Raw genomic sequence first — 133,107 nt, 5'->3', positions numbered from 1 at the left:
ACAGTAACACACAAATTCTTAGTGATGTTGACTCCCTCACACACTCCCGGGGTCAGACACAGAGTGAATCTCCCTCCACACCGTCCCATCACACACTCCCGGGGTCAGACACAGAGTGAAACTCCCTCCACACCGTCCCATCACACACTCCCGGGGTCAGACAGAGAGTGAATCTCCCTCCACACCGTCCCATCACACACTCCCTGGGTCAGACACAGAGTGAAGATCCCTCCATACCGTCCCATCACACAATCCCGGGGTCTGACACAGAGTGAAACTCCCTCCACACCGTCCCATCACACAGTCCGGGGTCAGACACAGAGTGAAGCTCCCTCCACACCGTCCCATCACACACTCCCGGGGTCAGACACAGAGTGAAGCTCCCTCCACACCGTCCCATCACACACTCCCGGGGTCAGACACAGAGTGAAGATCCCTCCATACCGTCCCATCACACAATCCCGGGGTCAGACACAGAGTGAAGCTCCCTCCACAAAGTCCTATGATACACTCCCATTATCTGACCATCCCAACACACACTCCCAGAGCATGGATTGTCCTGAACTAACTGAATAAATGATGGATTGGAGACACCAGTGACGCAGTGTGTGTGAAATGGTTTGCATCTCAGTGTGCATTTGGTGGAGCTGGGGTGGGAAATAGGACTTTCCAGCCACATTTTTGGTCGAAGGAGGAAGGGGAGAGGAACATATGCATAGTTTAATACTCCATGTGTGTTACTTGGTTGGTGTCTGTTCAGAGGAAGATGTCTGGGGAAAGATACTGAGTTTGGAAAATCGCTCATGGACCACCACATCTATAGGAAGATGAAGTTATCAGGAAGGGCCCAGGTCTTATGCAACTTCAACATAACTAACTCCTGTACTCAGTACTTTGACTTATGAAGGCCAATGTGCCAAAAGATTTCTTTATGATCCTGTGATGCCACTTTCAAGGAATTATGGGTTTGTTTTCCCTAGTCCATCTGTTCTACCGTGCAGTGTGTGAGACCTACCCTGGTTGTTCCTCCCAAAGGGCGACACCTTGCACTTGTCTGCTTTGAATTCCAGCTGCTATTTTTCAGCCCATTTTCCAGCTGGTCTAGATCTTGCTGCAAGCTTTGCTAGTCTTCCTTGCTGTCCACTATTGCCACAATCCACAAATTTACTGATCCAGTTTATCACATTATCATCCAGATTTTGATATACGGTAGATGACAAACAACGGACCCAATACCAATCCCTGTAGCACACTATGCACAAAGCTATATTGTCCATCCCTATTCAGTCCCTCTCTATCCAAATACAGACAATTCTGATTAATTGGGTTATCAGTTAATCGGGACAGCCTCTTATTTGGGACAACTCTTAAAGAACAAAAGCTAATTGAGAAGATAGCTGGGATTCCCTCTGTTTATTTGGGACAGGAGACGGTTGCCGAACAGTTTCTAAGCAGCCTCAGTCGTGTGAACTTGTGTGGGCGTAAGACACTACACTGGACTTAGAACATTAAATATTGTCCGTTGTGTGTGTGTATGTTCAAAAAGCAGTGACTTTTGTCAGTGATGTTTGGCCAGAAATAAGCAGGAAGACGATTCAGAACTGTTTTGTTCACTGTGGTTTCAGGCACTTGGAGATGCCAGAAAGAGCCAGGAGTGAAAATGAAATGATTTCACTACTTCACCAAGTCAGGTACTGTGAAGAATTTGAAGGTAATGGCAATTATCTTGAATATTACAATGAAAGTGAAGATTTGGAGGAAGCAATCATCGAAAGCATTGTATGAAGGCAATCCATTATCTGCAGTAGGTGTCTGAGCTGAATTTTGTTCACTTACAGTCAACCTTTAAGAACATGACAGTGTATACTGGATGAAATCCTCCATCTATAACTATTTATCTCTGTCTATTGGAACTAATACAGTTTTATGGTATAGATAATGCTATAATTTGTTCTTTATTTCATTTAAATATATAAAGTTTACTCAGTTAAACAGTAATTTACCTTTTTTATACCTTTTTAACTATTTCCATGAAACTATGGCTAACTGGGGCAGCCGCTTAACTGGGCCAAAATGTAGCGGTCCCAATGTGTCCTAATGAAATGGAATCTACGAGTCTTCACGGTGAGAGAGACTCTGCAATTACTCGCCTGGTTATACCCCCAACCCCACCGTTCTTCCCACCCAGGAGGCCGGGGCAATGGGCGCAGGGGAACCCTACCCTCCAGTCACAGATCACCTTTCCTTCAACACCATCCCACTGGTGAGAAATTGTCGAGAGAGGAGCGTTGAGGAGGGTTTGGACCTGTACTCGCTGGAATTTAGAAGAAACTGAAACCTACCAAGTGTTGAAAGGACTAGGTAGGGTAGATGTGGAGAGGATGTTTCCTCTGGTGGGGGTTTTCAGAACTAGAGGGCACAGCCTCCAATCCAAGTTTAACCTTTTAGAACAGAAGTAAGGAGGAATTGTTTTAGCCGAAGAGTGGTGAACCAGATGAAGGTGGAGGCCAAGTTTGGGATATATTCGAAGTGGAAGCTGGTCGGGATTGAATGGGATCTGGGATCAGCCAAAATGAAATGGTGGAGCAGACTTGATGAGTGACTGGCCTAATTCTGCTACTGTGTCTTAAGGAGGAGGGGTGTAGGGTCCGATGGGGGTAAGAGAGATGGGGAGCAATGTGTGAGGTACTGGAGTGGGTTACAGAGATGGGGAGGGGCCTGAAGGGTTTACAGAGAAGGGGATGGACTTGGGGGCACAGAGACTGGGGGGTGTGCAGGTGCTGGAGGAGATTATAAGAGACAGGGAGAGGTGAAGGGACCAGAGAGGGATCCAGCGACGGGAAAGGTTGTAGTGGAGGGAGGGAGTTCACAGAGACTGGGCGGCCACAGGAGGGGTAGGGATTGGAGGGTTACAGAGACAGGGAGGGCATAGGGATGGAGGGGTTACAGACTGGGGTGAGAATATAGGGGCTGGAGGGGGTGACAGAGACAGGGAGGGGTGCAAGGGTAGACAGGATTACAGAGGCAAGGGAGAGAATATAGGGGCTGGAGGGGGTGACAGAGACAGGGAGGGGTGCAAGGGTAGACAGGATTACAGAGGCAAGGGTGGGAGGGGGTGACAGAGACAGGGAGGGGTGAAGGGGCTGATGGGATTATAGAAACAGGGAGGGGTGTAAGGGTAGACAGGATTACAAAGCCAAGGGTGGGAGGGGGTGACAGAGACAGGGAGGGGTGAAGGTGCTGTACAGTTTTGGAGTGGCGAGGAGGTATTTAGGGGATGAGATTAAGGGAATCCGTTCAACTCTGGCTGTGTTAACCTTGGCCGTTTCCCCGAGGGTGTGTGGATTGCTTTATGGTGATAGCTGCGTAATAACTGAGAAACGGGCCCAGTTGCTGACTCCTGGTTAACCATGCAACACAAATGCAGTAAGTGAAAGTCACCTTCCCCCAACTCCGGATGTTCGTTCAAAGTTCACTCTCTGAGGTAATTAGTGCAAGAATTGTGACTGCACACCCAAATCACAGACATACATGTACACACACACACACACACACACACACACCCGGAAGTGGTTGATGGTTGTCACGTGTTCAGTGAAATGCTTACCTGACATAAAATCAAAGACAGTAAATGCAGAATGAAGAGCTACACGTACAAACCTAGAGCAGTACAGGCTGACAAATGATGACGAGGTAGTTTGTCAGGTCAATGGTCCGTCTAGGAGACCATTCAATAGTCTGATAACAGTGGGGTAGAAGCTTATCAGCGGGGAGGGATATGACAGGCACATGTCCTCAGTGCCATCTCTCACCCTATCCTCCAGTGGAAGATGGGGGTGTTAAAAGCTTCTCCCTTCACTGTGGCCCCTTCACAGCACAGGTTCCGCCTCCCCACCCCCCTTCCCCTGCCTTTGACGTGACTGCACAGACCCCCCCCCCGTTCTGGGGAGGGCCGGAGATTAGCGATTACCTTTATTTCTCACACGCACGGTGAAGAGTGCCAAGGTGTTCTCTCGGGGGAGGCAAGTGCAGAAGTTGCCGGGGCCCTAAACAGAGAAATTTAAGTCATTCTCAGTGACAGGTCAGGTACCGGAGGATTAGAGGATATAGCCAATGTTGTTCCACTGTTGAAAAAAGGCTCGAAAAACAAATTGGGAAATTACAGACCAGAGAGCCAGACGTCGGGAGTGGGGAGGTTTCAGAAAAGTGTTCTACGGGACTGGGTATATGAGTCTTTGGATAAACACAGACTGATTAGGGATAGTCAACACGGCTTTGTACGTGGTAGGTCGTGCTAAACCAAATTATAGAGTTTTGCGAGGAAGTTACCAGGAAAGTAGATGCAGACAAGGCAGTGGATGTTGCATGGGAGGTCGATCGCTAAGGTCCAGTCGCTCAGTATTCAGGTTGAGATAGGAAACTGGATTAGACACTGGCTTCGTGGGAGAAGACAGAGAGCGATAGTGGGTGCTTGACTCTCTGACTGGTGGAGTGCCACAGGGATCGGTGCTGGGTCTGTTGTTTGTCAATGATCTGGGCGACAATGTGGTTAACTGCATCAGCAAATTTGCAGATGACACCAAGATTGGGGGTGCAGTGGAGAGTGAGGAGGACTATCACGGCTTGCAGTGGGACCTGGGCCAGGATTAATCAGGATATGTTTTACACAGTGAACAGTCGGGCACCGAGGAGTGCGGTAGAACAAAGGAATCTGAGAATACAGATCCATAATTCATTAACTGTTGCAGCGCAGCTAGATAGGGTCGTAAAGAAAGCTTTTGGCACATTGGCCTTCATAAATTAAAGTGTTAAGTCCAGGAGATGGGATGTCATGTTGAAGTTGTACAAGACGTTGGTGAGGCCTAATTTGGAATATTGTGTGCAGTTTTGGTCACCTACCTACAGGGAAGATGTAAATCAGGTTGAAAGAGGGCAGAGAGAATTTGAAAGGATGTTGCCGGGATTGGAGGACAGATTGAAAGAAGAGATTGAATGGGTTAGGACTTTATTCCTTGAAACACAGAAGATTGAGCGGAGATTTTATAGAGTTATAGGGGTGTAGATAGGGTAAATGCAAGCAAGCTTTTTGAGATTGGGTGAGACTACAAGAGCTCATGGGTTAAGCGTGAAAGGTTTAAGGGGCACTTGGGTGGGGGGGGGAGCAATCTTTTTCACTCAGAGGGTTGTGAGAGCGTGGAGGGGGCTGCCAGTGCAGAAGGTGCAAGCCAGCTCGATTTCAGAGAAGTTTGGCTCGGTACATGGAGGGCGATGGTCCTGGCGACGGTCGACGGGAGTCAGCAGTTTAAATGGTTCGGGATGAACTAGGTGGGTCGAATGGCCTGTTTCCCAGCTATATTTTTCTATGACTCTAAATGGAACCTGTGCGGGATGCAGTGGACAGCCCGCGCTTTGGGACAGGCGACAGAGGAACGGCAGTGCTGTTGAGATGGAATGAACTGGCTGGGGGCCAGGGCTGAAATGAATCAGCCTCGTGGGCTGCAGGAATGATATCAGCTCAACAGCTGTGGCTGTCCACTGGCTGGCAAGTAATCAAATTTCCCCAAACCCGTCACGGGGACCTGGGCTGAGCTCTGCCAAGAACTCAGGGCGGCTGGCAGCTGCTAAACGCTGAGGAAAGCCCCCACCGAGGACATCCCTGGCGCCCTCCCCAACCCTTTCTCTCCAGGTGGGGAGGTCTGAAGGCTATAACCTCTCGGACTATGTTCTTCCCCTACCGGTCCTCATTCCCTCTGTCTGGGGCACGAGAACGCCTGCGGGAGTGCGCCCTGGTTGTGGAGCTGGGTTGATGCTGGCAGGCAAGCAAAGTCCTGGGGAGATGAGGGGGGAAGACGGGCCAAGTCATAAGAGCTGTGCTCAGCTGACTGTCGAGCAGATCAAAGGCCACGGAGGGATATGTGGGACATGTATTGTATTACCGTTGTGGTGAGGCCCTCCTTGTGCTCACTGTTACAGAGCGCCAAAGAATGCAGCCCTGTGTTTAAACAATGAGGAAATAACCAGCCAAAAGGACCCCACCCCTTCCCGTTCACTCACAAAGTACACGTTCACAATGGGATCCCACGCCCATGGAGACATGCCCCAGTGTAGCTGAGTCATGAGGCCATAAGATAGAGGGGCAAATTTAGGCCATCTGGTCCATCGGATCTGCTCTGCCACCCCATCACAGAAGTGATACGAAGGCTTTGTAAAAATATGCATAAGAAACTAACCGGGATGCTGCCTGGATGAGAGGGTATTAGCTATCAGGATGCAACGTTGAGGCTTCACTTGGAGTACTGTCAGCAGTTTTGGGCACTTTATCTAAGAAGGGATGTGCTGATATTGGAAAGGGTTCAAAGGAGTTACACAGAAATGATTCTGGGAATCGAAAGATTTGCGATTGATGGCTCTGGGTTTGTACTCATGGTAATTCAGAAGAATGAGGACCTCATTGAATACTGAAAGGCCTCGATAAGTGTGCATATGGAAAGGCCTCATGTTTCCTATCGTGAGGGAGTCCAAGACCAGAAGATACAACTTCAGGTGCCCTTTTACAATGGAGATGAGGAGGAATTTCCAGAGTGGGGAATCTGTGGAATTTGTTGCCACAGGTGGCTGTGGAGGCCAAGTCATCGGGTGTATTTAAGGATTAGTCAGGGCATTGAAGAATATGGAGAGAAGGCAGGAGATTGGGCCTGAGAGGGAAAATGGATCAGCAGTAGAAAAATACAGCATAGAAACAGGTCTTTCAGCCCAAATAGTCTGTGCCAAAACATTTAAACTCACTACTCCCATCAATCTGCACCCAGACCATAGCCCTACCAATCATGTACCTATCTATCCAAACTTCTCTTAAATCAATCCTGCATCCACCACTTGTGCCGGCAGCTCATTCCACACTCTCACCACCCTCCGATTGAAGAAGTTACCCCTCATATTCCCCTTAAACTTTTCACCTTTCACCCTTAACCCATGACCTCTAGTTGTAGTCCCACCCAAGCTTGGTGAAAACTGCTTGTATTGAAAACTGCCTGCCAATCTATACCATCCCAAATTTTTGTACAACCCCATCAAATCCCCTCTCAGTCTCCTACATTCCAGGGAACAAAGTCCTAACCTATTCAATCTTTCCTTGCAACTCAGGCCCCCCGGTCCTGGCAATATTCTTGTGAAATTTCTCTGTATTCTTTCAACCTTATTTACATCTTTCCTGTAGGTTGGTGTACAAAATGTGCACACGGACTTCCGGTAAGATGGCGATTGTTTAGCTGCTCCGAACTTTTGCTCCGTCATTCTCCCTATCTTTGCACTGTATGTCTCCATTCTTAAACCTTAGTTAGGTATTTTATTAGGTCTCTTTTACTTGCCTGCGAACACATCTATCTTATAATGTCTACCAAAAGTACTAAAACCGGGAAAAAGGAAGCCACGGCTTTGCCGACTGACATTCTCGCTGCTTTGGAACAGCACTGAGAAGATGTTTTAAAGGAATTTAGAACTTCTTCAACCAGCTGGATGTCAAATTGGATCGGATCAACGCTGGAGTGGACGAACATGCTGAACATTTATCTCGAATCGATTCGGCTTCTGAAGATTTAAAACGCCAATTTCATTACCTTGAAACTTTCTGCTCCAGTCCAGAGGAGAAGAATTGTAAACTTTTTTCCAAAATGGTGGATCTTGAAAATCGGAGCAGACGTTGCAATCTACAAATTCTTGGTTTGCCAGAGGCCACCGAACAGGGTTCTCTTGTGAAATTTTTTTCCGATTTTCTCTGTGAGATTTTTGGGAAAGAATTTTTTCAGACTCCACCTGAGCTTGAAAGGGCACACAGGATCTACGTACCCCGTGCAATTCTGGGTTCCGGCTCACAACCGGTAATTTTGTGCTTTCATCAATACCAGGTGAAAAACCATTTGATTATGGAGGCATGCCGCAGAGGTACTTTTGCTTTTCAAAATTCAGTCATTCGTTTTGTGGAGGATTTTGCCCCCCAGGTTCTGAAGATGCATGCTGAGTTTAAAGGTGTAATGAAAGTGCTTTTTGATCGTGGACTTAGAACCTCCCTTCGAAACCCAGCCGATCTCCGAATTACGCTTACTACTGGAGAATATAAGTGGTTTAAATCAGTGAAGGAGGCTGAGGCATTTGTTGGAAGTCTTCCAGCCATCCAGTCTTCTTCGGAACCCGGTCGGACCTTCTAAAATGGTGGATAAGTACCTCTCGTAGTAAAATTATTTTTTCCGGACTCAAGACTTCACTTGAATAACTCAGACATTATCTATTGAAACTCTAAGGGCTGTAGACAATCTCTCCCTGGTCTTGGTGCGTTTTTTCTAAATAGACAATCTGAGTTAAATATTTCCCTGCGGACGTTTAGATTGTACTTGTGTAATCTATTTTATTCTTGTATAACTTTATCTATAGAGTTCTACAATTGACTCTAACTTGTTTTGGAGGTTTGGAGTTTTTACTGAAGACCTCCCCGTTGGTTGATTCACAATTTAAGTTTTGCTTTTTTTTCTGTAAATGGTTGATAAGTACTCTCCTCGAATCTATAATTTCCCCCATTTCTCCCTCCCTTTTTTCTTTTTTTAATCTTCAAAATGTGCACACAGTACTCCAAACTAGGCCTCACTAAGATCTATTTGCCAACCTATCTACCCGTGACACCACTTTCAATGAATGATGGACCTGTTCTATTCCAGCTGTTGGTACTCTACCGTTTACTGTACACCCTACTGAACTGCAACACCTCACACCTGTAAATTCCATCCCCGTTTTCCGGCTGGTCCAGATCCTCTTGGAGACTTTGACAGTCGTCCTCGCTCCATCTTGGGGTCATCTGCAAATCTGAACAGGCAGAGCATGCACTAAGAAACGTAGAAAACCTACAGGCCCTTTGGCCCACAAAGCTGTGCAGAACATGTCCTTACCTTAGAAATCACCATAGCCCTCTATTTTTCTAAGCTCCACGTATCTATCCAGGAGTCTCTTAAAAGACCCTATCGTTCCCACCTCCACCACCGCCGCTGAAAGCCCATTCCACACACTCACCACTCTCCGCGTAAAAAACTGACATCTCCTCTGTACCTACCGCCAAGCACCTTAAAACTATGCCCTCTTGTGCTAGCCATTTCAGCCCTGGGAAAAAAGCTTCTGACTATCCACACGAACAATGCCTCTCATCATCTTGTACACCTCTATACCTCTCATCCTCCGTCGCTCCAAGGAGAAAAGGCCGAATTAACTCAACTTATTCTCATAAAGCATGCTCCCCAATCCAGGCAACATCCTTGTATATCTCCTCTGCAGCCTTTCTATGGTTTCCACATCCTTCCTGTAGTGAGGTGACTAGAACTGAGCACAGTACTCCAAGTGGGGTCTGACCAGGGTCCTATATAGCTGCAACATTACCTCTCAGCTCCTAAACTCAATCCCACGATTGATGAAGGCTGATGCACTGTACGCCTTCTTAACCACAGAGTCAACCTGCACAGCAGCTTTGAGTGTCCTATGGACTCGGACCCCAAAATCCCTCTGATCCTCCACACTGCTAAGAGTCTTACCATTAATGCTATATTCTGCCATCATATTTGACCTACCAAAATGAACCAGCTCATACTGATCTGGGTTGAACTCCATCTGCCACTTCTCAGCCCAGTTTTGCATCCTTCCAATGCCCCGCGGTAACCTCTGACAGCCCTCCACACTATCCACAACACCCCCAACCTTTGTGTCATCAGCAAACTTACTAACCCATCCCTCCACTTCCTCATCCAGGTCATTTATAAAAATCACAAAGAGTAAGGGTCCCAGAACAGATCCCTGAGGAACCCCACTGGTGACCAACCTCCATGCAGAATATGACCCATGTACAAGCACTCTCTGCCTTCTGTGGGCAAGCCAGTTCTGGATCCACAAAGCAATGTCCCCTTGGATCCCATGCCTCCTTACTTTCTCAATAAGCCTTGCATGGGTTACCTTATCAAATGCCTTGCTAAGATCCATATATGCTACTCTTACTGGGAGAACGTTTCGCTGAACACCTACGCTCTGTCCGCCAGAGAAAGCAGGATCTCCCAGTGGCCACACATTTTAATTCCACATCCCATTTCCATTCTGATATGTCTATCCATGGCCTCCTCTACTGTCAAGACTAGTGGAACACCACCTTATATTCCGTCTGGGTAGTCTCCAACCTGATGGCATGAACATTGATTTTTCTAATTTCCGTCAATGTCCCTCCTCCCCTTCTTACCCCATCCCTTATTTATCTATTTATTATTCCCCACCTTTTTTTTCTCTCCCTGTGCCTCTCACAATCACTCCTTGCCTGCCCTCCATCTCCCTCTGGTGCTCCCCTCCCCCTTTCTCCCTAGGCCTCCCGTCCCATGATCCTTTCCCTTCTCCAGCTCTACATCCCTTTTCCCAATCAATTTTCCAGCTCTCAGCTTCATCCTTCCCCCTCCTATCTTCCCCTATCATTTTGGATCTCTCCCTCCCCCTCCCAAATCTCTTACTATCTCTTCTTTCAGTTAGTCCTGACGAAGGATCTCGGCCCGAAACGTCAACTGTACTTCTTCCTATAGATGCTGCCTGGCCTGCTGCATTGTACCGGCATTTTGTGTGAGTTACACTACATTTACTGCTCTACCTACATCAACGTGTTTAGTCACATCCTCAAAAAATTCAATCACACTCGTAAGGCACAACCTGCCTTTGATAAAGCCATGCTGACTAGTCCTAATCATATTATGCCTCTCCAAATGTTCAGAAATCCTGCCTCTCAGGTTCCTCTCCATCAACTTACCAACCACTGAAGTAAGACTCACTGGTCTATAATTTCCTGGACTATCATTACTCCCCTTCTTGAATAAGAGAACAACAACCCTCCAATCCTCGGGAACCTCTCCCGTCCCCATTGATGGTGCAAAGATCATTGCCAGAGGCTCAGAAATCTCCCCTTATGCCTCTCCAGTAGCCTGGGGTACAGTTCGTCTGGTCCCGGTGACTTATCCAACTTGATGCTTTCCAAAAGCTCCAGCACATCCTCTTCCTTAATATCTACATGCTCAAGCTTTTCAGTCTGTTGCAAATCATCACTACAATCACCAAGATCCTTTTCCATAGTGAATACTGAAGCAAACTACTCATTAAGTACCTCTGCTATCTCCTCCGGTTCCATACACACTTTTCCACTGTCAGACTTGATTGGTCCTATTCTCTATGTCTTATCCTCTTGCTCTTCACATACTTGTAGAATGCCTCGGGGTTTTCTTTAATCCTGTCCGCCAAGGCCTTCTCATGGCCCCTTCTGGCTCTCCTAATTTCATTCTTAAGCTCCTTCCTGCTAGCCTTATAATGTTGTACATCTCTATCATTATCTAGTTTTTTGAACCTTTTGTAAGCTCTTTTCTTCTTGACTAAATTTACAACAGCCTTTGTACACCACGGTCCCTGTACCCTACCATCCTTTCCCTGTCTCTTTGGGACGTACCTTTGCAGAACCCCACTCAAATATCGACTGAACATTTGCCACATTTCTTTCGTATGTTTCCCTGAGAACATGTGTTTCCAATTTATGCTTCCAAGTTCCTGCCTGATAGCCTCATATTTCCCCTTACTCCAATTAAACGTTTCCCTAACTTGTCTGTTCCTATCCCTCGCTATGGTAGAGATAGATTGTGATCACTATCTCCAAAAAGCTCTCCCACTGAGAGATCTGACATCTGACGGTTCCTTTCCCAATACCAGATCGAATACAGTCTCTCTTCGTGTACATACTTCCCAAATCTTGCAAGGTCGAGAAGGCTACAGGGTGGGAAGCTGTCAACAGGCGAGGATGAGGGTGGCTGCAGGCATGGAGGAGTGGATCTGAGTGGTGTAAGTGGGTAATAGAAAGGGGTTTAGGGGTCTCCCAACGATGAAGGATTTAACGGGTCTCCTTCCCCCCCCCCCCCCGTGAAGGGTTTTAGCAGAGTCTCTCTCTCTCCAGTTAGGGTGTTAGTGGGGCCTCTTACCCCCACCTTGAAGGGGTTTGGGGTCTCTACCCGAATGAGGTATTTAATGGGGTTTAGGGGTTCTCTCCCCCAGTGATCTGGGTTTAAAGAGGTCTCTCCCCACAGAGAGGGGATTTAGGGAGGCCTCTTCCCCCCCCCGTGGTGAACGAGGTGTTTTGGGGGGGGTTCCCCTCCCACTGAGGGAATTTAAAGGGGTCTCTCCCCCAATGAAGGGATTTATAGTGTCTCCCTCCAGTGAGGGAGTTTAGGGCCGGGCTCTCCACCCACCCCCGCGGGGGTATTTAGGGGATCTGTCCCCCCCCCCCCCCCCTAGGAAATTATCCCTTGTTTCAGGCGAAGGGTAAAAACAGTTCTTGAACCTGGTGGTGTGAGTCCCAAGTCTCCTTCCTCTTCCTGGTGCCAACAGCGAGAAGAGAGCAGGGCCTGGGTGGTGGGGACCCTGATAACGGATGCTGGTCCCCCGCGACGGCTCAACGGTGCGGAGGGCTTTGTACTGGGCCGCATCCGCCACTCTTTGTAGGGTTTTCCGTTCAAGGGCATCGGTGTTTCCCTGCCAGGCTGTGACACAAGCTCTAGATGTCTGGGATTAGAGGTCATTCTCTCCTTTCTTCGTAATGGCATTCACAGGAGCGGTCTTATGTTGATGGCTGTTTTTCCCCAGTAATCGTGGGCTGCCATTCCACGACTGTCCGCGTTTCGCGCCGCGGACGGCGGACGGCGGGACTGGCGCCGCCCTGGCGGCCCGGCAGAGTCATCGCAGCAGCCGCGGCCGAGCCTCGTCTTCCCGCGGCAGCGCCGCCTCCCCGGCCTCCCACATGGTCTAGCGGTGAGGATTCCTGGTTTTCACCCAGGCGGCCCGGGTTCGACTCCCGGTGTGGGAACTTTTGTTCCCTCGCCTTTTGCCGATATCAGCGGCTTGAACTCCTCGCTTCTCTGATAATTGGCACAGTTCACAAGGTTTACTAGTCGTGTTTACATTGCAATTTATTATTCACAGGAGATTCTGCCGGAAGTCCGCAGCATCACAGGCAAAATGCTGGAGGAGTTCAGCAAATGTCGAAGGGCCGAATGGTCTACTTCTGCGTCTATTGTCTATTGAAATGTCGGTTTAATTTTTCTCACATTGAGAGTCTCCTGAAGCGGAGTGGATAACTTCACTCATCCCAACGGTAAACCGATTTCACAACTACCTCCTTACTTTCAGGGCCCTTTAACAACTCATGTTCCTGATCTTTATTATTTTGCAATTTAGTTTCTATTTGCTCAATTACAAAGACAACCAATTGCCTTTTGCACATTGGATATTTGTCTGACTTACTTTGTGCCAGTTTTTCATTGATTCTATTATATCTACTATGAATGCCCGCAAGAAAAAAAATGTATAAAGTATGCATGCTGGTAATAATTTACTTAATTATCTGCTGGGCCCAGCACGCAAGTGCAGTACAAAGAAAGCACAGCAGTGCCTCTGCTAAGGACTCTGGAGATTTGGCATGAGTTAGACAATCTTCTATAGATGTGTAGTGGAGAGTGTGTTGACTGGCTGTATCGCAGCCTGGTGTGGAAACAAAAGGAAAATCCTTCAGAAAGTAGTGGATATGTAGTGGAAAGCAGTCCATCACGGGTAAAACCCTCCCCACCACTGAACACATCGACATGGAGTGCTGACAGCAGGAAAGCAGCATCCATCGTTGGGGACCCCCCACTACCCAGGTCATGCTCTCTTCTCACTGCTGCCATCAGGAAGGAGGTACAGGAGCCTCAGGACTCACACCACCAGGTTCAGGAACAGTTATTACCCTTCAACCATCAGGAAGAAGGTACAGAAGCCTCAAGACTCACACCACCAGGTTCAGGAACAGTTATTACCCCTCAACCATCAGGAAGGAGGTACAGAAGCCTCAAGACTCACACCACCAGGTTCAGGAACAGTTATTACCCCTCAACCATCAGGAAGAAGGTACAGAAGCCTCAAGACTCACACCACCAGGTTCAGGAACAGTTATCACCATTAGGCTCTTCAACCAAAGGGGGTAACTTCACTTGCTCCATCACTGAACTGCTCCCACAACCAATGGATGAATTTTCAAGGACTTCTCATCTCATGTTCTCCATATTTATTGCTTATTTATTCATTATTATTTCTTTTTTCTTGTATTTGCACATTTTGTTGTATTTTGCACGATGGTCGAACACCCAAGTTGATGCGGCCTTTCACTGATTCTGTCATGGTTATTGTATGCCACCAAGAAGACGAACCTTAGGGTTGTTTAAGGTGACTTATGAATTTACTTTGAAATAAATATAACCCATGAACAGACTCAAATAATTATCATCAGAGCAGGAAACTCCATTTAACGGATGTTGTGCAGGGGACATCTAGGGTCTTACTCCAGGGTGAGATTTGTCAAGAAGCTGGATAGCTACAAGAAAGTAGCTTCAGAGAAGACGTGTAGTCCTGGTAGTGGTGGACTGATGGCAATTTGTTGAATGAGGAGGGTGGAGTCAAGTCAAGTCGCTTCTTATTGTCATTTTGACTATAACTGCTGGTACAGTACACAGTAAAAGCGAGACAACGTTTTTCAGGACCATGTTCTGTCTCCACCTCTCTTCGCTGAGTGGAGCACTGGCTGCAAGCTGGAGTTGGGGAGGGTTCGGAGTTGCCGCCCGACGTGCTGAGTTGTGCGTGTGGCTCCGTCCTCTACCAGCGGGAGGCAGGAACTCATTTTCAAGGACTCTTCATCTCATGTTCTCGATATTTATTGCTTACATGTTTATTATTAGAATTTCTTTTTGTACTTGCCCAGTTGGCTGTGGTCAAACACACAAGCTGGTGCAGTCTCTCATTGATTCTATCGTGGTAATTATTCTAGTATAGATTTATTGAGTATGCCCACAAGAAAGTGGATCTCAGGGTTGTGTAAGTTGTTAATAAATTGACATTGGACATAAAATTAAGTATAAATTGTACACAATTTGTTATGAGAAATAACAGAATTAGAGCAAAAAATTAAATCGATTTGGTTATCTCTGAGGATCAATTTCCTTCTTAATTTAAAGAGTTTCTTATTTATTCCGGTTTCTCCATTTTTAGCAAACAACGTGTTCCCATAATTGATTGTTCATTCCGTAAGTGCCGGGAATGTGGGCATCAGCCGCCTTCTCAACGCGCTGCAGTCCGTGTGGGGAAGGGGGCTCCGGCATCTGGACACAGTGGTGGAGACAGTATGACCGTATATTTCACAGTTGGGACGGTGCATGGATTATTGTGCACAGAAACAGGACGTTCGGCCCACCACATCTGTACTGATCGTCAGGTGTCCGTCCACACTGATCCCACACACCTGCACTTGGTTCACCACCCCCCCCCACCCCCGATACCTAGGATCGTTTAGTCTCGTTTCCTGTTCAACTGTTATGTGCTGTACCATATGATATCATCATTAAGTGCCGTATCTGATGACATCATCAATATGTGCTGTGTCGTATGACGAGGGCAATCATGACCATGGCTGTTCTTGGCAAATTTTTCTACCAAAGTGGTTTGCCATTGGCTTCTTCTGGACATTGCCTTAACAAGACAGGTCAGCCCAACCATTATCAATACTCTTCAGACACTGTCTGCCTGGTGTCAGCAGTCGCATAACCAGGGAAGGAGCACCTTACACCTCCTTTGGTAGAGACGTATCTCCACTCGGCCACACATCATTTCCAGTGCACAAGTGTAACGTGTTACAAAGGATGAACAACTCCGATGGGCAGAAGGGTGCAGAGTGGCCCATGCCCCCCCCCCCTCCTTCCTGGAGAATCGCAAATTGCTACTATTTCAATGCTGCTAATAAGGAAGTAAGAGAGACAAAAGGAAATCTACCAGGGCAGTTGTTATTGATAACAGCTCATGAAAGTTAATGAGAGAGAGACACAGCTAAAAGGTTCCCCATGGTAGAATGGCTCCTACTAACAAAAGAGGAGCAGAACCATTGATTACTGCTATTGTCTTTTGGAGAAGGATTGTTTACTTGGTACTGTTCTATTCATTGAAACCCCTCAGGGGGCAACCAGAGTGGGCTGGTTTGATGGGTTACATCATCCCAACCAGATTGACACCTGAGACCCCGCAAGTGGGGATAAAAGTGAGGTCTGGGGTAACACCCCTCAGACGCACCAGGAGAAACACTACTGAGCATCAGAACCCCCATGAGACAGGGTGGGAGAAAGGAGACTGAACAAAGGGTTGGTAACTTTTAACTCACAGTGTTTGTAGCGAGGTCGGTGGGGGCTTGTGTGTGTGTCCACCCTTGCCTGGGTGACGAGTCCACCGTGGAAGAACAGTCTCTAGCTAAAGGACGGAGGGGTCATATGTGAATGGCCACAACAACAACGCATTGACGGATCAAAATCGTAAAGGAAGGTTGGCAAGATAATAGCTGTTACTGCTTACACGTTTTCTCTCTCTCTCCCTCTCTCTCCAACAATTGCAACACATCGACAAACAACTACCGCAGCCTGCATGAACTGAACTGAACTTTATATTTCCATCGGACAATTCATTATCCCCTAGACAACGATAGAGCTTATTTCTTATTGATTATTATTATACCCGCACTTTTCGGTTTAGTATTGATGACGTATATTATCTGTATATTTGCATTGATATTATTTTTGTATATTTTTACTAATAAACACTGTAAAAAATAGTATCACCAGACTCCAACGGACACTTCTATCTTTGCTGGTCAGACACCCAGTTACAGGTGTAACAAAAGGAAAATAATTAATTGTTTCTGCGGATCTGATGCAGCACCAAAAAAAACACAATAAGATAGAGAACACAGTAAACATAAAAACATAGGATAGCCTGTACATCCATTAAGAGACGCTAAGCACAGGAGGAGACTGACAGGAAAGGATAAAGTAGTGCGTTGGGGGGTTTGGAGTGGTGGGTGAAGGTGTTGATCATCCTTACTGTTTCGGGAATGTACCATCCATGCCAGGACCACCAGACTCAGATTTCCTGATGGGAATGGGATGAACAGTCCACGAGCAGGGTGGGTTGGATCCTTCAAAATGTTACTGCTGTACATACAGTATGTCCTTGCTGGCAGGTAGATTGGTGTTGGTGAAGTGTTGGGCAATTTTGACTACCCATTACAGGGGCTTCCTGTCCGCTGCAGTGCGGTTTCTCTACCATGCATGTTAGCATGTTAGCACACTCTCTACTGTGCAGCTGCAGAATGAAGAGAGCATAGATGTGTAAAATCCAGCTCTCTTCAGCCTCCTCAGAAAGTAGAAGCTTTTTTTACTGTACAGGATATGTTCTGGGACCCTGAGGTTGAGTGTGATGTGTACTCCGAGGAGTTTGAAATTGCTTGCAGTTTCCCCTGCTGTGCCATCAATGTAAAGGAGAGTGTGAATGTTGAAGTTCTCTTAAAGTCAATAACCACCTCCTTTGACCTGCTGATATTAAGGAAGAGGTTACCTGCCTGGCACCAGGCCTCAAGCTCTTCCACCCCCTCTCTGTCGGCCACCTCACCCTTGTCGGTGATGAATCCACCACTGTTGTGCCATCAGCAAACTTGACAATGTGATTACTTGGGTGCTTGGCCATGTGTGAGCAGCGTTACAGCAATGAGCTCAGGCACTCAGCCCTGGGGGGAGGGGGCACTGTGTGGAGGATGATGGGGAGGGAGGAGTCGTTGTGAATCCTGACATTCTGAGGTCTGTTCGTTACTCACTTCATTCTACAGAAGCGTGCATCCTAACAGGCTGCGTCACTGCATGGAATGGAAGCTGCACTATAGCGGACAGAAAGATTTGCAATGAGATTTAGGCCAGTTAGAGAGTGGACTGAACGATGGCAGATGGAATTTAATGCTGATAAGTGTGAGGTGCTACATTTTGGTAGGACTAATCCAAATAGGACATACATGATAAATGGTAGGGCATTGAAGATTGCAGTAGAACAGAGTGATCTAGGAATAATGGTGCATAGTTCCCTGAAGGTGGAATCTCATGTGGATAGGGTGGTGAAGAAAGCTTTTGGTTTGCTGGCCTTTATAAATCAGAGCATTGAGTATAGGAGTTGGGATGTAATGTTAAAATTGTACAAGGCATTGGTGAGGCCAAATGTGGAATATTGTGTACAGTTCTGGTCACTGAATTATGGGAAAAATGTCAACAAAATAGAGAGACTACAGAGGAGATTTACTAGAATGTTACCTGGGTTTCAGCACCTAAGTTACAGGGAAAGGTTGACTAAGATAGGTCTTTATTCTTTGGAGCATAGAAGGTTGAGGGGGGACTTGATAGAGGTATTTAAAATTATGAGGGGGATAGACAGAGTTGACGTGGATAGGCTTTTTCCATTGAGAGTAGGGGAGATTCAAACAAGAGGACATGAGTTGAGAGTTGAGGGGCAAAAGTTTAGGGGTAACATGTGGGGGATCTTCTTTTCTCTGAGAGTGGTATCTGTGTGAAACGAGCTTCCAGTAGACGTGGTAGAGGCAGGTTCGATTTTGTCATTAAAAAAAAATTGGATAGGTATATGGACAGGAAAGGAATGGAGGGTTATGGGCTGAGTGCAGGTCGGTGGGACTAGGTGAGAGTAAGCATTTAGCATGGACTAGAAGGGATGAGTTGGCCTGTTTCATGCTGTAATTGTTATAAAGGCTCTGCAACAGGTAGTCAAAACTGTCCAATGCATCATCAGCACCATCAAGAACATATGCACAGAAAGGTGCCGGGTAAGGGACAGTAACGTCATGAAGGATCCCACCCACCCTACTCATGTCTGTCCCACTCCCATCAGGGAGGAGGCTACGTTGCTTCTGAGCATGGATTGTACTTTCCCGAAACGGTAAGGATGATCAACACTTCCACCCGCTAACCTGATCCACCGCTCTTTGTTAGTGTTTAGACCGAGGAGGAGGAGTGTGTTCACCAGGGTCTGTGAACTGAAATCTAGAAGCAACATAAACATCCTTGTTTACTTGGTGGTTAGGGCCAGCTGCACGGCTGATGCTGCCGCGTCTGTCTTAGAGTGGTTCTGTCGGTGAGCATATTGGAGGCTGTCCAATGTAGCCAGAATGCAGTTTTTGAAAATGTGCCGTAATCAGCCACTGAAAGCGCTTCAGAGTGACACCACTGGGTGGTGATCATTCAGCTTTGAATGTACAGAGTTCTTTTGTTCTGAATGATAGTGGCATAGTTGAAGCACGTGGGGACAGCAGCCCGGATGAGCTGAAGATGTTGGTAAAGACGTCAGGGAGCTGTTGCACAAATTCCATGGGTATCCGGCCTGTGATTTTGTCTGGCCTGGCTGCCTTATGGAGGGGTCGACTCTCTGCAGAGCCCTTTTCACATCTGATGCTGTTACAGATAATGGCCGCTCACCAGGGGGCGAGTTAACTTTCATAGCCGGTGTTGTCTTGCATATTTAGACTCTGAACAAATTTTTTTTGGAAAAAAAAATTCTCCTATCTGCTCTAAATTCTACCTAGTATAAGAAATTAATTCTCTCGGTAAGAGTTTTGTCTCCCAGAGCTTACCTTTCTGTGCTCCAAGAAAAACAAAGCCGACCCCTTCTCACAATTGAACACCCCACAGATCCTGGGGTGGTGACATCCCCCTGACCCCCAGTTCCCTCTGCTCCTTGGTGCAGAAGGTTGTGTTGGAATAGCCCTGGACACTAACTGGTGCATTAGGCATCATGGCTAGCACAGACATGGTGGGCTGAAGGGTCTGCTCCTGTTGTATGCCCGGCGGTACGAGACGGTGATGCAACCAGTCAGAATGGTATATCTGTAGAGGTTCTTGGGAGTTTTAGGTGACAAACCAAATCTCCTCAAACTCCAAATGAAATTTAGTGGCTGTCTTGCCTTCTTTACACTTGTTATGTTGGGATCAGGTTAGATCCTCAATGAGCAACACACACAAAATGCTGGAGAAACTCAGCAGGCCAGGCAGCATCTACGGAAAGGAGTACAGTCAACGTTTTGGGCCGAGACCTTTCAGAACAGTCTTGGTCTGAAACGCCTCCGTACTCTTTATCATAGATTCTGCCTGATCGACTGAGTTCCAACAGCATTTTGTGTGTGTTACTCGGATTTCCAGTATCTGCAGATTTTCTCTTGTTTTAGAACCTCGACGATATTGACACAAGGAACTTAAAACTGCTCACTCTCTCTACTTCTGATTCCTCTATGAGAATTGGTTCATGTTCCCTTATCTTACCCTTCCTGCTTACAATCAGCTCTTTCATCTTACTGACACTGAGTGGCACCACTCAACTAACTAGTATATCTCGTTCCTGTACGCCCTCTTGTCACTAGCCGAGATTCTACCAACGATGGTTGCTTCAGCAAATTTATAGACGGCATTTGAGCTATGCCTAGCCACGCAGTCATGGGTAGAGAGGGTAGAGCAGTGGGTTAAGCACACACCCCTGAGGTGCACCTGTGTTGATCACCGACAAGGAGGAGATGTTATCACCAATCTGCACAGACTGAAGATGCAGAAGCTCAGGTTCTGTAGTTTTTCTTTCAGAACTGTTGGAACGATGGTGTTGGACACTGAGCTATAGTCAATAAATGTCATCCTGACAAAGAATCTTGTATTGTCCAGGTGATCTAAGGCTACGTGAAGGGTCATTGATACCGTGTCCACCAGAGACTTTCTGTGGCGATAGACAAATTGCAGTGGGTCCGGGTCCTTGCTGAGGCAGGAGTTCATTTTACCCATGACCAACCTCTCAAAGCATTTCATCACCGTAGATATGAGTGCTACAACATCGTTAAGGCTGCTCACCCTGCACTTCTTGGGCATTGGTATAATTGTTGCCCTTTTGAAGCAGGTGGGAACTTCCGACCGTAGCAGCGAGGAATTAAAAGTGGCTTTCAATACCTCCGCCAGCTGGTTGGCATAAGTTTTCAGAGCCTCCCCAGGTGCTGCATCAGAGCTGCCGCCTTGGGTTCACCCTCCTGAAAGACAGCCTGTCGCCAGCCTCCGAGACAGAGATCACCGGGTGCAGCAGGGATGATAATCCCTGTGGTTTTAACCTCCCTTTCAAAGAGACATAGAAGGTGTTGAGCTCATCTGCGAGTGGGTTTCACTTTGTAGGAAGAAATGTCCTGCAAACCCTGCCAGAGTTGTCATACATCCGATTTCACCTCCAACCGCTCTTGAAATTATTTCTTTGCTCTTGAAATAGCCTTCTGCAAGTCATACCTGTTTTTCTTGCTCAGACCTGGGTCACCAGACTTAAATGCTGCAGATCTAGCCCTCTGCATGTGATGAAACTCCTGGTTCATCCACGGCTTTTGGTTTGGGAATGTACAGCAAGTCCTTGTTAGGCGTGTGCTCAGGTTTTAATGAAGTCAGTAGCAACTGTGGCATCCTCATCCAGATGCGAAAATGAATCCCTGAGTACAGTCCAGTCCACCGATTCAAAGCAATCCTGTAGGTGCTCCTGTGCTTCTCTTGTCCATACCTTCGTGGTCCTCACTACTGCTGAGTCTTCGGTCTCTGCCTATACTCAGGGGGTACAGCCAGGTGATCAGACGTCCTGAAGTGAGGCATGGAATAGCACAGTAGGCCTCCTTGATGGTGGCGTAGCAGTGAGTGAGTGACTTGTTCATGGTAATTATTTAGTTAAAATCGCTCCTGCTGATGGGGAAGGCACAAGGGTGTGCTGTTTCATACCGTCTTCTCAGAGTCTTCAGTTGGTCCAGGGCCGGTTTGACATTAGCTTATGATGGAATGTACAAACAATGGCTGAAATCTCCAGTTAAAATGGCCAGAGCTTGGTGGCAAGGTGTTCCAGACCTGGTGAACAGGATTGGGGTAGCACCGCTACATTAGTACACCATGAGGAATTGATCATGAAGGACTCCCCACAACTACACCTTTGGCTTCAAAAGGCTCCTATCTTGGTGGTGTATTGTGAACCCTTCCATTTGAACCGCTGCGTCCAAAACGGAAAGAGGGAAACAGGAGCCCGTGGAACAAAACACGCAACAGCTTTTAATGTCCCTCTGGTACAGCACCCTTGCTCCGAGATCTTCATGTATTAATTTGCCAGAGATTGAACATTTGCCCCCAAGATCGTCCCAGTTTCTGTTGCTTCTCTCGGCCGCGGGCGGCGCTGCAGTCCCGGTTTCTGTTGATCCTCCCGGCCGCGGGTGGCGCTGCAGTCCCGGTTTCTGTTGATCCTCCCGGCCGCGGGCGGCGCTGCAGTCCCGGTTTCTGTTGATCCTCCCGGCCGCGGGCGGCGCTGCAGTCCCGGTTTCTGTTGATCCTCCCGGCCGCGGGCGGCGCTGCAGTCCCGGTTTCTGTTGATCCTCCCGGCCGCGGGCGGCGCTGCAGTCCCGGTTTCTGTTGATCCTCCCGGCCGCGGGCGGCGCTGCAGTCCCGGTTTCTGTTGATCCTCCCGGCCGCGGGCGGCGCTGCAGTCCCGGTTGTTGTTCGCCTCCCGGCCGCGGGCGGCGCTGCAGTCCCGGTTGTTGTTCGCCTCCCGGCCGCGGGCGGTGCTGCGAGTGCAGTCGCGGGAACATGGCGCCGTTTCCGGACGAGGTGGACGTGTTCTCGGCGCCGCACTGGCGCATGAAGAAGCTGGTGAACCTGTATTCAGAGAAGGTGAGTGTGAACGGTGACGGGGAGACCCAGAGCCCAAGGAGGGGAAGCAAGTAACCGTATTCGAGGGGCGGCTTCCTCCGGTTACGGTACAGCTGCGGGGAGCGCGGCAACCGCCGACTCCAGGCTCACAGCACAAGGCCTAGGGGTTTCGTTTGCCGGCCGGAACCCCAAAGAGATACCGTCCGGCGGTTTTCGAGCTTCGAACGAGCCGCAGTTTGGAGGGTCGAGCGCGCATGCTCTGTGCTTAGCCCACTGGGAATTGTAGTCCCTTGGGGGGGTGGTACGCTAGCTCCCGGCATGCCGCGCGGGTAGTTCCCGGGGTAACTCGCAGGACCAAAATACGTGAATAAATCAGCCCGAGGCCCAGGATCGTGGTGGGCAAATGTGGGGGTTAGTCTGGGCAAGATGGATCTATAGGCCTGATTACGATTCTGTGACTCCACGGTGTTCTGGCATTCACATCCCTACTCCCTCCACCTTCCCTACCTGTCCCCTACTCCCCTCCCTCCCAGTTCCCCTAATCCCCTCCCTCCCAATTCCCCTAATCCCCTCCCTCCCAGTTCCCCTAATCCCCTCCCTCCCCGTCCCCTAATCCCCTCCCTCCCCGTCCCCTAATCCCCTCCCTCCCCGTCCCCTACTCCCCTCCCTCCCCGTCCCCTACTCCCCTCCCTCCCCGTCCCCTACTCCCCTCCCTCCCCGTCCCTTGATCCTCTCCCTCCCCGTCCCCTGATCCCCTCCCTCCCCCGTCCCCTGATCCCCTCCCTCCCCCGTCCCCTGATCCCCTCCCTCCCCCGTCCCCTGATCCCCTCCCTCCCCCGTCCCCTGATCCCCTCCCTCCCCCGTCCCCTGATCCCCTCCCTCCCCGTCCCCTGATCCCCTCCCTCCCCCGTCCCCTGATCCCCTCCCTCCCCCGTCCCCTGATCCCCTCCCTCCCCCGTCCCCTGATCCCCTCCCTCCCCCGTCCCCTGATCCCCTCCCTCCCCCGTCCCCTGATCCCCTCCCTCCCCCGTCCCCTGATCCCCTCCCTCCCCCGTCCCCTGATCCCCTCCCTCCCCGTCCCCTGATCCCCTCCCTCCCCCGTCCCCTGATCCCCTCCCTCCCCCGTCCCCTGATCCCCTCCCTCCCCCGTCCCCTGATCCCCTCCCTCCCCCGTCCCCTGATCCCCTCCCTCCCCCGTCCCCTGATCCCCTCCCTCCCCGTCCCCTGATCCCCTCCCTCCCAGTTCCCCTAATCCCCTCCCTCCCCGTCCCCTAATCCCCTCCCTCCCCGTCCCCTAATCTCCTCCCTCCCAGTTCCCCTAATCCCCTCCCTCCCCGTCCCCTAATCCCCTCCCTCCCCGTCCCTTAATCCCCTCCCTCCCCGTCCCCTAATCCCCTCCCTCCCCGTCCCTTAATCCTCTCCCTCCCAGTTCCCCTGATCCCCTCCCTCCCCGTCCCTTAATCCTCTCCCTCCCAGTTCCCCTGATCCCCTCCCTCCCCGTCCCCTGATCCCCTCCCTCCCCCGTCCCCTGATCCCCTCCCTCCCCCGTCCCCTGATCCCCTCCCTCCCCCGTCCCCTGATCCCCTCCCTCCCCGTCCCCTGATCCCCTCCCTCCCCGTCCCCTGATCCCCTCCCTCCCAGTTCCCCTGATCCCCTCCCTCCCCGTCCCCTAATCCCCTCCCTCCCCGTCCCCTAATCCCTCCCTCCCCGTCCCCTAATCCCCTCCCTCCCCGTCCCCTAATCCCTCCCTCCCCGTCCCCTAATCCCCTCCCTCCCCGTCCCCTACTCCCCTCCCTCCCAGTTCCCCTACTCCCCTCCCTCCCTGTCCCCTACTCCCCTCCCTTCCAGTTCCCCTACTCCCCTCCCTCCCTGTCCCCTACTCCCCTCCCTCCCCTGTCCCCTACTCCCCTCCCTCCCAGTTCCCTACTCCCCTCCCTCCCAGTTCCCCTACTCCCCTCCCAGTTCCCCTACTCCCCTCCCTCCCCGTCCCCTAATCCCCTCCCTCCCCGTCCCCTAATCCCCTCCCTCCCCGTCCCCTAATCCCCTCCCTCCCCGTCCCCTAATCCCCTCCCTCCCCGTCCCCTAATCCCCTCCCTCCCCGTCCCCTAATCCCCTCCCTCCCCGTCCCCTAATCCCCTCCCTCCCCGTCCCCTAATCCTCTCCCTCCCCGTCCCCTAATCCCCTCCCTCCCCGTCCCCTAATCCCTCCCTCCCCGTCCCCTAATCCCCTCCCTCCCCGTCCCCGAATCCCCTAATCCCCTTCCCCTAATCCCCTCCCTCCCCGTCCCCTAATCCCCTCCCTCCCCGTCCCCTAATCCACTCCCTCCCCGTCCCCTAATCCCCTCCCTCCCCGTCCCCTAATCCCCTCCCTCCCCCGTCCCCTACTCCCCTCCCTCCCAGTTCCCCTACTCCCCTCCCTCCCAGTTCCCCTACTCCCCTCCCTCCCAGTTCCCCTACTCCCCTCCCTCCCAGTTCCCCTAATCCCCTCCCTCCCCGTCCCCTAATCCCCTCCCTCCCCGTCCCCTAATCCCCTCCCCACGTCCCCTACTCCCTTGCCCCCTCCCCTTCCCCTCTTTGCTGTCCTCTACCCCCGTCCCCTTCCCTCCGCCCCTCCCTCTCCTCAAGTGTAATGCTTCATCTGCTATTCGGGACTGAGACAGGGCCAGTGATGGAAGTTTGTGTAGAGGAACACTGATTGAAGTGCCATTAGTTTCAAGGTAGTTATGGAAAAGGATAGTGTGCGGTTGAGATCCTGAACGGGCAATTTTGATCAGAAAGGGTCTGGCAGGTATGGATTGGGACAGAATTTTCTGGCAGGTGTGTGCTTGGTAAGTGGGAGGCCTGGTGATGGACGCTGCTTTCCTGCGCCTGTGCTTCGTGTAGATGTGTTCGATGGTGGGGAGGGTTTTACCTGTGATGGGCTGGGCTGTAGGATTTTCCATTCAGAGGCACTGGTGTTTCCATACCAGGCTGCGATGAAACCAGCCAATGACTCTGCACCACAGATTTATTGAAGTTTGTTAAAGTTTTCGATGTCATGCTGAAACACCACAAGCTCCTTACTTCCTTCGTAATTGCACTTCTTCCGTGCAGCCAAAGGAAATGGGGGGAGATCTTAACGTGATTTACTCAGGAGGCAGGCGCAGTGGGGCATGGATCCAATACAGATTACAGAGGAGGAGATGTTTGTTGTCTTCAGACAAGTTAAAGTGCAAACATCCCAAGGACCTGACCAGGTATTCCCTCAGACCCTGTGGGAGGCAAGCTCAGAAACTGCAGGGGCCCTAGCAGATACTGGAATATGAGGCACTGGAGGATTGGAGAATAGCCAGTGCTGTTTAAGAAAGAATAAACCAGGACTTGTAGGCTGGTGAGCCTGACATCAGTAGTGAGAAAGTTATTGGAGGATATTCTAAAGGATAGACAAGGACTGATTAGGGATAGTTGGCATGGCTTTGTACATGATAAATTTGTCTAACCAATGTTATTAAATTTTTTGAGAACGTTACCAGGAAAGTTGGTGTTGTTTACATTGACTTTAAAAATTGTTTGAGAATTGTACCAGGAATTATAGGAAAGATGTCAACAAAATAGAGAGAGTACAGAGGAGATTTACTAGGATGTTACCTGGGTTTCAGCCCCTAACTTACAGAAAAAGGTTGAACAAGTTAGGTCTTTATTCTTTGGAGCGTAGAAGGTTGAGGGGGGACTTGATAGAGGTATTTAAAATTATGAGGGGGATAGATAGAGTTGACATGGATTGGCTTTTTCCATTGAGAGTAGGGGAGATTCAAACAAGAGGACATGAGTTGAGAGTTAAGGGGCATAGTTTAGGGGTAACATGAGGGGGAACTTCTTTACTTAGAGAGTGGTAGTTGTGTGGAAGGAGCTTCCAGTAGAAGTGGTAGAGGCAGGTTCGATATTGTCATTTAAAGTAAAATTGGATAGGTAGATGGACAGGACAGGAATGGAGGGTTAAGGGCTGAGCGCAGGTCGGTTGGACTAGGTGAGAGTAAGCGTTCGTCACGGACTAGAAGGGCCGAGATGGCCTGTTTCTGTGCTGTAATTGTTATATGGTTTTTTATATATAGAAAGTTGGTGCTGTCGACATTGACTTTAGCAAGGTGTTTAACAAGAAGACTCAGTTTCTTGTCGTTCCAGTGGATTGGGTTAGAGACTGGCTTTGTGGGAGAAGCCGGGGGGTGGTAGTGGATGGTTGCCTCTCTAACTGGAGACCCGTGACTGGGGTCAGTACTGGTTCCATTGTTTGTCATCTATATCAGTGATCTGGATGATAATGTGGTTAACTGGATCATCAAACTTGTAAATGTAAACATGCAGAGGGCAGCAAGGAACTCTGTCAAAGCTTGCAGCAGGGTATAGAACAATAGAAAGATCGGCTGAAAAGTGCAATTTAATGCAGACAAGTGTAAGGTGATGCAGTTTGGGAGAACAAACCAGGGTGTCATGGTGAGCGGTAGGGCACCAAGGAGCGTGTAGAACAGAGGGATCTCGGGTACGGGTCTATAGTTTATTAAAAGTGGTGTCACGGGTGGATAGGGTTGGCACATTGGCCTTCATAGTACAGAGTTCAGGAGTTGAGGCGTAATTCCGAAGTTGTACTCCAAGTTGGTGAGCTCTTACTTTGTTTTGTTTGCCGATTTACAGGAAAGATGTTCCCTCCTTTCACTCTAAACTCATAACCTGCAGTTCCAGGTACACTCAACATCACTGGAACATGCCTGTCCCCTCCACTCACCTCTGCCCCACTCCCCAATGCATCCCGGATTTATGTGGAGAGATTTATCTAGGAAAGAGTCATTCCCGACTCCCCGGTGGGAAAGGACAGACTCATTGGGAATACACTGACCTGGCCCCTCACCCCGGTGGGAAAGGACAGACTCATTGGGAATACTCTGACCTGGCCCCTCACCCCGGTGGGAAAGGACAGACTCATTGGGAATACACTGACCTGGCCCCTCACCCCGGTGGGAAAGGACAGACTCATTGGGAATACTCTGACCTGGCCCCTCACCCCGGTGGGAAAGGACAGACTCATTGGGAATACACTGACCTGGCCCCTCACCCCGGTGGGAAAGGACAGACTCATTGGGGATACTCTGACCTGGCCCCTCACCCCGGTGGGAAAGGACAGACTCATTGGGGATACACTGACCTGGCCCCTCACCCCGGTGGGAAAGGACAGACTCATTGGGAATACACTGACCTGGCCCCTCACCCCGGTGGGAAAGGACAGACTCATTGGGAATACTCTGACCTGGCCCCTCACATTCCCCTCACCCTGGTGGGAAAGGACAGACTCATTGGGAATACACTGACCTGGCCCCTCACCCCGGTGGGAAAGGACAGATTCATTGGGAATACACTGACCTGGCCCCTCACCCCGGTGGGAAAGGACAGACTCACTGGGAATACACTGACCTGGCCCCTCACCCCGGTGGGAAAGGACAGATTCATTGGGAATACACTGACCTGGCCCCTCACCCCGGTGGGAAAGGACAGACTCACTGGGAATACACTGACCTGGCCCCTCACCCCGGTGGGAAAGGACAGATTCATTGGGAATACACTGACCTGGCCCCTCACCCCGGTGGGAAAGGACAGATTCATTGGGAATACACTGACCTGGCCCCTCACATTCCCGTCTCCCCAGTGGGAAAGGACAGACTCATTGGGAATACTCTGACCTGGCCCCTCACCCCAGTGGGAAAGGACAGACTCATTGGGAATACTCTGACCTGGCCCCTCACCCCGGTGGGAAAGGACAGATTCATTGGGAATACACTGACCTGGCCCCTCACCCCGGTGGGAAAGGACAGATTCATTGGGAATACACTGACCTGGCCCCTCACATTCCCGTCTCCCCAGTGGGAAAGGACAGACTCATTGGGAATACACTGACCTGGCCCCTCACCCCGGTGGGAAAGGACAGACTCATTGGGAATACACTGACCTGGCCCCTCACATTCCCCTCACCCCGGTGGGAAAGGACAGACTCATTGGGAATACTCTGACCTGGCCCCTCACCCCAGTGGGAAAGGACAGACTCATTGGGAATACTCTGACCTGGCCCCTCACCCCGGTGGGAAAGGACAGATTCATTGGGAATACACTGACCTGGCCCCTCACCCCGGTGGGAAAGGACAGATTCATTGGGAATACACTGACCTGGCCCCTCACATTCCCGTCTCCCCAGTGGGAAAGGACAGACTCATTGGGAATACACTGACCTGGCCCCTCACCCCGGTGGGAAAGGACAGACTCATTGGGAATACACTGACCTGGCCCCTCACATTCCCCTCACCCCGGTGGGAAAGGACAGACTCACTGGGAATACACTGACCTGGCCCCTCACCCCGGTGGGAAAGGACAGACTCATTGGGAATACACTGACCTGGCCCCTCACATTCCCCTCACCCCGGTGGGAAAGGACAGACTCATTGGGAATACACTGACCTGGCCCCTCACCCCGGTGGGAAAGGACAGACTCATTGGGAATACACTGACCTGGCCCCTCACATTCCCCTCACCCCGGTGGGAAAGGACAGACTCATTGGGAATACACTGACCTGGCCCCTCACCCCGGTGGGAAAGGACAGACTCATTGGGAATACACTGACCTGGCCCCTCACATTCCCCTCACCCCGGTGGGAAAGGACAGACTCATTGGGAATACACTGACCTGGCCCCTCACATTCCCCTCACCCTGGTGGGAAAGGACAGACTCATTGGGAATACACTGACCTGGCCCCTCACCCCGGTGGGAAAGGACAGACTCATTGGGAATACACTGACCTGGCCCCTCACATTCCCCTCACCCCGGTGGGAAAGGACAGACTCATTGGGAATACACTGACCTGGCCCCTCACAATCCCGTCACCCCGGTGGGAAAGAACAGACTCATTGGGAATACACTGACCTGGCCCCTCACCCCGGTGGGAAAGGACAGACTCATTGGGAATACTCTGACCTGGCCCCTCACATTCCCCTCACCCTGGTGGGAAAGGACAGACTCATTGGGAATACACTGACCTGGCCCCTCACCCCGGTGGGAAAGGACAGATTCATTGGGAATACACTGACCTGGCCCCTCACCCCGGTGGGAAAGGACAGACTCACTGGGAATACACTGACCTGGCCCCTCACCCCGGTGGGAAAGGACAGATTCATTGGGAATACACTGACCTGGCCCCTCACCCCGGTGGGAAAGGACAGACTCACTGGGAATACACTGACCTGGCCCCTCACCCCGGTGGGAAAGGACAGATTCATTGGGAATACACTGACCTGGCCCCTCACCCCGGTGGGAAAGGACAGATTCATTGGGAATACACTGACCTGGCCCCTCACATTCCCGTCTCCCCAGTGGGAAAGGACTGACTCATTGGGAATACTCTGACCTGGCCCCTCACCCCAGTGGGAAAGGACAGACTCATTGGGAATACTCTGACCTGGCCCCTCACCCCGGTGGGAAAGGACAGATTCATTGGGAATACACTGACCTGGCCCCTCACCCCGGTGGGAAAGGACAGATTCATTGGGAATACACTGACCTGGCCCCTCACATTCCCGTCTCCCCAGTGGGAAAGGACAGACTCATTGGGAATACACTGACCTGGCCCCTCACCCCGGTGGGAAAGGACAGACTCATTGGGAATACACTGACCTGGCCCCTCACATTCCCCTCACCCCGGTGGGAAAGGACAGACTCATTGGGAATACTCTGACCTGGCCCCTCACCCCAGTGGGAAAGGACAGACTCATTGGGAATACTCTGACCTGGCCCCTCACCCCGGTGGGAAAGGACAGATTCATTGGGAATACACTGACCTGGCCCCTCACCCCGGTGGGAAAGGACAGATTCATTGGGAATACACTGACCTGGCCCCTCACCCCGGTGGGAAAGGACAGACTCATTGGGAATACACTGACCTGGCCCCTCACATTCCCCTCACCCCGGTGGGAAAGGACAGACTCACTGGGAATACACTGACCTGGCCCCTCACCCCGGTGGGAAAGGACAGACTCATTGGGAATACACTGACCTGGCCCCTCACATTCCCCTCACCCCGGTGGGAAAGGACAGACTCATTGGGAATACACTGACCTGGCCCCTCACATTCCCCTCACCCCGGTGGGAAAGGACAGACTCATTGGGAATACACTGACCTGGCCCCTCACCCCGGTGGGAAAGGACAGACTCATTGGGAATACACTGACCTGGCCCCTCACATTCCCCTCACCCCGGTGGGAAAGGACAGACTCATTGGGAATACACTGACCTGGCCCCTCACATTCCCCTCACCCTGGTGGGAAAGGACAGACTCATTGGGAATACACTGACCTGGCCCCTCACCCCGGTGGGAAAGGACAGACTCATTGGGAATACACTGACCTGGCCCCTCACATTCCCCTCACCCCGGTGGGAAAGGACAGACTCATTGGGAATACACTGACCTGGCCCCTCACAATCCCGTCACCCCGGTGGGAAAGAACAGACTCATTGGGAATACACTGACCTGGCCCCGCACCCCGGTGGGAAAGGACAGACTCATTGGGAATACACTGACCTGGCCCCTCACATTCCCCTCACCCCGGTGGGAAAGGACAGACTCATTGGGAATACACTGACCTGGCCCCTCACATTTCCCTCACCCCGGTGGGGAAGGACAGACTCATTGGGAATACACTGACCTGGCCCCTCACCCCGGTGGGAAAGGACAGACTCATTGGGAATACACTGACCTGGCCCCTCACTCCGGTGGGAAAGGACAGACTCACTGGGAATACACTGACCTGGCCCCTCACATTCCCGACTCCCCGGTGGGAAAGGACAGACTCATTGGGAATACACTGACCTGGGCCGTCACCCCGGTGGGAAAGGACAGACTCACTGGAAATACACTGACCTGGCCCCTCACCCCGGTGGGAAAGGACAGATTCATTGGGAATACACTGACCTGGCCCCTCACCCCGGTGGGAAAGGACAGACTCACTGGGAATACACTGACCTGGCCCCTCACCCCAGTGGGAAAGGACAGACTCATTGGGGATACACTGACCTGGCCCCTCACCCCGGTGGGAAAGGACAGACTCATTGGGAATACACTGACCTGGCCCCTCACATTCCCCTCACCCTGGTGGGAAAGGGCAGACTCATTGGGAATACTCTGACCTGGCCCCTCACATTCCCCTCACCCCGGTGGGAAAGGACAGACTCATTGGGAATACACTGACCTGGCCCCTCACATTCCCCTCACCCCGGTGGGAAAGGACAGACTCATTGGGAATACTCTGACCTGGCCCCTCACATTCCCGTCACCCCGTTGGGAAGGACAGACTCATTGGGAATACACTGACCTGGCCCCTCACATTCCCCTCACCCCGGTGGGAAAGGACAGACTCATTGGGAATACTCTGACCTGGCCCCTCACCCCGGTGGGAAAGGACAGACTCATTGGGAATACACTGACCTGGCCCCTCACATTCCCCTCACCCCGGTGGGAAAGGACAGACTCATTGGGGATACACTGACCTGGCCCCTCACATTCCCGTCTCCCCGGTGGGAAAGGACAGACTCATTGGGAATACACTGACCTGGCCCCTCACCCCGGTGGGAAAGGACAGACTCATTGGGAATACTCTGACCTGGCCCCTCACCCTGGTGGGAAAGGACAGACTCATTGGGAATACACTGACCTGGCCCCTCACATTCCCCTCACCCCGGTGGGAAAGGACAGACTCATTGGGAATACTCTGACCTGGCCCCTCACATTCCCGTCACCCCGTTGGGAAGGACAGACTCATTGGGAATACACTGACCTGGCCCCTCACCCCGGTGGGAAAGGACAGACTCATTGGGAATACACTGACCTGGCCCCTCACCCCGGTGGGAAAGGACAGACTCATTGGGAATACACTGACCTGGCCCCTCACATTTCCCTCACCCCGGTGGGGAAGGACAGACTCATTGGGAATACACTGACCTGGCCCCTCACATTCCCGACTCCCCGGTGGGGAAGGACAGACTCATTGGGAATACACTGACCTGGCCCCTCACATTTCCCTCACCCCGGTGGGGAAGGACAGACTCATTGGGAATACACTGACCTGGCCCCTCACATTTCCCTCACCCCGGTGGGGAAGGACAGACTCATTGGGAATACACTGACCTGGCCCCTCACCCCGGTGGGAAAGGACAGACTCATTGGGAATACACTGACCTGGCCCCTCACCCCGGTGGGAAAGGACAGACTCATTGGGAATACACTGACCTGGCCCCTCACCCCGGTGGGAAAGGACAGACTCATTGGGAATACACTGACCTGGCCCCTCACCCCGGTGGGAAAGGACAGACTCATTGGGAATACACTGACCTGGCCCCTCACATTCCCCTCACCCAGGTGGGAAAGGACAGACTCATTGGGAATACACTGACCTGGCCCCTCACATTCCCGACTCCCCGGTGGGAAAGGACAGACTCATTGGGAATACACTGACCTGGCCCCTCACCCCGGTGGGAAAGGACAGATTCATTGGGAATACACTGACCTGGCCCCTCACATTCCCCTCACCCCGGTGGGAAAGGACAGACTCACTGGGAATACACTGACCTGGCCCCTCACCCCAGTGGGAAAGGACAGACTCATTGGGGATACACTGACCTGGCCCCTCACCCCGGTGGGAAAGGACAGACTCACTGGGAATACACTGACCTGGCCATCACATTCCCCTCACCCCGGTGGGAAAGGACAGACTCATTGGAAATACACTGACCTGGCCCCTCACATTCCCCTCACCCCGGTGGGAAAGGACAGACTCATTGGAAATACACTGACCTGGCCCCTCACCCCGGTGGGAAAGGACAGACTCATTGGGAATACACTGACCTGGCCCCTCACATTCCCCTCACCCCGGTGGGAAAGGACAGACTCACTGGGAATACACTGACCTGGCCCCTCACCCCGGTGGGAAAGGACAGACTCATTGGGAATACACTGACCTGGCCCCTCACATTCCCCTCACCCCGGTGGGAAAGGGCAGACTCATTGGGAATATACTGACCTGGCCCCTCACATTCCCCTCACCCCGGTGGGAAAGGACAGACTCACTGGGAATACACTGACCTGGCCCCTCACCCCGGTGGGAAAGGACAGACTCATTGGGGATACACTGACCTGGCCCCTCACATTCCCCTCACCCCGGTGGGAAAGGACAGACTCATTGGGAATACTCTGACCTGGCCCCTCACATTCCCGTCACCCCGTTGGGAAGGACAGACTCATTGGGAATACACTGACCTGGCCCCTCACATTCCCCTCACCCCGGTGGGAAAGGACAGACTCATTGGGAATACACTGACCTGGCCCCTCATCCCGGTGGGAAAGGACAGACTCATTGGGAATACACTGACCTGGCCCCTCACCCCGGTGGGAAAGGACAGACTCATTGGGAATACACTGACCTGGCCCCTCACATTCCCCTCACCCTGGTGGGAAAGGACAGACTCATTGGGAATACACTGACCTGGCCCCTCACCCCGGTGGGAAAGGACAGACTCATTGGGAATACACTGACCTGGCCATCACATTCCCCTCACCCCGGTGGGAAAGGACAGACTCATTGGGAATACTCTGACCTGGCCCCTCACATTCCCCTCACCCCGGTGGGAAAGGACAGATTCATTGGGAATACACTGACCTGGCCCCTCACATTCCCCTCACCCTGGTGGGAAAGGACAGACTCATTGGGAATACACTGACCTGGCCCCTCACCCCGGTGGGAAAGGACAGACTCATTGGGAATACACTGACCTGGCCCCTCACATTCCCCTCACCCTGGTGGGAAAGGACAGACTCATTGGGAATACACTGACCTGGCCCCTCATCCCGGTGGGAAAGGACAGACTCATTGGGAATACACTGACCTGGCCCCTCACCCCGGTGGGAAAGGACAGACTCATTGGGAATACACTGACCTGGCCCCTCACATTCCCGTCACCCCCGTTGGGAAGGACAGACTCATTGGGAATACACTGACCTGGCCCCTCACATTCCCCTCATCCCGGTGGGAAAGGACAGACTCATTGGGAATACACTGACCTGGCCCCTCACCCCGGTGGGAAAGGACAGACTCATTGGGAATACACTGACCTGGCCCCTCACATTCCCCTCACCCTGGTGGGAAAGGACAGACTCATTGGGAATACACTGACCTGGCCCCTCACCCCGGTGGGAAAGGACAGACTCATTGGGAATACACTGACCTGGCCCCTCACCCCGGTGGGAAAGGACAGACTCATTGGGAATACACTGACCTGGCCATCACATTCCCCTCACCCCGGTGGGAAAGGACAGACTCATTGGGAATACTCTGACCTGGCCCCTCACATTCCCCTCACCCCGGTGGGAAAGGACAGATTCATTGGGAATACACTGACCTGGCCCCTCACCCAGCATCTGCTAATCAGGGACCATTATCAGCAATTTGATTATCCATTAATTAATGCTGTTGCTGAGCACATACGTGGTCTCAGGTGGTACGTGCCAACTCGACACAGGTACAGATAGCACAAGTGCCAGGCGACTAGGTTCAGGATCAGCTACTCCCCTGCAGCCGTAGCAACCCGCACCTCCCTCACCTCACCTCACCTCAGCTTGGCACAGTACAGTGTGGACTACTTCAAACTGATCGTTGGTTTACCTTGCATTGCACAAAGATTTGCTTTTGCAGTCTTATGTTTCTGTCTCTGTCTGAACAGAGATGGGCAATTGTGTACAATTTAGACCTGGAGTATTCTGTCCTCTGCCAGCCACACTGTGCCTGCGTGCAAGCCAATAGGCTGGATTAATTTTACTCTCTGCAACACTGGCAGTTGCAGCAAAAGTTCAGAGTGCAAACTTAATCAGAATGCTGGTCAGATTGCATTTTCAATTGTTGTTGAAACAATTAAAGAGATAAGTTGCTAGCCCATCTGTCCGATGAGGTTTGAATCCTGCCCTTCAGTGAGCAGATCAAGTGTCAGTGGCTCTGGAGCAGTGTTCAGAAGTGGGCTGAGGCTGCAAGGTATCTGTCACTGTGTGAGAATCAGAATCAGGTTCATTATAGACAACTTACAGCACAATACAGGCCCTTCGGCCCACAAAGTTGTACTGAACATGTCCCTGCCTTAGAAATTACTAGGCTTACCCATAGCCCTCTATTTTTCTAAGCTCCATGTTACTGGAGGCTGATACGATAGGGTCTTTTAAGAGACTTTTGGATAGGTACATTCCACGTACTCGCCACTCTTGCATTAAAAAAACGTTACCCCTGACATCTCCTCTGTACCTACTCCCCAGCACCTTAAACCTGTGTCCTCTTGTGGCAACCATTTCAGCCCTGGGAAAAACCTCTGACTATCCACACAATCAATGCCTCTCATCATCTTCTACACCTCTATCAGGCCACTCTCAGCCTCCGTCGCTCCAAGGAGAAAGGGCCGAGTTCACTCAACCTATTCTCAAAAGGCAATCCAGACATCACTGGCATGTGTCGTGAAACTTGTTTACTTAGCAGTAGCAGTTCAATGCAATACATAATGTAGAACAAAAAATAAATAAGGTGATCAATTATAGTATATGCAAATTGGGTAGATTAAAAAGTGTGCAAAAAGTAGAAATAATACATATTAAAAAAAGTGAGATAGTGTTCAAGGGTTCAACATCCATTCAGGAATCGGCTGGCAGAGGGGAAGAAGCTGCTCCTGAATCACTGAGTGTGTGCCTTCAGGCTTCTGTACCTCCTCCCTGATGGTCACAGTGAGAAATGCGCATGCCCTGGGTGATGAGGTTCCTTAATGATGGACGCTGCCTTTCTGAGACACGGCTCCCTGAAGATGTCCTGGCTACTTTGTAGGCTAGTGCCCAAGATGCAGCTGACTAGATTTACAACCTTCTGCAGTTTCTTTCAGCACCCCCCCCCCCCCCCCCCCAAATAACAGTCAGTGATGCAGACTGTCAGAATGCTCTCCACGGTACATCTATAGACATGAAACTGCTCACTCTCTCCACTTCTGATCCCTCTATGAGAATTGGTATGTGTTCCTTCATCTTACCCTTCCTGAAGTCCACAATCAGCTCTTTCGTCTTACTGATGTTGAGTGCCAGGTTGTTGCTGCGACACCACTCCACTAGTTGGCCTACCTCACTCCTGTACGCCCTCTCATCTCCATCTCAGATTCTATTAACAATGCTTGTATCGTCAGCAAATCTATAGATTGTAAATTTACAGGTACTCCTGAACGGGTAATTAGATGGCAGGACTCAAAGTTGAAGGTACATTTATTATCAAAGTATGTCTGCTTAATACATCTTGACCTTTGTCAGGGCGAAAAGCATTATCAAGGATGCATCTCACCCTAACCATGGACTTTTTACTCTCCTCCCATCCGGTAGGTGCTACAGAAGCCTCCGCTCATGTACCAGCAGGCTCAGGAAGAGCTTCTTCCCTGAGGCTGTGACCCTGCTGAACCTCACATCACAGCGTTAAACAGTATCGCACCCATATTGTACTGTCTCAGTACTTTTATATTTGTGTGCTATAGCACTTACTTTTTATTTGCAGATATTTTGTAAATAACACTATGTTTTTGCACTTCTGGCTAGATGCTAGTTGTATTTTTTTGACTTTTTATCTGTACTCGGCACAATGACAATAAAGTTGAATAATCTAATCTTATAGGCAGCTACAAAGCAAAGAAACTCAGTAGAACTCATTAAAAAAAATCATCCCATTGTGCAGAAAGAAAACAGGCAAAAAATAAAAGGTAGCAAGTAGCATTGGGAACTGGAGTGAGTTCATGCTGTGATAATTGGGGGTCACAGCTATATTTCATTACAGAGACACGGTACAGTGATTAAACCAGCCCAGTCCTCGCCCTGAACTTTTCAATCTGGCCAGAGCTTAAATCGTTCAAGCCTCCCGTCTTTCCTTGCTCTTGAACATGGGTGCTGGGCTGGTTCGGTATGCTCTCGGGCCTGTGCCCCAGCACCTCAATTCAGCCTGTACCCAACATTTCCAATTTGGCTCAGCTGTAATGACTGTTATCAAACAGAACCACTTTTCAGAAAGTAGTTCACACTGGATATAAAGGAAGGAAGTGCTGGTGTTATGACGGGCTGAACGGAGTATTTCAGTGGCCAGTTGAACGGATGCGGAGATCGCTGCTGGGTTGGGCAGGGGAGTGACAACGGAATCTGCAGACTCCGACCTCCTGGTGTGACAGAGGAGACGTTCGGACTCTCGAAGATGATCGTTGCCACATTACAGTAATCTGCTCCTGCCCTTCATCACAAAGGATCCCGCCCACCCTGCTCACGGACTACTTGTCCTACTCCCATCAGGAAGGAGGCTACGCAGCATCTACACTGGGACCAGACTCAAAAACAGTTACTTTCCCCAGGCAGTGAGGCTGATTAACACCCCTACCCACTAACCTGCAACTCCACACCCCCAACCACTACTTTGTGTACAGACACTCCAGAGCCTAGCACCACTCTGTGGACATATAGTTAATCTACGTGTGTAAGATATATTATGTGTTTATATTGTGTGTGTTTTTTGGTGTTGCTTCAGATCCGGAGTAACAAGCATTTTGTTCCCCTTTAGAATTGTGTACAGGAAATTGCATTAAGCAATGTTGATTCCCTGAAGATACTGTGTCCTCAGGCCCTGTGATGTTAGGTTGCCAGTGGTACTAACTTCCGTTCCCTCTCTTCCCCTCCCCGCACCTTTAGTTATCCAAGACCAACTTCTCCAACAGTCGGGACTTCCAGGCCCTGCTCACCTCGCTGTACGCCACCTTCACGGAGTTCAAGTCACACGAGCAGATCGAGAATGAGTGCATCATGGAGGAGCTGCAGCAGCGGCTGCGAGCCCTGTCCATCCGCAACAGCTCCGTCTCCACCGTACACTCTGACAACAAGCTGTCAGACATGTTACGGCTCTTTGAGAAGGGCCTCAAGAACATCAAGGTGATGGAGAGCAGAGACAGGGTTTCAGGGGGAGAGGAGAGAGAGACTGTGGAAGTCTGTGCGACATGAGGAATGGAGCTGTCGGGACTGGACATGGATTGGGGTGTAAACAGACAGTGAGAGGGTGTGGGACGTGAGGTACGGAGGTGTAGGGGATTGGACGGTGGATTGGGGTGTTAACGGACAGTGAGAGGGTGTGGGACGTGAGGTACGGAGGTGTAGGGGACTGGACGGTGGATTGGGGTGTTAACGGACAGTGAGAGGGTGAGGGACGTGAGGTACAGAGGTGTAGGGGACTGGACGGTGGATTGGGGTGTTAACGGACAGTGAGTGGGTGTGGGACGTGAGGTACGGAGGTGTAGGGGACTGGACGGTGGATTGGGGTGTTAACGGACAGTGAGAGGGTGTGGGACGTGAGGTACGGAGGTGTAGGGGACTGGACGGTGGATTGGGGTGTAAACAGACAGTGAGAGGGTGAGGGACGTGAGGTACGGAGGTGTAGGGGACTGGACGGTGGATTGGGGTGTTAACGGACAGTGAGAGGGTGTGGGACGTGAGGTACGGAGGTGTAGGGGACTGGACGATGGATTGGGGTGTTAACGGACAGTGAGAGGGTGTGGGACGTGAGGTGCAGAGGTGTAGGGGACTGGACGGTGGATTGGGGTGTTAACGGACAGTGAGAGGGTGTGGGACGTGAGGTACGGAGGTGTAGGGGACTGGACGGTGGATTGGGGTGTTAACGGACAGTGAGAGGGTGTGGGACGTGAGGTACGGAGGTGTAGGGGATTGGACGGTGGATTGGGGTGTTAACGGACAGTGAGAGGGTGTGGGACGTGAGGTACAGAGGTGTAGGGGACTGGACGGTGGATTGGGGTGTTAACGGACAGTGAGAGGGTGTGGGACGTGAGGTACGGAGGTGTAGGGGACTGGACGGTGGATTGGGGTGTTAACGGATAGTGAGAGGGTGAGGGACGTGAGGTACGGAGGTGTAGGGGACTGGACGGTGGATTGGGGTGTTAACGGACAGTGAGAGGGTGTGGGACGTGAGGTACGGAGGTGTAGGGGACTGGACATGGATTGGGGTGTTAACGGACACTGAGAGGGTGTGGGACGTGAGGTGCAGAGGTGTAGGGGACTGGACGGTGGATTGGGGTGTTAACGGACAGTGAGTGGGTGTGGGACGAGGTACGGAGGTGTAGGGGACTGGACGGTGGATTGGGGTGTTAACGGACAGTGAGAGGGTGTGGGACGTGAGGTACGGAGGTGTAGGGGACTGGACGGTGGATTGGGGTGTTAACGGACAGTGAGAGGGTTTGGGACGTGAGGTACGGAGGTGTAGGGGACTGGACGGTGGATTGGGTTGTTAACGGACAGTGAGAGGGTGTGGGACGTGAGGTACGGAGGTGTAGGGGACTGGACGGCGGATTGGGGTGTAAACAGACAGTGAGAGGGTGTGGGACATGAGGTACAGAGGTGTAGGGGACTGGACATGGATTGGGGTGTTAACGGACAGTGAGTGGGTGTGGGACGTGAGGTACAGAGGTGTAGGGGACTGGACGGTGGATTGGGGTGTTAAAGGACAGTGAGAGGGTGTGGGACGTGAGGTACAGAGGTGTAGGGGACTGGACGGTGGATTGGGGTGTAAACAGACAGTGAGAGGGTATGGGACGTGAGGTACAGAGGTGTAGGGGACTGGACATGGATTGAGGTGTTAACGGATAGTGAGAGGGTGTGGGACGTGAGGTACAGAGGTGTAGGGGACTGGACATGGATTGGGGTGTTAAAGGACAGTGAGAGGGTGTGGGACGTGAGGTACAGAGGTGTAGGGGACTGGACGGTGGATTGGGGTGTTAACGGACAGTGAGAGGGTGAGGGACGTGAGGTACAGAGGTGTAGGGGACTGGACGGTGGATTGGGGTGTTAACGGACAGTGAGAGGGTGTGGGACGTGAGGTACAGAGGTGTAGGGGACTGGACGGTGGATTGGGGTGTAACGGACATGAGAGGGTGAGGGACGTGAGGTACAGAGGTGTAGGGGACTGGACGGTGGATTGGGGTGTAACGGACAGTGAGAGGGTGTGGGACGTGAGGTACAGAGGTGTAGGGGACTGGACGGTGGATTTGGGGTGTTAACGGACAGTGAGAGGGTGTGGGACGTGAGGTACAGAGGTGTAGGGGACTGGACGGTGGATTGGGTTGTTAACGGACAGTGAGAGGGTGAGGGACGTGAGGTACAGAGGTGTAGGGGACTGGACGGTGGATTGAGGTGTAAACGGACAGTGAGAGGGTGTGGGACGTGAGGTACGGAGGTGTAGGGGACTGGACGGTGGATTGGGGTGTAAACAGACAGTGAGAGGGTGTGGGACGTGAGGTACAGAGGTGTAGGGGACTGGACGGTGGATTGGGGTGTTAACGGATAGTGAGAGGGTGAGGGACGTGAGGTACGGAGGTCTACGGGACTGGACGGTGGATTGGGGTGTTAACGGACAGTGAGAGGGTGTGGGACGTGAGGTACGGAGGTGTAGGGGACTGGACATGGATTGGGGTGTTAACGGACAGTGAGAGGGTGTGGGACGTGAGGTGCAGAGGTGTAGGGGACTGGACGGTGGATTTGGGGTGTTAACGGACAGTGAGAGGGTGTGGGACGTGAGGTACAGAGGTGTAGGGGACTGGACGGTGGATTGGGTTGTTAACGGACAGTGAGAGGGTGAGGGACGTGAGGTACAGAGGTGTAGGGGACTGGACGGTGGATTGAGGTGTAAACGGACAGTGAGAGGGTGTGGGACGTGAGGTACGGAGGTGTAGGGGACTGGACGGTGGATTGGGGTGTAAACAGACAGTGAGAGGGTGTGGGACGTGAGGTACAGAGGTGTAGGGGACTGGACGGTGGATTGGGGTGTTAACGGATAGTGAGAGGGTGAGGGACGTGAGGTACGGAGGTCTACGGGACTGGACGGTGGATTGGGGTGTTAACGGACAGTGAGAGGGTGTGGGACGTGAGGTACGGAGGTGTAGGGGACTGGACATGGATTGGGGTGTTAACGGACAGTGAGAGGGTGTGGGACGTGAGGTGCAGAGGTGTAGGGGACTGGACGGTGGATTGGGGTGTTAACGGACAGTGAGAGGGTGTGGGACGTGAGGTGCAGAGGTGTAGGGGACTGGACGGTGGATTGGGGTGTTAACGGACAGTGAGTGGGTGTGGGACGAGGTACGGAGGTGTAGGGGACTGGACGGTGGATTGGGGTGTTAACGGACAGTGAGAGGGTGTGGGACGTGAGGTACGGAGGTGTAGGGGACTGGACGGTGGATTGGGGTGTTAACGGACAGTGAGAGGGTTTGGGACGTGAGGTACGGAGGTGTAGGGGACTGGACGGTGGATTGGGTTGTTAACGGACAGTGAGAGGGTGTGGGACGTGAGGTACGGAGGTGTAGGGGACTGGACGGTGGATTGGGGTGTAAACAGACAGTGAGAGGGTGTGGGACGTGAGGTACAGAGGTGTAGGGGACTGGACATGTATTGGGGTGTTAACGGACAGTGAGTGGGTGTGGGACGTGAGGTACAGAGGTGTAGGGGACTGGACGGTGGATTGGGGTGTTAAAGGACAGTGAGAGGGTGTGGGACGTGAGGTACAGAGGTGTAGGGGACTGGACATGGATTGGGGTGTTAACGGACAGTGAGAGGGTGAGGGACGTGAGGTACAGAGGTGTAGGGGACTGGACATGGATTGGGGTGTTAAAGGACAGTGAGAGGGTGTGGGACGTGCGGTACAGAGGTGTAGGGGACTGGACATGGATTGGGGTGTTAACGGACAGTGAGAGGGTGAGGGACGTGAGGTGCGGAGTTGTAGGGGACTGGACGGTGGATTGGGGTGTTAACGGACAGTGGGAGGGTGAGGGACGTGAGGTACAGAGGTGTAGGGGACTGGACGGTGGATTGGGTTGTTAACGGACAGTGAGAGGGTGTGGGACGTGAGGTACGGAGGTGTAGGGGACTGGACGGTGGATTGGGGTGTTAAAGGACAGTGAGAGGGTGTGGGACGTGAGGTACGGAGGTGTAGGGGACTGGACGGTGGATTGGGGTGTTAACGGACAGTGAGAGGGTGAGGGACGTGAGGTAAGGAGGTGTAGGGGACTGGACGGTGGATTGGGTTGTTAACGGACAGTGAGTGGGTGTGGGACGTGAGGTACGGAGGTGTAGGGGACTGGACGGTGGATTGGGGTGTAAACAGACAGTGAGAGGGTGTGGGACGTGAGGTACGGAGGTGTAGGGGACTGGACGGTGGATTGGGGTGTTAACGGACAGTGAGTGGGTGTGGGACGTGAGGTACAGAGGTGTAGGGGACTGGACGGTGGATTGGGGTGTTAACGGACAGTGAGAGGGTGAGGGACGTGAGGTACAGAGGTGTAGGGGACTGGACGGTGGATTGGGGTGTTAACGGACAGTGAGTGGGTGTGGGACGTGAGGTACGGAGGTGTAGGGGACTGGACGGTGGATTGGGGTGTTAACGGACAGTGAGAGGGTGTGGGACGTGAGGTACGGAGGTGTAGGGGACTGGACGGTGGATTGGGGTGTAAACAGACAGTGAGAGGGTGAGGGACGTGAGGTACGGAGGTGTAGGGGACTGGACGGTGGATTGGGGTGTTAACGGACAGTGAGAGGGTGTGGGACGTGAGGTACGGAGGTGTAGGGGACTGGACGATGGATTGGGGTGTTAACGGACAGTGAGAGGGTGTGGGACGTGAGGTGCAGAGGTGTAGGGGACTGGACGGTGGATTGGGGTGTTAACGGACAGTGAGAGGGTGTGGGACGTGAGGTACGGAGGTGTAGGGGACTGGACGGTGGATTGGGGTGTTAACGGACAGTGAGAGGGTGTGGGACGTGAGGTACGGAGGTGTAGGGGATTGGACGGTGGATTGGGGTGTTAACGGACAGTGAGAGGGTGTGGGACGTGAGGTACAGAGGTGTAGGGGACTGGACGGTGGATTGGGGTGTTAACGGACAGTGAGAGGGTGTGGGACGTGAGGTACGGAGGTGTAGGGGACTGGACGGTGGATTGGGGTGTTAACGGACAGTGAGAGGGTGTGGGACGTGAGGTACGGAGGTGTAGGGGACTGGACGGTGGATTGGGGTGTTAACGGACAGTGAGAGGGTGAGGGACGTGAGGTACAGAGGTGTAGGGGACTGGACGGTGGATTGGGGTGTTAACGGACAGTGAGTGGGTGTGGGACGTGAGGTACGGAGGTGTAGGGGACTGGACGGTGGATTGGGGTGTTAACGGACAGTGAGAGGGTGTGGGACGTGAGGTACGGAGGTGTAGGGGACTGGACGGTGGATTGGGGTGTAAACAGACAGTGAGAGGGTGAGGGACGTGAGGTACGGAGGTGTAGGGGACTGGACGGTGGATTGGGGTGTTAACGGACAGTGAGAGGGTGTGGGACGTGAGGTACGGAGGTGTAGGGGACTGGACGGTGGATTGGGGTGTTAACGGACAGTGAGAGGGTGTGGGACGTGAGGTACGGAGGTGTAGGGGACTGGACGGTGGATTGGGGTGTTAACGGACAGTGAGAGGGTGAGGGACGTGAGGTACGGAGGTGTAGGGGACTGGACGGTGGATTGGGCTGTTAACGGACAGTGAGAGGGTGTGGGACGTGAGGTACGGAGGTGTAGGGGACTGGACGGTGGATTGGGGTGTTAACGGATAGTGAGAGGGTGTGGGATGTGAGGTACAGAGGTGTAGGGGACTGGACGGTGGATTGGGGTGTTAACGGACAGTGAGAGGGTGTGGGACGTGAGGTACGGAGGTGTAGGGGACTGGACAGTGGATTGGTGTGTAACGGACAGTGAGAGGGTGTGGGACGTGAGGTATGGAGGTGTAGGGGACTGGACGGTGCATTGGGGTGTTAACGGACAGTGAGAGGGTGTGGGACGTGAGGTACGGAGGTGTAGGGGACTGGACGGTGGATTGGGGTGTTAACGGACAGTGAGAGGGTGTGGGACGTGAGGTACGGAGGTGTAGGGGACTGGACATGGATTGGGGTGTTAACGGACAGTGAGAGGGTGTGGGACGTGAGGTACGGAGGTGTAGGGGATTGGACGGTGGATTGGGGTGTTAACGGACAGTGAGAGGGTTTGGGACGTGAGGTACGGAGATGTAGGGGACTGGACGGTGGATTGGGGTGTTAACGGACAGTGAGAGGGTGTGGGACGTGAGGTACGGAGGTGTAGGGGACTGGACGGTGGATTGGGGTGTTAACGGATAGTGGAAGTCTGTGCGACATGAGGTACGGAGGTGTAGGGGACTGGACGGTGGATTGGGTTGTTAACGGACTGTGAGAGTATGGGACGTGAGGTACAGAGGTGTAGGGGACTGGACGGTGGATTGGGGTGTTAACGGACAGTGAGAGGGTGAGGGACGTGAGGTACGGAGGTGTAGGGGACTGGACGATGGATTGGGGTGTTAACGGACAGTGAGAGGGTGTGGGACGTGAGGTACGGAGGTGTAGGGGACTGGACGGTGGATTGGGGTGTTAACGGATAGTGAGAGGGTGTGGGACGTCAGGTACAGAGGTGTAGGGGACTGGACGGTGGATTGGGGTGTTAACGGATAGTGAGAGGGTGTGGGATGTGAGGTACAGAGGTGTAGGGGACTGGACGGTGGATTGGGGTGTTAACGGACAGTGAGAGGGTGTGGGACGTGAGGTACGGAGGTGTAGGGGACTGGACGGTGGATTGGGGTGTTAACGGACAGTGAGAGGGTGTGGGACGTGAGGTACGGAGGTGTAGGGGACTGGACGGTGGATTGGGGTGTTAACGGACAGTGAGAGGGTGTGGGACGTGAGGTACGGAGGTGTAGGGGACTGGACGGTGGATTGGGGTGTTAACGGATAGTGAGAGGGTGTGGGACGTCAGGTACGGAGGTGTAGGGGACTGGACGGTGGATTGGGGTGTTAACGGATAGTGAGAGGGTGTGGGACGTCAGGTACAGAGGTGTAGGGGACTGGACGGTGGATTGGGGTGTTAACGGATAGTGAGAGGGTGTGGGATGTGAGGTACAGAGGTGTAGGGGACTGGACAGTGGATTGGGGTGTTAACGGACAGTGAGAGGGTGTGGGACGTGAGGTACGGAGGTGTAGGGGACTGGACGGTGGATTGGGGTGTTAACGGACAGTGAGTGGGTGTGGGACGTGTGGTACGGAGGTGTAGGGGACTGGACGGTGGATTGGGGTGTTAACGGACAGTGAGAGGGTGTGGGACGTGAGGTACGGAGGTGTAGGGGACTGGACGGTGGATTGGGGTGTTAACGGACAGTGAGTGGGTGTGGGACGTGAGGTGCAGAGGTGTAGGGGACTGGACGGTGGATTGGGGTGTTAACGGACAGTGAGAGGGTGAGGGACGTGAGGTACAGAGGTGTAGGGGACTGGACGGTGGATTGGGGTGTTAACGGACAGTGAGAGGGTGAGGGACGTGAGGTACAGAGGTATAGGGGACTGGACGGTGGATTGGGGTGTTAACGGACAGTGAGAAGGTGTGGGACGTGAGGTACAAAGGTGTAGGGGACTGGACGGTGGATTGGGGTGTTAACGGACAGTGAGAGGGTGTGGGACGTGAGGTACGGAGGTGTAGGGGACTGGACGGTGGATTGGGGTGTTAACGGACAGTGAGTGGGTGTGGGACGTGTGGTACGGAGGTGTAGGGGACTGGACGGTGGATTGGGGTGTTAACGGACAGTGAGAGGGTGTGGGACGTGAGGTACGGAGGTGTAGGGGACTGGACGGTGGATTGGGGTGTTAACGGACAGTGAGTGGGTGTGGGACGTGAGGTGCAGAGGTGTAGGGGACTGGACGGTGGATTGGGGTGTTAACGGACAGTGAGAGGGTGTGGGACGTGAGGTACGGAGGTGTAGGGGACTGGACGGTGGATTGGGGTGTAAACAGACAGTGAGAGGGTGAGGGACGTGAGGTACGGAGGTGTAGGGGACTGGACGGTGGATTGGGGTGTTAACGGACAGTGAGAGGGTGTGGGACGTGAGGTACGGAGGTGTAGGGGACTGGACGGTGGATTGGGGTGTTAACGGACAGTGAGAGGGTGTGGGACGTGAGGTACGGAGGTGTAGGGGACTGGACGGTGGATTGGGGTGTTAACGGACAGTGAGAGGGTGAGGGACGTGAGGTACGGAGGTGTAGGGGACTGGACGGTGGATTGGGCTGTTAACGGACAGTGAGAGGGTGTGGGACGTGAGGTACGGAGGTGTAGGGGACTGGACGGTGGATTGGGGTGTTAACGGATAGTGAGAGGGTGTGGGATGTGAGGTACAGAGGTGTAGGGGACTGGACGGTGGATTGGGGTGTTAACGGACAGTGAGAGGGTGTGGGACGTGAGGTACGGAGGTGTAGGGGACTGGACAGTGGATTGGTGTGTAACGGACAGTGAGAGGGTGTGGGACGTGAGGTATGGAGGTGTAGGGGACTGGACGGTGCATTGGGGTGTTAACGGACAGTGAGAGGGTGTGGGACGTGAGGTACGGAGGTGTAGGGGACTGGACGGTGGATTGGGGTGTTAACGGACAGTGAGAGGGTGTGGGACGTGAGGTACGGAGGTGTAGGGGACTGGACATGGATTGGGGTGTTAACGGACAGTGAGAGGGTGTGGGACGTGAGGTACGGAGGTGTAGGGGATTGGACGGTGGATTGGGGTGTTAACGGACAGTGAGAGGGTTTGGGACGTGAGGTACGGAGGTGTAGGGGACTGGACGGTGGATTGGGTTGTTAACGGACTGTGAGAGTATGGGACGTGAGGTACAGAGGTGTAGGGGACTGGACGGTGGATTGGGGTGTTAACGGACAGTGAGAGGGTGAGGGACGTGAGGTACGGAGGTGTAGGGGACTGGACGATGGATTGGGGTGTTAACGGACAGTGAGAGGGTGTGGGACGTGAGGTACGGAGGTGTAGGGGACTGGACGGTGGATTGGGGTGTTAACGGACAGTGAGAGGGTGTGGGACGTGAGGTACGGAGGTGTAGGGGACTGGACGGTGGATTGAGGTGTTAACGGATAGTGAGAGGGTGTGGGACGTCAGGTACAGAGGTGTAGGGGACTGGACGGTGGATTGGGGTGTTAACGGATAGTGAGAGGGTGTGGGATGTGAGGTACAGAGGTGTAGGGGACTGGACGGTGGATTGGGGTGTTAACGGACAGTGAGAGGGTGTGGGACGTGAGGTACGGAGGTGTAGGGGACTGGACGGTGGATTGGGGTGTTAACGGACAGTGAGAGGGTGTGGGACGTGAGGTACGGAGGTGTAGGGGACTGGACGGTGGATTGGGGTGTTAACGGACAGTGAGAGGGTGTGGGACGTGAGGTACGGAGGTGTAGGGGACTGGACGGTGGATTGGGGTGTTAACGGATAGTGAGAGGGTGTGGGACGTCAGGTACGGAGGTGTAGGGGACTGGACGGTGGATTGGGGTGTTAACGGATAGTGAGAGGGTGTGGGACGTCAGGTACAGAGGTGTAGGGGACTGGACGGTGGATTGGGGTGTTAACGGATAGTGAGAGGGTGTGGGATGTGAGGTACAGAGGTGTAGGTGACTGGACGGTGGATTGGGGTGTTAACGGACAGTGAGAGGGTGTGGGACGTGAGGTACGGAGGTGTAGGGGACTAGACAGTGGATTGGGGTGTTAACGGACAGTGAGAGGGTGTGGGACGTGAGGTACGGAGGTGTAGGGGACTGGACGGTGGATTGGGGTGTTAACGGACAGTGAGTGGGTGTGGGACGTGTGGTACGGAGGTGTAGGGGACTGGACGGTGGATTGGGGTGTTAACGGACAGTGAGAGGGTGTGGGACGTGAGGTACGGAGGTGTAGGGGACTGGACGGTGGATTGGGGTGTTAACGGACAGTGAGTGGGTGTGGGACGTGAGGTGCAGAGGTGTAGGGGACTGGACGGTGGATTGGGGTGTTAACGGACAGTGAGAGGGTGAGGGACGTGAGGTACAGAGGTGTAGGGGACTGGACGGTGGATTGGGGTGTTAACGGACAGTGAGAGGGTGAGGGACGTGAGGTACAGAGGTATAGGGGACTGGACGGTGGATTGGGGTGTTAACGGACAGTGAGAGGGTGTGGGACGTGAGGTACAAAGGTGTAGGGGACTGGACGGTGGATTGGGGTGTTAACGGATAGTGAGAGGCTGTGGGACGTGAGCTACAAAGGTGTAGGGGACTGGACGGTGGATTGGGGTGTTAACGGACAGTGAGAGGGTGAGGGACGTGAGGTACAGAGGTATAGGGGACTGGACGGTGGATTGGGGTGTTAACGGATAGTGAGAGGCTGTGGGACGTGAGGTACAAAGGTGTAGGGGACTGGACGGTGGATTGGGGTGTTAACGGACAGTGAGAGCGTGTGGGATGTCATGAACTGGCGTGTGGGACAAGGTGGTGTATTGGCGTTTTAATGGACTGTGAGAGTGTGTGGGATGTGAGGAACAGAGCTGTCAGGCCTGATGACATGAGCATCGATTTCTTGAACTAGTAATGCCTCCCTGCCCTCTCCTTTCTCATTCTTCACTCCATTTTCCCTCTCTCACCTTATCTCCTTGCCTGTCCATCACCTCCCTCTGGTGCTCCTCCCCTGTCTTTTATGTGGCTGCCTATTCCCAGCTCTTTACTTCACTCCTCCTCCTCCTGGTTTCACCTATCAGCTTGTGTTGCTCTGTCCCTCCCACCTTTTAAATCTACTTCTCATCTGTTTTTCTCCAGTCCTGCCAAAGGGTCTTGGCCTGAAGGTTCGACTGTACTCTCTTCCATAGATGCTGCCTGGTCTGTGGAGTTTCTCCAGAATGTTTTCGTGTTCCTTTGATTTCCAGTATCAGCAGATTCTGTCTTGTTTGTGGGACGTGAGGAACACTGGTGTTTGGACAGGACGGTGGATTGGGGTGTGAACGGACTGTAAAAGTGTGTGGGACGTGAGGAACGGAGCTGTGGAGGAGGGGTTGTGGATCGGGGTGCTAGCGGACGATGAGAAGCGGTGGAGGAGGGGTTGTGGATCGGAGTGCTAGTGGACGATGAGAAACGGTGGTGTGGAGGACAGGACGTTGATCGGGGTGCTAGTGGACGATGAGAAGCGGTGGTGTGGAGGACAGGACGTTGATCGGGGTGCTAGCGGACGATGAGAAGCGGTGGTGTCAACAGGACGTTGATCGGGGTGCTAGCGGACGATGAGAAACGGTGGTGTGGAGGACAGGACGTTGATCGGGGTGCTAGCGGACGAGGAGAAGCGGTGGTGTGGATGACAGGAAGTTGATCGGGGTGCTAGCGGACGATGAGAAGCGGTGGTGTGGAGGACAGGACGTTGATCGGGGTGCTAGCGGACGAGGAGAAGCGGTGGTGTGGAGGACAGGACGTTGATCGGGGTGCTAGCGGACGATGAGAAACGGTGGTGTGGAGGACAGGACGTTGATCGGGGTGCTAGCGGACGATGAGAAGCGGTGGTGTTGACAGGACGTTGATCGGGGTGCTAGCGGACGAGGAGAAGCGGTGGTGTCGACAGGACGTTGATCGGGGTGCTAGCGGACGATCAGAAGCGATGGTGTGGAGGACAGGACGTTGATCGGGGTGCTAGCGGGCGAGGAGAAGCGGTGGTGTCGACAGGACGTTGATCGGGGTGCTAGCGGACGATCAGAAGCGATGGTGTGGAGGACAGGACGTTGATCGGGGTGCTAGCGGACGAGGAGAAGCGGTGGTGTCGACAGGACGTTGATCGGGGTGCTAGCGGACGATCAGAAGCGATGGTGTGGAGGACAGGACGTTGATCGGGGTGCTAGCGGACGATCAGAAGCGATGGTGTGGAGGACAGGACGTTGATCGGGGTGCTAGCGGACGAGGAGAAGCGGTGGAGGAGGGGTTGTGGATTGGAGTGCTAGCAGACGAGGAGAAGCGGTGGTGTGGAGGACAGGACGTTGATCGGGGTGCTAGTGGACGAGGAGAAGCGGTGGTGTGGAGGACAGGACGTTGATCGGGGTGCTAGCGGACGAGGAGAAGCGGTGGTGTGGAGGACAGGGCATTGATCGCGGTGCTAGCGGACAATGAGAAGCGGTGGTGTGGAGGACAGGACGTTGATCGGGGTGCTAGCGGACGAGGAGAAGCGGTGGTGTGGAGGACAGGACGTTGATCGGGGTGCTAGCGGACGAGGAGAAGCGGTGGTTGGAGGACAGGACGTTGATCGGGGTGCTAGCGGACGAGGAGAAGCGGTGGTGTTGACAGGACGTTGATTGGGGTGCTAGCGGACGAGGAGAAGCGGTGGTGTGGAGGACAGGACGTTGATCGGGGTGCTAGCGGACGAGGAGAAGCGGTGGTGTGGAGGACAGGACGTTGATCGGGGTGCTAGCGGACGAGGAGAAGCGGTGGTGTCGACAGGACGTTGATCGGGGTGCTAGCGGACGAGGAGAAGCGGTGGTGTCGAGGACAGGACGTTGATCGGGGTGCTAGCGGACGATGAGAAGCGGTGGTGTTGACAGGACGTTGATCGGGGTGCTAGCGGACGAGGAGAAGCGGTGGTGTTGAGGACAGGACGTTGATCGGGGTGCTAGCGGACGAGGAGAAGCGGTGGTGTGGAGGACAGGACGTTGATTGGGGTGCTAGCGGACGAGGAGAAGCGGTGGTGTGGAGGACAGGACGTTGATCGGGGTGCTAGCGGACGAGGAGAAGCGGTGGTGTTGACAGGACGTTGATCGGGGTGCTAGCGGACAAGGAGAAGCGGTGGTGTCGAGGACAGGACGTTGATCGGGGTGCTAGCGGACGATGAGAAGCGGTGGTGTGGAGGACAGGACGTTGATCGGGGTGCTCGCGGACGAGGAGAAGCGGTGGTGTTGACAGGACGTTGATCGGGGTGCTAGCGGACGATGAGAAGCGGTGGTGTGCAGGACAGGACGTTGATCGGGGTGCTAGCGGACGAGGAGAAGCGGTGGTGTCGACAGGACGTTGATCGGGGTGCTAGCGGACGAGGAGAAGCGGTGGTGTGGAGGACAGGACGTTGATCGGGGTGCTAGCGGACGATGAGAAGCGGTGGTGTGGAGGACAGGACGTTGATCGGGGTGCTAGCGGACGATGAGAAGCGGTGGTGTGGAGGACAGGACGTTGATCGGGGTGCTAGCGGACGAGGAGAAGCGGTGGTGTGGAGGACAGGACGTTGATCGGGGTGCTAGCGGACGATGAGAAGCGGTGGTGTGGAGGACAGGACGTTGATCGGGGTGCTAGCGGACGATGAGAAGCGGTGGTGTTGAGGACAGGGCGTTGATCGGGGTGCTAGCGGACGATGAGAAACGGTGGTGTGGAGGACAGGACGTTGATCGGGGTGCTCGCGGACGAGGAGAAGCGGTGGTGTTGACAGGACGTTGATCGGGGTGCTAGCGGACGATGAGAAGCGGTGGTGTGGAGGACAGGACGTTGATCGGGGTGCTAGCGGACGAGGAGAAGCGGTGGTGTCGACAGGACGTTGATCGGGGTGCTAGCGCACGAGGAGAAGCGGTGGTGTGGAGGACAGGACGTTGATCGGGGTGCTAGCGGACGATGAGAAGCGGTGGTGTCGAGGACAGGACGTTTATCGGGGTGCTAGTGGACGATGAGAAGCGGTGGTGTGGAGGACAGGACGTTGATCGGGGTGCTAGCGGACGATGAGAAGCGGTGGTGTGGAGGACAGGACGTTGATCGGGGTGCTAGCGGACGATGAGAAGCGGTGGTGTCGACAGGACGTTGATTGGGGTGCTAGCGGACGATGAGAAGCGGTGGTGTTGAGGACAGGGCGTTGATCGGGGTGCTAGCGGACGATGAGAAACGGTGGTGTCGAGGACAGGATGTTGATCGGGGTGCTAGCGGACGAGGAGAAGCGGTGGTGTTGACAGGACGTTGATCGGGTTGCTAGCGGACGAGGAGAAGCGGTGGTGTGGAGGACAGGACGTTGATCGGGGTGCTAGCGGACGAGGAGAAGCGGTGGTGTTGACAGGACGTTGATCGGGGTGCTAGCGGACGATGAGAAGCGGTGGTGTGGAGGACAGGACGTTGATCGGGGTGCTAGCGGACGAGGAGAAGCGGTGGTGTGGAGGACAGGACGTTGATCGGGGTGCTAGCGGACGATGAGAAGCGGTGGTGTTGACAGGACGTTGATCGGGGCGCTAGCGGACGAGGAGAAGCGGTGGTGTTGAGGACAGGACGTTGATCGGGGTGCTAGCGGACGAGGAGAAGCGGTGGTGTGGAGGACAGGACGTTGATTGGGGTGCTAGCGGACGAGGAGAAGCGGTGGTGTGGAGGACAGGACGTTGATCGGGGTGCTAGCGGACGAGGAGAAGCGGTGGTGTTGACAGGACGTTGATCGGGGTGCTAGCGGACAAGGAGAAGCGGTGGTGTCGAGGACAGGACGTTGATCGGGGTGCTAGCGGACGATGAGAAGCGGTGGTGTGGAGGACAGGACGTTGATCGGGGTGCTCGCGGACGAGGAGAAGCGGTGGTGTTGACAGGACGTTGATCGGGGTGCTAGCGGACGATGAGAAGCGGTGGTGTGGAAGACAGGACGTTGATCGGGGTGCTAGCGGACGAGGAGAAGCGGTGGTGTCGACAGGACGTTGATCGGGGTGCTAGCGGACGAGGAGAAGCGGTGGTGTGGAGGACAGGACGTTGATCGGGGTGCTAGCGGACGATGAGAAGCGGTGGTGTCGAGGACAGGACGTTTATCGGGGTGCTAGCGGACGATGAGAAGCGGTGGTGTGGAGGACAGGACGTTGATCGGGGTGCTAGCGGACGATGAGAAGCGGTGGTGTGGAGGACAGGACGTTGATCGGGGTGCTAGCGGACGAGGAGAAGCGGTGGTGTGGAGGACAGGACGTTGATCGGGGTGCTAGCGGACGATGAGAAGCGGTGGTGTGGAGGACAGGACGTTGATCGGGGTGCTAGCGGACGATGAGAAGCGGTGGTGTCGACAGGGCTTTGATCGGGGTGCTAGCGGACGATGAGAAGCGGTGGTGTTGAGGACAGGGCGTTGATCGGGGTGCTAGCGGACGATGAGAAACGGTGGTGTGGAGGACAGGACGTTGATCGGGGTGCTAGCGGACGATGAGAAGCGGTGGTGTGGAGGACAGGACGTTGATCGGGGTGCTAGCGGACGAGGAGAAGCGGTGGTGTCGACAGGACATTGATCGGGGTGCTAGCGGACGAGGAGAAGCGGTGGTGTGGAGGACAGGACGTTGATCGGGGTGCTAGCGGACGATGAGAAGCGGTGGTGTCGAGGACAGGACGTTTATCGGGGTGCTAGTGGACGATGAGAAGCGGTGGTGTGGAGGACAGGACGTTGATCGGGGTGCTAGCGGACGATGAGAAGCGGTGGTGTGGAGGACAGGACGTTGATCGGGGTGCTAGCGGACGATGAGAAGCGGTGGTGTGGAGGACAGGACGTTGATCGGGGTGCTAGCGGACGAGGAGAAGCGGTGGTGTGGAGGACAGGACGTTGATCGGGGTGCTAGCGGACGATGAGAAGCGGTGGTGTGGAGGACAGGACGTTGATCGGGGTGCTAGCGGACGATGAGAAGCGGTGGTGTGGAGGACAGGACGTTGATCGGGGTGCTAGCGGACGATGAGAAGCGGTGGTGTGGAGGACAGGACGTTGATCGGGGTGCTAGCGGACGAGGAGAAGCGGTGGTGTCGACAGGATGTTGATCGGGGTGCTAGCGGACGATGAGAAGCGGTGGTGTTGACAGGACGTTGATCGGGGTGCTAGCGGACGATGAGAAGCGGTGGTGTGGAGGACAGGACGTTGATCGGGGTGCTAGCGGACGATGAGAAGCGGTGGTGTTGACAGGACGTTGATCGGGGTGCTAGTGGACGATGAGAAGCGGTGGTGTGGAGGACAGGATGTTGATCGGGGTGCTAGCGGACGATGAGAAGCGGTGGTGTGGAGGACAGGACGTTGATCGGGGTGCTAGTGGACGAGGAGAAGCGGTGGTGTTGACAGGACGTTGATCGGGGTGCTAGCGGACGATGAGAAGCGGTGGTGTGGAGGACAGGACGTTGATCGGGGTGCTAGCGGACGAGGAGAAGCGGTGGTGTGGAGGACAGGACGTTGATCGGGGTGCTAGTGGACGAGGAGAAGCGGTGGTGTTGACAGGACGTTGATCGGGGTGCTAGCGGACGATGAGAAGCGGTGGTGTTGACAGGACGTTGATCGGGGTGCTAGCGGACGATGAGAAGCGGTGGTGTGGAGGACAGGACGTTGATCGGGGTGCTAGCGGACGAGGAGAAGCGGTGGTGTGGAGGACAGGACGTTGATCGGGGTGCTAGCGGACGATGAGAAGCGGTGGTGTGGAGGACAGGACGTTGATCGGGGTGCTAGCGGACGAGGAGAAGCGGTGGTGTGGAGGACAGGACGTTGATCGGGGTGCTAGCGGACGATGAGAAGCGGTGGTGTTGACAGGACGTTGATCGGGGTGCTAGCGGACGAGGAGAAGCGGTGGTGTCGACGACAGGACGTCGATCGGGGTGCTAGCGGACGATGAGAAGCGGTGGTGTCGAGGACAGGACGTTGATCGGGGTGCTAGCGGACGAGGAGAAGCGGTGGTGTGGAGGACAGGATGTTGATCGGGGTGCTAGCGGACGATGAGAAGCGGTGGTGTGGAGGACAGGACGTTGATCGGGGTGCTAGCGGACGATGAGAAGCGGTGGTGTCGACAGGACGTTGATCGGGGTGCTAGCGGACGAGGAGAAGCGGTGGTGTCGACAGGACGTTGATCGGGGTGCTAGCGGACGATGAGAAGCGGTGGTGTGGAGGACAGGACGTTGATCGGGGTGCTAGCGGACGATGAGAAGCGGTGGTGTCGACAGGACGTTGATCGGGGTGCTAGCGGACGATGAGAAGCGGTGGTGTGGAGGACAGGACGTTGATCGGGGTGCTAGCGGACGATGAGAAGCGGTGGTGTCGACAGGACGTTGATCGGGGTGCTAGCGGACGAGGAGAAGCGGTGGTGTGGAGGACAGGATGTTGATCGGGGTGCTAGCGGACGATGAGAAGCGGTGGTGTGGAGGACAGGACGTTGATCGGGGTGCTAGCGGACGAGGAGAAGCGGTGGTGTCGAGGACAGGACGTTGATCGGGGTGCTAGCGGACGATGAGAAGCGGTGGTGTCGACAGGACGTTGATCGGGGTGCTAGCGGACGAGGAGAAGCGGTGGTGTCGACAGGACGTTGATCGGGGTGCTAGCGGACGATGAGAAGCGGTGGTGTGGAGGACAGGACGTTGATCGGGGTGCTAGCGGACGATGAGAAGCGGTGGTGTCGACAGGACGTTGATCGGGGTGCTAGCGGACGAGGAGAAGCGGTGGTGTGGAGGACAGGATGTTGATCGGGGTGCTAGCGGACGATGAGAAGCGGTGGTGTGGAGGACAGGACGTTGATCGGGGTGCTAGCGGACGAGGAGAAGCGGTGGTGTCGAGGACAGGACGTTGATCGGGGTGCTAGCGGACGATGAGAAGCGGTGGTGTCGACAGGACGTTGATCGGGATGCTAGCGGACGATGAGAAGCGGTGGTGTGGAGGACAGGACGTTGATCGGGGTGCTAGCGGACGATGAGAAGCGGTGGTGTCGACAGGACGTTGATCGGGGTGCTAGCGGACGATGAGAAGCGGTGGTGTGGAGGACAGGACGTCGATCGGGGTGCTAGCGGACGAGGAGAAGCGGTGGTGTTGAGGACAGGACGTCGATCGGGGTGCTAGCGGACGATGAGAAGCGGTGGTGTGGAGGACAGGACGTTGATCGGGGTGCTAGCGGACGATGAGAAGCGGTGGTGTTGACAGGACGTTGATCGGGGTGCTAGCGGACGATGAGAAGCGGTGGTGTGGAGGACAGGACGTTGATCGGGGTGCTAGCGGACGAGGAGAAGCGGTGGTGTGGAGGACAGGACGTCGATCGTGGTGCTAGCGGACGATGAGAAGCGGTGGTGTCGAGGACAGGACGTTGATCGGGGTGCTAGCGGACGATGAGAAGCGGTGGTGTTGACAGGACGTTGATCGGGGTGCTAGCGGACGAGGAGAAGCGGTGGTGTTGAGGACAGGACGTTGATCGGGGTGCTAGCGGACGAGGAGAAGCGGTGGTGTGGAGGACAGGACGTTGATTGGGGTGCTAGCGGGCGAGGAGAAGCGGTGGTGTGGAGGACAGGACGTTGATCGGGGTGCTAGCGGACGAGGAGAAGCGGTGGTGTTGACAGGACGTTGATCGGGGTGCTAGCGGACAAGGAGAAGCGGTGGTGTCGAGGACAGGACGTTGATCGGGGTGCTAGCGGACGATGAGAAGCGGTGGTGTGGAGGACAGGACGTTGATCGGGGTGCTCGCGGACGAGGAGAAGCGGTGGTGTTGACAGGACGTTGATCGGGGTGCTAGCGGACGATGAGAAGCGGTGGTGTGGAGGACAGGACGTTGATCGGGGTGCTAGCGGACGAGGAGAAGCGGTGGTGTCGACAGGACATTGATCGGGGTGCTAGCGGACGAGGAGAAGCGGTGGTGTGGAGGACAGGACGTTGATCGGGGTGCTAGCGGACGATGAGAAGCGGTGGTGTGGAGGACAGGACGTTGATCGGGGTGCTAGCGGACGATGAGAAGCGGTGGTGTGGAGGACAGGACGTTGATCGGGGTGCTAGCGGACGAGGAGAAGCGGTGGTGTGGAGGACAGGACGTTGATCGGGGTGCTAGCGGACGATGAGAAGCGGTGGTGTGGAGGACAGGACGTTGATCGGGGTGCTAGCGGACGATGAGAAGCGGTGGTGTGGAGGACAGGACGTTGATCGGGGTGCTAGCGGACGATGAGAAGCGGTGGTGTTGAGGACAGGGCGTTGATCGGGGTGCTAGCGGACGATGAGAAACGGTGGTGTGGAGGACAGGACGTTGATCGGGGTGCTCGCGGACGAGGAGAAGCGGTGGTGTTGACAGGACGTTGATCGGGGTGCTAGCGGACGATGAGAAGCGGTGGTGTGGAGGACAGGACGTTGATCGGGGTGCTAGCGGACGAGGAGAAGCGGTGGTGTCGACAGGACGTTGATCGGGGTGCTAGCGCACGAGGAGAAGCGGTGGTGTGGAGGACAGGACGTTGATCGGGGTGCTAGCGGACGATGAGAAGCGGTGGTGTCGAGGACAGGACGTTTATCGGGGTGCTAGTGGACGATGAGAAGCGGTGGTGTGGAGGACAGGACGTTGATCGGGGTGCTAGCGGACGATGAGAAGCGGTGGTGTGGAGGACAGGACGTTGATCGGGGTGCTAGCGGACGATGAGAAGCGGTGGTGTGGAGGACAGGACGTTGATCGGGGTGCTAGCGGACGAGGAGAAGCGGTGGTGTGGAGGACAGGACGTTGATCGGGGTGCTAGCGGACGATGAGAAGCGGTGGTGTGGAGGACAGGACGTTGATCGGGGTGCTAGCGGACGATGAGAAGCGGTGGTGTCGACAGGACGTTGATTGGGGTGCTAGCGGACGATGAGAAGCGGTGGTGTTGAGGACAGGGCGTTGATCGGGGTGCTAGCGGACGATGAGAAACGGTGGTGTCGAGGACAGGATGTTGATCGGGGTGCTAGCGGACGAGGAGAAGCGGTGGTGTTGACAGGACGTTGATCGTGTTGCTAGCGGACGAGGAGAAGCGGTGGTGTGGAGGACAGGACGTTGATCGGGGTGCTAGCGGACGAGGAGAAGCGGTGGTGTTGACAGGACGTTGATCGGGGTGCTAGCGGACGATGAGAAGCGGTGGTGTGGAGGACAGGACGTTGATCGGGGTGCTAGCGGACGAGGAGAAGCGGTGGTGTGGAGGACAGGACGTTGATCGGGGTGCTAGCGGACGATGAGAAGCGGTGGTGTTGACAGGACGTTGATCGGGGCGCTAGCGGACGAGGAGAAGCGGTGGTGTTGAGGACAGGACGTTGATCGGGGTGCTAGCGGACGAGGAGAAGCGGTGGTGTGGAGGACAGGACGTTGATTGGGGTGCTAGCGGACGAGGAGAAGCGGTGGTGTGGAGGACAGGACGTTGATCGGGGTGCTAGCGGACGAGGAGAAGCGGTGGTGTTGACAGGACGTTGATCGGGGTGCTAGCGGACAAGGAGAAGCGGTGGTGTCGAGGACAGGACGTTGATCGGGGTGCTAGCGGACGATGAGAAGCGGTGGTGTGGAGGACAGGACGTTGATCGGGGTGCTCGCGGACGAGGAGAAGCGGTGGTGTTGACAGGACGTTGATCGGGGTGCTAGCGGACGATGAGAAGCGGTGGTGTGGAAGACAGGACGTTGATCGGGGTGCTAGCGGACGAGGAGAAGCGGTGGTGTCGACAGGACGTTGATCGGGGTGCTAGCGGACGAGGAGAAGCGGTGGTGTGGAGGACAGGACGTTGATCGGGGTGCTAGCGGACGATGAGAAGCGGTGGTGTCGAGGACAGGACGTTTATCGGGGTGCTAGTGGACGATGAGAAGCGGTGGTGTGGAGGACAGGACGTTGATCGGGGTGCTAGCGGACGATGAGAAGCGGTGGTGTGGAGGACAGGACGTTGATCGGGGTGCTAGCGGACGATGAGAAGCGGTGGTGTGGAGGACAGGACGTTGATCGGGGTGCTAGCGGACGAGGAGAAGCGGTGGTGTGGAGGACAGGACGTTGATCGGGGTGCTAGCGGACGATGAGAAGCGGTGGTGTGGAGGACAGGACGTTGATCGGGGTGCTAGCGGACGATGAGAAGCGGTGGTGTCGACAGGACGTTGATCGGGGTGCTAGCGGACGATGAGAAGCGGTGGTGTTGAGGACAGGGCGTTGATCGGGGTGCTAGCGGACGATGAGAAACGGTGGTGTGGAGGACAGGACGTTGATCGGGGTGCTAGCGGACGATGAGAAGCGGTGGTGTGGAGGACAGGACGTTGATCGGGGTGCTAGCGGACGAGGAGAAGCGGTGGTGTCGACAGGACGTTGATCGGGGTGCTAGCGGACGAGGAGAAGCGGTGGTGTGGAGGACAGGACGTTGATCGGGGTGCTAGCGGACGATGAGAAGCGGTGGTGTCGAGGACAGGACGTTTATCGGGGTGCTAGTGGACGATGAGAAGCGGTGGTGTGGAGGACAGGACGTTGATCGGGGTGCTAGCGGACGATGAGAAGCGGTGGTGTGGAGGACAGGACGTTGATCGGGGTGCTAGCGGACGATGAGAAGCGGTGGTGTGGAGGACAGGACGTTGATCGGGGTGCTAGCGGACGAGGAGAAGCGGTGGTGTGGAGGACAGGACGTTGATCGGGGTGCTAGCGGACGATGAGAAGCGGTGGTGTGGAGGACAGGACGTTGATCGGGGTGCTAGCGGACGATGAGAAGCGGTGGTGTCGACAGGACGTTGATTGGGGTGCTAGCGGACGATGAGAAGCGGTGGTGTTGAGGACAGGGCGTTGATCGGGGTGCTAGCGGACGAGGAGAAGCGGTGGTATTGACAGGACGTTGATCGGGTTGCTAGCGGACGAGGAGAAGCGGTGGTGTGGAGGACAGGACGTTGATCGGGGTGCTAGCGGACGAGGAGAAGCGGTGGTGTGGAGGACAGGACGTTGATCGGGGTGCTAGCGGACGAGGAGAAGCGGTGGTGTGGAGGACAGGACGTTGATTGGGGTGCTAGCGGACGAGGAGAAGCGGTGGTGTGGAGGACAGGACGTTGATCGGGGTGCTAGCGGACGAGGAGAAGCGGTGGTGTTGACAGGACGTTGATCGGGTTGCTAGCGGACGAGGAGAAGCGGTGGTGTGGAGGACAGGACGTTGATCGGGGTGCTAGCGGACGAGGAGAAGCGGTGGTGTGGAGGACAGGACGTTGATCGGGGTGCTAGCGGACGAGGAGAAGCGGTGGTGTGGAGGACAGGACGTTGATCGGGGTGCTAGCGGACGAGGAGAAGCGGTGGTGTGGAGGACAGGACGTTGATTGGGGTGCTAGCGGACGAGGAGAAGCGGTGGTGTGGAGGACAGGACGTTGATCGGGGTGCTAGCGGACGAGGAGAAGCGGTGGTGTTGACAGGACGTTGATCGGGGTGCTAGCGGACAAGGAGAAGCGGTGGTGTCGAGGACAGGACGTTGATCGGGGTGCTAGCGGACGATGAGAAGCGGTGGTGTGGAGGACAGGACGTTGATCGGGGTGCTCGCGGACGAGGAGAAGCGGTGGTGTTGACAGGACGTTGATCGGGGTGCTAGCGGACGATGAGAAGCGGTGGTGTGGAAGACAGGACGTTGATCGGGGTGCTAGCGGACGAGGAGAAGCGGTGGTGTCGACAGGACGTTGATCGGGGTGCTAGCGGACGAGGAGAAGCGGTGGTGTGGAGGACAGGACGTTGATCGGGGTGCTAGCGGACGATGAGAAGCGGTGGTGTCGAGGACAGGACGTTTATCGGGGTGCTAGTGGACGATGAGAAGCGGTGGTGTGGAGGACAGGACGTTGATCGGGGTGCTAGCGGACGATGAGAAGCGGTGGTGTGGAGGACAGGACGTTGATCGGGGTGCTAGCGGACGATGAGAAGCGGTGGTGTGGAGGACAGGACGTTGATCGGGGTGCTAGCGGACGAGGAGAAGCGGTGGTGTGGAGGACAGGACGTTGATCGGGGTGCTAGCGGACGATGAGAAGCGGTGGTGTGGAGGACAGGACGTTGATCGGGGTGCTAGCGGACGATGAGAAGCGGTGGTGTCGACAGGACGTTGATCGGGGTGCTAGCGGACGATGAGAAGCGGTGGTGTTGAGGACAGGGCGTTGATCGGGGTGCTAGCGGACGATGAGAAACGGTGGTGTGGAGGACAGGACGTTGATCGGGGTGCTAGCGGACGATGAGAAACGGTGGTGTGGAGGACAGGACGTTGATCGGGGTGCTAGCGGACGATGAGAAGCGGTGGTGTCGACAGGACGTTGATCGGGGTGCTAGCGGACGATGAGAAGCGGTGGTGTTGAGGACAGGGCGTTGATCGGGGTGCTAGCGGACGATGAGAAACGGTGGTGTGGAGGACAGGACGTTGATCGGGGTGCTAGCGGACGATGAGAAACGGTGGTGTGGAGGACAGGACGTTGATCGGGGTGCTAGCGGACGATGAGAAGCGGTGGTGTGGAGGACAGGACGTTGATCGGGGTGCTAGCGGACGAGGAGAAGCGGTGGTGTCGACAGGACGTTGATCGGGGTGCTAGCGGACGAGGAGAAGCGGTGGTGTGGAGGACAGGACGTTGATCGGGGTGCTAGCGGACGATGAGAAGCGGTGGTGTCGAGGACAGGACGTTTATCGGGGTGCTAGTGGACGATGAGAAGCGGTGGTGTGGAGGACAGGACGTTGATCGGGGTGCTAGCGGACGATGAGAAGCGGTGGTGTGGAGGACAGGACGTTGATCGGGGTGCTAGCGGACGATGAGAAGCGGTGGTGTGGAGGACAGGACGTTGATCGGGGTGCTAGCGGACGAGGAGAAGCGGTGGTGTGGAGGACAGGACGTTGATCGGGGTGCTAGCGGACGATGAGAAGCGGTGGTGTGGAGGACAGGACGTTGATCGGGGTGCTAGCGGACGATGAGAAGCGGTGGTGTCGACAGGACGTTGATTGGGGTGCTAGCGGACGATGAGAAGCGGTGGTGTTGAGGACAGGGCGTTGATCGGGGTGCTAGCGGACGATGAGAAACGGTGGTGTCGAGGACAGGATGTTGATCGGGGTGCTAGCGGACGAGGAGAAGCGGTGGTATTGACAGGACGTTGATCGGGTTGCTAGCGGACGAGGAGAAGCGGTGGTGTGGAGGACAGGACGTTGATCGGGGTGCTAGCGGACGAGGAGAAGCGGTGGTGTGGAGGACAGGACGTTGATCGGGGTGCTAGCGGACGATGAGAAGCGGTGGTGTGGAGGACAGGACGTTGATCGGGGTGCTAGCGGACGATGAGAAGCGGTGGTGTGGAGGACAGGACGTTGATCGGGGTGCTAGCGGACGAGGAGAAGCGGTGGTGTTGAGGACAGGACGTTGATCGGGGTGCTAGCGGACGATGAGAAGCGGTGGTGTTGACAGGACGTTGATCGGGGTGCTAGTGGACGATGAGAAGCGGTGGTGTTGAGGACAGGACGTTGATCGGGGTGCTAGCGGACGATGAGAAGCGGTGGTGTGGAGGACAGGACGTTGATCGGGGTGCTAGCGGACGAGGAGAAGCGGTGGTGTGGAGGACAGGACGTTGATCGGGGTGCTAGCGGACGATGAGAAGCGGTGGTGTTGACAGGACGTTGATCGGGGTGCTAGCGGACGATGAGAAGCGGTGGTGTGGAGGACAGGACGTTGATCGGGGTGCTAGCGGACGATGAGAAGCGGTGGTGTTGACAGGACGTTGATCGGGGTGCTAGCGGACGATGAGAAGCGGTGGTGTTGACAGGACGTTGATCGGGGTGCTAGCGGACGATGAGAAGCGGTGGTGTGGAGGACAGGACGTTGATCGGGGTGCTAGCGGACGATGAGAAGCGGTGGTGTTGACAGGACGTTGATCGGGGTGCTAGCGGACGATGAGAAGCGGTGGTGTTGACAGGACGTTGATCGGGGTGCTAGCGGACGATGAGAAGCGGTGGTGTGGAGGACAGGACGTTGATCGGGGTGCTAGCGGACGATGGGAAGCGGTGGTGTGGAGGACAGGATGTTGATCGGGGTGCTAGCGGACGATGAGAAGCGGTGTTGTGGAGGACAGGACGTTGATCGGGGTGCTAGCGGACGAGGAGAAGCGGTGGTGTCGACAGGACGTTGATCGGGGTGCTAGCGGACGAGGAGAAGCGGTGGTGTTGACAGGACGTTGATCGGGGTGCTAGCGGACGATGAGAAGCGGTGGTGTGGAGGACAGGATGTTGATCGGAGTGCTAGCAGACGATGAGAAGCGGTGGTGTCGAGGACAGGATGTTGATCGGAGTGCTAGCAGACGATGAGAAGCGGTGGTGTCGAGGACAGGACGTTGATCGGGGTGCTAGCAGACGATGAGAAGCGGTGGTGTCGAGGACAGGATGTTGATCGGAGTGCTAGCAGACGATGAGAAGCGGTGGTGTCGAGGACAGGATGTTGATCGGAGTGCTAGCGGACGATGAGAAGCGGTGGTGTCGAGGACAGGATGTTGATCGGAGTGCTAGCGGACGATGAGAAGCGGTGGTGTCGAGGACAGGATGTTGATCGGGGTGCTAGCGGACGAGGAGAAGCGGTGGTGTTGACAGGACGTTGATTGGGATATTTATGGACTGTGAACGTGTGTGTGACTTGAGCAAAATTGTCAGGGACAAGCAAGTTGCCTGTGACTGATGTCTCTTTCTCTGTACCTCCCAGAATGAATATGAGCAGCTGAATTACAGCCGGCAGCTGAAGGAACGGCTCGACGCCTTCACCAAAGAGTTCATCCCTCACATGAAGGAAGAGGAGGAGGTAATTCCCTGCCCACAACTGATGTCTAGGAACAGTACAGGGCCTTCAGCCCACAATGTTGTGCTGACCCTTAATCCCTGCCTCCCATATAACCCCCCACCTGTCCATATACCTGTCTAGTAGACTCACACTGAGCTGGCAATAAGACTGTAATTCCTAGGGGCAGAATTAGGCCATCAAGAGGGAAATGGCTAGTGCATTTCCCTCTCAACCCCATTCTCCTGCCTTCTTGCCGTAACCTATCATGCCCCAACTTATCAGGAACTATCAGCCTTTGCCAAAAACGCCTTCGCAGAGCCTGTGACAACAAATTCCACAGATTCACTTCCATCTGGCTTAAGATATTCCTCCTCATCTCCGTTCTAATGGACTTCCCTCTATTCTGAGGTTGTGCCCTTTGACCTACACATCCTCATTTTTGGAAGCATCCTCTCCACATCCAATCTATCTAGATAGTTTTCAAAGAAACCCCACTCATTCTTCTAAATTCCAGCGAGTGCAGGCCCAGAGGCGTCCAAGGCTCTTTTATTAAATCTTGTATTCCCCCGAACCTCCTCTGAACCCTCTCCAGTGTCAGCACATCCTTTCTTACGCAAACACGAGGAAATCGGCAGATGCTGGAATTCAAGCAACACACACAAAATGCTGCTGGAACACAGCAAACCAGGCATGAATGGCATGAACATTGATTGCTCTAACTTTCGTTCGTTAATGCCTCCTCCCCTTCTTACTCCATCCCTGATTTATTTATCTATCTAGCAATCTATTTATTTATTTAGCTAGCTGTTTATTTGTTTATTCCCCCCTTTTTTCTCTTTTTTTCTCTTTTCCCTCTCTCTGCCCCTCTCACAATCACTCCTTGCCGGCTCCCCATCTCCCTCTGGTGCTTCCCCTTTCTCCCGAGACCTCCCGTCCCATGATCCTCTCCTTTCTCCAGCCTTGTATCCCTTTTGCCAATCAACTTTCCAGCTCTTAGCTTCGTCCCTCCTCCTCCCATCTTCTCCTATCATTTCGGATGTCCCCCTCCCCCTCCCACCTTCAAATTTGTTACTACCTCTTCTTTCACTTAGTCCTGACGAAGGGTCTCGGCCTGAAACCTTGACTGTACTTCTTCCTATAGATGCTGCCTGGCCTGCTGCGTTCCACAATCTTTCTCACATAAGGGTGCTGCTCACAATACCCCAAGTGAGGCCTCACTGTTGTCTTATAAAGCCTCAACATTACATCATTTTTTATATATTGGAGTCTTGAAATGCATGTTAACATTGCATTTTTAACATTGAATTTTAATATTTAACCTTTAGGGAATTCTGCACAAGGATTCCCAAGTCCCTTTGCCGCTCAGTTATTTGAGTTTTCTCAATATTTGGAATATAGTCCACACTTTTATTTTTCTACCAAAGTGCATGCCCATACTCACCCCCACACTGTTTCATCTGCCACTTCTTCCTTGTTCTCCTAATCTATTCTAGTCCTTCTGCAGCCTCCCCTGCTTCTCACCACTACCTGCCCCTCCAGCAGTCTTATTGTCGACAAACTTGGCCACGTAGCCATCAATTCCATCATTCAAACCATTGACATACAATGTAGAAATAATTGGTCCCAACACCAATATCTGTAGAACACCACTAGTCACCAGCAGCCAATCAGAAAAGACTCCCTTTATTCCCCCTCTCTGCCTCCTGCCAATCATCCAATGCTCTATCCATGTTAGTATCTTATCTGCAATACCCTGGGCTCTAAGCAGCCTTGTGTGGCACCTTGTCAAAAGCTTTCTGAAAATCCGAGCACACAAATTCCGTCAATCCTTCCTGTTATCTCCTCAAAGAATTCCAACAGATTTTTTAGGTAAGATCTTCCCCCAAGGAAACCATGCTGATTTAGGCCTATTTTACCATCTGCCTCTAAATACCCGAATCCTCATCGACTCCCCAACAACTGCGGTCAGGTCACCTCCCTGGTGCAGTACACACAGCATGCTGGAGAAGCTCAGCAGGGTAGGCATTGTCTATGGAAAAGAGTAAACCATTGCAGTTTTTGGCCAAGAACCCTTCATCGGGACTGGAAGAAAGATGAGAGGTCGGAATAAGAAAATGCGGGGGGTTTGGGGGAAGAAGTACAAGGTGGCAGGAGATAGGCGAAACCAGGAAGGGAAAAGGGGCGAAGTAAGGAGCTGGGAAGTTGATTGGTGGAAGAGATAAAAGGCTGGGGAAGGTGGAATCTGGTAGGAGAGGACCCAAGGGGAAGGGGGAGATGGGCAGGAAAGGAGAGTAAGTGAGAAAGGGAAATAGGAATGGGGAATGGTAGTGGAAAAGTGGGGGAGATTACCAGAAATTCGAGAAAAATGTGTGGCTACCAGGAAATACCCTGTTTTCTGGCAGATAGAGCGTAGGTGCTCAGTGAAGTGGTCTCTCAACCTATGTCGGGTCTCACCAATATAAAGGAGGCCTTACTGGATATCCTAATAACAACAACTTCATTTACTTCTGATCCCTAACACTCTCGAGCTTCCAGCATCCCGCTAGCATCTTCCACAATAAAGACTGATGCAAAACACTCATTCATTTTGTCTGCCATTTCCTTGTTCCCCATTACTACTTCTCTAGCGTCATTCTTCAGCATTCTGATATCCACTCTCACCTCTCTTTTATTCTTTATGCATCTGAAAATCTTTTGGTATCTTCTTTGATATTATTAACTCACTTATTTTCATACTTAATCTTTTCCCTCAAATTTTTACTCTTCGGCTTTTATGTGTGTTGATTTTCCTTATCACCCACGCTTGTGCAATCCTGCCGTAGAATAGTTCTTCCATGAGATGTATTTATCCTGCGCCTTCTGAATTGCTCCCAGAAACTCCTGACATTGTTACCCTGCTGTCATCCCTGTCAGCGTCCCCTTCCAGTCAACTTTGCCAGCTCCCCTCTCACCCCTCTGTAATTTCCTTGACTCCACTGCAATACTGACTCTATCTTTTCCCTCTCAAGTTGCAGGGTGAATTCTGTCACATCATGACCTTGCTTCCTAAGGGTTCTTTTACGTTAAGCTCCCTAATCAATTCTGGGTCACCCAATCCAGAATAGCTGATCCCCTAGTGGGCTCAACCACAAGCTGCTCAAAAATTACATTTCATAGTCAATCTACAAATTCTTGCGATTGGCACCAATCTGATTTCCCATTCTATCGGCATATTAAAATGCACCACAACTATCATAACATTTCCATCCAGTTTGCCTCCCCACCCCCCCCCGCATCAGCCTCCCCCCACCACTTCCTCCTCTTTTCCACACCTCTGCATCACCTCAGCATTTCTCTCACTGCCCCGTCGTCAGGTTTTCCAGCCGCTACTGATGGAGTACTTCACCTACGAGGAGCTGAAGGACATTAAGACGAAGGTGATAGCCCAGCACCGCTCACAGGGTCACGTCGACCCCGTCCACGTACCGACTGAGCTGCCCCTCTGGGGCCAGTCTCAGGAGGCCAAACTGCCCAAGAACGCTCCTGGCAAGAAGGCATGGAAAGGTACAGTGGCTGCTCAGGGAGGGAGCTCTTTGCTGTGGGAGGGACGGCGAGGAGGGAGCTCTGTGCTGTGGGAGGGGCGGTGAGGAGGGAGCTCTGTGCTGTGGGAGGGATGGCGAGGAGGGAGCTCTGTGCTGTGGGAGGGACGGCGAGGAGGGAGCTCTTTGCTGTGGGAGGGACGGCGAGGAGGGAGCTCTTTGCTGTGGGAGGGACGGCGAGGAGGGAGCTCTGTGCTGTGGGAGGGACGGCGAGGAGGGAGCTCTTTGCTGTGGGAGGGGCGGCGAGGAGGGAGCTCTTTGCTGTGGGAGGGGCGGCGAGGAGGGAGCTCTGTGCTGTGGGAGGGACGGCGAGGAGGGAGCTCTGTGCTGTGGGAGGGGCGGCGAGGAGGGAGCTCTGTGCTGTGGGAGGGACGGCGAGGAGGGAGCTCTGTGCTGTGGGAGGGACGGCGAGGAGGGAGCTCTGTGCTGTGGGAGGGGCGGAGGAGGGAGCTCTGTGCTGTGGGAGGGGCGGAGGAGGGAGCTCTGTGCTGTGGGAGGGACAGCGAGGAGGGAGCTCTGCTGTGGAAGGGACGGCGAGGAGGGAGTTGTGCTGTGGGAGGGGCGTTGAGGAAGGAGTTGTGTGCTTGTGGGAGGGATGGCGAGGAGGGAGTTGTGTGCTGTGGGAGGGGCGGCGAGGAGGGAGTTGTGCTGTGGGAGGAGTGTTGAGGAAGGAGCTCTGCGCTGTGGGAGGGACAGCGAGGAGGGAGTTGTGTGCTGTGGGAGGGGCGTTGAGGAAGGAGCTCTGCGCTGTGGGAGGGACAGCGAGGAGGGAGTTGTGTGCTGTGGGAGGGACGGTGAGGAAGGAGTTGTGTGCTTGTGGGAGGGGTGGGGAGGAGGGAGTTGTGTGCTGTGGGAGGGGCGGTGAGGAGGGAGTGCTGTGCTGTTGGAGGGACGGTGAGGAGGGAGCTCTGTGCTGTGGGAGGAGCAGTGAGGAGGGAGTGCTGTGCTGTGGGAGGAGCAGTGAGGAGGGAGTGCTGTGCTGTGGGAGGAGCAGTGAGGAGGGAGTGCTGTGCTGTGGGAGGGGCGGTGAGGAGGGAGAGCCGTGCTGTGGGAGGGGCGGTGAGGAGGGAGAGCCGTGCTGTGGGAGGAGCAGTGAGGAGGGAGAGCCGTGCTGTGGGAGGGGCGGTGAGGAAGGGAGTGTTGCTTGTGGGAGGGGTGGTGAGAGTGAGGGAGTGCAGCTCTGTGGAGGGTTGACTCTTGTGGGAAGTTGGTGACCCAGGACTGGTGCCCGCACTGTCAGGCCACTGGGCCTGAGGTCTCGTTACACAGTTGTCTGTGGGATTGTGCTGTGCGACCAAGGGAGGTGGGCTACATTTGTCGGTGTACCGAGAAGATCCTGTGGGTTTCATCCCAGGGTCAGACTGGTGGGGGGATGATTGGCTTATAGGTTTGGGTCGGCCTAGCTGACTGTCCCTGTCTCTCACCCAGATCCCCAGCCTGAGGTGAACAACACGCATGTGTCCCAGCTGCCCCCGGAGCTGTTGCTGAAGATTCTGGGGTACCTGAATCCCCGCGAGCTGTGCCGGTCCCGACAGGTCAACACGCGCTGGGCTCGCGTGGCCCGCACTGGCGCCCTGTGGAGACACCTGCACCCTGTCAGCTGGGCCCGCGGTAAGTCAGCGGAGCACGACGGGGCTCAGCGATGTAGCAAGGAGTCAGAGCTTTCTCAGGCTATGTCCACACTAGACCAAATAAATCCATAACCGAAGCTTCTTCTCTTCGTTTTGACCCTCCGTTCACACTGAAACGGCGTTTTCCTCCCCCGAAAACAGAGCTTTTCTAAAACGTCCCCTGGAGTGTGTGATGTTGAAAACGCCGGATTGGCCGGAGCAGTCTGGACGGGGTAACCAGAGAAATATAAAACCACTGTCATAACTTGCCAGAACAGATGGTGACGGCAGCGCGCCATTTCATTGTTTTCTTGAATGCAACCTAACAATTTCAGAACAGACGGCAACGAGACTGAAGCCAGAAGAGTTAGAAATGTACTCACCAAATACTTTGACCCATAACTTACTGAATAAATAAGTATACTCACTTTGCCCTGTTTTCTGTCCTTGCTCGTATGAAGGTGGTTTACCTATTTATGTAAGTACTTCTCTGACAATAGGTGTGTAACAGTCTAATGTAACATTGTATGGAAATATAAGATAACACTGATGCAGACACGTTTTACACACTTAACAGGGTGCTTTGTTAATGCAACAGAGTTAGTCAGTATTTCAATGTTCATCGTCAGCAGGGTTATACAGTCCGTGAACTCCCTGTCTGTTGCCTCCATTTCTTCTTTTTAGTTTTAAGTTCTCCTGTGCGAGAGCCAACAGCTGTCCATTGTTTAATTTTTTCTAGTCTGAAACTACACAAATGCGCACCAAGTCTTTCACAGCGAGATTCAACACCAAACATGTCACTTGTTTTCGGTAGATGTGTCCTGCGCATGCACAGTAGGAGGAGATTTACTGAAATCTCATGTTTTAATGTGTACAGAAGTATTTTCAGAAACGCTTAGTGTGGACGCCTATTGTTTTTACGCGAAATCGGCGTTTTCAAAATTATCTGGTCTAGTGTGGACACAGCCTCAGCATGGCCTACCCTTTGGGGAGGGAGAAGTGTGGAGAGGAGGGTCACAGTGACAGTAGGGAGGGGAGATGGGGAGGGGTGACAGGGTCGGGAGTAGAGTCACTGACAGGAAAAGGTGTAGGGGAATGAGGGGGGGGGTCATGGAGACAGGGAGGGGTGTGTGTTAGGGAGGGAGAGGGTTACAGAGACGGGAGGTGTGCAATGGCTGGACACGTCACACGGGGGAGGAGAGGGTCACGGAAATGAGGAAGGTCATAGGGGAATGAGGGATAGGGTGACGTTGAGGGGCGTAAGGGAGGGAGGGGTTCTCAGATGGGAGGGTTGTAATGGCTAGAAGGGGAATGGAGACTAGGAGGGGTATTAGGTGGAAGGTCACAGGGGAAGGGGTGGGTCACAGAGATGGGGAGGGGTGCAGGGGCTGGAGGGTTATTTTAGAGACGAGCTTGCTGAAGTTCCAGGAAGAGTTACTGCTACAGGGGAGTGTAGTGCCTGGAGTGGGGTTACTCAGATTGGTTAAGTGGGTGTTGAGATGTTGGCAGGGTTTGAGTAGGGAACAGTCTGTGTAACTTTCCTGGGATCCACGCCGTGCGTAGGCCACGCGTGGACAGGTCAGGCTGTGCTGGGCAGGCCACGCATTGAGGTTAGGGTCACTCAGTCAGTGTGGGCTGGTGGCTGAATCTGTTCATCTGTCCAGGTAACTGGTACAATGGACCACCCTCCAGTGTCGGCACAGGGACCGACCGGTGCTGGGACGAAGATCTGACTCGGGCCCGGAGATGGGACGAGGATGCCGATGTTGATGAATCTGGTGAGTAATGGCTGTCCACAATGAAGGAATCTCCCTCCACACCGTCCCATCACACACTCCCGGGGTCAGACACAGAGTGAATCTCCCTCCACACCGTCCCATCACACACTCCCGGGGTCAGACACAGAGTGAATCTCCCTCCACACCGTCCCATCACACAGTCCCGGGGTCAGACACAGAGTGAAACTCCCTCCACACCGTCCCATCACACACTCCCGGGGTCAGACACAGAGTGAAACTCCCTCCATACTCTCCCATCACACACTCCCGGAGTCAGACACAGAGTGAAACTCCCTCCACACCGTCCCATCACACACTCCCGGGGTCAGACACAGAGTGAATCTCCCTCCACACCGTCCCATCACACACTCCCGGGGTCAGACACAGAGTGAAACTCCCTCCACACCGTCCCATCACACACTCCCGGGGTCAGACACAGAGTGAATCTCCCTCCACACCGTCCCATCACACACTCCCGGGGTCAGACACAGAGTGAAACTCCCTCCACACCGTCCCATCACACACTCCCGAGGTCAGACACAGAGTGAATCTCCCTCCACACTGTCCCATCACACACTCCGGGGTCAGACACAGAGTGAATCTCCCTCCACACCGTCCCATCACACAGACCCGGGGTCAGACACAGAGTGAATCTCCTTCCACACCGTCCCATCACACACTCCCGAGGTCAGACACAGAGTGAATCTCCCTCCACACCGTCCCATCACACACTCCCGAGGTCAGACACAGAGTGAATCTCCCTCCACACCGTCCCATCACACACTCCTGGGGTCAGACGCAGAGTGAATCTCCCTCCACACCGTCCCATCACACACTCCGGGGTCAGACACAGAGTGAATCTCCCTCCACACCGTCCCATCACACACTCCTGGGGTCAGACGCAGAGTGAATCTCCCTCCACACCGTCCCATCACACACTCCGGGGTCAGACACAGAGTGAATCTCCCTCCACACCGTCCCATCACACACTCCCGGGGTCAGACACAGAGTGAATCTCCCTCCACACCGTCCCATCACACACTCCGAGGTCAGACACAGAGTGAATCTCCCTCCACACCGTCCCATCACACACTCCCGGGGTCAGACACAGAGTGAATCTCCCTCCACACCGTCCCATCACACACTCCCGGGGTCAGACACAGAGTGAATCTCCCTCCACACCGTCCCATCACACACTCCGGGGTCAGACACAGAGTGAATCTCCCTCCACACCGTCCCATCACACACTCCCGGGGTCAGACACAGAGTGAATCTCCCTCCACACCGTCCCATCACACACTCCCGGGGTCAGACACAGAGTGAATCTCCCTCCACACCGTCCCATCACACACTCCCAGGGTCAGACACAGAGTGAAACTCCCTCCACACCGTCCCATCACACACTCCGGGGTCAGACACAGAGTGAATCTCCCTCCACACCGTCCCATCACACACTCCCAGGGTCAGACACAGAGTGAATCTCCCTCCACACCGTCCCATCACACACTCCCGGGGTCAGACACAGAGTGAATCTCCCTCCACACCGTCCCATCACACACTCCGGGGTCAGACACAGAGTGAATCTCCCTCCACACCGTCCCATCACACACTCCCGGGGTCAGACACAGAGTGAATCTCCCTCCACACCGTCCCATCACACACTCCGGGGTCAGACACAGAGTGAATCTCCCTCCACACCGTCCCATCACACACTCCCGGGGTCAGACACAGAGTGAATCTCCCTCCACACCGTCCCATCACACACTCCCGGGGTCAGACACAGAGTGAATCTCCCTCCACACCGTCCCATCACACACTCCGGGGTCAGACACAGAGTGAATCTCCCTCTACACAGTCCCATCACACACTCCCGGGGTCAGACACAGAGTGAATCTCCCTCCACACCGTCCCATCACACACTCCCGGGGTCAGACACAGAGTGAATCTCCCTCCACACCGTCCCATCACACACTCCCGGGGTCAGACACAGAGTGAATCTCCCTCCACACGGTCCCATCACACACTCCGGGGTCAGACACAGTGAATCTCCCTCCACACCGTCCCATCACACACTCCGGGGTCAGACACAGAGTGAAACTCCCTCCACACCGTCCCATCACACACTCCGGGGTCAGACACAGAGTGAAACTCCCTCCACACCGTCCCATCACACACTCCGGGGTCAGACACAGAGTGAAACTCCCTCCACACCGTCCCATCACACACTCCGGGGTCAGACACAGAGTGAAACTCCCTCCATATTCTCCCATCACACACTCCCGGGGTCAGACACAGAGTGAAGCTCCCTCCACACCGTCCCATCACACAGTCCGGGGTCAGACACACAGTGAATCTCCCTCCACACCGTCCCATCACACACTCCCGGGGTCAGACACAGAGTGAATCTCCCTCCACACCGTCCCATCACACACTCCGGGGTCAGACACACAGTGAATCTCCCTCCACACCGTCCCATCACACACTCCCGAGGTCGGACACAGAGTGAAACTCCCTCCATACTCTCCCATCACACACTCCCGGGGTCAGACACAGAGTGAATCTCCCTCCACACCGTCCCATCACACACTCCGGGGTCAGACACAGAGTGAATCTCCCTCCACACCGTCCCATCACACACTCCCGGGGTCAGACACAGAGTGAAACTCCCTCCATACTCTCCCATCACACACTCCCGGGGTCAGACACAGAGTGAATCTCCCTCCACACCGTCCCATCACACACTCCGGGGTCAGACACAGAGTGAAACTCCCTCCATACTCTCCCATCACACACTCCCGGGGTCAGACACAGAGTGAATCTCCCTCCACACCGTCCCATCACACACTCCGGGGTCAGACACAGAGTGAATCTCCCTCCACACCGTCCCATCACACACTCCGGGGTGAGACACAGAGTGAAACTCCCTCCATACTCTCCCATCACACACTCCCGGAGTCAGACACAGAGTGAACCTCCCTCCACACCGTCCCATCACACACTCCCGGGGTCAGACACAGAGTGAATCTCCCTCCACACCGTCCCATCACACACTCCCGGGGTCAGACACAGAGTGAATCTCCCTCCACACCGTCCCATCACACACTCCCGGGGTCAGACACAGAGTGAATCTCCCTCCACACCGTCCCATCACACACTCCCGGGGTCAGACACAGAGTGAATCTCCCTCCACACCGTCCCATCACACACTCCGGGGTCAGACACAGAGTGAAACTCCCTCCATACTCTCCCATCACACACTCCTGGAGTCAGACACAGAGTGAACCTCCCTCCACACCGTCCCATCACACACTCCCGGGGTCAGACACAGAGTGAATCTCCCTCCACACCGTCCCATCACACACTCCGGGGTCAGACACAGAGTGAAACTCCCTCCATACTCTCCCATCACACACTCCCGGAGTCAGACACAGAGTGAACCTCACTCCACACCGTCCCATCACACACTCCCGGGGTCAGACACAGAGTGAATCTCCCTCCACACCGTCCAATCACACACTCCCAGGTTCAGACACAGAGTGAAGCTCCCTCCACACCATCCCATCACACACTCCCGGGGTCAGTCACAGAGTGAAGCTTCCTCCACACCGTCCCATCACAGACTCCCGGGGTCAGACACAGAGTGAATCTCCCTCCACACCGTCCCATCACACACTCCCGGGATCAGACACAGAGTGAATCTCCCTCCACACCGTCCCATCACACACTCCCGGGGTCAGTCAGAGAGTGAAGCTCGGTCCACACTGTCCCATCACAGACTCCCGGGATCAGACACAGAGTGAAGCTCCCTCCACACTGTCCCATCACACACTCCCGAGGTCAGACACAGAGTGAATCTCCCTCCACACCGTCCCATCACATGCTCCCGGGATCAGACACAGAGTGAAGCTCCCTCCACACTGTCCCATCACACACTCCCGGGGTCAGACACAGTGAATCTTCCTCCACACCGTACCATCACAGACACCTGGGCTCAGATACAGAATGGATCTCCCTCCAACTGTCCCATCACACACTCCCGGGGTCAGACACAGAGTGAATCTCCCTCCACACCGTCCCATCACACACTCCCGGGGTCAGTCAGATAGTGAAACTCCCTCCACACCGTCCCATCAGACACTCCCGGGATCAGACACAGAGTGAATCTCCCTCCACACTGTCCCATCACACACTCCCGGGGTCAGACACAGAGTGAAGCTCCCTCCACACCATCCCATCACACACTCCCGGGGTCAGACATAGAGTGAAGCTCCCTCCACACCGTCCCTTCACACACTCCTGGGGTCATACACAGAGTGAATCGCCCTCCACACCGTCCCATCACACACTCCCGGGGTCAGACACAGAGTGAATCTACCTCCACACTGTCCCATCACACACTCCCGGGGTCAGACACAGAGTGAAGCTTCCTCCACACCGTCCTATCACACACTCCCGAGGTCAGACACAGAGTGAATCTCCCTCCACACCATCCCATCACACACTCCCGGGGTCAGACACAGAGTGAATCTCCCTCCACACCGTCCCATCTCACACTCCCAGGGTCAGACACAGAGTGAATCTCCCTCCACACTGTCCCATCACACACTCCTGGGGTCAGACACAGAGTGAAGCTTCCTCCACACCGTCCCATCACACACTCCCGGGGTCAGTCACAGAGTGAATCTCCCTCCACACCGTCCCATCACACACTCCCAGGGTCAGACACAGAGTGAATCTCCCTCCACACTGTCCCATCACACACTCCTGGGGTCAGACACAGAGTGAAGCTTCCTCCACACCGTCCCATCACACACTCCCGGGGTCAGACACAGAGTGAAGCTTCCTCCACACCGTCCCATCACACACTCCCGGGGTCAGTCACAGAGTGAAGCTCCGTCCACACTGTCCCATCACAGACTCCCGGGATCAGACACAGAGTGAAGCTCGCTCCACACTGTCCCAACACACACTCCCGAGGTCAGACACAGAGTGAAACTTCCTCCACACCGTCACATCACACACTCCGGGGTCAGACACAGAGTGAAACTCCCTCCATACTCTCCCATCACACACTCCCGGAGTCAGACACAGAGTGAACCTCCCTCCACACCGTCCCATCACACACTCCGGGGTCAGACACAGAGTGAATCTCCCTCCACACTGTCCCATCACACACTCCCGAGGTCAGACACAGAGTGAATCTCCCTCCACACTGTCCCATCACACACTCCCGGGGTCAGACACAGAGTGAATCGCCCTCCACACCGTCCCATCACACACTCCCGGAGTCAGACACAGAGTGAATCTTCCTCCACACCGTCCCATCACACACACCTGGGCTCAGATACAGAATGGATCTCCCTCCACACTGTCCCATCACACATTCCCGGGGTCAGACACAGAGTGAATCTCCCTCCACACCGTCCCATCACACACTCCCGGGGTCAGACACAGAGTGAAACTCCCTCCACACCGTCCCATCACACACTCCCGGGGTCAGACACAGTGTGAATCTCCCTCCACACCGTCCCATCACACACTCCCGGGGTCAGACACAGAGTGAATCTCCCTCCACACCGTCCCATCACACACTCCCGGGGTCAGACACAGAGTGAATCTCCCTCCACACCGTCCCATCACACACTCCCGGGGTCAGACACAGAGTGAAACTCCCTCCACACCGTCCCATCACACACTCCGGGGTCAGACACAGAGTGAAGCTCCCTCCACACCGTCCTATCACACACTCCCGAGGTCAGACACAGAGTGAATCTCCCTCCACACCATCCCATCACACACTCCCGGGGTCAGACACAGCGTGAGGCTCCCTCCACACTGTCCCATCACACACTCCCGGGGTCAGACACAGCGTGAATCTCCCTCCACACTGTCCCATCACACACTCCCGGGGTCAGACACAGAGTGAATCTCCCTCCACACCGTCCCATCACACACTACCGGGGTCAGACACAGAGTGAATCTCCCACCACACCGTCCCATCACACACTCCCGGGGTCAGACACAGAGTGAAACTCCCTCCACACCGTCCCATCACACACTCCCGGGGTCAGACACAGAGTGAAACTCCCTCCACACCGTCCCATCACACACTCCCGGGGTCAGACACAGAGTGAAACTCCCTCCATACTCTCCCATCACACACTCCCGGAGTCAGACACAGAGTGAAACTCCCTCCACACCGTCCCATCACACACTCCCGGGGTCAGACACAGAGTGAATCTCCCTCCACACCGTCCCATCACACACTCCCGGGGTCAGACACAGAGTGAAACTCCCTCCACACCGTCCCATCACACACTCCCGGGGTCAGACACAGAGTGAATCTCCCTCCACACCGTCCCATCACACACTCCCGGGGTCAGACACAGAGTGAAACTCCCTCCACACCGTCCCATCACACACTCCCGAGGTCAGACACAGAGTGAATCTCCCTCCACACCGTCCCATCACACACTCCCGGGGTCAGACACAGAGTGAATCTCCCTCCACACCGTCCCATCACACACTCCGGGGTCAGACACAGAGTGAATCTCCCTCCACACCGTCCCATCACACACTCCCGGGGTCAGACACAGAGTGAATCTCCCTCCACACCGTCCCATCACACACTCCCGGGGTCAGACACAGAGTGAATCTCCCTCCACACCGTCCCATCACACACTCCGGGGTCAGACACAGAGTGAATCTCCCTCCACACCGTCCCATCACACACTCCCGGGGTCAGACACAGAGTGAATCTCCCTCCACACCGTCCCATCACACACTCCCAGGGTCAGACACAGAGTGAAACTCCCTCCACACCGTCCCATCACACACTCCGGGGTCAGACACAGAGTGAATCTCCCTCCACACCGTCCCATCACACACTCCCAGGGTCAGGCACAGAGTGAATCTCCCTCCACACCGTCCCATCACACACTCCCGGGGTCAGACACAGAGTGAATCTCCCTCCACACCGTCCCATCACACACTCCGGGGTCAGACACAGAGTGAATCTCCCTCCACACCGTCCCATCACACACTCCCGGGGTCAGACACAGAGTGAATCTCCCTCCACACCGTCCCATCACACACTCCGGGGTCAGACACAGAGTGAATCTCCCTCCACACCGTCCCATCACACACTCCCGGGGTCAGACACAGAGTGAATCTCCCTCCACACCGTCCCATCACACACTCCCGGGGTCAGACACAGAGTGAATCTCCCTCCACACCGTCCCATCACACACTCCGGGGTCAGACACAGAGTGAATCTCCCTCTACACAGTCCCATCACACACTCCCGGGGTCAGACACAGAGTGAATCTCCCTCCACACCGTCCCATCACACACTCCCGGGGTCAGACACAGAGTGAATCTCCCTCCACACCGTCCCATCACACACTCCCGGGGTCAGACACAGAGTGAATCTCCCTCCACACGGTCCCATCACACACTCCGGGGTCAGACACAGTGAATCTCCCTCCACACCGTCCCATCACACACTCCCGGGGTCAGACACAGAGTGAAACTCCCTCCACACCATCCCATCACACACTCCCGGGGTCAGTCACAGAGTGAAGCTTCCTCCACACCGTCCCATCACAGACTCCCGGGGTCAGACACAGAGTGAATCTCCCTCCACACCGTCCCATCACACACTCCCGGGATCAGACACAGAGTGAATCTCCCTCCACACCGTCCCATCACACACTCCCGGGGTCAGTCAGAGAGTGAAGCTCGGTCCACACTGTCCCATCACAGACTCCCGGGATCAGACACAGAGTGAAGCTCCCTCCACACTGTCCCATCACACACTCCCGAGGTCAGACACAGAGTGAATCTCCCTCCACACCGTCCCATCACATGCTCCCGGGATCAGACACAGAGTGAAGCTCCCTCCACACTGTCCCATCACACACTCCCGGGGTCAGACACAGTGAATCTTCCTCCACACCGTACCATCACAGACACCTGGGCTCAGATACAGAATGGATCTCCCTCCAACTGTCCCATCACACACTCCCGGGGTCAGACACAGAGTGAATCTCCCTCCACACCGTCCCATCACACACTCCCGGGGTCAGTCAGATAGTGAAACTCCCTCCACACCGTCCCATCAGACACTCCCGGGATCAGACACAGAGTGAATCTCCCTCCACACTGTCCCATCACACACTCCCGGGGTCAGACACAGAGTGAAGCTCCCTCCACACCATCCCATCACACACTCCCGGGGTCAGACATAGAGTGAAGCTCCCTCCACACCGTCCCTTCACACACTCCTGGGGTCATACACAGAGTGAATCGCCCTCCACACCGTCCCATCACACACTCCCGGGGTCAGACACAGAGTGAATCTACCTCCACACTGTCCCATCACACACTCCCGGGGTCAGACACAGAGTGAAGCTTCCTCCACACCGTCCTATCACACACTCCCGAGGTCAGACACAGAGTGAATCTCCCTCCACACCATCCCATCACACACTCCCGGGGTCAGACACAGAGTGAATCTCCCTCCACACCGTCCCATCTCACACTCCCAGGGTCAGACACAGAGTGAATCTCCCTCCACACTGTCCCATCACACACTCCTGGGGTCAGACACAGAGTGAAGCTTCCTCCACACCGTCCCATCACACACTCCCGGGGTCAGTCACAGAGTGAATCTCCCTCCACACCGTCCCATCACACACTCCCAGGGTCAGACACAGAGTGAATCTCCCTCCACACTGTCCCATCACACACTCCTGGGGTCAGACACAGAGTGAAGCTTCCTCCACACCGTCCCATCACACACTCCCGGGGTCAGACACAGAGTGAAGCTTCCTCCACACCGTCCCATCACACACTCCCGGGGTCAGTCACAGAGTGAAGCTCCGTCCACACTGTCCCATCACAGACTCCCGGGATCAGACACAGAGTGAAGCTCGCTCCACACTGTCCCAACACACACTCCCGAGGTCAGACACAGAGTGAAACTTCCTCCACACCGTCACATCACACACTCCGGGGTCAGACACAGAGTGAAACTCCCTCCATACTCTCCCATCACACACTCCCGGAGTCAGACACAGAGTGAACCTCCCTCCACACCGTCCCATCACACACTCCGGGGTCAGACACAGAGTGAATCTCCCTCCACACTGTCCCATCACACACTCCCGAGGTCAGACACAGAGTGAATCTCCCTCCACACTGTCCCATCACACACTCCCGGGGTCAGACACAGAGTGAATCGCCCTCCACACCGTCCCATCACACACTCCCGGAGTCAGACACAGAGTGAATCTTCCTCCACACCGTCCCATCACACACACCTGGGCTCAGATACAGAATGGATCTCCCTCCACACTGTCCCATCACACATTCCCGGGGTCAGACACAGAGTGAATCTCCCTCCACACCGTCCCATCACACACTCCCGGGGTCAGACACAGAGTGAAACTCCCTCCACACCGTCCCATCACACACTCCCGGGGTCAGACACAGTGTGAATCTCCCTCCACACCGTCCCATCACACACTCCCGGGGTCAGACACAGAGTGAATCTCCCTCCACACCGTCCCATCACACACTCCCGGGGTCAGACACAGAGTGAATCTCCCTCCACACCGTCCCATCACACACTCCCGGGGTCAGACACAGAGTGAAACTCCCTCCACACCGTCCCATCACACACTCCGGGGTCAGACACAGAGTGAAGCTCCCTCCACACCGTCCTATCACACACTCCCGAGGTCAGACACAGAGTGAATCTCCCTCCACACCATCCCATCACACACTCCCGGGGTCAGACACAGCGTGAGGCTCCCTCCACACTGTCCCATCACACACTCCCGGGGTCAGACACAGCGTGAATCTCCCTCCACACTGTCCCATCACACACTCCCGGGGTCAGACACAGAGTGAATCTCCCTCCACACCGTCCCATCACACACTACCGGGGTCAGACACAGAGTGAATCTCCCACCACACCGTCCCATCACACACTCCCGGGGTCAGACACAGAGTGAAACTCCCTCCACACCGTCCCATCACACACTCCCGGGGTCAGACACAGAGTGAAACTCCCTCCACACCGTCCCATCACACACTCCCGGGGTCAGACACAGAGTGAAACTCCCTCCATACTCTCCCATCACACACTCCCGGAGTCAGACACAGAGTGAAACTCCCTCCACACCGTCCCATCACACACTCCCGGGGTCAGACACAGAGTGAATCTCCCTCCACACCGTCCCATCACACACTCCCGGGGTCAGACACAGAGTGAAACTCCCTCCACACCGTCCCATCACACACTCCCGGGGTCAGACACAGAGTGAATCTCCCTCCACACCGTCCCATCACACACTCCCGGGGTCAGACACAGAGTGAAACTCCCTCCACACCGTCCCATCACACACTCCCGAGGTCAGACACAGAGTGAATCTCCCTCCACACCGTCCCATCACACACTCCCGGGGTCAGACACAGAGTGAATCTCCCTCCACACCGTCCCATCACACACTCCGGGGTCAGACACAGAGTGAATCTCCCTCCACACCGTCCCATCACACACTCCCGGGGTCAGACACAGAGTGAATCTCCCTCCACACCGTCCCATCACACACTCCCGGGGTCAGACACAGAGTGAATCTCCCTCCACACCGTCCCATCACACACTCCGGGGTCAGACACAGAGTGAATCTCCCTCCACACCGTCCCATCACACACTCCCGGGGTCAGACACAGAGTGAATCTCCCTCCACACCGTCCCATCACACACTCCCAGGGTCAGACACAGAGTGAAACTCCCTCCACACCGTCCCATCACACACTCCGGGGTCAGACACAGAGTGAATCTCCCTCCACACCGTCCCATCACACACTCCCAGGGTCAGGCACAGAGTGAATCTCCCTCCACACCGTCCCATCACACACTCCCGGGGTCAGACACAGAGTGAATCTCCCTCCACACCGTCCCATCACACACTCCGGGGTCAGACACAGAGTGAATCTCCCTCCACACCGTCCCATCACACACTCCCGGGGTCAGACACAGAGTGAATCTCCCTCCACACCGTCCCATCACACACTCCGGGGTCAGACACAGAGTGAATCTCCCTCCACACCGTCCCATCACACACTCCCGGGGTCAGACACAGAGTGAATCTCCCTCCACACCGTCCCATCACACACTCCCGGGGTCAGACACAGAGTGAATCTCCCTCCACACCGTCCCATCACACACTCCGGGGTCAGACACAGAGTGAATCTCCCTCTACACAGTCCCATCACACACTCCCGGGGTCAGACACAGAGTGAATCTCCCTCCACACCGTCCCATCACACACTCCCGGGGTCAGACACAGAGTGAATCTCCCTCCACACCGTCCCATCACACACTCCCGGGGTCAGACACAGAGTGAATCTCCCTCCACACGGTCCCATCACACACTCCGGGGTCAGACACAGTGAATCTCCCTCCACACCGTCCCATCACACACTCCCGGGGTCAGACACAGAGTGAAACTCCCTCCACACCGTCCCATCACACACTCCGGGGTCAGACACAGAGTGAAACTCCCTCCACACCGTCCCATCACACACTCCGGGGTCAGACACAGAGTGAAACTCCCTCCACACCGTCCCATCACACACTCCGGGGTCAGACACAGAGTGAAACTCCCTCCATATTCTCCCATCACACACTCCCGGGGTCAGACACAGAGTGAAGCTCCCTCCACACCGTCCCATCACACAGTCCGGGGTCAGACACACAGTGAATCTCCCTCCACACCGTCCCATCACACACTCCCGGGGTCAGACACAGAGTGAATCTCCCTCCACACCGTCCCATCACACACTCCGGGGTCAGACACACAGTGAATCTCCCTCCACACCGTCCCATCACACACTCCCGAGGTCGGACACAGAGTGAAACTCCCTCCATACTCTCCCATCACACACTCCCGGGGTCAGACACAGAGTGAATCTCCCTCCACACCGTCCCATCACACACTCCGGGGTCAGACACAGAGTGAATCTCCCTCCATACTCTCCCATCACACACTCCCGGGGTCAGACACAGAGTGAATCTCCCTCCACACCGTCCCATCACACACTCCGGGGTCAGACACAGAGTGAATCTCCCTCCACACCGTCCCATCACACACTCCCGAGGTCAGACACAGAGTGAAACTCCCTCCATACTCTCCCATCACACACTCCCGGGGTCAGACACAGAGTGAATCTCCCTCCACACCGTCCCATCACACACTCCGGGGTCAGACACAGAGTGAAACTCCCTCCATACTCTCCCATCACACACTCCCGGGGTCAGACACAGAGTGAATCTCCCTCCACACCGTCCCATCACACACTCCGGGGTCAGACACAGAGTGAATCTCCCTCCACACCGTCCCATCACACACTCCGGGGTCAGACACAGAGTGAATCTCCCTCCACACCGTCCCATCACACACTCCGGGGTGAGACACAGTGTGAAACTCCCTCCATACTCTCCCATCACACACTCCCGGAGTCAGACACAGAGTGAACCTCCCTCCACACCGTCCCATCACACACTCCCGGGGTCAGACACAGAGTGAATCTCCCTCCACACCGTCCCATCACACACTCCCGGGGTCAGACACAGAGTGAATCTCCCTCCACACCGTCCCATCACACACTCCCGGGGTCAGACACAGAGTGAATCGCCCTCCACACCGTCCCATCACACACTCCCGGGGTCAGACACAGAGTGAATCTCCCTCCACACCGTCCCATCACACACTCAGGGGTCAGACACAGAGTGAAACTCCCTCCATACTCTCCCATCACACACTCCCGGAGTCAGACACAGAGTGAACCTCCCTCCACACCGTCCCATCACACACTCCCGGGGTCAGACACAGAGTGAATCTCCCTCCACACCGTCCCATCACACACTCCGGGGTCAGACACAGAGTGAAACTCCCTCCATACTCTCCCATCACACACTCCCGGAGTCAGACACAGAGTGAACCTCACTCCACACCGTCCCATCACACACTCCCGGGGTCAGACACAGAGTGAATCTCCCTCCACACCGTCCAATCACACACTCCCAGGTTCAGACACAGAGTGAAGCTCCCTCCACACCATCCCATCACACACTCCCGGGGTCAGTCACAGAGTGAAGCTTCCTCCACACCGTCCCATCACACACTCCCGGGGTCATACACAGAGTGAATCTCCCTCCACACCGTCCCATCACACACTCCCGGGATCAGACACAGAGTGAATCTCCCTCCACACCGTCCCATCACACACTCCCGGGGTCAGTCAGAGAGTGAAGCTCGGTCCACACTGTCCCATCACAGACTCCCGGGATCAGACACAGAGTGAAGCTCCCTCCACACTGTCCCATCACACACTCCCGAGGTCAGACACAGAGTGAATCTCCCTCCACACCGTCCCATCACATGCTCCCGGGATCAGACACAGAGTGAAGCTCCCTCCACACTGTCCCATCACACACTCCCGGGGTCAGACACAGTGAATCTTCCTCCACACCGTACCATCACAGACACCTGGGCTCAGATACAGAATGGATCTCCCTCCACACTGTCCCATCACACACTCCCGGGGTCAGACACAGAGTGAATCTCCCTCCACACCGTCCCATCACACACTCCCGGGGTCAGTCAGATAGTGAAACTCCCTCCACACCGTCCCATCAGACACTCCCGGGATCAGACACAGAGTGAATCTCCCTCCACACTGTCCCATCACACACTCCCGGGGTCAGACACAGAGTGAAGCTCCCTCCACACCATCCCATCACACACTCCCGGGGTCAGACATAGAGTGAAGCTCCCTCCACACCGTCCCTTCACACACTCCTGGGGTCATACACAGAGTGAATCGCCCTCCACACCGTCCCATCACACACTCCCGGGGTCAGACACAGAGTGAATCTACCTCCACACTGTCCCATCACACACTCCCGGGGTCAGACACAGAGTGAAGCTTCCTCCACACCGTCCTATCACACACTCCCGAGGTCAGACACAGAGTGAATCTCCCTCCACACCATCCCATCACACACTCCCGGGGTCAGACACAGAGTGAATCTCCCTCCACACCGTCCCATCACACACTCCCAGGGTCAGACACAGAGTGAATCTCCCTCCACACTGTCCCATCACACACTCCTGGGGTCAGACACAGAGTGAAGCTTCCTCCACACCGTCACATCACACACTCCCGGGGTCAGTCACAGAGTGAATCTCCCTCCACACCGTCCCATCACACACTCCCAGGGTCAGACACAGAGTGAATCTCCCTTCACACTGTCCCATCACACACTCCTGGGGTCAGACACAGAGTGAAGCTTCCTCCACACCGTCCCATCACACACTCCCGGGGTCAGACACAGAGTGAATCTCCCTCCACACCGTCCCATCACACACTCCCGGGATCAGACACAGAGTGAAGCTCCCTCCACACTGTCCCATCACACACTCCCGAGGTCAGACACAGAGTGAATCTCCCTCCACACTGTCCCATCACACACTCCCGAGGTCAGACACAGAGTGAATCTCCCTCCACACTGTCCCATCACACACTCCCGGGGTCAGACACAGAGTGAATCGCCCTCCACACCGTCCCATCACACACTCCCGGAGTCAGACACAGAGTTAATCTTCCTCCACACCGTCCCATCACACACACCTGGGCTCAGATACAGAATGGATCTCCCTCCACACTGTCCCATCACACATTCCCGGGGTCAGACACAGAGTGAATCTCCCTCCACACCGTCCCATCACACACTCCCGGGGTCAGACACAGAGTGAATCTCCCTCCACACCGTCCCATCACACCCTCCCGGCGTCAGACACAGAGTGAAACTCCCTCCACACCGTCCCATCACACACTCCGGGGTCAGACACAGAGTGAAACTCCCTCCATACTCTCCCATCACACACTCCCGGAGTCAGACACAGAGTGAACCTCCCTCCACACCGTCCCATCACACACTCCGGGGTCACACACAGAATAGATCTCTCTCCACACTGTCCCATCACACACTCCCGGGGTCAGACACAGAGTGAAGCTTCCTCCACACCGTCCCATCACACACTCCCGGGGTCAGACACAGAGTGAAGCTCCCTCCACACTGTCCTATCACACACTCTCGAGGTCAGACTCAGAGTGAATCTCCCTCCACACCATCCAATCACACACTCCCGGGGTCAGTCACAGAGTGAATCTCCCTCCACACCGTCCCATCACACACTCCCAGGCTCAGACACAGAGTGAATCTCCCTCCACGCTGTCCCATCACACACTCCTGGGGTCAGACACAGAGTGAAGCTTCCTCCACACCGTCCCATCACACACTCCCGGGGTCAGACACAGAGTGAATCTCCCTCCACACCGTCCCATCACACACTCCCGGGATCAGACAGAGAGTGAATCTCCCTCCACACCGTCCCATCACACACTCCCGGGGTCAGTCACAGAGTGAAGCTCCGTCCACACTGTCCCATCACAGACTCCCGGGATCAGACACAGAGTGAAGCTCGCTCCACACTGTCCCAACACACACTCCCGAGGTCAGACACAGAGTGAAACTTCCTCCACACCGTCACATCACACACTCCGGGGTCAGACACAGAGTGAAACTCCCTCCATACTCTCCCATCACACACTCCCGGAGTCAGACACAGAGTGAACCTCCCTCCACACCGTCCCATCACACACTCCGGGGTCAGACACAGAGTGAATCTCCCTCCACACTGTCCCATCACACACTCCCGAGGTCAGACACAGAGTGAATCTCCCTCCACACTGTCCCATCACACAATCCCGGGGTCAGACACAGAGTGAATCGCCCTCCACACCGTCCCATCACACACTCCCGGAGTCAGACACAGAGTGAATCTTCCTCCACACCGTCCCATCACACACACCTGGGCTCAGATACAGAATGGATCTCCCTCCACACTGTCCCATCACACATTCCCGGGGTCAGACACAGAGTGAATCTCCCTCCACACCGTCCCATCACACACTCCCGGGGTCAGACACAGAGTGAAACTCCCTCCACACCGTCCCATCACACACTCCCGGGGTCAGACACAGTGTGAATCTCCCTCCACACCGTCCCATCACACACTCCCGGGGTCAGACACAGAGTGAATCTCCCTCCACACCGTCCCATCACACACTCCCGGGGTCAGACACAGAGTGAATCTCCCTCCACACCGTCCCATCACACACTCCCGGGGTCAGACACAGAGTGAAACTCCCTCCACACCGTCCCATCACACACTCCGGGGTCAGACACAGAGTGAAGCTCCCTCCACACCGTCCTATCACACACTCCCGAGGTCAGACACAGAGTGAATCTCCCTCCACACCATCCCATCACACACTCCCGGGGTCAGACACAGCGTGAGGCTCCCTCCACACCGTCCCATCACACACTCCCGGGGTCAGTCACAGAGTGAAGCTCCGTCCACACTGTCCCATCACAGACTCCCGGGATCAGACACAGAGTGAAGCTCGCTCCACACTGTCCCAACACACACTCCCGAGGTCAGACACAGAGTGAAACTTCCTCCACACCGTCACATCACACACTCCGGGGTCAGACACAGAGTGAAACTCCCTCCATACTCTCCCATCACACACTCCCGGAGTCAGACACAGAGTGAACCTCCCTCCACACCGTCCCATCACACACTCCGGGGTCAGACACAGAGTGAATCTCCCTCCACACTGTCCCATCACACACTCCCGGGGTCAGACACAGAGTGAATCGCCCTCCACACCGTCCCATCACACACTCCCGGAGTCAGACACAGAGTGAATCTTCCTCCACACCGTCCCATCACACACACCTGGGCTCAGATACAGAATGGATCTCCCTCCACACTGTCCCATCACACATTCCCGGGGTCAGACACAGAGTGAATCTCCCTCCACACCGTCCCATCACACACTCCCGGGGTCAGACACAGAGTGAAACTCCCTCCACACCGTCCCATCACACACTCCCGGGGTCAGACACAGTGTGAATCTCCCTCCACACCGTCCCATCACACACTCCCGGGGTCAGACACAGAGTGAATCTCCCTCCACACCGTCCCATCACACACTCCCGGGGTCAGACACAGAGTGAATCTCCCTCCACACCGTCCCATCACACACTCCCGGGGTCAGACACAGAGTGAAACTCCCTCCACACCGTCCCATCACACACTCCGGGGTCAGACACAGAGTGAAGCTCCCTCCACACCGTCCTATCACACACTCCCGAGGTCAGACACAGAGTGAATCTCCCTCCACACCATCCCATCACACACTCCCGGGGTCAGACACAGCGTGAGGCTCCCTCCACACTGTCCCATCACACACTCCCGGGGTCAGACACAGCGTGAATCTCCCTCCACACTGTCCCATCACACACTCCCGGGGTCAGACACAGAGTGAATCTCCCTCCACACCGTCCCATCACACACTACCGGGGTCAGACACAGAGTGAAACTCCCTCCACACCGTCCCATCACACACTCCCGGGGTCAGACACAGAGTGAAACTCCCTCCACACTATCCCATCACACACTCCCGGGATCAGACACAGAATAGATCTCCCTCCACACTGTCCCATCACACACTCCCGGGGTCAGACACAGAGTGAAGCTCCCTCCACACCATCCCATCACGCACTCCCGGGGTCAGACATAGAGTGAAACTCCCTCCACACCGTCCCTTCACACACTCCTGGGGTCAGACACAGAGTGAAGCTCCCTCCACACCGTCCTATCACACACTCCGGGGTCAGACACAGAGTGAATCTCCCTCCACACCGTCCCATCACACACTCCGGGGTCAGACACAGAGTGAAACTCCCTCCATACTCTCCCATCACACACTCCCGGAGTCAGACACAGAGTGAACCTCACTCCACACCGTCCCATCACACACTCCCGGGGTCAGACACAGAGTGAATCTCCCTCCACACCGTCCAATCACACACTCCCAGGTTCAGACACAGAGTGAAGCTCCCTCCACACCATCCCATCACACACTCCCGGGGTCAGTCACAGAGTGAAGCTTCCTCCACACCGTCCCATCACACACTCCCGGGGTCAGACACAGAGTGAATCTCCCTCCACACCGTCCCATCACACACTCCCGGGATCAGACACAGAGTGAATCTCCCTCCACACCGTCCCATCACACACTCCCGGGGTCAGTCAGAGAGTGAAGCTCGGTCCACACTGTCCCATCACAGACTCCCGGGATCAGACACAGAGTGAAGCTCCCTCCACACTGTCCCATCACACACTCCCGAGGTCAGACACAGAGTGAATCTCCCTCCACACCGTCCCATCACATGCTCCCGGGATCAGACACAGAGTGAAGCTCCCTCCACACTATCCCATCACACACTCCCGGGGTCAGACACAGTGAATCTTCCTCCACACCGTACCATCACAGACACCTGGGCTCAGATACAGAATGGATCTCCCTCCACACTGTCCCATCACACACTCCCGGGGTCAGACACAGAGTGAATCTCCCTCCACACCGTCCCATCACACACTCCCGGTGTCAGTCAGATAGTGAAACTCCCTCCACACCGTCCCATCAGACACTCCCGGGATCAGACACAGAGTGAATCTCCCTCCACACTGTCCCATCACACACTCCCGGGGTCAGACACAGAGTGAAGCTCCCTCCACACCATCCCATCACACACTCCCGGGGTCAGACATAGAGTGAAGCTCCCTCCACACTGTCCCTTCACACACTCCTGGGGTCATACACAGAGTGAATCGCCCTCCACACCGTCCCATCACACACTCCCGGGGTCAGACACAGAGTGAATCTACCTCCACACTGTCCCATCACACACTACCGGGGTCAGACACAGAGTGAAACTCCCTCCACACCGTCCCATCACACACTCCCGGGGTCAGACACAGAGTGAAACTCCCTCCACACTGTCCCATCACACATTCCCGGGGTCAGACACAGAGTGAATCTCCCTCCACACCGTCCCATCACACACTCCCGGGGTCAGACAGAGTGAAACTCCCTCCACACCGTCCCATCACACACTCCCGGGGTCAGACACAGTGTGAATCTCCCTCCACACCGTCCCATCACACACTCCCGGGGTCAGACACAGAGTGAATCTCCCTCCACACCGTCCCATCACACACTCCCGGGGTCAGACACAGAGTGAATCTCCCTCCACACCGTCCCATCACACACTCCCGGGGTCAGACACAGAGTGAAACTCCCTCCACACCGTCCCATCACACACTCCGGGGTCAGACACAGAGTGAAGCTCCCTCCACACCGTCCTATCACACACTCCCGAGGTCAGACACAGAGTGAATCTCCCTCCACACCATCCCATCACACACTCCCGGGGTCAGACACAGCGTGAGGCTCCCTCCACACCGTCCCATCACACACTCCCGGGGTCAGTCACAGAGTGAAGCTCCGTCCACACTGTCCCATCACAGACTCCCGGGATCAGACACAGAGTGAAGCTCGCTCCACACTGTCCCAACACACACTCCCGAGGTCAGACACAGAGTGAAACTTCCTCCACACCGTCACATCACACACTCCGGGGTCAGACACAGAGTGAAACTCCCTCCATACTCTCCCATCACACACTCCCGGAGTCAGACACAGAGTGAACCTCCCTCCACACCGTCCCATCACACACTCCGGGGTCAGACACAGAGTGAATCTCCCTCCACACTGTCCCATCACACACTCCCGAGGTCAGACACAGAGTGAATCTCCCTCCACACTGTCCCATCACACACTCCCGGGGTCAGACACAGAGTGAATCGCCCTCCACACCGTCCCATCACACACTCCCGGAGTCAGACACAGAGTGAATCTTCCTCCACACCGTCCCATCACACACACCTGGGCTCAGATACAGAATGGATCTCCCTCCACACTGTCCCATCACACATTCCCGGGGTCAGACACAGAGTGAATCTCCCTCCACACCGTCCCATCACACACTCCCGGGGTCAGACACAGAGTGAAACTCCCTCCACACCGTCCCATCACACACTCCCGGGGTCAGACACAGTGTGAATCTCCCTCCACACCGTCCCATCACACACTCCCGGGGTCAGACACAGAGTGAATCTCCCTCCACACCGTCCCATCACACACTCCCGGGGTCAGACACAGAGTGAATCTCCCTCCACACCGTCCCATCACACACTCCCGGGGTCAGACACAGAGTGAAACTCCCTCCACACCGTCCCATCACACACTCCGGGGTCAGACACAGAGTGAAGCTCCCTCCACACCGTCCTATCACACACTCCCGAGGTCAGACACAGAGTGAATCTCCCTCCACACCATCCCATCACACACTCCCGGGGTCAGACACAGCGTGAGGCTCCCTCCACACTGTCCCATCACACACTCCCGGGGTCAGACACAGCGTGAATCTCCCTCCACACTGTCCCATCACACACTCCCGGGGTCAGACACAGAGTGAATCTCCCTCCACACCGTCCCATCACACACTACCGGGGTCAGACACAGAGTGAAACTCCCTCCACACCGTCCCATCACACACTCCCGGGGTCAGACACAGAGTGAAACTCCCTCCACACTATCCCATCACACACTCCCGGGATCAGACACAGAATAGATCTCCCTCCACACTGTCCCATCACACACTCCCGGGGTCAGACACAGAGTGAAGCTCCCTCCACACCATCCCATCACGCACTCCCGGGGTCAGACATAGAGTGAAACTCCCTCCACACCGTCCCTTCACACACTCCTGGGGTCAGACACAGAGTGAAGCTCCCTCCACACCGTCCTATCACACACTCCGGGGTCAGACACAGAGTGAATCTCCCTCCACACCGTCCCATCACACACTCCGGGGTCAGACACAGAGTGAAACTCCCTCCATACTCTCCCATCACACACTCCCGGAGTCAGACACAGAGTGAACCTCACTCCACACCGTCCCATCACACACTCCCGGGGTCAGACACAGAGTGAATCTCCCTCCACACCGTCCAATCACACACTCCCAGGTTCAGACACAGAGTGAAGCTCCCTCCACACCATCCCATCACACACTCCCGGGGTCAGTCACAGAGTGAAGCTTCCTCCACACCGTCCCATCACACACTCCCGGGGTCAGACACAGAGTGAATCTCCCTCCACACCGTCCCATCACACACTCCCGGGATCAGACACAGAGTGAATCTCCCTCCACACCGTCCCATCACACACTCCCGGGGTCAGTCAGAGAGTGAAGCTCGGTCCACACTGTCCCATCACAGACTCCCGGGATCAGACACAGAGTGAAGCTCCCTCCACACTGTCCCATCACACACTCCCGAGGTCAGACACAGAGTGAATCTCCCTCCACACCGTCCCATCACATGCTCCCGGGATCAGACACAGAGTGAAGCTCCCTCCACACTATCCCATCACACACTCCCGGGGTCAGACACAGTGAATCTTCCTCCACACCGTACCATCACAGACACCTGGGCTCAGATACAGAATGGATCTCCCTCCACACTGTCCCATCACACACTCCCGGGGTCAGACACAGAGTGAATCTCCCTCCACACCGTCCCATCACACACTCCCGGTGTCAGTCAGATAGTGAAACTCCCTCCACACCGTCCCATCAGACACTCCCGGGATCAGACACAGAGTGAATCTCCCTCCACACTGTCCCATCACACACTCCCGGGGTCAGACACAGAGTGAAGCTCCCTCCACACCATCCCATCACACACTCCCGGGGTCAGACATAGAGTGAAGCTCCCTCCACACTGTCCCTTCACACACTCCTGGGGTCATACACAGAGTGAATCGCCCTCCACACCGTCCCATCACACACTCCCGGGGTCAGACACAGAGTGAATCTACCTCCACACTGTCCCATCACACACTCCCGGGGTCAGACACAGAGTGAAGCTTCCTCCACACCGTCCTATCACACACTCCCGAGGTCAGACACAGAGTGAATCTCCCTCCACACCATCCCATCACACACTCCCGGGGTCAGACACAGAGTGAATCTCCCTCCACACCGTCCCATCACACACTCCCAGGGTCAGACACAGAGTGAATCTCCCTCCACACTGTCCCATCACACACTCCTGGGGTCAGACACAGAGTGAAGCTTCCTCCACACCGTCACATCACACACTCCCGGGGTCAGTCACAGAGTGAATCTCCCTCCACACCGTCCCATCACACACTCCCGGGGTCAGACACAGAGTGAAACTCCCTCCACACCGTCCCATCACACACTCCGGGGTCAGACACAGAGTGAAGCTCCCTCCACACCGTCCTATCACACACTCCCGAGGTCAGACACAGAGTGAATCTCCCTCCACACCATCCCATCACACACTCCCGGGGTCAGACACAGCGTGAGGCTCCCTCCACACCGTCCCATCACACACTCCCGGGGTCAGTCACAGAGTGAAGCTCCGTCCACACTGTCCCATCACAGACTCCCGGGATCAGACACAGAGTGAAGCTCGCTCCACACTGTCCCAACACACACTCCCGAGGTCAGACACAGAGTGAAACTTCCTCCACACCGTCACATCACACACTCCGGGGTCAGACACAGAGTGAAACTCCCTCCATACTCTCCCATCACACACTCCCGGAGTCAGACACAGAGTGAACCTCCCTCCACACCGTCCCATCACACACTCCGGGGTCAGACACAGAGTGAATCTCCCTCCACACTGTCCCATCACACACTCCCGAGGTCAGACACAGAGTGAATCTCCCTCCACACTGTCCCATCACACACTCCCGGGGTCAGACACAGAGTGAATCGCCCTCCACACCGTCCCATCACACACTCCCGGAGTCAGACACAGAGTGAATCTTCCTCCACACCGTCCCATCACACACACCTGGGCTCAGATACAGAATGGATCTCCCTCCACACTGTCCCATCACACATTCCCGGGGTCAGACACAGAGTGAATCTCCCTCCACACCGTCCCATCACACACTCCCGGGGTCAGACACAGAGTGAAACTCCCTCCACACCGTCCCATCACACACTCCCGGGGTCAGACACAGTGTGAATCTCCCTCCACACCGTCCCATCACACACTCCCGGGGTCAGACACAGAGTGAATCTCCCTCCACACCGTCCCATCACACACTCCCGGGGTCAGACACAGAGTGAATCTCCCTCCACACCGTCCCATCACACACTCCCGGGGTCAGACACAGAGTGAAACTCCCTCCACACCGTCCCATCACACACTCCGGGGTCAGACACAGAGTGAAGCTCCCTCCACACCGTCCTATCACACACTCCCGAGGTCAGACACAGAGTGAATCTCCCTCCACACCATCCCATCACACACTCCCGGGGTCAGACACAGCGTGAGGCTCCCTCCACACTGTCCCATCACACACTCCCGGGGTCAGACACAGCGTGAATCTCCCTCCACACTGTCCCATCACACACTCCCGGGGTCAGACACAGAGTGAATCTCCCTCCACACCGTCCCATCACACACTACCGGGGTCAGACACAGAGTGAAACTCCCTCCACACCGTCCCATCACACACTCCCGGGGTCAGACACAGAGTGAAACTCCCTCCACACTATCCCATCACACACTCCCGGGATCAGACACAGAATAGATCTCCCTCCACACTGTCCCATCACACACTCCCGGGGTCAGACACAGAGTGAAGCTCCCTCCACACCATCCCATCACGCACTCCCGGGGTCAGACATAGAGTGAAACTCCCTCCACACCGTCCCTTCACACACTCCTGGGGTCAGACACAGAGTGAAGCTCCCTCCACACCGTCCTATCACACACTCCGGGGTCAGACACAGAGTGAATCTCCCTCCACACCGTCCCATCACACACTCCGGGGTCAGACACAGAGTGAAACTCCCTCCATACTCTCCCATCACACACTCCCGGAGTCAGACACAGAGTGAACCTCACTCCACACCGTCCCATCACACACTCCCGGGGTCAGACACAGAGTGAATCTCCCTCCACACCGTCCAATCACACACTCCCAGGTTCAGACACAGAGTGAAGCTCCCTCCACACCATCCCATCACACACTCCCGGGGTCAGTCACAGAGTGAAGCTTCCTCCACACCGTCCCATCACACACTCCCGGGGTCAGACACAGAGTGAATCTCCCTCCACACCGTCCCATCACACACTCCCGGGATCAGACACAGAGTGAATCTCCCTCCACACCGTCCCATCACACACTCCCGGGGTCAGTCAGAGAGTGAAGCTCGGTCCACACTGTCCCATCACAGACTCCCGGGATCAGACACAGAGTGAAGCTCCCTCCACACTGTCCCATCACACACTCCCGAGGTCAGACACAGAGTGAATCTCCCTCCACACCGTCCCATCACATGCTCCCGGGATCAGACACAGAGTGAAGCTCCCTCCACACTATCCCATCACACACTCCCGGGGTCAGACACAGTGAATCTTCCTCCACACCGTACCATCACAGACACCTGGGCTCAGATACAGAATGGATCTCCCTCCACACTGTCCCATCACACACTCCCGGGGTCAGACACAGAGTGAATCTCCCTCCACACCGTCCCATCACACACTCCCGGGGTCAGTCAGATAGTGAAACTCCCTCCACACCGTCCCATCAGACACTCCCGGGATCAGACACAGAGTGAATCTCCCTCCACACTGTCCCATCACACACTCCCGGGGTCAGACACAGAGTGAAGCTCCCTCCACACCATCCCATCACACACTCCCGGGGTCAGACATAGAGTGAAGCTCCCTCCACACTGTCCCTTCACACACTCCTGGGGTCATACACAGAGTGAATCTCCCTCCACACCGTCCCATCACACACTCCCGGGGTCAGACACAGAGTGAATCTACCTCCACACTGTCCCATCACACACTCCCGGGGTCAGACACAGAGTGAAGCTTCCTCCACACCGTCCTATCACACACTCCCGAGGTCAGACACAGAGTGAATCTCCCTCCACACCATCCCATCACACACTCCCGGGGTCAGACACAGAGTGAATCTCCCTCCACACCGTCCCATCACACACTCCCAGGGTCAGACACAGAGTGAATCTCCCTCCACACTGTCCCATCACACACTCCTGGGGTCAGACACAGAGTGAAGCTTCCTCCACACCGTCACATCACACACTCCCGGGGTCAGTCACAGAGTGAATCTCCCTCCACACCGTCCCATCACACACTCCCAGGGTCAGACACAGAGTGAATCTCCCTTCACACTGTCCCATCACACACTCCTGGGGTCAGACACAGAGTGAAGCTTCCTCCACACCGTCCCATCACACACTCCCGGGGTCAGACACAGAGTGAATCTCCCTCCACACCGTCCCATCACACACTCCCGGGATCAGACACAGAGTGAAGCTCCCTCCACACTGTCCCATCACACACTCCCGAGGTCAGACACAGAGTGAATCTCCCTCCACACTGTCCCATCACACACTCCCGAGGTCAGACACAGAGTGAATCTCCCTCCACACTGTCCCATCACACACTCCCGGGGTCAGACACAGAGTGAATCGCCCTCCACACCGTCCCATCACACACTCCCGGAGTCAGACACAGAGTGAATCTTCCTCCACACCGTCCCATCACACACACCTGGGCTCAGATACAGAATGGATCTCCCTCCACACTGTCCCATCACACATTCCCGGGGTCAGACACAGAGTGAATCTCCCTCCACACCGTCCCATCACACACTCCCGGGGTCAGACACAGAGTGAATCTCCCTCCACACCATCCCATCACACACTCCCGGGGTCAGACACAGAGTGAAACTCCCTCCACACCGTCCCATCACACACTCCGGGGTCAGACACAGAGTGAAACTCCCTCCATACTCTCCCATCACACACTCCCGGAGTCAGACACAGAGTGAACCTCCCTCCACACCGTCCCATCACACACTCCGGGGTCACACACAGAATAGATCTCTCTCCACACTGTCCCATCACACACTCCCGGGGTCAGACACAGAGTGAAGCTTCCTCCACACCGTCCCATCACACACTCCCGGGGTCAGACACAGAGTGAAGCTCCCTCCACACTGTCCTATCACACACTCTCGAGGTCAGACTCAGAGTGAATCTCCCTCCACACCATCCAATCACACACTCCCGGGGTCAGTCACAGAGTGAATCTCCCTCCACACCGTCCCATCACACACTCCCAGGCTCAGACACAGAGTGAATCTCCCTCCACGCTGTCCCATCACACACTCCTGGGGTCAGACACAGAGTGAAGCTTCCTCCACACCGTCCCATCACACACTCCCGGGGTCAGACACAGAGTGAATCTCCCTCCACACCGTCCCATCACACACTCCCGGGATCAGACAGAGAGTGAATCTCCCTCCACACCGTCCCATCACACACTCCCGGGGTCAGTCACAGAGTGAAGCTCCGTCCACACTGTCCCATCACAGACTCCCGGGATCAGACACAGAGTGAAGCTCGCTCCACACTGTCCCAACACACACTCCCGAGGTCAGACACAGAGTGAAACTTCCTCCACACCGTCACATCACACACTCCGGGGTCAGACACAGAGTGAAACTCCCTCCATACTCTCCCATCACACACTCCCGGAGTCAGACACAGAGTGAACCTCCCTCCACACCGTCCCATCACACACTCCGGGGTCAGACACAGAGTGAATCTCCCTCCACACTGTCCCATCACACACTCCCGAGGTCAGACACAGAGTGAATCTCCCTCCACACTGTCCCATCACACACTCCCGGGGTCAGACACAGAGTGAATCGCCCTCCACACCGTCCCATCACACACTCCCGGAGTCAGACACAGAGTGAATCTTCCTCCACACCGTCCCATCAGACACACCTGGGCTCAGATACAGAATGGATCTCCCTCCACACTGTCCCATCACACATTCCCGGGGTCAGACACAGAGTGAATCTCCCTCCACACCGTCCCATCACACACTCCCGGGGTCAGACACAGAGTGAAACTCCCTCCACACCGTCCCATCACACACTCCCGGGGTCAGACACAGTGTGAATCTCCCTCCACACCGTCCCATCACACACTCCCGGGGTCAGACACAGAGTGAATCTCCCTCCACACCGTCCCATCACACACTCCCGGGGTCAGACACAGAGTGAATCTCCCTCCACACCGTCCCATCACACACTCCCGGGGTCAGACACAGAGTGAAACTCCCTCCACACCGTCCCATCACACACTCCGGGGTCAGACACAGAGTGAAGCTCCCTCCACACCGTCCTATCACACACTCCCGAGGTCAGACACAGAGTGAATCTCCCTCCACACCATCCCATCACACACTCCCGGGGTCAGACACAGCGTGAGGCTCCCTCCACACTGTCCCATCACACACTCCCGGGGTCAGACACAGCGTGAATCTCCCTCAACACTGTCCCATCACACACTCCCGGGGTCAGACACAGAGTGAATCTCCCTCCACACCGTCCCATCACACACTACCGGGGTCAGACACAGAGTGAAACTCCCTCCACACCGTCCCATCACACACTCCCGGGGTCAGACACAGAGTGAAACTCCCTCCACACTATCCCATCACACACTCCCGGGATCAGACACAGAATAGATCTCCCTCCACACTGTCCCATCACACACTCCCGGGGTCAGACACAGAGTGAAGCTCCCTCCACACCATCCCATCACGCACTCCCGGGGTCAGACATAGAGTGAAACTCCCTCCACACCGTCCCTTCACACACTCCTGGGGTCAGACACAGAGTGAAGCTCCCTCCACACCGTCCTATCACACACTCCCGAGGTCAGACACAGAGTGAATCTCCCTCCACACCATCCAATCACACACTCCCGGGGTCAGTCACAGAGTGAAGCTTCCTCCACACCGTCCCATCACACACTCCCGGGGTTGGACACAGAGTGAATCTCCCTCCACACCGTCCCATCACACACTCCCGGGATCAGACACAGAGTGAATCTCCCTCCACACCGTCCCATCACACACTCCCGAGGTCAGACACAGAGTGAATCTCCCTCCACACTGTCCCATCACACACTCCCGGGGTCAGACACAGAGTGAATCGCCCTCCACACCGTCCCATCACACACTCCCGGGGTCAGACACAGAGTGAATCTTCCTCCACACCGTCCCATCACACACACCTGGGCTCAGATACAGAATGGATCTCCCTCCACACTGTCCCATCACACATTCCCGGGGTCAGACACAGAGTGAATCTCCCTCCACACCGTCCCATCACACACTCCCGGGGTCAGACACAGAGTGAATCTCCCTCCACACCATCCCATCACACACTCCCGGGGTCAGACACAGAGTGAAACTCCCTCCACACCGTCCCATCACACACTCCGGGGTCAGACACAGAGTGAAACTCCCTCCATACTCTCCCATCACACACTCCCGGAGTCAGACACAGAGTGAACCTCCCTCCACACCGTCCCATCACACACTCCGGGGTCACACACAGAATAGATCTCTCTCCACACTGTCCCATCACACACTCCCGGGGTCAGACACAGAGTGAAGCTTCCTCCACACCGTCCCATCACACACTCCCGGGGTCAGACACAGAGTGAAGCTCCCTCCACACTGTCCTATCACACACTCTCGAGGTCAGACTCAGAGTGAATCTCCCTCCACACCATCCAATCACACACTCCCGGGGTCAGTCACAGAGTGAATCTCCCTCCACACCGTCCCATCACACACTCCCAGGCTCAGACACAGAGTGAATCTCCCTCCACGCTGTCCCATCACACACTCCTGGGGTCAGACACAGAGTGAAGCTTCCTCCACACCGTCCCATCACACACTCCCGGGGTCAGACACAGAGTGAATCTCCCACCACACCGTCCCATCACACACTCCCGGGATCAGACAGAGAGTGAATCTCCCTCCACACCGTCCCATCACACACTCCCGGGGTCAGTCACAGAGTGAAGCTCCGTCCACACTGTCCCATCACAGACTCCCGGGATCAGACACAGAGTGAAGCTCGCTCCACACTGTACCAACACACACTCCCGAGGTCAGACACAGAGTGAAACTTCCTCCACACCGTCACATCACACACTCCGGGGTCAGACACAGAGTGAAACTCCCTCCATACTCTCACATCACACACTCCCGGAGTCAGACACAGAGTGAACCTCCCTCCACACCGTCCCATCACACACTCCGGGGTCAGACACAGAGTGAATCTCCCTCCACACTGTCCCATCACACACTCCCGAGGTCAGACACAGAGTGAATCTTCCTCCACACCGTCCCATCACACACACCTGGGCTCAGATACAGAATGGATCTCCCTCCACACTGTCCCATCACACATTCCCGGGGTCAGACACAGAGTGAATCTCCCTCCACACCGTCCCATCACACACTCCCGGGGTCAGTCACAGAGTGAAACTCCCTCCACACCGTCCCATCACACACTCCCGGGGTCAGACACAGTGTGAATCTCCCTCCACACCGTCCCATCACACACTCCCGGGGTCAGACACAGAGTGAATCTCCCTCCACACCGTCCCATCACACACTCCCGGGGTCAGACACAGAGTGAATCTCCCTCCACACCGTCCCATCACACACTCCCGGGGTCAGACACAGAGTGAAACTCCCTCCACACCGTCCCATCACACACTCCGGGGTCAGACACAGAGTGAAGCTCCCTCCACACCGTCCTATCACACACTCCCGAGGTCAGACACAGAGTGAATCTCCCTCCACACCATCCCATCACACACTCCCGGGGTCAGACACAGCGTGAGGCTCCCTCCACACTGTCCCATCACACACTCCCGGGGTCAGACACAGCGTGAATCTCCCTCAACACTGTCCCATCACACACTCCCGGGGTCAGACACAGAGTGAATCTCCCTCCACACCGTCCCATCACACACTACCGGGGTCAGACACAGAGTGAAACTCCCTCCACACCGTCCCATCACACACTCCCGGGGTCAGACACAGAGTGAAACTCCCTCCACACTATCCCATCACACACTCCCGGGATCAGACACAGAATAGATCTCCCTCCACACTGTCCCATCACACACTCCCGGGGTCAGACACAGAGTGAAGCTCCCTCCACACCATCCCATCACGCACTCCCGGGGTCAGACATAGAGTGAAACTCCCTCCACACCGTCCCTTCACACACTCCTGGGGTCAGACACAGAGTGAAGCTCCCTCCACACCGTCCTATCACACACTCCCGAGGTCAGACACAGAGTGAATCTCCCTCCACACCATCCAATCACACACTCCCGGGGTCAGTCACAGCGTGAATCTCCCTCCACACCGTCCCATCACACACTCCCGGGATCAGACACAGAGTGAATCTCCCTCCACACCGTCCATCACACACTCCCGGGGTCAGACACAGAGTGAATCGCCCTCCACACCGTCCCATCACACACTCCCGGGGTCAGACACAGAGTGAATCTTCCTCCACACTGTCCCATCACACACTCCTTGGGTCAGACACAGAGTGAATCTCCCTCCACACTGTCCCATCACACACTCCCGGGGTCAGACACAGAGTGAATCTCCCTCCACACTGTCCCATCACACACTCCCGGGGTCAGACACAGAGTGAATCTCCCTCCACACCGTCCCATCACACACTCCCGGGGTCAGACACAGAGTGAAACTCCCTCCACACCGTCCCATCACACACTCCCGGGGTCAGACACAGAGTGAATCTCCCTCCACTCCGTCCCATCACACACACCTGGGCTCAGATACAGAATGGATCTCCCTCCACACTGTCCCATCACACATTCCCGGGGTCAGACACAGAGTGAATCTCCCTCCACACCGTCCCATCACACACTCCCGGGGTCAGACACAGAGTGAATCTCCCTCTACACCGTCCCATCACACACTCCCGGGGTCAGACACAGAGTGAAACTTCCTCCACACCGTCACATCACACACTCCGGGGTCAGACACAGAGTGAACTCCCTCCATACTCTCCCATCACACACTCCGGGGTCAGACACAGAGTGAAGCTCCCTCCACACCGTCCCATCACACACTCCGGGGTCAGACACAGAGTGAATCTCCCTCCACACTGTCCCATCACACACTCTCGAGGTCAGACACAGAGTGAATCTCCCTCCACACTGTCCCATCACACACTCCCGAGGTCAGACACAGAGTGAATCTCCCTCCACACTGTCCCATCACACACTCCCGGGGTCAGACACAGAGTGAATCGCCCTCCACACCGTCCCATCACACACTCCCGGAGTCAGACACAGAGTGAATCTTCCTCCACACCGTCCCATCACACACACCTGGGCTCAGATACAGAATGGATCTCCCTCCACACTGTCCCATCACACATTCCCGGGGTCAGACACAGAGTGAATCTCCCTCCACACCGTCCCATCACACACTCCCGGGGTCAGACACAGAGTGAAACTCCCTCCACACCGTCCCATCACACACTCCCGGGGTCAGACACAGTGTGAATCTCCCTCCACACCGTCCCATCACACACTCCCGGGGTCAGACACAGAGTGAATCTCCCTCCACACCGTCCCATCACACACTCCCGGGGTCAGACACAGAGTGAATCTCCCTCCACACCGTCCCATCACACACTCCCGAGGTCAGACACAGAGTGAATTTCCCTCCACACCATCCAATCACACACTCCCGGGGTCAGTCACAGAGTGAAGCTTCCTCCACACCGTCCCATCACACACTCCCGGGGTTGGACACAGAGTGAATCTCCCTCCACACCGTCCCATCACACACTCCCGGGATCAGACACAGAGTGAATCTCCCTCCACACCGTCCCATCACACACTCCCGGAGTCAGACACAGAGTGAATCTTCCTCCACACCGTCCCATCACACACACCTGGGCTCAGATACAGAATGGATCTCCCTCCACACTGTCCCATCACACATTCCCGGGGTCAGACACAGAGTGAATCTCCCTCCACACCGTCCCATCACACACTCCCGGGGTCAGACACAGAGTGAAACTCCCTCCACACCGTCCCATCACACACTCCCGGGGTCAGACACAGTGTGAATCTCCCTCCACACCGTCCCATCACACACTCCCGGGGTCAGACACAGAGTGAATCTCCCTCCACACCGTCCCATCACACACTCCCGGGGTCAGACACAGAGTGAATCTCCCTCCACACCGTCCCATCACACACTCCCGGGGTCAGACACAGAGTGAAACTCCCTCCACACCGTCCCATCACACACTCCGGGGTCAGACACAGAGTGAAACTCCCTCCATACTCTCCCATCACGCACTCCCGGAGTCAGACACAGAGTGAACCTCCCTCCACACCGTCCCATCACACACTCCGGGGTCAGACACAGGGTGAAGCTCCCTCCATACCGTCCTATCACACACTCCCGAGGTCAGACACAGAGTGAATCTCCCTCCACACCATCCCATCACACACTCCCGGGGTCAGACACAGCGTGAGGCTCCCTCCACACTGTCCCATCACACACTCCCGGGGTCAGACACAGCGTGAATCTCCCTCCACACTGTCCCATCACACACTCCCGGGGTCAGACACAGAGTGAATCTCCCTCCACACCGTCCCATCACACACTACCGGGGTCAGACACAGAGTGAATCTCCCACCACACCGTCCCATCACACACTCCCGGGGTCAGACACAGAGTGAAACTCCCTCCACACCGTCCCATCACACACTCCCGGGTCAGACACAGAGTGAATCTCCCTCCACTCCGTCCCATCACACACACCTGGGCTCAGATACAGAATGGATCTCCCTCCACACTGTCCCATCACACATTCCCGGGGTCAGACACAGAGTGAATCTCCCTCCACACCGTCCCATCACACACTCCCGGGGTCAGACACAGAGTGAAACTCCCTCCACACCGTCCAATCACACACTCCCGGGGTCAGACAGAGTGTGAATCTCCCTCCGCACCGTCCCATCACACACTCCCGGGGTCAGACACAGAGTGAATCTCCCTCCACACCGTCCAATCACACACTCCCGGGGTCAGACACAGTGTGAATCTCCCTCCGCACCGTCCCATCACACACTCCCGGGGTCAGACACAGAGTGAATCTCCCTCCACACCGTCCCATCACACACTCCCGGGGTCAGACACAGAGTGAATCTCCCTCCACACCGTCCCATCACACACTCCCGGGGTCAGACACAGAGTGAAACTCCCTCCACACCGTCCCATCACACACTCCGGGGTCAGACACAGAGTGAAACTCCCTCCATACTCTCCCATCACACACTCCCGGAGTCAGACACAGAGTGAACCTCCCTCCACACCGTCCCATCACACACTCCGGGGTCAGACACAGAGTGAAGCTCCCTCCACACCGTCCTATCACACACTCCCGAGGTCAGACACAGTGTGAATCTCCCTCCACACCATCCCATCACACACTCCCGGGGTCAGACACAGCGTGAATCTCCCTCCACGCCGTCCCATCACACACTCCCAGGGTCAGACACAGAGTGAATCTCCCTCCACACTGTCCCATCACACACTCCTGGGGTCAGACACAGAGTGAAGCTTCCTCCACACCGTCCCATCACACACTCCCGGGGTCAGACACAGAGTGAATCTCCCTCCACACCGTCCCATCACACACTCACGGGATCAGACACAGAGTGAAGCTCCCTCCACACTGTCCCATCACACACTCCCGAGGTCAGACACAGAGTGAATCTCCCTCCACAGTGTCCCATCACACACTCCCGAGGTCAGACACAGAGTGAATCTCCCTCCACACTGTCCCATCACACACTCCCGGAGTCAGACACAGAGTGAATCTTCCTCCACACCGTCCCATCACACACACCTAGGCTCAGATACAGAATGGATCTCCCTCCACACTGTCCCATCACACATTCCCGGGGTCAGACACAGAGTGAATCTCCCTCCACACCGTCCCATCACACACTCCCGGGATCAGACAGAGAGTGAATCTCCCTCCACACCGTCCCATCACACACTCCCGGGGTCAGTCACAGAGTGAATCTCCCTCCACACCGTCCCATCACACACTCCCAGGGTCAGACACAGAGTGAAGCTCCGTCCACACTGTCCCATCACAGACTCCCGGGATCAGACACAGAGTGAAGCTCGCTCCACACTGTCCCAACACACACTCCCGAGGTCAGACACAGAGTGAAACTTCCTCCACACCGTCCCATCACACACTCCGGGGTCAGACACAGAGTGAAACTCCCTCCATACTCTCCCATCACACACTCCCGGAGTCAGACACAGAGTGAACCTCCCTCCACACCGTCCCATCACACACTCCGTGGTCAGACACAGAGTGAATCTCCCTCCACACTGTCCCATCACACACTCCCGAGGTCAGACACAGAGTGAATCTCCCTCCACACTGTCCCATCACACACTCCCGAGGTCAGACACAGAGTGAATCTCCCTCCACACTGTCCCATCACACACTCCCGGGGTCAGACACAGAGTGAATAGCCCTCCACACCGTCCCATCACACACTCCCGGAGTCCGACACAGAGTGAATCTTCCTCCACACCGTCCCATCACACACACCTGGGCTCAGATACAGAATGGATCTCCCTGCACACTGTCCCATCACACATTCCCGGGGTCAGACACAGAGTGAATCTCCCTCCACACCGTCCCATCACACACTCCCGGGGTCAGACACAGAGTGAAACTCCCTCCACACCGTCCCATCACACACTCCCGGGGTCAGACACAGTGTGAATCTCCCTCCACACCGTTCCATCACACACTCCCGGGGTCAGACACAGAGTGAATCTCCCTCCACACCGTCCCATCACACACTCCCGGGGTCAGACACAGAGTGAATCTCCCTCCACACCGTCCCATCACACACTCCCGGGGTCAGACACAGAGTGAAACTCCCTCCACACCGTCCCATCACACACTCCGGGGTCAGACACAGAGTGAAACTCCCTCCATACTCTCCCATCACACACTCCCGGAGTCAGACACAGAGTGAACCTCCCTCCACACCGTCCCATTACACACTCCGGGGTCAGACACAGAGTGAAGCTCCCTCCACACCGTCCTATCACACACTCCCGAGGTCAGACACAGAGTGAATCTCCCTCCACACCATCCCATCACACACTCCCGGGGTCAGACACAGCGTGAGGCTCCCTCCACACTGTCCCATCACACACTCCCGGGGTCAGACACAGCGTGAATCTCCCTCCACACTGTCCCATCACACACTCCCGGGGTCAGACACAGAGTGAATCTCCCTCCACACTGTCCCATCACGCACTACCGGGGTCAGACACAGAGTGAATCTCCCACCACACCGTCCCATCACACACTCCCGGGGTCAGACACAGAGTGAAACTCCCTCCACACCGTCCCATCACACACTCCCGGGGTCAGACACAGAGTGAAACTCCCTCCACACTGTCCCATCACACACTCCCGGGATCAGACACAGAATAGATCTCCCTCCACACTGTCCCATCACACACTCCCGGGGTCAGACACAGAGTGAAGCTCCCTCCACACCATCCCATCACACACTCCCGGGGTCAGACATAGAGTGAAACTCCCTCCACACCGTCCCTTCACACACTCCTGGGGTCAGACACAGAGTGAAGCTCCCTCCACACTGTCCTATCACACACTCCCGAGGTCAGACACAGAGTGAATCTCCCTCCACACCATCCAATCAGACACTCCCGGGGTCAGTCACAGAGTGAAGCTTCCTCCACACCGTCCCATCACACACTCCCGGGGTTGGACACAGAGTGAATCTCCCTCCACACCGTCCCATCACACACTCCCGGCATCAGACACAGAGTGAATCTCCCTCCACACCGTCCCATCACACACTCCCGGGGTCAGACACAGAGTGAATCGCCCTCCACACCGTCCCATCACACACTCCCGGGGTCAGACACAGAGTGAATCTTCCTCCACACTGTCCCATCACACACACCTGGGCTCAGATACAGAATGGATCTCCCTCCACACTGTCCCATCACACATTCCCGGGGTCAGACACAGAGTGAATCTCCCTCCACACTGTCCCATCACACACTCCTTGGGTCAGACACAGAGTGAATCTCCCTCCACACTGTCCCATCACACACTCCCGGGGTCAGACACAGAGTGAATCTCCCTCCACACCGTCCCATCACACACTCCCGGGGTCAGACACAGAGTGAATCTCCCTCCACACCGTCCCATCACACACTCCCGGGGTCAGACACAGAGTGAAACTCCCTCCACACCGTCCCATCACACACTCCCGGGGTCAGACACAGAGTGAATCTCCCTCCACACCGTCCCATCACACACTCCGGGGTCAGACACAGAGTGAAACTCCCTCCATACTCTCCCATCACACACTCCCGGAGTCAGACACAGAGTGAACCTCCCTCCACACCGTCCCATCACACACTCCGGGGTCAGACACAGAGTGAAGCTCCCTCCACACCGTCCTATCACACACTCCCGAGGTCAGACACAGAGTGAATCTCCCTCCACACCATCCCATCACACACTCCCGGGGTCAGACACAGCGTGAGGCTCCCTCCACACTGTCCCATCACACACTCCCGGGGTCAGACACAGCGTGAATCTCCCTCCTCACTGTCCCATCACACACTCCCGGGGTCAGACACAGAGTGAATCTCCCTCCACACCGTCCCATCACACACTACCGGGGTCAGACACAGAGTGAATCTCCCACCACACCGTCCCATCACACACTCCCGGGGTCAGACACAGAGTGAAACTCCCTCCACACCGTCCCATCACACACTCCCGGGGTCAGACACAGAGTGAAACTCCCTCCACACTGTCCCATCACACACTCCCGGGATCAGACACAGAATAGATCTCCCTCCACACTGTCCCATCACACACTCCCGGGGTCAGACACAGAGTGAAGCTCCCTCCACACCATCCCATCACACACTCCCGGGGTCAGACATAGAGTGAAACTCCCTCCACACCGTCCCTTCACACACTCCTGGGGTCAGACACAGAGTGAAGCTCCCTCCACACTGTCCTATCACACTCTCCCGAGGTCAGACACAGAGTGAATCTCCCTCCACACCATCCAATCACACACTCCCGGGGTCAGTCACAGAGTGAAGCTTCCTCCACACCGTCCCATCACACACTCCCGGGGTTGGACACAGAGTGAATCTCCCTCCACACCGTCCCATCACACACTCCCGGGATCAGACACAGAGTGAATCTCCCTCCACACCGTCCCATCACACACTCCCGGGGTCAGACACAGAGTGAATCGCCCTCCACACCGTCCCATCACACACTCCCGGGGTCAGACACAGAGTGAATCTTCCTCCACACTGTCCCATCACACACACCTGGGCTCAGATACAGAATGGATCTCCCTCCACACTGTCCCATCACACATTCCCGGGGTCAGACACAGAGTGAATCTCCCTCCACACTGTCCCATCACACACTCCTTGGGTCAGACACAGAGTGAATCTCCCTCCACACTGTCCCATCACACACTCCCGGGGTCAGACACAGAGTGAATCTCCCTCCACACCGTCCCATCACACACTCCCGGGGTCAGACACAGAGTGAATCTCCCTCCACACCGTCCCATCACACACTCCCGGGGTCAGACACAGAGTGAAACTCCCTCCACACCGTCCCATCACACACTCCCGGGGTCAGACACAGAGTGAATCTCCCTGCACTCCGTCCCATCACACACTCAGGGGTCAGACACAGAGTGAAACTCCCTCCATACTCTCCCATCACACACTCCCGGGGTCAGACACAGAGTGAATCTCCCTGCACTCCGTCCCATCACACACTCCCGGGGTCAGACACAGAGTGAATCTCCCTGCACTCCGTCCCATCACACTCTCCCGGGGTCATACACAGAGTGAATCACCCTCCACACCGTCCCATCACACACTCCTGGGGTCAGACACAGAGAGAATCTCCCTCCACACCGTCCCATCACACACTCCCGGGGTCAGACACAGAGTGAATCTCCCTCCACACCGTCCCATCACACACTCCCGGGGTCAGACACAGAGTGAATCTCCCTCCACACTGTCCCATCACACACTCCCGGGGTCAGACACAGAGTGAAACTCCCTCCACACCGTCCCATCACACACTCCCGGGGTCAGTCACAGAGTGAATCTCCCTGCACTCCGTCCCATCACACTCTCCCGGGGTCAGACACAGTGCGAGTCCCTCTGTTGGGGGAGTGTTGGGTGAAGCTGTTGGGGCTGGCCTGTTCCCTCCACTCCTTTCTGCTATGTGTACCTTGGTGCCTTACTGTCGTTTGTTGCCCACAGAGGAGGATGGACACAGACAGAGTGCACAGAGGGAGGGGCAGCTCCTGCAGGGGCTGATGCACCACGTCCTGCCGCAGGTCGGCCCGTCGGTCCGCAGCTTGGTCCTGGCCTACAGCACCACCGTCTCCAGCCAGATGGTAGGTGACACCGAGGGTCTGGTGGCAGGGGGTTTGCTGAATCTGGTGGGAGAGAGTGAGGTCAGGGTGGGGTTGGAGGAGGTGTGGTTCAGCTGCTCAGGGCTCTGTTCCCTCTGAGTTTTGTCCTGGGGATGTTATCTCGGGCGGTGAGAAGGTGCTGAGTGTGTCCTGAGGTCGTGACCTCACCTGGGTGCCGTTGTTTCATCGGTGGCTGTGCTGTGCCCGGTGGGGACTGTTCGGAGGATGAGAACCACCCCCAGCGAAGGAGGAGGCGACGGGGAGATGGGGTGAGACTGCACAGTACGATCCCACTCACTGCTCTGCCTCGGTCCCTCAGGTGCGACAGATTCTGAGTGCCTGTCCGCGTCTGGAGCACCTGGACCTGACACAAACGCCTGTGACCGACTCCGCCTTCAACAGGTATGGACCCCTCGACACCCCAGTCAAAACCTTTCAGCGACGGTGTGCACATCCCACACTTTTCCCCATCTCCTCCCCACCCCTCCCAGACTCTTCTCCCCCTTCCCCATGATCCCCCCCCCCCCTCTCCTCACTTTCTCCGATCTGCTCCCCGTCCCTCTCCAGTCCCACTCTCACAGGCTCCATCGATCCCCTCCCCTTCGTTCTGGTCACCAGTCTCCGGCTCACTCTGTCTCCCTCTCCCACAGGTGCGCCCCAGGGTCCTGTCGCTCCCTGCAGCACCTGGACCTGTCGGGCTGCGACCGGATCACGGACACAGCGCTGCTGCACCTGTCACGGGCGCTGGGCGAGCTGCCGGTGGTCAGTGTCGGGGGTGAGGAGGAGGAGGAGCAGGAGGAGGAGAGGGGCGCTCACCGAGATCGCTGCTGCTGGGTCTCTCTCGGCTGCAACGACTGCCTGCCGGCGGAGGAGGTGGACCACGGGACCCAGGACAGCCGCAGTCGGGTTTGGCTCCTGCCCCAGGGCCAGCTACTGGACATTGAGGAGGCGGGCGAACTGAAGCAGAGGGGGTCCCGGCTGCCCCACCCCCGGCACCCGCTGCCTGCCTGTTCCGTGGCCTCCCGCTGCCCGCGGGAGCTGAGCTCAGCTCGAGGGCGGGCGCTCTGCGGTCACTCGCTCTGCACAGCGGAGGCCGGGGTCAGCTGGGCCTCTTGTAACCGGATGGTGTGGAGCCGAGGCTGCGAGGCAGGGGGGTCGCCTGGCCATCGGAAGGAGGCCCAGGCCGAGGGGGGGCCTCTTCCTCGCTCCCTGCGCTTCCTCAGTCTATCTGGCTGCTACCACGTCACCGACCAGGGCCTCAGGTAGGTGCGGTGCACAGTGTGATCCCGCAGGGATGGGGAGATGTCCCCAGGTGCTGCCCCCTCTATATTCTTTGTTCCCATCCATCCGTCTGTTCCTCACCTTGAGTTTTCCCCATCTGTCCATCCCTGCAAGTTGCCCCCCCACGGTCCATCTGTCCCCAACCCCTGAGCCCCTCCGTCTGTACCCCCAAGCTTCCCCCTGTTGACATCCTGTCCATCCATGTCCCTGAGCTCCCCCCATCCGACCATCTCCCTGAGCTTCTCCCGACCGGAGTTGATGGGGGCGGATGACTGCGGTCTGGGGTCCACTAGGAGGGGTGAAAGGGCGATTGTGGGGCATCCATTCAGTTTCCAGAGTTTGGTGATGTTCTTTGGATCATGTGAGGAGTAGGGAGTGGGGCTAATGAGATGGGTGGGGAGTGTGAGGAGACTGTGGTGGTGGGGGGGGGGGGTGGAGAGATCACTGTCCCTGCCTGCTGACCAGGGCCCTCTCCCGACACGGGGAGAGAGGTGGGCTGGGGAGGGGACGCTGTCCCCCTGCTGACTGAGCCTGTCTCCCACCCCAGGGCCCTCTCCCGACACGGGGAGAGAGGTGGGGTGGGGAGGGGACGCTGTCTCCCTGCTGACTGAGCCTGTCTCCCACCCCAGGGCCCTGACCCTACACGGATAGGTGGGGTGGGGAGGGGACGCTGTCTCCCTGCTGACTGAGCCTTGTCTCCCACCCCAGTGCCCTGACCCTACACGGGGAGAGAGGTGGGGTGGGGAGGGGACGCTGTCTCCCTGCTGACTGAGCCTTGTCTCCCACCCCAGTGCCCTGACCCTACACGGGGAGAGAGGTGGGGTGGGGAGGGGACGCTGTCTCCCTGCTGACTGAGCCTGTCTCCCACCCCAGTGCCCTGACCCTACACGGGGAGAGAGGTGGGGTGGGGAGGGGACGCTGTCTCCCTGCTGACTGAGCCTTGTCTCCCACCCCAGTGCCCTGACCCTACATGGGGAGAGAAGTGGGGTGGGGAGGGGACGCTGTCTCCCTGCTGACTGAGCCTGTCTCCCACCCCAGTGCCCTGACCCTACACGGGGAGAGAGGTGGGGTGGGGAGGGGACGCTGTCTCCCTGCTGACTGAGCCTTGTCTCCCACCCCAGTGCCCTGACCCTACATGGGGAGAGAAGTGGGGTGGGGAGGGGACGCTGTCTCCCTGCTGACTGAGCCTGTCTCCCACCCTCGGGCCCTGACTCGACATGGGGAGAGAGGTGGGGTGGGGAGGGGACGCTGTCTCCCTGCTGACTGAGCCTGTCTCCCACCCCAGGGCCCTGACTCGACACGGGGAGAGAGGTGGGGTGGGGAGGGGACGCTGTCTCCCTGCTGACTGAGCCTGTCTCCCACCCCAGTGCCCTGACCCTACACGGGGAGAGAGGTGGGCTGGGGAGGGGACGCTGTCTCCCTGCTGACTGAGCCTGTCTCCCACCCTCGGGCCCTGACTCGACATGGGGAGAGAGGTGGGGTGGGGAGGGGACGCTGTCTCCCTGCTGACTGAGCCTGTCTCCCACCCCAGGGCCCTGACTTGACACGGAGAGGTGGGGTGGGGAGGGGACGCTGTCTCCCTGCTGACTGAGCCTGTCTCCCACCCCAGTGCCCTTTCCCTACACGGGGAGAGAGAGATGGGATGGGGAGGGGAGGGGACCCTGTCTCCCTGCTGACTGAGCCTGTCTCTCACCCCAGGGCCCTGACTTGAGACGGAGAGAGGTGGGGTGGGGAGGGGATGCTGTCTCCCTGCTGACTGAGCCTGTCTCCCACCCCAGTGCCCTGACCCTACACGAGGAGAGAGGTGGGGTAGGGAGGGGACGCTGTCTCCCTGCTGACTGAGCCTGTCTCCCACCCCAGTGCCCTGACCCTACACGGGGAGAGAAGTGGGGTGGGGAGGGGACGCTGTCTCCCTGCTGACTGAGCCTGTCTCTCACCCCAGTGCCCTGACCCTACACGGGGAGAGAGGTGGGGTGGGGAGGGGACGCTGTCTCCCTGCTGACTGAGCCTGTCTCTCACCCCAGTGCCCTGACCCTACACGGGGAGAGAGGTGGGGTGGGGAGGGGACGCTGTCTCCCTGCTGACTGAGCCAGTCTCCCACCCCAGTGCCCTGACCCTACATGGGGAGAGAAGTGGGGTGGGGAGGGGACGCTGTCTCCCTGCTGACTGAGCCTGTCTCTCACCCCAGTGCCCTGACCCTACATGGGGAGAGAAGTGGGGTGGGGAGGGGACGCTGTCTCCCTACTGACTGAGCCTGTCTCCCACTCCAGGGCCCTGACTCGACACGGGGGGCTACCCTTGCTACAACACCTGGATCTGTCTGGTTGCCTGTTGGTGACTGGCCCCGGGCTACAGGAGCTGGTGTCCGCCTGCCCCACCCTCAACGATGAGTTCTTCTTCTACTGTGATAACATCAGCGGTGAGACCCGGGCGGGTGGGGGGTCTTGGTTTGTGAATCTGTCCAGTGTGGGGGGAGCTGATGGGTGGAAGGACCGGGAAGGAAAGACAGAGAACCTTTGTTGTTCAGAGAGGTGATGCATTTAGTCAGAAAGAAAAAATACATAAAGCTTTGGAATTTGGGATCAAACTAAGCACATGAGTATAAAAAAGCCAGAAAAGAACTAAAGGGAATTAGGAAAATCAAGAGGTGCAAGGAGGATTATGGTGCATTCCAAGACATTCTATACATACATCAGGAGCAAGAGGACAACTAGGGAGCACGCAAGGATAAAGGAAGGAACATTTACTTGGATGCAAAGAGTGTGGGTGAAGTATTTTGCTTCAGTGTTTACCAAGGAAAAGGATATGGAGGACCAGCCTAATGTATAAATACATAAGGGTGCTTAGAGGACAAGGAAGTGGAAGTGTTGGGCCTCCTAAGGTGGATAAGTCCCCAGAGCTTGATGGGATTTACCTCAGGTTATTGAAGGAGGTAAGAGATGAGATTGCTGGGCACATGAAGCAAAAAGTAGTAAGGTGAAAAGTAAAAGTGGCAGGTAGGCAAATCCAGGGCAAAAAGCAAAAAGAGCCACTTTTCAACATAATTGTATAAGGGCTAAGAGTGTTGTAAAAACAAGCCTGAAGGCTTTGTGTGTCAATGCGAGGAGCACTCATAACAAGGTGGATGAATTGAATGTGCAGATAGTTATTAATGAATATGATATAGTTGGGATCACAGAGACATGGCTCCAGGGTGACCAAGGATGGGAGCTCAACACCCAGGGATATTCAATATTCAGGAGGGATAGACAGGAAAGAAAAGGAGGTGGGGTAGCATTGCTGGTGAGAGAGGAGATTAACGCAATAGAAAGGAAGGACATTAGCCTGGAGGATGTGGAATCGATATGGGTAGAGCTGCATAACACTAAGGGGCAGAAAATGCTGGTGGGAGTTGTGTACAGGCCACCTAACAGTAGTAGTGAGGTTGGGGATGGCATTAAACAGGAAATTAGAAATGCGTGCTATAAAGGTACAGTAGTTATAATGGGTGACTTCAATCTATATATAGATTGGGTGAACCAAATTGGTAAGGGTGCTGAGGAAGAGGATTTCTTGGAATGTATGCGGGATGGTTTTCTGAACCAACATGTCGAGGAACCAACTAGAGAGCAGGCCATTCTAGATTGGGTATTGAGCAATGAGGAAGGGTTAGTTAGCAATCTTGTCGTGCGAGGCCCCTTGGGTAAGAGTGACCATAATATGGTGAAATTCTTCATTAAGATGGAGAGTGACATAGTTAATTCAGAAACAAAGGTTCTGAACTTAAAGAAGGGTAACTTTGAAGGTATGACGTGAATTAGCTAAGATAGACTGGCAAATGACGGTGGGTATGCAATAGCAAGCATTTAAAGATCGTGTGGATGAACTACAACAATTGTTCATCCCAGTTTGGCAAAAGAATAAACCAGGGAAGGTAGTGTACCCGTGGCTGACAGGAGAAATTAGGGATAGTATCAAGTCCAAAGAAGAAACGTATAAATTAGCAAAAAAAAGCGGCACACCTGAGGACTGGGAGAAATTCAGAGACCAGCAGTGGAGGACAAAGGGCTTAATTAGGAAAGGGAAAAAAGATTATGAGAGAAAGCTGGCAGGGAACATAAAAACTGACTGCAAAAGTTTTTATAGATACGTGAAAAGAAAAAGATTGGTCAAGACAAATACAGGTCCTTTACAGTCAGATACAGGTGAATTGATCATAGGGAACAAAGACATGGCAGACCAATTGAATAACTACTTTGGTTCTGTCTTCACTAAGGAGGATATAAATAACCTTCCGGAAATAGTAAGGGACCGAGGGTCTAGTGAGATGGAGGAACTGAGGGAAATACATGTTAGTAGGGAGGCGGTGTTAATTAAATTGAAGGGATTAAAGGCAGATAAATCCCCAGGGCCAGATGGTCTGCATCCCAGAGTGCTTAAGGAAGTAGCCCAAGAAATAGTGGATGCAATAGTGATAATTTTTCAAAACTCCTTAGATTCTGGATTAGTTCCTGAGGATTGGAGGGTGGCCAATGTAACCCCACTTTTTAAAAGAGGAGGGAGAGAGAAACCGGGGAATTATAGACCAGTTAGCCTGACATCGGTGGTGGGAAAAATGCCAGAGTCAGTTATCAAAGATCTGATAACAGCACATTTAGAAAGCAGTGAAATCATCGGACAATGTCAGCATGGATTTGTGAAAGGAAAATCATGTCTGACGAATCTTATAGAATTTTTTGAAGATGTAACTAGTAGAGTGGATAGGGGAGAGCCAGTGGATGTGGTATATTTAGATTTTCAAAAGGCTTTTGATAAGGTCCCACACAGGAGATTAGTGTGCAAACTTAAAGCACACGGTATTGGGGGTATGGTATTGATGTGGATAGAGAATTGGTTGGCAGACAGGAAGCAAAGAGTGGGAGTAAACGAGACCTTTTCAGAATGGCAGGCAGTGATTAGTGGGGTACCACAAGGCTCAGTGCTGGGACCCCAGTTGTTTACAATATATATTAATGATTTAGACGAGGGAATTAAATGCAGCATCTCCAAGTTTGCGGATGACACGAAGCTGGGCAGTGGTGTTAGCTGTAAGGAGGATGTTAAGAGGATGCAGGGTGACTTGGATAGGTTAGGTGAGTGGGCAAATTCATGGCAGATGCAATTTAATGTGGATAAATGTGAGGTTATCCACTTTGGTTGCAAGAACAGGAAAGCAGATTATTATCTGAATGGTGCCGATTAGGAAAAGGGGAGATGCAACGAGACCTGGGTGTCATTGTACACCAGTCATTGAAGGTGGGCATGCAGGTACAGCAGGCGGTGAAAAAGGCAAATGGTATGTTGGCATTCATAGCAAAAGGATTTGAGTACAGGAGCAGGGAGGTTCTACTACAGTTGTACAAGGCCTTAGTGAGACCACACCTAGAATATTGTGTGCAGTTTTGGTCCCCTAATCTGAGGAAAGATATTCTTGCCATTGAGGGAGTACAGAGAAGGTTCACCAGATTGATTCCTGGGATGGCAGTACTTTCATATGAAGAAAGACTGGATCGACTAGGCTTATACTCACTGGAATTTAGAAGATTGAGGGGGGATCTTATTGAAATGTATAAAATTCTAAAGGGATTGGACAGGCTAGATGCAGGAAGATTATTTCCGATGTTGGGGAAGTCCAGAACGAGGGGTCACAGTTTAAGGATAAAGGGGAAGCCTTTTAGGACCGGGATGAGGAAAAACTTCTTCACACAGAGAGTGGTGAATCTGTGGAATTCTCTGCCACAGGAAACAGTTGAGGCCGGTTCATTGATTATATTTAAGAGGACGTTAGATATGGCCCTTGTGGCTAAAGGGGCCAGGAGGTATGGAGAGAAAGCAGGTACAGGGTTCTGAGTTGGATGATCAGCCATGATCATACTGAATGGGCCGAATGGCCTACTCACTTATTTTCTATGTTTCTATGACCATTATCTGCAAGTCCTCTTTAGCCACAGGCGAGGTCTTGGAGGACTGAATGGTGGTGCAGGCTTGAAGGGCCGAATGGCCTACTCCTGCACCTATTTTCTGTGTTTCGATGACTGTTATCTGCAAGTCCTCTTTAGCCACAGGCGAGGTCTTGGAGTACTGGCATGTGGCTGCTGCTGTTCCTCTGTTTAAGAAGGTACAAGGGAAAGTTCTGGGAGCTATAGACCTGCGAGTCTCACATCAGTTGTCGGGAAACTGCTGGAGAAAATTCTGGTGGGTAATATATATGAGCGTTTGGAAATCCATGTCCTAATTATGGAGAGCCAACGTAGGTCGTGCTGTTGTATGACAAGGTGACGAGAGAGATCGATGAGTGTAGGGCAATATTTGCTGTCTACATGGATTTTAGAGAGGCATTTGCAGGTCCCTCATGGGAGGCTAATCCAGAAGGTTAAGACTGATGGGGTCCACGGCGAATTGGCTCTTTAGTTCAGAGCTGGCTTTCGTATAGGTGAAGGGACTTGTTTGAGCTGGAGGTCTGTAATTAGTTCTGCTCCACCAGGACCTCTGCTGTTTGTGATGTATATAAGTGACCTGGATGAAAATGTATCAGGGTGGGTCAGTAAGCCTGTGGATGATGTGAAGATCGGTGGAGTTGTGGATAGTGCAGAAGATTGGCAGAGCATACAGCACAATATGAACAGAGAAATGGCAGATGGCACTTACCCGAGTTAAATGTGAGGTGTTGCACCTCAGTAGGGTAAATGCAAGGAGACAGTACACTGTTGAAGGGAAGATCCATATTAATGTTGCTGAGCAGAAAGATCTTGGGGTCCAAGCTTGTAACTCCTTGAAAGTGGCTACAGGGGTTGACAGGGTAGTTAAGAACGCTTATAACAGCAAGCATTCCATTAGTTAAGACATTGAGTTCAAAAGCCAAGAGGCTGTGTTGCAACCTTATAAAACGCTGGCTAGGCCACTTCTGGAGTCTTGCATACAGTTCTGGTTGCCCCACTACAGGAGGGATATTGAGATTTTGGAGAGGGTGCAGGAGAGGTTTCCCAGGATGCCATCTGGTTTAGCGGGCGTGTGCTATCACGAGAGGCTGTATTACCTCAGGTTGTTTTCTCTGGAGTGGCAGAGGCTGAGGAGGGATCTGATAGACGTTTACAAGAATTTGAGAGGCATAGAGAGAGTGGGCAGAGTATCTGTTTCCCAGGATTGAAATGTGTAATACCAGAGGGCATGTATTGAAGGTGAGAGGGGGTAGGTTCAAGCAGGATTTGGGGGATAATTTTTTTTACTCAGAATGGTGGGTGCCTGGAATGCGCTGCCTGGTATGTTGGTAGAGGCAGATACATTAGAGGCTTTTTGGACAGGCAGATGGATGGAGGGATATGGACATGGCATACGTAGGTGGGATTAGTGTTCGGGTGTTTTTAAAAAAAATTTTTTATTGAGTTTTCAGTGATTACAGAAGAAAAGAAAAGAAATTATCCTTCCCCCCCCCCCTCCCCTTAATCCTTCCCCCCGAACATATCCCTATAGAAAGAAAGAAAAAAAACAAGAAAGACTGCCTGGATATCGGAAGATCCCCACATGCATGCTCCATGGAGTTCATAATAGCTTTACTATATATATTTCTTTCTTTCCCCAAATAATCAGTAATTTTATCTTCGGAGCACCTATATATTTAGTCCTGTCTTTTATAAATAAGGGCGCCAAATTTTCAGAAATGTTCGGGTGTTTTTGATCTGCTGTTCAGCTAGTTCAGCACAATGTTGTGGGCCGAATGGCCTGTTGCTGTGCTATAGTGTTCTGTGTGTGAGTGTGGGGGAACTGATGTTGTGTACTTGCTAGCCTCTCGGGGGCCTTTCGGCATTGGAGGGCGAAGTTGTGGGGAGGGGCAGAGGGATGCTGTCAGGTGGGGGGAAGGTGCTCTTTCTGCGTTCTGAGTCTGTGTTTCTCCCCGCAGGCCCTCACGCCAACACTGCCAGCGGCTGTCAGAACCTGCAGTGCTCGGGCCGGGCATGCTGCCGCTCCGGAGAGTGACACTCCCCCCACCCACCTCCCCAGTCCAGTGCTCGGGCTGGCCGCACCGGAGAATGACTCCCTTCTCTTCTCCTGACACTCCTGCCAGAACCCACCCTGTCTGACAGGCCACCTCACCTCCCCAACGCAGTGCTCAGGCTGGGCCTGCTGCTGCTCCAGAGACCGACTCACCCCTGATCGTCATTCATCTCTCACCCAGCACCCATCCACACTCCCAACCTGATCTCGAGCTCGGCATCCAAGCACTTTACAGCCCTTTAACTGAGCGGATTGCCTCTGTATGGAGGACCAAGGATTGGCAGGGACTCCGGGCTGACCCCACCCCAACCCTCCTTCCCTCAGTGAGGGGAGTGGCTGCACCAACTCCTTCTCAGTCAGTCCCCCTCACGACTACATCTGCAGGAGGAAGGACACAGGAGCTGAATGAACACGACCCCCTTCCCACTCTACCCTGTACCTGAACCCCCCTCCACTCTCCCCATTCTCCTTCCTCTCTCCCCCTTCCCCACTCCCATCTTTTCCCCTCTTCCAGCTCTCTCTCCCCCTCACCGTACTCCCCATCTATCCCACCCTCCCTTCCCTATCCCCGCTTGCCCCTCCCACACCCTGGAGACAGCGGGTTGCAGAGGACACAGCCCCTCCGAGGTGCAGCCATAGGGCAGGACGGACTGTCCAGCCCAGCAGGCTGGATTCACTTGCTGCTTCTGATCTCTCTGTTCTCATCTACAGTTTGCAAAATGTGTGTACAAATTGAATTAAACCTACCTTCACCGTGGTTCTGCTTTCCGAGTGCTGAGTGTCCCATGTCAGTGGTCGCGCTGCAGGGAGGGCCTCCCGTCTGCAGGTGGCAATGACTCGCAGACAACTGTTGCCCTCTGGTGGACAGAATTTGTCACAGGGAATTCGTCAATCCATTACACTGCAACACAGTTCATCCATCGGAATGAGTAACAGTGTACAGTATTGAATAACACCGGGGTACGGTACCGGTGGGGACGGGTCTGTCACTGTGTAACACCGGGGTACGGTACCGGTGGGGACGGGTCTGTCACTGTGTGACACCGGGGTACGGTACCGGTGGGGACGGGTCTGTCACTGTGTAACACCGGGGTACGGTACCGGTGGGGACGGGTCTGTCACTGTAACACCGGGGTACGGTACCGGTGGGGACGGGTCTGTCACTGTGTAACACCGGGGTACGGTACCGGCGGGGACGGGTCTGTCACTGTGTGACACCGGGGTACGGTACCGGTGGGGACGGGTCTGTCACTGTAACACCGGGGTACGGTACCGGTGGGGACGGGTCTGTCACTGTAACACCGGGGTACGGTACCGGTGGGGACGGGTCTGTCACTGTAACACCGGGGTACGGTACCGGTGGGGACGGGTCTGTCACTGTAACACCGGGGTACAGTACCGGTGGGGACGGGTCTGTCACTGTGTAACACCGGGGTACGGTACCGGTGGGGACGGGTCTGTCACTGTAACACCGGGGTATGGTACCGGTGGGGACGGGTCTGTCACTGTGTGACACCGGGGTACGGTACCGGTGGGGACGGGTCCGTCACTGTGTGACACCGGGGTACGGTACCGGTGGGGACGGGTCTGTCACTGTGTAACACCGGGGTACGGTACCGGTGGGGACGGGTCCGTCACTGTAACACCGGGGTACGGTACCGGTGGGGATGGGTCCGTCACTGTGTGACACCGGGGTACGGTACCGGTGGGGACGGGTCCGTCACTGTAACACCGGGGTACGGTACCGGTGGGGACGGGTCCGTCACTGTGTGACACCGGGGTACGGTACCGGTGGGGACGGGTCCGTCACTGTAACACCGGGGTACGGTACCGGTGGGGATGGGTCCGTCACTGTGTGACACCGGGGTACGGTACCGGTGGGGACGGGTCCGTCACTGTAACACCGGGGTACGGTACCGGTGGGGACGGGTCCGTCACTGTAACACCGGGGTACGGTACAGCAGGGGACGGGTCTGTCACTGTGTAACACCGGGGTACGGTACCGGTGGGGACGGGTCCGTCACTGTGACACCGGGGTACGGTACCGGTGGGGACGGGTCTGTCACTGTGTGACACCGGGGTACGGTACCGGTGGGGACGGGTCTGTCACTGTGTAACACCGGGGTACGGTACCGGTGGGGATGGGTCCGTCACTGTGTGCCACCGGGGTACGGTACCGGTGGGGACGGGTCCGTCACTGTGTGACACCGGGGTACGGGTCTGTCACTGTGTGACACCGGGGTACGGTACCGGTGGGGACGGGTCTGTCACTGTAACACCGGGGTACGGTACCGGTGGGGACGGGTCTGTCACTGTAACACCGGGGTACGGTACCGGTGGGGACAGGTCCGTCACTGTGTAACACCGGGGTATGGTACCGGTGGGGACGGGTCTGTCACTGTGTGACACTGGGGTACGGTACCGGTGGGGACGGGTCTGTCACTGTGTGACACCGGGGTACGGTACCGGTGGGGACGGGTCCGTCACTGTGTGACACCGGGGTACGGTACCGGTGGGGACGGGTCCGTCACTGTGTGACACCGGGGTACGGTACCGGTGGGGACGGGTCCGTCACTGTGTGACACCGGGGTACGGTACCGGTGGGGACGGGTCTGTCACTGTGTGACACCGGGGTACGGTACCGGTGGGGACGGGTCTGTCACTGTGTAACACCGGGGTACGGTACCGGTGGGGATGGGTCTGTCACTGTGTGACACCGGGGTACGGTACCGGTGGGGACGGGTCCGTCACTGTGTGACACCGGGGTGCGGTACCGCTGGGGACGGGTCGGTCACTGTGTAACACCGGGGTACGGGACCAGTGGGGACGGGTCTGTCTCTGTGTGACACCGGGGTACGGTACCGGTGGGGACGGGTCCGTCACTGTGTGACACCGGGGTACGGGACCAGTGGGGACGGGTCTGTCACTGTAACACCGGGGTACGGTACCGGTGGGGACGGGTCTGTCACTGTAACACCGGGGTACGGTACCGGTGGGGACGGGTCTGTCACTGTAACACCGGGGTACGGTACCGGTGGGGACGGGTCTGTCACTGTGTGACACCGGGGTACGGTACCGGTGGGGACGGGTCTGTCACTGTAACACCAGAGTACGGTACTGGTGGGGACGTGTCTGTCACTGTGTGACACCAGGGTACGGTACCGGTGGGGACGGGTCTGTCACGGTGTGACACCGGGGTACGGTACCGGTGGGGGCGGGTCCGTCACTGTGTAACACCGGGGTACGGTACCGGTGGGGACGGGTCTGTCACTGTGTGACACCGGGGAACGGTACCGGTGGGGACGGGTCTGTCACTGTGTGACACCGGGGTACGGTACCGGTGGAGACGAGTCCATCGCTGTGTAACACCGGGATACGGTACCGGTGGGGACGGGTCTGACATTGTAACACCGGGGTACGGTACCGGTGGGGACAGGTCCGTCACTGTGTAACACCGGGGTACGGTACCGGTGGAGACGAGTCCATCGCTGTGTAACACCGGGATACGGTACCGGTGGGGACGGGTCTGACATTGTAACACCGGGGTACGGTACCGGTGGGGACAGGTCCGTCACTGTGTAACACCGGGGTACGGTACCGGCTGGGACGGGTCTGTCACTGTATAACACCGGGGTACGGTACTGGTGGGGACGGGTCCGTCACTGTGTGACACCGGGGTACGGTACCGGTGGGGACGGGTCTGTCACTGTGTGACACCGGGGAACGGTACCGGTGGGGACGGGTCTGTCACTGTGTGACACCGGGGTACGGTACCGGTGGAGACAAGTCCATCGCTGTGTAACACCGGGATACGGTACCGGTGGGGACGGGTCTGACATTGTAACACCGGGGTACGGTACCGGTGGGGACAGGTCCGTCACTGTGTAACACCGGGGTACGGTACCGGTGGGGATGGGTCTGTCACTGTGTGACACCGGGGTACGGTACCGGTGGTGACGGGTCTGTCACTGTGTTACACCGGGGTACGGTACCGGTGGGGACGGATCTGTCACTGTGTAACACTGGGGTATGGTACCGGCGGGGATGGGTCTGTCACTGTGTAACACTGGGGTACGGTACCGGTGGGGACGGGTCGGTCACTGTAACACCGGGGTACGGTACCGGTGGGGATGGGTCTGTCAGTGTGTAACACCAGGGTACGGTACCGGTGGGGACGGGTCCGTCACTGTGTGACACCGGGGAACGGTACCGGTGGGGACGGGTCTGTCACTGTGTGACACCGGGGTACGGTACCGGTGGGGACGGGTCTGTCACTGTGTGACACCGGGGAACGGTACCGGTGGGGACGGGTCCGTCACTGTGTGACACCGGGGAACGGTACCGGTGGGGACGGGTCGGTCACTGTGTGACACCGGGGAACGGTACCGGTGGGGACGGGTCGGTCACTGTGTGACACCGGGGAACGGTACCGGTGGGGACGGGTTGGTCACTGTGACACCGTGGTACGGTACCGGTGGGGACGGGTCTGTCACTGTGTGACACTGGGGTAAGGTACCGGTGGGGACGGGTCGGTCACTGTGTGACACTGGGGAACGGTACCGGTGGGGATGGGTCTGTCACTGTGTAACACCGGGGTACGGTACCGGCGGGGACGGGTCTGTCACTGTAACACCGGGGTACGGTACAGCAGGGGACGGGTCTGTCACTGTGTGACACCGGGGTACGGTACAGCAGGGGACGGGTCTGTCACTGTAACACCGGGGTACGGTACCGGCGGGGACGGGTCTGTCACTGTATGACACCGGGGTACGGTACAGCAGGGGACGGGTCTGTCACTGTGTGACACCGGGGTACGGTACCGGCGGGGACGGGTCTGTCACTGTAACACCGGGGTACGGTACCGGTGGGGACGGGTCTGTCACTGTGTGACACCGGGGTACGGTACCGGCGGGGACGGGTCCGTCTCTGTGTGACACCGGGGTACGGTACCGGTGGGGACGGGTCTGTCACTGTAACACCAGGGTACGGTACCGGTGGGGACGGGTCTGTCACTGTGTGACACCGGGGTACGGTACCGGCGGGGACGGGTCTGTCACTGTAACACCGGGGTACGGTACCGGTGTGGACGGGTCTGTCACTGTGTGACACCGGGGTACGGTACCGGTGGGGACGGGTCCGTCACTGTGTGACACCGGGGTACGGTACAGCAGGGGACGGGTCCGTCACTGTGTGACACCGGGGTACGGTATCGGTGGGGACGGGTCTGTCACTGTGTGACACCGGGGTACGGTACCGGCGGGGACGGGTCCGTCACTGTGACACCGGGGTACGGTACAGCAGGGGACGGGTCTGTCACTGTGTAACACCGGGGTACGGTACAGCAGGGGACGGGTCTGTCACTGTGTGACACCGGGGTACGGTACCGGTGGGGACGGGTCTGTCACTGTGTGACACCGGGGTACGGTACCGGTGGGGACGGGTCTGTCACTGTGTGACACCGGGGTACGGTACCGGTGGGGGCGGGTCCGTCACTGTGTGACACCGGGGTACGGTACCGGTGGGGACGGGTCTGTCTCTGTGTGACACCGGGGTACGGTACCGGTGGGGACGGGTCTGTCACTGTGTGACACCGGGGTACGGTACCGGTGGGGACGGGTCTGTCTCTGTGTGACACCGGGGAACGGTACCAGCGGGGACGGGTCTGTCACTGTGTGACACCGGGGTACGGTACCGGTGGGGATGATCGGTCACTGTATAACTCCAGTGGGATGGGTCTTTGCTCTATAATACTGCTCCCTCCCTCATTGCTCCTCTGTGTTCAACTTCCTCAGTGCTCTTTCCACATTTTGGAGCTCCCTCATAGCCCCTCCCAGAGTGTGCAGCTCCCTCACTACTCCTGCTGGAGTGTGGAGTTTCGTCACCGCCCTCCCCCGCATGGTGAGACAGCCGCTGTGTCCCGATGTTTTCTGTGTGATGTTGCCGTTCGGTGCGCGGGAGCAGCGATTAACAGACAGCACACGGGTTGCGGTCAGGCCATTTATTTATAAATTAACAAACATAAACTTCCCACAACAGAGTCGCGTCCACCAGCAGGACGTCCCGGCTTTCCCCAGCTGCCCTGTGACTGCCTCTCCCGGGGTGCCTGTCGTTCACTCCAGTGTGGGGCGGGGATGTGATGCCAACGCACTGGGCGAGGGGTGCACGGTACACGGCGCATCCTGAGACACGGAGGGGTCTCCGAAGAACTGCGTAGACCGAGGGACGGGAGCCGGGAAGCAACTGAGAATTTTCCGGGTGCAGGGGTTGGGTGACAGATGGAGGGCCGTGTCCGGTTCTGGGCGCTGCACTATGGGGAAACTGCGGCTGAGCATGGCGGAGAGATTTGCCGGAACGATTCTGGGGAAGCAGGCCGGAGAGCGGGGTCCTGAAGAAGGGACTCGTTTCCATAGATGCTGCCAAGCCTGCTGAGTGCCTCCACTTTTTGTATTGTTGTGTAGAACCGGGGGGTTTTCTGTGACTCCCCACGTTTACACACAGGACTCGGGTGGGAGGGGCTCTCGGCGCCCAGCGGGGACTCACCACAGCCGGTGTCTGGTGGGAGGAGAGCTGCGTCCTGAAGAGAAGTCAGCAGGAGGAATGGAGCCGGCTTCCGGCAGAGACCCAGTTCAGGCCCTATGGGGGGAGGCGGGAGTCTGCAGGAGCTGCGATGGTAACGGATTAAGCAGGCACAGGTGCTGAATACCCACTTTAACTGGCCTCCCTCCCAATCTGACTTTAAATAAACAACATTACGATAGGTTAATAAGGTTTTTGAGCATTAAATACCTTACCCTTACACAATCTAAGAAATCGGCTTGCTGTCACAGAGTAGCAAGGCAAAATTATCCAATAAGTTACTTAAATGTTAAAACTTAATAAATACTCAAATAAATAAACAAGGCAGGTCAGGTTTAGCGATCATGAAGACCAGCGGACGACGAGGATGCCACCAGTTGCAGGAGGAGGGAGGGGAGAGGTATTTTGTGTCCACGTTACCCTCGCTTCAATCTCTCTCGTTCCGCCCTCCGGCGTCAGCGGGGACCCGACCGGGCAGGTTCTGCGCAGGCGCAGCGGCGGCGTCCCCGGCGGGAAACCACGTGACCCGGTCGCGGCTCCCTCGCCGGACTTCAGAACTCACTCAGCGTGGAGATCCCTCACCACCCCTCCCCCCGAGTGAGCTCCCTCAGGGTGCAGATCCTGACACACTCGCACACCACCCTCCTGCAGCGTGGAGATCCCTCACCACCCCTCCCTCAGGGTGCAGATCGCTCGCACACCACCCTCCTGCAGCGTGGAGATCCCTCACCACCCCTCCCCCCGAGTGAGCTCCCTCAGGGTGCAGATCCTGACACACTCGCACACCACCCTCCTGCAGCGTGGAGATCCCTCACCACCCCTCCCTCAGGGTGCAGATCCTGACACGCTCGCACACCACCCTCCTGCAGTGTGGAGATCCCTCACCACCACTCCCTCAGGGTGCAGATCCTGACACGCTCGCACACCACCCTCCTGCAGTGTGGAGATCCCTCACCACCCCTCCCTCAGGGTGCAGATCCTGACACGCTCGCACACCACCCTCCTGCAGTGTGGAGATCCCTCACCACCCCTCCCTCAGGGTGCAGATCGCTCGCACACCACCCTCCTGCAGTGTGGAGATCCCTCACCACCCCTCCCCCTGTGAGCTCCCTCAGGGTGCAGATCCTGTCACACTCGCACACCACCCTCCTGCAGTGTGGAGCTCCCTCACCACCCCTCCCCCTGTGAGCTCCCTCAGGGTGCAGATCCTGACACTCGCACACCACCCTCCTGCAGTGTGGAGATCCCTCCCCCTGAGTGAGCTCCCTCAGGGTGCAGATCCTGACACACTCGCACACCACCCTCCTGCAGTGTGGAGATCCCTCCCCCTGAGTGAGCCTCCGGGTGCTGATCCCTCACTGTGACGCTCGCACACCACCCTCCTGCAGTGGAGATCCCTCCCCCTGAGTGAGCTCCCTCAGGGTGCAGATCCTGTCACACTCGCACACCACCCTCCTGCAGTGTGGAGATCCCTCACCACCCCTCTCTCAGGGTGCAGATCGCTCGCACACCACCCTCCTGCAGTGTGGAGCTCCCTCCCTCAGTGAGCTCCCTCAGGGTGCAGATCCTGACACGCTCGCACACCACCCTCCTGCAGCGTGGAGCTCCCTCCCTCAGTGAGCTCCCTCAGGGTGCAGATCCCTCACTGTGACGCTCGCACACCACCCTCCTGCAGTGTGGAGATCCCTCCCTCTGAGTGAGCCTCCGGGTGCAGATCCCTCACTGTGACGCTCGCACACCACCCTCCTGCAGCGTGGAGCTCCCTCGCTGCCCCACCCGCTGTGTCCCGATGTTTTCTGTGTGATGTTGCCGTTCGGTGCGCGGGAGCAGCGATTAACAGACAGCACACGGGTTCCGGTCAGGCCATTTATTTATAAATTAACAAACATAAACTTCCCACAACAGAGTCGCGTCCACCAGCAGGACGTCCCGGCTTTCCCCAGCTGCCCTGTGACTGCCTCTCCCGGGGTGCCTGTCGTTCACTCCAGTGTGGGGCGGGGATGTGATGCCAACGCACTGGGCGAGGGGTGCACGGTACACGGCGCATCCTGAGACACGGAGGGGTCTCCGAGTGAGTGCAGGGCAGCTGGAGAAGGGGCTTGCAGACACTCCGAGGCCTTTCTGCGGTTACAGATCAGACGGATGCGGAACTGTGTAGACCGGGGTGAGGAGCTGCGATGGTAACGGATTAAGCAGACACAGGTTCTGATACCCACTTTAACTCGCCTCCCTCCCAATCTAACATTAAATAAACACTACCATACATGAACAAAGCTTTTAAATATTAAATATCATACGCTCCCATAATCAAATAAATAGGATTGCTGTCACAGAGTAGCAAGGCAAAATTATCAAATAAGTTACTTAAATATTAAAACTTAATAAATACTCAAATAAATAAACAAGGCAGGTCAGGTTTAGCGAAGAGAGGAAGGTGACGCTGAAGATCATGAAGACCAACGGACGACGAGGATTCCGGTCAGGACCAGGGTGCGGGTGAACGACACTAACACAGAGTGCCCTTGGCCACACAGGGGAGGTGTTCATTCACCAGTTGCATGAGGTGAGCATAGACTTTGCCGGCGTGAGTCCCGGAGCGGCCCTGCACGGGGAGAGGGGAAAATGTGTTGGTGATGGCGCCTCATGACATCGCCTCCCCCCCCCCTCCTTCCCGAACACCCACTTCCCACCCTCACCGCTGGGAGCACAGGGGGCTTCATCACAGTGGGGGGGGGGGCAGCTTCGGAACACTCTGCCGGGCTGTGTCACTGACCCTCACCCTCTCTTCACTCTTTTGGGAGGGGTCATCCTGCTGTTTCCCAGCTCCCCGTCCCATTAGAACTTCGCTGATTTGAAGTCCCCAAGCTGAGACCAGAGACCATTTCTCAGAATCGACTCCCCGCGGGGCTGAGGGAGTTCCCTCCCTCCGAAGGGTAGAAATGAAGCCCACCCCTCCACCCACCGTCTGCTCTCTGGGTGGGGGTCTAGATGAGGGAGGAGTTGTGCGTGGAAGTAGTCTCCGCCGCTTTGCCCTGGGTGGTCTGCTCTGGTGTGGTGCGGTCACGGCTCAATCTGTTGGCGGTCCTGGTCTCGGTGGGAACTGCTGGTCTAGTCTGGTCTGTGTGGTATCAGCTGGTGTGCCGGGACTCTGTGGGACCTACTGATCTGATCTCTGGGATCTGTTGGTCTTGTCTCCGTGGGATCTGCTGGTCTCTGGGATCTGATGGTCTGGTCTCCGTGGGATCTGCTGGTCTCTGGGATCTGTTGGTCTGGTCTCTGTGGGATCTACTGGTCTCTGGGATCTGATGGTCTGGTCTCTGGGGGATCTACTGGTCTGCGTGCAGGAAGATGTCACACAGTCCGTCTCCAGTCAGTGACCAACCCTGCTCCGGGATGGGTCACACTCCACAATTACCCTTCACATACCGGACAGAGGGATAGGGTCACCCCATTTCACCCTTGCCCACACACTCACCAATCACCTGCATCAGCATTCCCAGGGGGAGGGGGTGAGAGGGGTAATTACCGTTTGTAAATCATCTTTCAGTCTCTGCAGCAAGAAGGAGAGAAGTGGGGAGAATCGATCGTCGCGGACATTATCCTCTGTAACCTGGAGAGGCAGACGGGAGGGAGAGTGAGTGGGAGTGGAGAGAGGGGGAAAGGAGAGGAAAAGGGGAGGGAGAGGGAATGGGGACGGAGAGTGAGTGGGAGGGGAGAGGGGGGAAAGGAGAGGAAAAGGGGAGGGAGAGGGAATGGGGAGGGAGTGAGTGGGAGGGGAGAGGGGGAAAAGAGAGGAAAAGGGGAGGGAGAGTGAGTGGGAGGGGAGACGGGGAAAGGAGAGGAAAAGGGGAGGGAGAGGGAATGGGGAGGGAGAGTGAGTGGGAGTGGAGAGAGGGGGAAAGGAGAGGAAAAGGGGAGGGAGAGGGAATGGGGAGGGAGTGAGTGGGAGGGGAGAGGGGGGAAAGGAGAGGAAAAGGGGAGGGAGTGAGTGGGAGGGGAGACGGGGGAAAGGAGAGGAAAAGGGGAGGGAGAGTGAGTGGGAGGGGAGACGGGGAAAGGAGAGGAAAAGGGGAGGGAGAGGGAATGGGGAGGGAGAGTGAGTGGGAGTGGAGAGACGGGGAAAGGAGAGGAAAAGGGGAGGGAGAGGGAATGGGGAGGGAGAAGGTGAGGGAGAGTGAGTGGGAGGGAGACTGAGGGATGAAGAGAAGAGACAATTGCGCAGGAGGAAGGAAGCTGGAGGGGAGGAGGGAAGTTGGACGGACAGGAGGGATGATAGCGTGAGAGGAGGAGAGGCAGGAAGTTGGAGGGACGATTGTGCGGGAGGAAGGAGGTTGGAGGGAAGCAGGAGGGGGGGGTCTCTGAGAACTGAGAGTGGTAACTGTGACATGTCGGATGCTGAGGCTCCCAGTACTCAAGAGGGGAGGGGGGAATGAGAGAAGGGAGGGGGGAAATGAGAAAGGGGACGCAATTAGAGAGGGGAGGGTGGGGAAGGAGGCAATGAGGGAGGAGGGGAATGAAGGACAGGAGGAGGGAATGAGGGAGAGGTGTGAATAAGGAGTGGAGGAAGGAAGTGAAGGTGAGGGAGGTACACATGGAAGAGGGGAGGCTCGGACACACAGAGACAGCAACAAACACGTAAACACGCCGCGCAACTCGGACACGTCCACAGGAACAGAAATGCCTGAATCAACACAGCACGAACATGGCCGCACTCTCTCTCTCTCTCAAAACACGCGTGTACCCTCATACAGCATGTTGTATGCATGAACATGCCCCTCGCATGTACATGTTAACTCACACACTGTACTCGGACACGACAATCACTCGCCGCCTGTACTCACACACTACAGTCCCCCCCCCCCCCGCTTGTAGTCACGCACACGACAGTTGCCCGTTGCCTGTACTCACACACTACAGTCACCCCCCTTCTTATAGTCTCACACACACGACAGATGCCTGTTGCCTGTACTCACACACTACAGTCACCCCCCTTCTTATAGTCTCACACACACGACAGATGCCTGTTGCCTGTACTCACACACTACAGTCACCCCCCCGCTTGTAGTCACACACACGACAGTTGCCCGTTGCCTGTACTCACACACTACAGTCCCCCCCGCTTGTAGTCACACACACAACAGTTGCCCGTTGCCTGTACTCACACACTACAGTCCCCCCCGCTTGTAGTCACACACACGACAGTTGCCCGTTGCCTGTACTCACACACTACAGTCCCCCCCGCTTGTAGTCACACACATGACAGTTGCCCGATGCCTGTACTCACACACTACAGTCCCCCCCGCTTGTAGTCACACACACGACAGTTGCCCGTTGCCTGTACTCACACACTACAGTCACCCCACGCTTGTAGTCACACACACGACAGTTGCCCGTTGCCTGTACTCACACACTGCGCCAGTCTGTCTGTAACAAAGTGCAGCGTCTCGCAGACCTTCCTGCCGACTGACCCGAGGATTCCCTCCGTCCTGTTGCGCAGAACCTCGGAGAAGAGCTGACACTCGGCCCGGACCAGGACCCTCCGCTCCGCGACCTGCAGTTACAGATGCAGAGGTGAGGCCTGGGGCATGTCCCTCAGTAAATGGCCCTCATGAGGGAGATCAGCACCGGAGCTGGTGGAACAGGGGATCCGAGGCGGACACTCCTTTAGGGAGGGGTGAGAGGGTGTGTGGGTATGTGGAGGGAGTGAGGGTGGGTGGGGCTGGGGAGGGTGTAAAAGGATGGGAGACGGGGATATGAGGCTGACAGACTGGGAGGCAAGAGTGAGGGAGATGAGGTAGGAGGGCTGAGGGGTGTGGAGGAAAGTGAGGGTCAGTGAGGAGCTGCCACTGGAGATGAGGGGGTGACGACGGAGGGAGGAGGTTAGAATGTTGAGAGATAGTGTTGAGGGTTGAGGAAGGAGGTGAGGAAGGAGGGGATTAGGAGGGGATTAGGAGGTCAGTGTGGAAGAGGATGAGGAAGGCTGAGGGTAAGGGAATTGGCGAACAGGAGGAGAGAAGATTGATGGGAAAGAGGGAGAGGAGTTGAGTGATTGAGGGGAGAAAACTGAGGGACGGAGGTCTGTGAGGAGGAAGGAGGAGACTGAGGATCAGAAGAGGTGAATGAGGGGTTGAGGAGGGAGGAGGTGATTGATGGGGATGGAGACAGCGGCTGAGGGGAGACGAGGTGATGGAGGAGACAGGGCGCTGAGGAGGCCAGACGTACAGACATCACTCACACTCAGGTTCCGCAGCTCATCCATCGAGGCCAGGAGAGGATCGGAACTGGAGTGGGTTCCGGATCGGGAGTGGATCTGGTCCTGCTGGAGGAAGAGAAGGCCGGTCAGTGCTGGTCTCGGGAGCAGGGAGGTCGACGTCCCCTTGTGAAGGCCAGAATCCCTCCAAACCTTTCCTGTCCAAGTAACTTTTAAATGTTCTCTATGTTCCTGTCTCTACCACGTCCTCTGGCACCTCCTTCCGTACACACCCTCACCCCTCCACTCACCCTCTGGGTGAACAACCTGCACTCGAGTCTCGTTTGTATCTCTCCCCCTCTTACCTTCAACCTGCATCCTTACCCTGGGGAGATGACAGTGGCCATCCCTGTAATCTATACCTCCCCCGATTTTACAGCCCTCCATAAGGTCACTCCCTCAGTCCACCTTGTTTCAGGGAAGCCGTTCCCAGTCTGCCTGGACTCCGTGAATCATTCCCACACCCTCTCCAGCTCAACGACACCCCTCCTGGAGCTGTCTCCAAGACCGAGGGACACGCTACTCCAGGGGCAGTCTCAGCAGCTTCCGGTACGGAGTCAATCGGGGAGGGAGGGAGGCTCAGGCTCAACGAGATGGAGGCTGAGATGAGGGACACGGGAGAGTCAAGTCTCCAGGGAACGAGTCAGTCAGAGGAGAGAGGGAGGGTCAGACTGGAGGGGATGGAGATCGGGCTGCTCGTTCACCCTTCCTTACGTAATGCCTCTGGGCGTTCCAGATGGAGTTGAAGATGTCTGAGGGCATGCTCCTGAAGAGAGATAAGTCACAGCTCGAGCGGACCGGGCTTCCTGCAACTGGACCACAGTCCAGCAGGGTGAGCACAGCAGTCAGCAGGGTGACAGTCACGCTGGCCTTCATCACGGAGGCTGAGAGTACGCAGAGGAGGGCAGCAGGGAGTGACGGCAGGACTCGGGCTGCGAGGGAGCTCGGCGTCAGGAGCTGAGTAGACAGTGCTCAAAGTCCGACTGGTGTTGTCCTCTGTCAACCCTCTCCTCTCTCTGTGCCACTCCATCTCCCCTCGGGGCTTTTATTCCAGAGTTGGGGGGGGGTGTAGCCGGAAAACCCCCGGTGGGGCTTGAGGTAGAAGCAAAACTGAGGGGAGTGTGTTCCCTCTGGTGATGTCAGGGGTGACAGCGCAGGAGAAAGAAACTGGAAAGTGAAAGCAGAGAGGAAAGAGTGTGGTCAAGAGGGAGTGTCGCAGTGAGGGAGTGTCGCAGTGAGGAGGGATGCTGCCCAGGATCTGATGGAGTTGAGGAAACTCGGCCAGGAGAGATCTTGGCCGGCGTGTCAGGGATCTCAGCAAAAGGGTGAGATCTCTCAGGGTGTGGTCCAGACTCTCATCTAGAGGGACATCGTCA

General features: G+C 55.8%; 1 protein-coding gene and 1 non-coding gene across 3 annotated transcripts; both read left to right on the top strand.

Moving 5' to 3' along the window:
- The first annotated feature begins 12,832 nt into the window (after positions 1-12,832).
- On the top strand, positions 12,833-12,904 carry trnae-uuc (transfer RNA glutamic acid (anticodon UUC)). Its single transcript has one exon. It is a non-coding gene; the product is annotated as a tRNA-Glu (tRNA).
- Positions 12,905-22,520: 9,616 nt separating this feature from the next.
- On the top strand, positions 22,521-119,662 carry fbxl5 (F-box and leucine-rich repeat protein 5). 2 transcript variants are annotated; one of them, XM_059949545.1, is made up of 12 exons: positions 22,521-22,655; positions 38,431-38,667; positions 63,981-64,076; positions 67,409-67,598; positions 69,062-69,244; positions 70,908-71,021; positions 109,460-109,596; positions 109,934-110,016; positions 110,265-110,876; positions 113,166-113,314; positions 116,973-117,108; positions 118,811-119,662. In XM_059949545.1, exons 1-12 carry the CDS (start codon positions 22,572-22,574, stop codon positions 118,989-118,991), a joined length of 2,202 nt encoding a protein of 733 aa, XP_059805528.1. In that variant the 5' UTR covers positions 22,521-22,571; the 3' UTR covers positions 118,992-119,662. The 2 variants fall into 2 exon arrangements, with proteins under 2 accessions (XP_059805528.1, XP_059805529.1); XM_059949546.1 differs by lacking the exon at positions 116,973-117,108.
- Positions 119,663-133,107: the final 13,445 nt, after the last annotated feature.

Source organism: Hypanus sabinus, chromosome 24 (assembly GCF_030144855.1).
Source record: "Hypanus sabinus isolate sHypSab1 chromosome 24, sHypSab1.hap1, whole genome shotgun sequence".
Taxonomy (NCBI): domain Eukaryota; kingdom Metazoa; phylum Chordata; class Chondrichthyes; order Myliobatiformes; family Dasyatidae; genus Hypanus; species Hypanus sabinus.
Note: the sequence above shows the minus strand (reverse complement) of the source record. Positions and strands in the feature narration are given on the sequence as shown.

What these genes read in the sequence shown, in the direction of transcription:
- fbxl5 (XM_059949545.1), top strand. Translation starts at nt 22,572, where the DNA reads ATGGCGCCGTTTCCGGACGAGGTGGACGTGTTCTCGGCGCCGCACTGG. An exon ending in GTCACCGACCAGGGCCTCAG is followed by an intron (nt 110,877 to 113,165) that starts GTAGGTGCGGTG and finishes CTCCCACTCCAG; the next exon opens with GGCCCTGACTCGACACGGGG. An exon ending in CTACTGTGATAACATCAGCG is followed by an intron (nt 113,315 to 116,972) that starts GTGAGACCCGGG and finishes AGTCCTCTTTAG; the next exon opens with CCACAGGCGAGGTCTTGGAG.